At 44.3% G+C, this 144,179-nt stretch overlaps 2 protein-coding genes across 2 annotated transcripts; one reads left to right on the top strand and one right to left on the bottom strand.

Moving 5' to 3' along the window:
* Positions 1 to 46,129: 46,129 nt before the first annotated feature.
* On the top strand, positions 46,130 to 97,978 carry LOC8035734 (QRFP-like peptide receptor). The gene is made up of 6 exons (XM_029971168.3): positions 46,130 to 46,489; positions 74,382 to 74,503; positions 77,683 to 77,806; positions 86,727 to 86,932; positions 93,934 to 94,060; positions 95,783 to 97,978. The coding sequence occupies exons 1-6, from the start codon at positions 46,193 to 46,195 to the stop codon at positions 96,119 to 96,121; spliced, it is 1,215 nt and encodes a 404-aa protein (XP_029827028.2). The 5' UTR covers positions 46,130 to 46,192; the 3' UTR covers positions 96,122 to 97,978.
* Positions 97,979 to 125,606: 27,628 nt separating this feature from the next.
* Positions 125,607 to 134,325, bottom strand: LOC115312287. Its single transcript, XM_029971166.4, has 4 exons — positions 134,092 to 134,325; positions 130,316 to 130,367; positions 127,835 to 128,242; positions 125,607 to 125,923 (listed from the first exon to the last, which is right to left on the bottom strand). The coding sequence occupies exons 2-4, from the start codon at positions 130,356 to 130,358 to the stop codon at positions 125,712 to 125,714; spliced, it is 663 nt and encodes a 220-aa protein (XP_029827026.2). The 5' UTR covers positions 130,359 to 130,367; positions 134,092 to 134,325; the 3' UTR covers positions 125,607 to 125,711.
* Positions 134,326 to 144,179: the final 9,854 nt, after the last annotated feature.

Below are 144,179 nucleotides of genomic sequence, written 5' to 3'. Positions count from 1 at the left end.
TTGAATGGATTCTACGCCATATGTAAGGGTGACACCAGGGTTCCAGATTGAGGCGGCATATTCAAGTTTAGGGCGAATTAATGTTTTATAAATCAGAAGCTTTAATGAAAGAGGGGCAAGAAAAAAGTTTCGTTTGATGTATCCTAATTTTTGATTAGCGTTTTGCGTGACATAGTCGACATGAATATTCCTGAAATGTGAACACCGAGGTATATGTAGGAGGACACAGGAAGGAGGATAGAGTTATTGATGGGGAGTAGGAAGCAGAAAGCAACACAAGTGTGATTCCACGTCAGTTCATGCAATGGTGGTCGGGTCATAATTTTGATATTTTTGTTAAAAATATATATGAAAGCCATGTTCTTGGGAGGAACATTCCGCTATATATGAACGCCGTAACGTTTTTTTTTTCGCTGAGATATAAAATAGAGAAGCTCGAGGCGTGGAAATTGAGAAGATTTCACTATGCTACTTTGCACAGTCGTCATTTTCTCATCGAAGCTTTCACGTTACCATAACTTTTTTTAATACATTTCACAAGAGATATACAACACATACCCAAAAAAGTAAAAATATTAATAACATACTTCTATGCAAACAAAAAAGTCAAACATGGCATAAAAACACGTTTTAGAGACATATTAACCATTTTCTTGCAAATAAACTATCTTCTATAATACTTCACAAAACATATAAAAATGCGCGCCTTTGAATTATCTTTACGAATGTATAAAGATAATATGGGGGCCCACCCTTAATTGTCTTCTTGTTATTAACGCAGAAATGCGGCTGATTTCACAAAATGTGTCAAGATTGGGCGACGATATTTAAAACACTCCATCTTTTATTTTTTTTAAACTCCCCTTGGCAGTTTGCAGTGACATGAACTAACCTGTGATGGCAAAAGATTGAGTAACATATGACTTCCGAACGGGAAAAGCTGCGACAAACCTTCACTCGGAGCGAGCCGACATCTCGTTATAGCGGCTTTGCCGCATAACGTCCCCTTCATGGACGCGTCAAAAGCTGGAAAGCGGGACTCTGTCGTATAGAGCGAAAAGTCCTGCTGTTCCGAGCATTGCTTTATCGTTGTGTGACTATAACCCCCCCCCCCCCCTTCCCCCGCCCTGCCCTCTTCTTCCCGCCCCTTAACACGAGCAAGAAACGCCTGCGAACGTCACTGCTTGCGGTAGTTAGTAATCGTAAGCACATCACATTGCCTTGAAACCCAAAGCTGTGAAGAGTCAGTTACGGCAAAATAAGGCGAGAGTAGTTGTAAGGGAAAATATGCATGTCAGTTGGTCAGGAAACATTTCAATCTAAACCCAGAGACGAGGAAAAACAAAAATAACGGACAGTGCGAAACGAACTCTCAAACGCAGCTGAACTTATTCACAAGAACGACAAAAATGCATGTCCACGCGGAAAGAAATAAAATAGGGAAGATCAAGACATGCGACCGCAAAGACTTGACCGAACCTAACCAGACAAACTAAATCACTCCAAGGTTAAAGACTACAGCGGGAACGGGCACCTCTCCGAAGGACCTGAACAGGTGGGTTGCACCACGCTATGCGAACCGACCGAGACCGAACCCCTAACCCCCTCTTCTATTTTACTGTCGTAACCCCCTTCCCCAAAACACACACACACACACACAGACACACACACACACACATACACACGCACACGCACACGCACACGCACGCACGCACACACACACACACACACACACACACACACACACACACACACACACACACACAAACTACACTCCAACACCGAAAATCCCAAAAACATTACAATATAAAAAATCTTTTAGAAGGTAAAAAAAAAAGACGGCTGACTATCACTATGCTTACAGGAGACTCGGTGTCTTTGGTGCTCAATAAGTGGTACTACAAACAAACAACACCAGCTTAACCATGCGCGACGCACCGATTATATCTACAATGGAAGACAGAAGTTGATAACCACAAGGACATTTTCTTTCCGAACTCTGACCGGATATTCGGAGCCGGGAGAGAGGAATTCAGAACCTCTCAAATAGGCGTTTGCGAGGACGTTTGAAGTTCTGTCATTTACGAAGCGAGTAAGAGTCTAGTGTCAAATCGAAAAGCCATGGCCCAACGATTCAGCACCGTGCGATTGTTCTGTGTGGACTATCCACGGAGACACAAGAAGAAACTGTATAGCGATAAGCACCTCGTATCGGTAGGGAGACTCAACAAAGTGCGGTTGGAAAAGCTACTGGCTCCACGGACAGTCAACGAATCTGACCTTTTATGCCAACATTGCCACAAATACCTCCAGAATGAGATTGCTTCTCCTCACAACGTGAGTAAATCAGACTCTTCTTTCCGGGACTCTGATGAAGTTCTGGCTGAAGTGAGTCAAGAATTGTGTGCTGCTAGTCCGTCGGTAACTCCATTGAAACCACGTAAAACCATTAAAAAAAAAAAAAAGGCGCGAAGCATATTTGAAGAAAAAACAAGCTCAAGTGAGTTCTTCGATTAGAAGAAAGCTGTCAGGCGTTTATGGCATGAAAACCGGCGAAGACAATTGTGAGCACTGCGCGGAGTGGTTTGACGCGTTCCGCGAAGCGCTGAAGGCATGCAGTTCCCACCAGGAACGCCAGCGATTGTATACACGTTTCTGCCACCAAGCATCTCGAAAAAAGAAATATTGCGTCTGGTGCCAGAAGCGACTGCCTACATGATTGATCACACAAGAAAACTGAAGCGTAAAGGTGGTGTATGGGCAACCCCTGAACCCTACATGGGGAAAAAGGCGAATGCCGAAGACGTGAGAGTTGCACTTGAGTGCTACACACGCGACGACCTCGCATGCTTTATTCAAAGCCCCAACAAAAAGGACGTCGTCAAAGCCATGATCAACGACAAGACCAAAGTCGTAAAAAGGTTTATGACTCGCTCTATTAAGGAAGCTTACCAGCTGTTTAGGAAGGACCATCCCCATCGAGAACTAGGCTTCTCTAAGTTCTATTCCCTACGACCAAAATGGGTAAAAAAGAGTCCCGAGCATGAGGTGTGCGCTTGCATATATTGCGTCAATTTTCAGTTGCTTTTAACGGCAATAACAAATGCCTCACAGGAGACAATTACTGAAGACAACTTCAAGCGCATCTACCTCTGCAGCGCTCCACGAAACGATTGCTACCTGCGCCGTTGCGAAAAGTGCCCAAAATGCGGAGCATCTCGCTGCGGTCGCTCCATCTCGACGAAGACGAAGAGATCTGTTACGCGTTATGGGACGCCGGCGAACTCGTCAAAAAGGTTTAAACACTTCCGCTTTCCTAAAGGAACTGGAGTCATGGAGCGAAAAGTATATGAGGCATTCTTACATCCGTGACCTTCAACGAAGCCTGATCCGTGACACAAGAACCGCCTTACCACCCAAGGCAGTGATGTTCCACTTCGATTTTGCGGAAAATTGGACAGTCATCTTCCCAACCGAAGTGCAGAGTTTTCATTGGAAAAAAACTCAGTGTCTCTCTTCACATCTGTGGTTACGTACACGCAAGGCACGGAAAGCTTTGCCGTTGTCAGCGATGACACGACACATGACACAGCTCACGCTCTTCTAGCCACAAAAGCCATAGAAGAGTATGTTGATGAACATTACCCGCTCTCTTCTGAAATAATTTTTGTATCAGACGGAGCGGCGGCGCATTTCAAGAATCGCTTCCAATTGCACGAATTATCTCGGAAGCCGTACTCTTTGGCAAGATGGATCTTTTCAGCCACTGGACACAGAAAAAGCGCTTGTGATGGAGTAGGTGGTGTTCTTAAACACCACGCGACGCTCACTAACTTGAGATCTTCGCTCAACTCAACGACTGTCACCGCTAAAGACTTTGGTGAAGCGCTGCGTGAAAAAGTAACAAATGTCTGCATGTTCCACCTGTCTGCGGAACGGGTTCGAGAGTTTCGTGCGGTGAAGCAAGTAGAGTGGGCCACCGTAAAACCTGTGACAGGAATCCAGGCATCTTATCTGTGGAAGTCATCATATGCCGAGAGGCCGGACGTATACATGGCCACTTGCGCAACTGAGAGTTTTAGGCTTAGGTATGCATAGTTAGCGAATTTGCAGAGTGGGGCCGTTTTGTTTTTGTGAATTGTAAGCTAAGTAATGGTATTCCAGCCTAAAGTACATTTTCGTGTCAGCTGTACTAACCCCTTCTGAGAAAAAGAATTTGAAAAATATAAAATACATGCCATAACTAACGCTCAAAATATTTGGTGCTGTGCGGCAAAGCCGCTATGACGAAGACGTCGGCCCGCTCCGAGCGAAGGTGTGTCGTAGCTTTTCCCGTTTGGAGGTCATATGTTATTCAATGTTTTGCCATCACAAGTTAGTTCAAGTCACTGCAAAGTGCCAAGGAAAGTTAAAAAAAAATAAAAGATTTAGTTTTTGAAATATGGACGCCAATCTTGCCGCATTTCGAGAAATCAGCTGCATTTCCGCGTTAATAACAAGAAGACAATTAAGGGTAGACATATTATCTCTATACATTCGTAAAGAATATTTATAGGCGCGCATTTTGATTTGTTTTGTGAAGTATTATGACAAATGGTTTATTTGCAAAAAAAAAAAATGTGAATATGTCTCTGAAACGCGTTTTTAGGCCATGTTTGATAGTTTTGTTTGCATAGAAATAATTTATTGATATTTTTACTTTTTTGTGTATGTGTTGTATATCTTTTGTAAAATGCATTAAAAAAGTTATGGTAACGTGAAAGCTTTGATGAGAAAATGACGACTGCGCAAAGTAGCAGAGTGAAATCTTCTCAATTTCCACGCCACGAGCTTCTCTATTTTATATCTCAGCGAAAAAAATTGTTACGGCGTTAATATATAGCTTAATGTTTATCCCAAGAACATGGCTTTCGAATATATTTTTAACAAAAATATCAAAATTATGACCCGGACCATCATTGCATGAACTGACGTGGAATCACCCACAAGTCGTTCCCTTTGAATTCAAGATGTTCAAATTTACCAACCTGAAACAAGACGACGAAAAACTTAGGCATCTTGAGGGTGCAGTTGCTTCCAGGCCCACTAACAAAGTTGACGGAAGCAGGCGCTTTTGTTCTCGGTGGCGCTGAGGTCGCGGTGATGGTAGAAGTGGATAGGCTGATTCGTAAAGGCACCGTAGGGAACGGCGCCGCGGTGGGCACTTTTTTTGGCACAACCCACAAAGAGTAGGCTTCGGATGACGAGTACGTTTTTTCAGCGGGATCCACGGAAGTAGATGATGTAATGTTGCAGCCAATTATACTGTTCCCGTCGGCGGTTGGCGTAGGCCATGACGGGACCAGGAAAGTGAGCAGCAGCTGAAACGAGATGACGAAAAACTTAGGCATCTTGATGGTGCAGTTGCTGCCAGGCCCCTGGCTTATATTTCAGGAATATATAACCATAAACGAACGGTAATTGTCTTTTGAATCATTGGCCTGCATAATTAATCAATATTATATGTGAAGTAAACGCCTGTAAGGACAGCTGGCATTCCAAAGGAATGCGAAATGTGCATTCCAAACGCACACTCCAGACGTACATTGCAAAAGTACATAGTTTTGGAATGCAATATTTGCGTTCGAAACACACATGCCTAACATTAGGCACACGAATGTCGTTTATAAAAAAAATATCTGCATCAATTTCTAGGGCTCAACTAAGACGTAGTGTAATTTTAAAAATGGGGCACAACCGGCGGCCGTGAATTTCCATTGTCCTACACGGGCTTGTTCGTCGACTACACACTGGTTTGCAAGCCTGCTCTCGGGTGGCTGGCTGAACGCGAAAACGCTAAGTAGTATAGGTTGGCAACCAATAAGATAATCGCGAAAATTATTAATTTTGATGAAATATATGAAGAGTGACGTTGTTTGATTTCGCAGTTCGAAATAAACAAACCCATTATGTTTAATTAAAAAGTTAGTCAGGCAAGTGTGTTTTTTCTATTTATTATTCTGCCGTCCCTTATTTGTTTACGGATCCCTAAGCGTCCGGCATGGATGCGAGAACGTACAACAGAAGACAAAAGTAAACAAATATCCCTCTGTTTAAGAATGAATTTTTATTAAACAAAAAACTCAGCTTTTTTCTAACTGCAAGATAAAACTGCGTCATGGTTCATATATTTCACTAAAATCATTATTTATCCCTGTTATCCTGCACGTCGCCAGCCTCTATTATAACTTTTTCAGCATTTATGCGTTCAGCACCCCACCTGGGAGCGAGCTCGCAAACCAGTGTACAAACGACGAACAATAACGAAAATATTCCCTGGAGAAGGGGAACAAGGGGGACGAAGGACAAACGCAAATTTTCAAACACAGCTGAATGACTGGTGCGCGATCAAAAAAATCCAACTGGTCTTGGTATCGATCCAGGGTCCTCTCTATTTCCAGTAGAGTGCTCTGCCAACTAAGCTAACCAGGAGTTAGACGTCACTAGAGAAGACGGGGTTAATCAGCTGCCACTAGTCTAACACCTACAAGGGTGAACTGCCAGCATTTTCGAGGTCATGAAGATAATTCAATAAAATGCAAAGGTGCAAGTGAGCTGGACAAGAATGACGAAAATAATTTCTAGAGAAAAGATTATTTTCCCTTCTCCAGGGATTATTTCTTGCTCCCCTTCTCCAGAGATTATTTCTGTCATTCTTATCTAGCTGGCTTGCACCTTTGCATTTAATTGCATTATCATCATATCCTTGAAAATACAGGCCGTTCACCTTTTTTGGTGTTAGACTAGTGGCAGCTGATTAACCCCGTCTTCTCTACTGACGTCTAACTCCTGGTTAGCTCAGCTGGTAGAGCACTCCACTGGAAATGGAGAGGTCCCTGGTTTCCTGGTTTGATACCTAGACCAGGCTTTTTTTTTGTGTGTGTGTGTGTGATTTTTTGTTGTTGTTTGTTGTTGTTTTTTTTTTTGGGGGGGGGGGAGTGCACCAGTCACCTAGCTATGTTTGGAGATTTCTGTTTGTCCTTTGTTCCTCTTTTCCAGGGATTATTTTCGTCCTTCTTGTCTAGCTCGCTCGCACCTTTGCATTTAATTGCCTTATCATCCATAACGATGAACAAGCCGGTGTTGGACATAGGAAATTCGCGCCCGCCGTTTTTGCTCTATTTCAAAACTTCACTGCGTTTGATGCAAACATTAAAAAAATAGACAAAAAAATTTTTTTTTTCTTGCGAACCCACGTTTGCGTGCCCAGTTTTACATATATGCACGTTTGGAATTAGTATTTTTCAAGGCGTGCCTAATGTGCTGGTTCATAGGCTACACCCTGTGCGAACATAAGTGCGGCCCATGTCTCGAAGCTTGCGATGTAGTGATTGAAATAAATAAATTACTTAACAGCAACTACGTACGCAAGAAAGTAGAAACGTTCAGACCACAGTCGATTCAAACCGTCAAATAAGTTCATTATTTTGGTCCGCCATTCTTCCGTTCACGTTACTTCACCACAAGGATGACACGAGGTATTATTACATTTCAATGCATCTCGCTGTTTCCTTCGTCCACATAGTAGAAAGTGTGGATTACTCACTTGGAATGTTGGGACTCCCCTCATCGAGACGCGTAAATGGCAGTAGTAGTCACTGGGGCAGCCTGAAATTCTCACTATGTGGAATGTTTGCAAGCTATTCGGAGAGCAAGTCGTCTGCTTCTTGCGCAGAAGGTACTGTGACAAATTAGAACGACGCCGAGCTCTGATCGGCTTTCATTGAAAGGATTTTGAGTAGACCTCACCTAATTGTGGGTAGACATCACTGCTAGATGCCTTGATGTCTACCCACTATCACTTTTCAATCAATCAATAAGAGTTTGGCGTTTTGACACCATTGCGACCGGTGTGCAGACGAACTTGCGCTCCGCATTACGCTCTTACTATGGTTACTGGAACGCGCCGACGACTGGTGTGTTTTTCCGCGTCCTAAAAAAATCATGCCTCAATTTTTCCACGAAGACGTCATAAATGTGTCATCGTGTCGCCGGCCGCGATCCAGCAGGGGTGGTGAATGTGGCAGACGCCTGTGTCCAGCTGCAGGTCACTTTCCTGCTTATCAGTCCAGGGAAGCTTCGGCAGCCAGCAGTTGAAACGCCGCAACGACAGCATCACTCGCGTTCGATCGTAGTTTTCGGCGGGACTTCTTCGCCCAACTGCCTGGCTTGCCACGTCCGACATCATGACAGGCCGGCTCATGTGACTATATTTGTTCTTACTTCAGAATCACTCTTCATGTGTGGACGGGATGAAGCGCCAAACACACCGATCGAAACGCGTTCCAGAAACCGGACTGCTACATTCAACTTTTAAGCACTTTCTGTCTAGAACCAAGCTGTTTATGGCTACGTTTCCGTGTTTTTTTTTTTTTTGTGCGTGGCCAAAAACTTTACGCTCGCGCCTGCGCACGCGCAGCACGTGCACGCCTTTCCCGTATGAGAAGTTCGAAGTAAATAACCAAAATAAAGCGTTGACGAACCCGCATGCAAGATGTCATTTAGTTTAGGCTTTTCTTTAGAACAGTTACTGCTACAGAGGCCGGCAGGTGCGGCGCGTGGAACACCATTCCCTGCATTCTCCTTGATGCTTTGGTAATTCAGCAGTAGGTCTATTTAGTAGATTAGTTATCAATAGGCACCATTTTCAAGAGCAGTAGACTCTCAGGTAGATAATAAAGTTTTCTCAAAGATTTGCCGCTGTGCGACCCGCGTCGCCCACGTCTACGTTCGCACCGCCGTCTCTTTGTCGTCGTTCCAAGCCACTTGCGTGCCTAGTTTCCTTTCCTTCCGTTCCCCCGGGGCGGCGGTCCCGTTGCGCGTGTCTAGTTTCCTCCGGCTCCTCGGGGCGGGTCTGTGTCGTGTGCTGAACAGCTTCGCTGGACACCCACCTTCACAAAATGGAATGGCTCATGACTTCTGTTTTACATCTCTATATTCTGCAGAAGCACTCCACTGATATAAATTTATTTAAAAGTTGTGAGGATTCCCTTGCTGCTACCCGTCCCGGAAAATGACAGAACGCACTGGTTCAACAACATATAGACATTTAGTGACCGTTATCGCCCGGGCCGCAATCCCAAGAGCCCCCGCGCATGCGATGCGACGGACATTTATCAGTGGCGGAGCAACGCTCAGGTGGCCATATCGATCTGGATGAGCATCGTATCGGCGTGCGGTCGTGTATCACTACTGCGTGTATCACTACTAGCGGAATTGTACTGCACGGGCTACATTTCTCATCTATAGCTGAAAAACAAGTCGCCCGTTGAGGCCATCTAAGTACAAGTTGTTTAACAAACACACGCCCTTCTTTTTTTTACATAGATTATGGAACATTTAGGAAAACCACGCTGTGAACTTCATCGATTTAATTGGCCATTAGAGACACACGCGAAAAAAGACATGTCGGCGGCGGGCTCCACTTGAAATCATACGGCAATGTGACAATTTTGGCTAGTCGCTTCATGTCGTCTTGTTTGTAAATTAGAATGCAATCCAGATTCATAATTAACATTACAATCCACAAATATATGTTATTAATTCGTATTTCTAGCCGTTCTTAACTGTGCATGTAGAGAAAAAGAAAGACATTTTCGCCAAACAAGATTCTGTATATCTGCATATCCTACATATTGTCACAAGTAGAAACGTAGACTCGTGCGGAGACGTGAAATAAACGTTTACTGAGGTGAACCTATGTCTACAAACTCAAGAGGAAACTACCTCGCATCTTATGTCGGCGACGAAGGGAAGACTGTTCCCAGCAACCCGCTACCGCTGGTTTTCTACTCTCGGTAAGTTCAGAAATGTTCCAAACTGGAACAGGCGATGAGGACCGAGAATGACCTTGAACTTTCCAGAAGGGGACACAATAATAAAAGAAAAAACCGGATCGAACGGGTTTTGGATTCTGTTCGGTCGCGTGCCAGAAGCGTGCACTGTCAACGCTGCCACGCAAGCGGCTATGTATTGACTGTAACTTCAGCTCATTCACCACGAAGGCATCTACTTAAGACACGCATTCGCTCTTTCTCGCGTGAGTTGAAAAGTGGTTGCGCCAGTATGTAAATAACCCCAAACCACTTTCGCTTCTAAAGTGACGGCGGGTTTTCGCAGTATTTGCGAAATCAAACATACACGCTATCTTTTAGAGAGGGCAACTTATAACACTGTCAGGCTTAATCCACTCTTACAATAAAAGAATGATGAGTAAAAAATTAGGAAATATACGTGAACCGGAATTGCGCCGGGGCTACTCAATAGATGGCGCCACTGAGTTAGTCGCCAAACATAAAAGGGGGAATATATTCCCTCCGGAATAGCTTTTTTTTTTTTTTTTTTGCTTTGTAAGCGTGCGGTTTCAAGGTATGATTATATAATGTAAATTATATCCCCTGCGACAATATCCCCCATGGCAATGCTGCGATTTCAAATGCGTTAGTTAAAAACAAATAACTAATTAAAAACTTTCCCAGTTTGGGCCCGACTGCTTGTGAGCTTCTTGAACGATGCGTGGAACGCGTCACTCGAACCCGAGGCCTCTGCAGGAACCGGTGTATTTGCCCTCTCGTCATATATCCGAAACTCTCGCGAAAGGCAGCGAATAATCTCGCCTGTTTGCACAGCTATTGCCCCGATATTGCTTTCCAGATGGAGAGATATATACTGGACAGAACGGGACGAGCATGTCTGCTGGAATCTCGTCCGTATATGAGGTGCGTCCTGGATATCGCGCTTCCCGGACCCACGCTAGTCCTGGAGATGGATTTCGTACCAGATCCTGCCCCTTCAATATAGACATCCCGAATCTGGGTTCTGCCGTCTCGCTCTTTTTTGTGCAATCTCATATTCATGACGGTTATATCCGAGTTTTCCGAGACGGAACGTCTAAACCTGACGATTATATTTTCGCATTATTATTCCGATACATTCGAAAGCTTTCGAAAGTACCACCGTTACGCTCTCCACACCTGAATAATGAAAATGTCTCGTTCTAAGCGAACGAAAATAAGTTAATCTATAGCTCACAACTTGGTAGTTTGCTTCCGTGCCGTTGGTTTTAGTTTCGCAATAACTTATCATGCTTCTGAACTGTCATGCTGAGTAAAAAAAGTTAATCTCAACTTTTTTTTTTTATGGCTAAAGTTGAAGTTCGAGCTGCAGAAGGTAATCAAAGCATAAAACGTTACTCTTTTTTTAGCTGTTGGCGACTACGAAGAACAAGCCAACCCTCTGACGGCACGCCACTACGGTGGCGCTTCTGTCGAAACTGCGCATGCGCAGACGCTTTACTTATCGCAAGTCTGGTTTTTGCGCACACGCAGTGCCCGCTCCCGATGTGGAGAAACACGGGCTCGTTTGTGAGCGCGGTGTGTTGGTGTATAGTTGGATAAGTTGCATAATTCATAACTTATAAACGGAAAGTGTCGCAAAAAAGACACCTTTCATCTATTCGCCAAAGCAACGAATATTGCGTAATATTCGAATGATTACCACATAGGACCATTCCCGTATATTGTCTTAAGATATGATAATTTAATCGAGGTCTCTGGCAATTTTTAGTTAGCAAACTGCCATAGGGTCTTCTGTAATTTGAACTTAAGAAATTCCGAGCTATTTCGGACACACTAGTACGTTCTAGATAATCTCTTGCATTCCCTATATTGACGGCTCGATAATATATCCCCACAATTTCAACATAAACTTGCCGGTGAAGTAACCGTTCACGAAAGTGACGAGCCGCGACCTGTCGCTAAATTGCGATCAAAGTCAAACGTCGTCCCCAAAACGAACGGCGCTGCATTCCTGCTTCTCACACGTCGATCAAGAATTCTTTCCGGCAGCTCGATGGCTTCGACCGGGGTAATGAGAATTCCGTCAAATCACGAGCAACGGCCGACGGACCCGAATGTGCCGCGGGCACTCGTCAGCTTTCGCCGGGATTCACGAGCGTAATTCCTCGACAGCGCACGCTCGCAATCAGGAAGACGAGCGGAATCTGCACTTCACTCCAGCAAGACTCGGCAAACGTCCGAGGCTACGGCCCCAGCGAGCCAATCAGCGCATTCGAGAGAGGCACTTGGCAACGTTCCCTCCGATTGCTCCCCTCCTGCGGAGAGCTGTCGAATGCGTCACTCCGTTGCTCTGATTGGCCCAAACAGGTTGGAGCCTTTGCCGTTTGAACTAATGGTGAAACGAAATATACAGATATTCAGGAGCGCATCCTTGGGCTGGGGAGGGGGCGGGGAAGGAACAGGTGGCATGCCTTCTGACGACCCTGTAAACACAGTCCTACACGTGCGAACATCTGTGTGATTGGAAACGCGGTAAGCTATGCTTTCCCACAAGGATGTCTGCCAGGCAGTGACTGTGATATGCGGAGAGAACTCGGCCAACTATGTCCTTAAAAGCATGGCGCTAACGCCGCTCTCGATGCGAGGGCCTTGGTTTCTTTATATTTTATTATTATTCATATTTTGTGTTTTGTTTTTCGCTACTAGCTGACGCAATGTGTTAGAATGACTGGGCCTTGTCAGGCAGAAGTTTGTCAACCTTTTGCCTTGTTCTCCGGAGACCTTGTTTCCAAATAAAGAACGAACAAGGACACACGAAAAATAGAAACAGGAACACTTCAACATCATTGCAAGCGCCTTTTCAGTGCTGCCAATTCACAAAGGCTTCCAACAAACCGTGACTAGTGGCGTTGCTATAGACGAATAAATAAAACAGGATTTCGCTAAAAAAATAACAATCATTCGAAAATCGAAAGAGAGATTTAAACGCTTAAAAGAGATATAGATATCCTGAATATCACGCGTCCCTGCGGATGTTTACCAAGTCATCTTGAGACAGATTTTTGACTGTAACTTCCTGTCATTGAGACGTCTTGAGATACTTGGAGCAGACGACACACGCAAGCGGAATGGCAGAAATAAGTCGTCTGCAACCGTTGGAATATTTTGAATAGTACCATTTTCTCACGTGTTTATGTAAAATATGGCGGGTCTAAAAGGACACGTCAGGCTTCTAAAGAAAAGCTTCTAGATGTGGAGATCGTCTGCTGAAAACATGGTTCTCAATGGCACCACAACGGAAGGGGAAGAAAGAACAGGGGGGGGGGGGGGGGGGGGGGGAAGGCGAGCGCTTCTCTCCCCCCCCCCCTTATTTAAAATATCTTGTACACAACGTGGAGGACCATGATCTCGCTAGCCCCCGCCCTCCTTCCCATAACACCACTACCACTGTAGCCCCCCCCCCCCCCCCTTTATCTCACGAATAGTTCCCATCCAAGCAGCGTGAAATTCTGCTTGATTGGCTGGCGTGCTTTGCAATGGACGTGCTGTTACCTTTAACACGAACATTTGCACACCCCAAATTTTGTTTGCAAGCTCGCAATACGGGATTGTGTTTTATACCTGCTCGTAATCATAGCAGTGACAAAACCTTTTGTTTATTTTATGCCTTCGGCACGCGGCTGCCAGAGTGTCTTTCACCAATATCGTTTGACTCTAAAGACGTCGGAACGGCCTTCTTGGTGTTAAGGTAAGGGTGAGGCAATAAAAACCGTGTTCTGTACTTTATTTTCTGGTAATATAAAGTCACATTTCTGCAGAAAATATGCTCCTTGTTATATTCTGTAAAAGTAGACAGTTCATATTTATGAAACAAAAGTCTTCTGGACAGTTCTGATAGTGGTGGCCGATGTATCTCTGAAGAAACTGTCTCTTAGGAAAACCACAAATCCTCAAGGAGACTTTGTTTTCATTGCTTCGTACCAACTTAAACCACCTTCCTGTTTTGTGCGAAATTCGTAGTTTGCATAATCCCGAATTCTCTCAAATAAAACGGCTAAAAATAAAAGACACCCATTCGTCGTTCGAAATTAACTACTAACTCTGACTTTCCACGACAAAATTTCGCCTCGCAACGATAACCGAACCGTTCTAAAAATTTTCAACTTCCATTGCATAATTTTGTCAACTTCTGGAGGAACTGTGGCTTCCCTAAAGGCAAATCTTTTTTGGAAGACTAACTGTGGAAGTAAAGGAGCGTCCTCTGCGTGTCACACGCAGGTGCAGCTGCTCCCGATGGGCCTACAAAGGCGAACAATGGGTCCTGCCCCTACACCCTTTGTTCGTAGGCCCGACATTATCGAAACAATCTCGCCGGAGCAATGGACGCAAAAAGAAACGGGGGACACGCGTAAAGCAGCCATCGTGTTAGAGCCGCATCGGGAAATTCGATGGAACGAATGGGCCAACTCTTAATGCTTAGCCTAACGCCATGCTAATGTTAGGGCGCAACAACACTTACGTTTGTGTACGACATAGTTAAATAGTTGTTTACGAAAGCTACCAGGCAGCTTCATCTCAGTTCTACGCTTTCTCAGAAGTCTTTCTAAACAATGCCGGTACAATAAAAAAAAAAGGCTGCGTGTTGTAATGAGCATTTTTAACCCCCTATTTTAGGGAACCATTCCGTAGGTAGTAAACATTTGTAAAAAAAAAGGCAAAGCGGTACGTTAAGAAAGTAACGTAAACCATGCAATACAGAGGTCGGAATTTGGCCGAGGCTACCCATGATGTAGCATTGTAGAATAAGACCAGTGTTTCTGTTTGTTTGTTTTTTTGCACATCTAGGCAATCTTGTTATAGCACACTTTCACCGGCAAAGTTGCCAGCATTTATTTGTTGCTTGTCGCTTGCCACTGTAATGTCACCAATATTATTTAATCACGATCATTCATTCACACTTGAAGGGTCTAACGTCGGCACTTTTGTTCACTCAACGCAGTTGCCGGTATGTGCAGTTATAAGCGCTACTTATATTACTTTCTGCCGCGCGACTTGAGTTGTTGTCAGGTCATTTTTATTTCTCTGTCAATTTCCTTCGCCGTAGACGAAGGGAAAAAAAGCGAACTAAAACAAGGGTCAACAACGAAATCTGTTACAAAATCGAACGACATGTCTCAATAAGTGTGAAGGAAATTTTACTTCGCTCAAAAACAAGTAGCAAGACAAGTCATGCACAACATGACATGCTCTGTATGTCGTGTCTTGACGTGTCGTGTGATCTGTCTTATGGGGGCAGTTTGAAAGAAAATCGACATTAAGTACCACTTTATCGAGGTTGTCGACCTGTTGATTCGACTACCCCCATGACATCGCCGTTTTTTTTTACAAAACAAAAAAAAATTTCATTTTTCAACGTTTCAATGTTGTTTTTATAATTGTAACGATGCTGCACTATGTTAGTGTGTCAAATGAGATTATATTTTTCGGGAGGAACCAGACCGTCGGAAGTCAAATCAAAGTTAATGTTGCAAATCCCGTTAACCAAGGCTTGTGATTAAGCGCCATGGGACCTATTGATGTATTCTGGCGTTGAATGTTCCATGACCCCCAAAAAGCCAAGGCTTCGCGATATCACCAACCCTAAAGAAAAATGCTGCCAAATAAAAAAAAAATAGAAAAAACCGAAAAATATTGCTTATCAACAGCCATCACCATTCAGCTGTAAATACGACTCCGATTAGTCCTAGGCACGTTAGGTTCCTCGGCATGAGAAAATCCCGGAAACTGCGGGTAAATCCAACGCAGACACTAAAGGGTCCCGATTTAGACCGGGTTTAGTGTGTGTGTGGTTTCTGTGCTGCATTGGGCTTGGTTGCACGTCTCGACCTTTTTAATTAGTCTTTCCCAAACGAGATAGATTTCTGTCAGACGTTCGCTTTAAGATTTCTAGTTGGTAAACAACTGTGAGACCAGATCGGAAACCAAATCAAGGCTTCGATGTACCCCAACAAGAGCAACATTGGAGGCATTTCTATTACAGGTTCGGTAGTATATGTTTGAAAGGCAGTTTTATTCTATGCAGAAGCCCAACTGTCACTATACTTATAAAAATTACTATATAGCTCACCCGATATGCTTTTGGAATCAAGTAAGACCACCCTTTAAATTAAATATATAAATTCGAAATAGCCCTAAAGTTTTCTGCTTGCAGTGTCGCCCCAATGCTTGGACTCATTTATTTAACTGTTAAAGTCGCAGGTTCAAATCAATTGGTAAAGGGAAAAGGCAGTCATGTTAGAACACTCATTTCTCATATTGCCGCGAGCGCAGCTGACAAAGAAGGCAGCGCGCTCGTGGCCTAACGGTTATCGCGCGTGCTTTCCACGCAGAAAGCCAGGGTTCGATTCCTGGCCACGGAGGCGCATTTTTGTTGTCTCTAGCCTAATGTTCTGGTAAATTCGAGAACCATGTTGCTTGTTTGAGGTAAGAATGTTCTACACGCCGAACCTTCTACGCATATTATTTCAGAAGCCCACACGTGTACATAAGGGGCTCCGCGTGGCGATCTGCAGTCAGTTTCGCCCCAGCGTTCGACTCTGCTGTCTCGCGGACTTCGGCGCTCGCGACGCTTTGTTATTATCTTCTATTCCCTCTTTGTTTTGGGCACAAGTTCGCCACATTAAACGTTTTATTTCTTCCTGTTTATTTGTTATTTTGGTCACCTCCCGTGACAATATTAAGCGCTTTGGGTCTAAAAATATAAACATTTCGTTTTCTAAAATAATGACTATAGTAAAAAGTACCTTTTTCATTTTATTTGATTCACATCATAGACGGCAAAGTAAATTACGTAAATTCAAAAAAAAAAGAAAAACACTCATGAACTTTTTTTTTTTTTTTACAATTTAACACTTCACAAGCTCGTTTCGTGAAATAGATTGAAGGGTTAGGGAAATTTAACGTTTGCGAGTGTGAACAACCAATCCAGAATTCCATACTCTTGGGTTTAAGAACGTTTGAGTACTTGATAAAATCTGTCTGCAAATTCTGGTTTTCATTTCAAAGGTATACTCTAGAATTCAGAAATAACCTGTATATACATTGATAGTAATATTATTAATATGCATAGTTTCTAAGACGTAAGTTAATATCTAGGAGATGCACACGAGCGCCATTTTATAAAAATATATGTTAGGATGACCGGCAAGGATTAAAAATGTTTGCTCAACTACTCCGATACCATATGAAGGTACATTAAACAAAATACACAACTGGCCCGACATGACTGCCGCCAGATTTCGCAATTCATGAATACGGTAAATCAAACCTCTCTGGTGCTTTACAATTAGCTGACCTTGTCAATCTCCTCATAATCGGAAGATTCATTATTTTGCTGTACTACCTCTCTAAGGCCTTGAAAAAAAAAAAACTAGGATAAAATCTCTTTAACATCAGGTATTCATTAAACGGCGGATCTTTTTACATTTTTGTTGGGGTGGAAGAAAATAGCACTAATGAGAGAAAAATTGAATGTCATATATTATTATGGAAGCCACGGTGATCAGTTTCAAAAATGAGAAACAAATGAAAGATCAATTAAGGCCAGGATGTATTTTTACTTTTATATTGAAGCCCCCCTTGAAAAGCGCCCTTTTTAACAATTGTGATGTGATACGTCTTTTTATATTTGTGGTATTATTTAAGATAATGCGGACCAGTCTCCCCGAAAATTAATTAGTCCTTGGACTGTTCTAGTACATGGTTTTAAATACCTGTCGTTCTGTCTTGAGGCCGTCCATGAATTTTGTTTATTTATTTTATCAAGAAATGCTTATCTTGTTCTGTATAACTTGGTAATATTAACAATAGTAATGATATATTATTAATATAATGTAAACAGTAGTACTAACAGTAGCAGTAGTACTGTAGTGCAGTAGTATAGTAGTAATAATGAAATTATTTTTTGTCGCCAAACATACTTCATTCTTTCCAATAAACACAGCATGAACAACTTGTATAAACGATTTAATGCTTAAAAACACTGAAATTGAAACTAAAATATAATGCTTAGATGGGACAATTTCTTTTAATTTTACCACGGGAAAAACAGGAGTAAATTTTAATCCGCTAGACGCAATTTAGTTAGTGGTAGTCTTGCTATAGGGCCCGCCAGGTGCATAGATAACAAATCACCTTTTCTCAGCTGTCACTTAATGAAGAGATAACTGATATGCAAAATTTTGGTTGTAAAATTGTATCTCCATGCCGTAGTAGTATTTTAATTGAAATTTATATATATATATTTGAGAAACAAATAATCGAGATAGAGTCATTATTGTTTTTAAAAGTATCCCAAGATTGCCTTCTCTGCATTGTGTGAAACGATAACGAACATGGCAGACGGCGTCTCCGGAGTACTCAACGAGCCAAGCTCTTCGAGCTCGTCTATTTTTATGAGTGCGAGTCAATTAGCGTTCACCAAGATGCTTAGGAGACCTCATCAACCGACGTAGTTTTCGACAGACATTTAATTGTCGCAAGTACGCGTCTTCAGAACCGCTGCGATGGGGTGCTTGGTTTTGTAGCGGCTCCGGCCTAGGCCTAGAGTCCCATGACAACTATATTGCTTGATCTGGCTTGATCTGTTCGTCTGCGCGTGTTGGTGCTGAATGGTGACGATGAAGAAATCTATTTAGAAAGGGAGGGCTCTCATGCCTAATGGGTAAGGGGTGGGAGATGGGAAGGGGATTAGGCTCTTGGCACGATGTTTGCGTCCAGAGCATACTCCCAGAGAAAGAGGTAGGTCTCTCTGTGTTGTTCGAAGGGGCGAGTCCACTCGTTGTATGAGCGAATCTGTGCGGGTCGATGCTTCTCCCGGTGGGGTTGCCGTGCAGGGCAGTCCCATATAAGGTGTTGTATGGTGAATTGAGTTTACTGCTGACACGAAGACTAGGCTGGATTTTCATGGCTACTCTTGTTCTAGTAGCATAGCCACTTGAACCGGATGACGAATCCGGCATTTCCGGATTCGTCATCCGTGATGGCGAATCCGGCAATCGCCTTGGCTGCCACTACCCGCGCTCTCCTTGGGAGATTGCGAGGCATGGGAGTGTCGAGGGTGGGTACCGTAGCATGAAGGGCAGCTTTGGCTTGAGTGACCTGTGCAAGCGTTTTGTTTTCAGGGGTGCGTGAGTAAGGAATGCAGGGCTGGGGGCTCCGAGGAGTGTAGAAGGGTCCCCCTCGCAAGTCCGTGGGCTGCCTCATTATCATTGGTGCCACGATGGCCGGGGACCCATTGACTGCTCACTTGGATTGTCCGACCACTCTGCAGACCGGCACATAGGCACTTGATTTCATATGCCAAGGTTCCGGGGGGGGGGGGGGGGGTACAGTGTTTATTTTATCACCTCGAGGCTGTCAGTATAAGATACGTTCCTTACATGGAAATTATAAAATACTTTTCTCGCAGTTGTGGCCAAGTCTATATCTGTCAGACCGACCGATGTTTTAATGAAAGAACGCGGGTACACAAGCTTGCCATACGGAATAATTCGGGTGGGCACATTGCTGAACACTGCAAACAACGTGGGTGTGAACCAATGTTAGAGCGCCCAAGGTTTCTTAATAGAGGGAATGAGAGGATGCAAAGTGAAATAATCAAAGCTTTCTGTATCACAAAAAGCGGCTGAGAAATGTGTAAGCATGCCATCCCTTTATCTGCTGAACAAAAAAGTTGTTTAGTTGATAGCTGCATGTGAGGAATGACAAAAATATTTATCTTGTTGCTTGGGGGATTTTATTGGTGATGATGATAGACAGTGTTTGTTTTCGCATTAAATCCGTTGGTAGTTGGCGCTTGTCTTTGTCGTACGTGTGCATTTTTTCCTCCCGTTTCAGTTCGCGCCTTTTAACCTTTTAATCGCTACTTTTTTTGTAATTAAAATAAGAACGCCGACTTGACATAACAGAAAAAACAACTTCATTAGACGTTTCGCCTCCCATGCGGGAGGCATCATCAGTAGTTACACAGCAAATGCAGGGTTCAACCCAAACTCAACGCTATTTATCACGAATGATAAATAAATGATAAATAGCGTTTAGTTTGGGTTGAACCCTGCATTTGCTGTGTAACTACTGATGATGCCTCCCGCATGGGAGGCGAAACGTCTAATGAAGTTGTTTTTTCTGTTATGTCAATTCGGCGTTCTTATTTTAATTATGACGTCTCCCGGCTTTTGGAGTATTTTTGCATACTTTTTTGTGTTGTGTTGAGAGTCCTGTATCAATTGGACACATTATACGATGGCCTGAAGCTCCCTTTCTTTATGTAAAAGTGTGATGTGTGCACGATAGAGTTGAGAGACGCGTTGAACCTGGAGCTTGATTGCTGCCACGGCGACTAAGTGTACTCTTGCAGCGGAGCATCCACGTAGGGATGCTGCGTTGCAAGGGGTCCGGCTCGTTGGATGCCTGAGCACGCGTATATGGTACAGCGGATCGTGGAATCCATCTCCAGAGCCATAGCCACTTGTCACATACCCAGATTAAACAGAAGAGGGGAAATTATGGAAACTTATATATTATTTGAGAAACGTTTTTTTTTTAATTAATAAAATGCAAGGTGCGTTAGAAGATTTTCAAATACCAGTTTCCAAGAGTTCATTAATACGGGAAAACGTTTTGTGAAGTTTTTTACAGCGGAGCTGTTAATAGCTACTTTCCCCAGGATTGTGTCCGTCCTACAATGACCTAATGACACAGAACACGACAGCTGCCGCCACCTATAAGCGACGGCGGCAACCAGACAACCGGCTTGCCGGTTGTGCGGTTTCCGCCGTCGCTCATAGGTGGCGGCAGCTTTTTGAGCCTTTCCACCCTGGCTCGCTGACTTGCGGTCGGCCATTACTTCATTCCCACCGTAGTACAGCTTCGCTGGTCTTCCTTCTTCACCAGAGTGGAAAGGCTGAAAGTTTTTTTTTTTTTTTCGTACCGCGCAAAGCTCGCACATTTTTGTCTTTTTCGATATTTATAACATTTTCCGAGTGCAGTGCAAAAATTTACTTTGAATAATCGAGCGCTAACTATTGTGTGATAAGTAAACGAAGTATGAAACACTCTGTACGTAACGTTTCAGCTTGAAAAGATAACTCTAACATTTGATTTACAAAAAAAGCTAAAAATGCCTAAATATAGCAGAGTTGCACAAGAGGCCATGTTCGTCATTTTATTTTACACGAGATAAAAATATAAATAAAACAAGTTTATCGAATTGAACTAGACCAATTTCGGTTTACATTATACAAACAAATTTTACGCTATAGAGAGGTGTATTCTTTCTTCCTGTCGCCCTTAAAGTTGCCTCTACTCATAATAGACCCATCACGCTAAGCGTTACACGGATGCGTGACGCCGGTATAACTGTAGTTCACAAGAGGCAGACGCCAGTCCGCGATACATCTCGCTCTGCTTCGTGCACTGCTCACGCAGACCCTCAGCGGGGTTGTCGTGCGTGCTGAAAGACTACATACAGTTCCCACGATGCATAGCGGCAACGGTGGCGTAATGAAACTTGCCGTGAGATCGGTCTTTTGGGAAACTCGTTCGACTCCATTCAGACGCGATTATATTGACGAAAGAATGTATCTTGCAAAAGTATTTTTATTTATTTATTTATTCATTCATTCATATAGGTACCTCTAAAGGCCCCTGTGGGGCATTACATAGAGGGGGCATCGTAATAATTATTAATTTGAATAATTATGCAAAATATATTAATACAAATAAAATCATATCGAAGTAATTATCATGTATTAAAATTAGAAATCAATAAATGCAGACCCCAACGCACACACACAGGCAAAAAAAATTTAAAGACGGCAATTAGAAGAAAACTTTATTATAGATAGTCACGGTCACAAACGCATACACATTGAAGATATGCGCAAACTAATCGCAAGTGTTGCTGCCAAGTCAGCGATAAACAGGCTAAATAGAGGTGGGTCATCGTGAGTTGCACAGCGGTGACATGAGGTGATTGTAATTTCTCGTCGGAGTCCTTTCACTTGCCAACTCATTCCAGTCAATCGTGGCCAGAACAAGGGAGGGAAATTTAAACAAGTCATTTGTCTTCTCGAATGGAATCGAAACATTGTTAGGGGGATAATGACGGGAGAAAATGCATTCAGGTGGCAAGATGTAATGTTAACAAAAATCAAATAAACATTTTTTTTATTTTTTTTTTTTACAGCGGAGTTGCTAAGGGCTAGTTTCCCCAGGATTGTGTCCGTTCGCAAAGAAATGTCGACACAACACTCTGCTTGCCGCCGTCGCTCATAGGTGGCGGTAGCTGTCCAGAATGTTGTGTTTGCCGGTTATCTGATTGCGCCGTTGCTCATAGATGGCGGCATCCTTTCCAGCCTTTCCACTCTGGCTTGCCGACTTGCGACCGGCCATTACTTCATTCCCACCGGAGTACACGTTCATTGGTCTCCCTTCTTCACCAGAGTTGAAAGGCTGAAAGTTTTTTTTTTTTCAACAACAGGACCAATTTTGCGAGATGCCTCCTCTGATTCAGCGTCAATAAACCGATGGAATCTTTAAGCTGTGTAACACTTTGAGGTGCATATGTTTTTTGTATGAACCGAGTTTCCCCTGTTTTGTAGGGATTCAAGACTGTCGATTCGATATTTTTGGTGCGGGTTCTAAATAAAAGATGCATATTATAACTTAGGCCTCATGAGAGGAGTGTTTTCAAGAAGTTTAGTTTCCACCTTTGCCATAAACAAATTCCTTTTTAAGAAACCTAATGCTTTGTTAGCACTCCTACTGATGTTTTTATTCCATGTGGGTATTCCAGGATGGGTTTGAAGTTAAGTTAACACCTACATATTTATATGAGCTACTTCTGGGTTCGAATCTACCATTTTGTAATGTAATGAAGCGGCAAAACGCGGCTAATAACTGTCATATTTTTGTCTGTCTTTTCTACATTTATTTGCATTTACCATGTATTACACCGTAAACGTATGCTGTCCAAGTCTTTTTGAAGAGCAAAAGGGTAATTTTGACCAGATATTTCCCGGTAGACCACAGAGTTACCTGCGAATGGGCAATTTAAAATGAAAGGTCTTTTGGTAGGTCATTTATATACACGAAAACAAAACCGGACTGTCATAATCGATCGCGATAGAACTGGTGCACCGACGGCGACGACGAGCACGACGTGCGTGCACGAGCAGCGAGCGCGCGACGGGGGACTTTTCGCGCCGCAGCAGGACAAACGCTCGCTGATGGCCCTCAGCGAATAAACCCAGTTATTATGTGGTGGTGTGGCTGTTGTAGGCACGAACACAACACAGGCGACGAGGATGGGATTACGAGCCAACGAAGCGTGCGACAGCCACCGCAAGCCATGCCAACGCAAGGAACCATTGAAGCCTTCGCAGGCAAGTTCTGGTCGTCATGGATTGAAGTGAACGTTTAGGTTTCTACTTCGTGGCGAATTCAATCACCAACGTAGAAAAGAAGAGAGCGCTGCTGCTTACGCTTTGTGGCCCGGAGACTGCGACATCGTCCGAGATTTGGTAGCTCCTAGAACGCCTGCCACTGTCAGCTTCGAAAAACTTGTGTCCATCCTTGGAGCACATTTTGACCCTCAGGCCTCGGAGCTCTACAGCCTGTTCAAGTTCCAGCGCAGGGACCAGCTAGCCGACGAGTCGATAAATGACTATGTCGCGGCCCTGAAGCAATTGGCAATAGATTGCAACTGTACTCTACCTACTACCTGAACGACTGTTGTTGAAACGACGTCATCGCAGCATCCACCGGCAGCTCTGACCTACGGTGCCGAGGCTACTGCTGGGACACCAGCAACGCCGCGGCAGGACACCAGCCTGGCCTGGGACATCATACTGCGCAATAGATTTGTCTGCGGCATACGCGACGAGCTACTGCAGCAACGCCTGTTCGCAGAACAAGATCTGAAATTTTATGCAGCTTTGGACATTGCATTCAGATCTGAGAGCGCGTCAAAGCAACAGCAAGAAATCAAAAGCAGAGTTGAGCCACAAGTCAACAAAACAGAAAAGAGGAATAAGCCCGGACATATTGAAAAGGCTTGCATCGCTGAGAAAAAGCAACAAGGAAGCAAGACACGCACGAAAGCCAACCACATAATTTTCAGCGACAGAGGAAACGAGTAGGGCAGCCATAACCAGCCCTGGATGCTCATTTTATGAGCTTAACAAGCTGGCGACGACTGCAGACGTCCTGAAGTTCCAGGTTATATACTTCGAATTGATGGCAAGTCGCTTGTCTTCGAAGTGGATTTGTGCGCCGCCTGCTCATTGATCAGCGAGGAAACCTTCCGCAACAAATGGCTCCGGAATACGCCGCAGCTTACGCACGACGACACAGAATGGCATACTTGGAGCGGAGAAAGACTAAAGCTCCTTGGACGTTTCCAAGCTGCCGTCAAATACAAGTGTAAGGACTTTGTGCTACCGCTTCTGGTAATGAAAGGACCCGGCTGCAACCTCTTGGGGCGCGATAGGTTCCAAGCTCCCCACATTAGAGTACGAGGAATAAACCAATTGCAAAAACATAACACGCCACCACAAGTACAGGCGGTTTTGCAACGCCATTCCGCGGTATTCCAGAAGGACAGTTCGGGATACACTGGATCCCTGGTGCAGTTGGAATTGGAGGAAGGAGCGACGCCCAAGTTCTGCAAGGCTCTTGCACTGGGACCACCAGTCGCCCAGGAGCTCTCCCGACTGGAAGCACAAGGAATAATCGAACCAGTATACATTCAGGCTGGGCCACTCCTCTTGTCCTTGTCCGTAAGAAAAAAGTGGTGAAATCAGATTTTGTGGTGATTACAGAAGTACAGTCAATGCCGCTTCCAAAAAGGCATCCTATTTGCTACCAACTACAGGAGAAGTCCTAGCGAGCCTAAGAGGAGGGACCGTATTCTCGACGTTGGACATCTGCCAAGCCTACCAGCAGTTGAAAGTGTCCGAAGCCGCCGCGGCGGTTCTGATCATCAATACCATAAAAGGCTTGTACGAAGTAAAATGCTTGACTTTTGGAATATCAGCAGCGCCAGCTATCTTCCAGCGCACAATGGAAGCGGCGTTAGCTGGCATACCGGGAATAAGCGTCTACTTGGACGATATTATCGTGAGTGGACAGAACAGCGAAAAACATGCAGCACGTTTAGACCAAGTACTGTCGCAAATGGAAAACGCAGGTCTCCGGCTCAAGCGAAAAAAATGGCACTTCGCTGTGAGCGAAGCCAAGTTCCTTGGGCACAAGACTGACGCCGCGGGAGTACATACTACGGATGAAAAAGTGCAGGCCATCTTAGACGCACCAGAGCCGACTGGAAAAACGGAACATCAAGCGTTTCTGCTTGATGGCTTTCTACGATCGTTTTCTTATAAATAGAGCCACAACTGCAGCTGATCTCTATGATCTTCTACAGAAAATGGTTTTTGGTAATGAAAAGGCAAGCACAAGGAGGCGTTCCGGAAACTAAAGCGGCTGGTCAAGGAGTCCACAGTTTTGGCGCACTACGATGAAAACAAGCCGTTGATGCTCTCGTGTGACGTTTCGCCGTATGTTGTGGGAGCGGCACTGGCACAGGAAGATGGTATTCATGTTACAAGGCGCAAAAACACGGAGACAAGAGAGAAAGAGACAAACAGGCGCCACTCACAACTATATTTGAAAAGTGCAGAAAGAAAGGAATACAATCCTCGTCATCATCTCGTCCACGCACGCGCTTAGCCATGTGACATACGCTTATCGCCCAATTTACAAAAACTTATCAAATAATCTAACCTCGGCATTATAGAGTGCAACAGATGTGTCACTTACGCATAGGTTCGACGGCAAAGGCGAAAACGGCGCGGTGTCGAATGAGACCTGAGGTGGTACCGTATGTGCACAGAATGTCGCACAACCTCAAGAAGGTGGCGAACCGCTTCGGAGTGCCGCTCGTGTTCTCAGCACCAAGCAAACTCGGCCAACTATGCTCTCGTATCACCGGTGGCAGCGGTAAGAGGCAAGGCTGCACCACAAAACATGCCAGGCCATATGTTCATTGTGCCACGGGGGTGGTTTATGAAATCCCCCTTACGTGTGGGAAGTCCTACGTAGGACAGACGGGCAGGTGTGCGAACGACCGACTAAGGGAGCACGCGCAAAATTTAAAGAAGAATGATGGGGCACATTTGCCTGAACACTGCAGCAAATGCCGGTGTGAGCCACGTCTTTCTGAGACAGCGATTCTGGGCAGAGGCAAGTGCCAAAAAGCGCGCGAGTTATTAGAGGCGTATTTCATTAGAAAAAAGGGTGCACAATGCGTAAGTGACACATCTGTTGCACTCTATAATGCCGAGGTTAGATTATTTTATAAGTTTTTGTAAATTGGGCGATAAGCGTATGTCACATGGCTAAGCGCGTGCGTGGACGAGATCATGACGAGGATTGTATTCCTTTCTTTCTGCACTTTTCAAATATAGTTGTGAGTGGCGCCTGTTTGTCTCTTTCTCTCTTGTGTCCGTGTTTTTGCGCCTTGTAACATGAATACCAACGTTTACCAACTAGCCCAACTACAAGTTCTTCTACAGGAAGATGACTTGAAACGTAAAGCCCCAGTTTCCTTCGCGTCAAGAACATTGGGAGCTGCAGAAAAGAATTATTCTCAGCTCGACAAGAAAGGGTTGGCCATTGTGTATGCCGTGCAACACTTTCACGAGTACATTGCTGGGCGGCACATCACAATTTATACAGATCACCAACCGCCTTCTAGGAGTTCTCTGGTCAACAAAACCCATTCCAAAGGTACTATCTCCACGTATGACGAGATGGTGCGTCAAACTGAGTGCCTACGATTACTCTCTGGCATACAGGCGAGGTTCGTGTCACCAGAACGCGGATGCACTTTGCAGTCTCCCTCTACAAGGCATGTAGACGAACCCTGCCTGCCGGGAAACGTGCTGAAGTTGTCACTTTCTCCAATTCCTCAACTTTCACCAGAGCGGATTGCAGAAATGACAGGGCAAGACAAGATTTTGACACACGTGTACAAGGTAGATCAAGAAGGATGCCTACAAAGTGTGGAGGGTGAAGACTATCGTCCATACAAGAGTATCGCGAATGAGCTGTCGACCGTCAACCGCTTTATCATTAGCGGCTCAAGGATTATAGCTCCTACAGCATGCAGAGCCCAAGTATTGGATTTGCTGCACGCAGACCACAGAGGCGTGGTGACCATGAATGCGCCGCGCGTCGATATGTGTGGTGGCCCGGCATAGATAGGGACATCAAGCGAAACTCAAGATCGTGCCTCAGATGTCTGGAGCACCAGCGCTCTGCACCACAAGCAACCGCTCCAGATTGGCACCGAGCATCGCAACGATGGGAAACAATCCACGCCGATTTTGCTGGTCTACTGGAACAAAAAAATATTTCTAATGGTTGTGGATGCTTACAGGCTGGAGGTGCGATAAAAAAAATATTCAATCCAGGTCAGTCGTCGAGGAGTTTAGGAGCTTGTTGGAAACAATTGGACTACCAGAAAGGTAGTTACGGATAACGGAATATCGTTCGTGTCACATGAAATAGAAGCGTTCTTTAAGAACAACGGAATCGAGCACATCACCAGTGCTCCGTACCATCGGGCAGCAAACGGCCAAGCCGAACGAATGGTACAAGAAACCAAACAAGCATTGGCCAAAGACAACACAGGGAGTGTTGCCCGCAGACTTGCTCGGTTTCTCTTTAGACAGCATACAACCACAAGTGCGAAAACCGGGAAGACGCCAGCCATGATGGTGTTTGGACGACAATTGTCAACTGCAGTCACTCGGCTGAGTTGTATCCAAACCGACCAAGAGAGGAAGACCAGAGAAATTATTAAGCAGCATTGTCCCCCAGGAACATTTCTTCCGGCCGAAACGTATTTGTGAAAGATTTCACACAGCCCGGAACACTGGATGCCGGGCACTGTCGCAAAGAGGATGGGATCTCAATCCTGGCTAGTCGCTACTAAGCGAGGGACACCTCGGCGCCATGAGGACCAGATCAGCAACCGAGCTAACCAACAATCAAACCGGCCGGTTGTGGAAGCGTGTCTAGAGGACACAGGTAGAATGTCAGCTCAATGCCCAGTGCCCATGGACTATTCCAATCAACAATGAACCACCAAAAGAAAACGTCGAGCACAATACGCCAGTACCAGTCTCTAGCACACAACCCGACGGAGCATCATCCAAACCGGTACGCCTGAGAAGGCTGCCTGAACGATATGGTGACTGTCTCTAAAGGGGGGAGAAGTGCCATAATCGATCCCGATTGAACTGGTGCACCGACGACGACGACGAGCACGACGTGCGTGCACGAGCAGAGAGCGCGTGAAGGGACTTTCGAGCGGCAGCAGGACAAGCGGTCGCTGATGGCCGTCGCCGAATAAAAGCAGTTATTTTTCGGTGATGTAGCTGTTGTCGGCACGAACACAACACGGACCAAGAACTGATCCTTGGAAAACTTCTGGTTTAATGACTATGAGGTTTTTGTTAATTTTAGACTTAGTTTTTAATGAGACGACTGTGAAGGGCACGATCAAATGCTTTTAGAAAATCAATAAAAAGAGCGTCACTTTGTGAAGCAGAATAAATGCTGGCATGCAAGTCAGTTACCAGTCCAAAAGGTTGTGATTCACACGATAAGTCACGTTAAAACCCATCCTGGTCGACACAACTTTATTATTAAAAACGAAGTGTTTCATTCTAGATGAATAAATTATAGGTTTTAGAAGCTTGCAAGGAACAGATGTCAGAGAAATATGTCTATTTTTTTATGCACTCTCCGTTTCATTCTGTGTATGGTGAAGTTTTTTTTTTACCTTATATGAGGTTTAATTTAACACATAAGTATGACAATCCTATTACCGTCCTTATCCGAACGCACCCCGTGACGGGTACATAACGGGCTCTTTCCGAGAATAAAGTGCCATGCTTGCCAATTCCTCGATGTATGCCCTATCTAGCCGATGACAGGTTAAAAGGGAAGGGGAAGCTCCATCTACTTCTTTCAACTTTAGCGGAGCGAAAGCTGGACAGGAGGCGACCTGCTCTCCAGCGTTCGCTCTGCTAAAGTGGAAAGAGGTGGGAAAAGCTTCTGCTTCACTCACAATCTGTCACCGGTTTTAAATGAAGTGTTCGCTCACTCTTCATTCTAATAAAAATACCATAATGTGCCTTTCGAGTTCGTTTCTTTATTCCGCAAATTGAACTATACGCTCCCTCAGCCACCCCAGAAAAACAACAAGCTGCAATTATGCGTGGCAATTTTCTTATTCAAAACGCGGACAACTGTTCGTTTCTAGATGGACAGATTATTGTTGATGAGCTCTAGCGTTTTTTTTCTTCCATAACTGTTTTCTAAGGTACGTACACAGTGAGATTTCCCTTCATCGCAGGTGAGCCGTGTTCATTTTGCTACACGCCAATGTCAACCCGAGTTCCGACTCTTTCTTTTAACCCGGAGAACACCGCCCTATCGCTCAAGAATATATATGCGCGTGGAGCTTTGTCTCCGACTTTCTGTGCAAGCCGCTTCTGTAAGCTATACCCAGTTCACCCCTAAGCCGACACTGCGGTACGAGCCATGAGCTCACCTGGCCAATCAAACGCTTGCTTTTCATCCCCTAACCTCCCCTAACCGCGATCCTCGTGCACGGGTATGAGTGGGAGCGTTATGACGTGGCAAAAAATGGGCGCAAGACTGGACCAACGAGCATGTAGCTTCCACCGCACTGTAACAATGTTTAGAGGTTAACAAACTATCCAAGTTCCGAGCTCGTTAACGATTAGGTAGCTTTTTGGTCTCTCTTTTTTTAACTTTAGCGATCTTTTTTTTTTTTCTCAACTTACCGTTTAGAGCGCTGCCAGACTTTACGTAACATGATGCGTATTGGCCTCTCTCTCCCCACTGCCTGGGAACCTTAGTTTGTTTTTCTGAAAGAGCGTGACGGTGTTCGCTTTTGACAAATTGGGGCGTGTCGTCGTGTGCTTAATTTTGTATTTAGTTTTGATTACTGCGCTTTGTTCGTGTTCCTGTTATCACCACTCTCTCTCTTCAGTTGCAGGGAAAACAACTAAGGAAACAGGGGCGGCTGACGACACGTAGACGACTTAGGCCTGGTTCACACTTGCGAATCGGCGGGCGAATCTGCCAGAATTCTGCCGCCGGGCGTAGCGTCCACTGTGCATTGCCGCGGCCGATTCCGCTTCAGCGGCAGCGGATTAGCTGCAAGTGTGAACCAGGCATTACAGTTAGAAAGATAGCCGAGATGTTTTACGGTACTAGAATAGACATGGCGAGTCTTGATTATCTGAAGTATTTTTGTGCGTTAGTTTTATCTTGGTACTGCGTCACGTGCGTGCAGTGTGGGGAAAGTAAAATTTTCACATAAAACAGATATTACGTACGTAGAAACAAATTTCGTAAAAAAGATGAGGTAAAACAGAAACCGCTTGGTTATGACAACCTGTTGCCTGGATTTACAATTTACATAGAAAAAGTGTTGTCCCGTAAAGGATGCATACACCATTCAACTGCAGGGCCAGAGCTATTTCTAAAAATAAAATTTACTCTATTTTGAAACAAGGGTACGAAGATTATTTATTTTCCCGACTAAATATAAATACACGTCTGCAAAAAAATACAAGAAATTCGACATAATTAAACACACACACACACACGAACACAATAGCCATTAGTTATTGTGTGTTCTGGTTTGTAAGATTCTCGAACATGTAGCTTGCAAAAAAGCAAACTTAGCGCGGGGTATTATTTCAGTCTCAAGCCAGCGGTCGATTCTGCTGCTCTGCCGACATTGACAAACACGACGTCAGTTATTCTATTTTTTGTTTTGGCTCATGTTCGCCGCATTGAACCTATAGTTTTCTCAATTATTCGTCGTTTTGATACTTGTCATCTCAGACAATGTAAAGGAAGCGTAACATTTGCTACCATGAAATGGGCTCCCCGGCCGGCGTAGCAGGAAGAGGAGGGTTGGGTTGAAAGTAAAGCTATGGCTGCGCGTTAGTGCCAAAGAACAACGCGAACATTTCTGAACCTAATTTTAACAAATGTTGTTGCTTCTACCTTAGCGAAAAATGAAAACTCTACTTAGCCGTCTTCCCTGCTACTCTATCTCACAAAAAATAAAATAAAAAGATAAGCAGATTATAAAAAAAAGAGACGACTCTAAGCTGAAAAAAAAAGACTCATGAAGGTTACATTGACGGAAACGACATAACGGGATCCTTCTCAACATGGTCTGCATAATTTGTTGTGGAGGGTTTCCGCAAATTTTACTGAAAGAAATATTTTTAAAAATAATAAGTTAGCCAGTTTGGCTCATTGCAAAATAGAATACCTTAACTTTCCCAATAGGACTGTAAACAATATGGCATTGGTTCAAAACGCGTTAGGTGAACCAGGGTTTGATACGTTTTGGCACAAGTTAGCGAAAGCACCTTGTATATGTTATTCAAAGAATGTTACAATCACGTCTTAACTCATGCTTCGTAGTTTTATGTCTACGCCTTCTCAGTCCTTATAGGTTCTTCTCAGTTTTTCGCAGTTCTCATTTAGTGAGTTCATTCGCACTATTAGGCCTAAATGTATAAACTACATGGCACTATCTGGTTCTGAGCCTTCGACATCAAGCCAAAACGAAGATTGACCAAGACGGGACTAACAAGTGGCGTTGGATACGATCTTTGACAACATTCGCCTCGTTAGCAAAAGGTCGTGAAAGGAAAATGGACAACTCGCTGACGGTATTTGCGCACCGCAGAACGCGTCGCCGATTCTAAATTTCTGTCTATTTTGTTTTTGCCCGTGCTCTATTGCTAGTTGTACCACGGGTGACAAATTAACCCCGCTTGTACAACCGCGAAAGCTCTCGCGTTGTTTTTTGGGGAAAAGGAAGATTAATGTTTCTCCGAAACGTTGTTTTTTTTTTTTTTTTTTTTTTTTTTTTTTTTTTTTTTTTTTTTGCCGTATTTTTTGCGAGTCTGCGCAATCTTTGTCAGGACTGTGCAGCGATCCATGCGGTACTTTAAGAACGAGTGCCTCCAATCTGCCGGCTTTTTTTACTTTATCTGCTTCACCTACTTAATGACCGGAATTGTGAAGCCATTGTATTCCGTGTCTATATTTTATAATAGAGTGATATAGAATCAACTCATGAAATTAGTCACAACGAAAGCAGACCATGTCATTTTTTTCTGGGACAGATATATGCATTCCAAAGTATTGTTTAACCAAATAATGTGTAGTACACTTATTGTTTAATTTATTGTAGTTGCTACCATTAATATCCTGCTAAATATTCGTGGAAACGATTAAGATAAAATTATATTACGCCAGGTGACGTTACGTCATGATGTCACATAGCATTACAGCACAATGTCGCATCCCGCAATGTCATGATATCACATCATAATGTCAAATCTCATCAAGATGTGACATCACGATGTGACGTCACGTGTTAACTTCAGGTGATGTCACGCGCCATGATGTGAAGTCGCTGACACTATAGTGTCACCTGATGTCACAATGTGAATTAACATTATAGTGTGACGTGACGACCGTCACTCTAATGACGTCACTCTAAAACCGTTTGCTTAATTTAGTGGGACGTACCAAAGTCCGCTACATTTGGTGCCTATGTATATGGGCAATATAATTTCACATTATGCAGGAAAAAGATATAGGACTGAAAAGCTTCCGAAAAAATATACATGCTGCAAAATTCTTTTTACTAGGGCAAGACTAAATTCTGCTTTTAGATAATATCTTTAATTTTCTTTTTTGTTCTTTTTTTCACTTTAAGGAACCAATGTTGGATTTTGTTATTTCGGAGATCGTCACTGGTGGCGTATTTGGAAGCTTCGTCAGGCTTAGATACTTTCTGCATAACAAATACACTTGACGTGTTTTCTTAAACTACAGTAAGAGCGCCAAATGCTCCCAAAAATGTATGTTGCTTCTATTTAATTCAATACAAAATCCAAAACTTGGCATTTTTGACGATAATTTACCAGGTTTGGTAGATGGTAACGTTTGTTACATTCAATTTAATTGCATAAATTATATATAACACGAAACTAAAACAAATACATATTCAACAAATAAAAGGTTGTTATTATAAATGAGAGTAGATTAGCGAAAAACGGATTAGAACACAGAAGAAAATTAAAAGTACGAATTTCCACATCCCATTTCTGAAAAGACACATTTTTAATTTTGTTTTTATGTGAAGATCTCTCGAAATGTTCTAATATATCCAATAAAAACAGATGCAATATGTGGCATAAATATGTGAATCTGTACATTCAAAAATACGATTCCTTTTTTAAGTTATCTTTTAAGATGTGAAGCTGCGTAGTAGCCATTTGTTTTGGCCAGATGATCAATTATTTTACACTGTTGGTTGCCTTCGATAAAACAAATAATTAGGCATGTCATATCTAATAATGACGTTTTCATACACTGCTCAAGTCCGTTTACATAAAAAGCTTGTAATCAAAAAAGAGTTTTTTTTTTTTGTAAATTCAGTAATAAATTTAAAGGTTTATAAATATTACCCCCGAAAATCTTATCCCAGATACAATGGTTCTAAGTTCAACAAAAATTATATTAGTGATGCGCCGAGAAGCCTAGCCTGAAATTTCGCCTCTTTCCATCTGCCGCATTGCCGCACACGCTCTATCAAACAAGAGCTATAGTCGTTTAACCCTTTCTGTTTGTTTGTTTTTTGTTTGTTTTTTCTTTCTTAAGCAAGTCAGGAAAGCTCGCACGCACCTTGGGTAAGTACAGTGTTCCCCAAACTTAACGCTACCATTAGAAGGTCCATTTTGGGCCCTTTTTGTGCCATTCCTGGATCTACCGGTTCAATTACACGGTGTTGTTTTTATTCCCCAATCATAAATTAGCATGGTGAAGACATCCCAGCTACTTCAGTGACCAATTCAGCTTTGAATACGCGGCAGTAAATCAATATTTGGAAACCGATGCACGTCGGTTCACATACAATTACGTAAAATATCCAGTCGCGCAAATTCAGGAGTACGTTTATTGTGACCTCAAAGCGATGCTAAAATGAATTAAAGGTTCGCTATTGAAGCTTAGTGATTTGATTTATTCTAAGTTGGAGGGTCGTGCTTATTTTGAGTTTTTTTCCAAGTGGCGTACTCAATGTTCTTAACAAAACTACCTTCTGTTTCTTTTTTCATTTTTCTTTCTATTTGCGTTGCTGCAGAGGAAATTTATTAACACGCTCAACATGAACCGAAGCTTTGTTAACACATTAATACCCTGTGCTGTTTATACACTTGCAAATTGTATAGCAGGAATTAAGTTCAAATAGTTTTCACACCCATTGATATTTTCTTTATACCAAATATGTTATTAAATGTGTCGAAGTTGAAAACATAAAAATCGACTGATGTAGAACTGAATGCATCAAATGAAAATAAGGAACAGTAAATCTTTTGGGGGGTTATTGTTTAGTGTCAACGCTTACGTTTATCAACATTTTCCTATGCAAAGTTTAATATTATCTTCTTTTGACCTTGTGAGTTGCAGGTTTCTTGCCTTGTGTAACTGTTTTCACCAAAAAACAATTCCGCAGGAACCATTTTGCATTGACACAGCGATTTGAAAATATTTGGACTAATTTATATTTAAACATTTGGCAAACAATTTTGTCTTACAATATTTTTCTACCAAAGGGAGAGGCACAACGCCGCAAGAGTGTCGGCTCTCCTGCAAGAACGACGTTCGCTTCCCGCAATTCTAGTATAGAAAATGGCGTACCATTGCGATTCACACTTTTACCAGTGACCTCCGCGCTTCCCCGTACCCCGCTGTTCGGCAGCACCATGATTTGCAAAGGGAATTTAACCCGACAGTGTGAAATGTGGGGCATTTTGAAGATTCGGGAATTTCTCGCGGGGCGCGGGACACGAACCCTCAATGCGGGAGAGTCCCGCGAGTCGCGGGACGGGTGGTCACCCAATACGTGCGTTTATGAGAATCGGTTGTTTAAAACACTAACAAAAGTTTTTGTTCTCGTTTTTTTTTTTTTGTCTTTTTTTTTCAAATCTATAAATAAAGCACTACGACCTAAAAAAATAAATATACGGGACTGCGAAGTGTTACTCGGCAACTCAAGAGGTGGCGCCAGTCTCTTCTTGCGTCGGAAGTCAAGAGGTTTCAAAGCACATGGTCCTAAGCAGTCACTAGTGTGCGAACGGGCGTTTATGATTATAAACACACGAGTGACACGTAACAAGCATTCTAATTCTCTCTTGAAAAGCCTGTACATGGACATGCAGAGGTCTACAATCTCGGCGACGCAATAAAACGCTTGTCACGTTCCTCCCCACCCCGTGTGAGGAAGGCTAAATAAAAAACACAAGCAAACGTACAACAAAAGAGGGATGGGTCCATTGGCAAAATCTCGTTTACTGACAGGACACTCTGAACTCTGTACCTGACAGCATCCACTATTAGGGGAAGCAAACCTTTTAAAAGCGGCCGCCAGCTCTAAAAGACTCCCTTTGGAGCTTTGCTCCTGGGTAGAGAACTTTACACGGTAAGACGGCTAAACAAAACAAGCTGCAGCGGGCGAGGCCGACTTTCAGCGCCAACGCCCGCGAGCTCGACAAAGGGGCGACGACGAGCCGCGGGAGTGCGGGTAACAAGGCCAAATTGCTTTACGCCCGGATTCGACAGGGTTTGCCTGTCACGGGTGGAATAGTTGCGTGGATTCTGGCTTGTGCGTCTCTCCCGAGGCCACTATGGAAACTCTGTCGTAGATGCAATTTAACCTTGCGACTGAGAGTTGTAACGTGTCCAAACTCTGGGGAAGGATTCGTCCCATTTACTTGCCTCGCGTGCTTCGCTTTCTAAAAAGGCAAACGTGTTCACTTGAATACGGGTGTCCCCCAATTGAAAACTCGAAATTCAGAAGTCGCGGAGCGCTGTTTCTTTAACCCCCCCCCCCCCTCCCCGCCTCCCAAAGTAAAGACGCTGGCTGAAATATACTAAAAAAAAATATATATATATATAAACGAAAGGATATGTTGACACGCGCTCTTACCTTAGTGTGAAGTGCATTGTTGCCTTAGCTTCTGACGCTTTGTTAACTTACCACTCTAAAAAAGGGTATATTTTTGCACCCCTTGGGTCATATATACGACACCGCACAATTTCTGTTGGATGTACAGCGCAGTGACGTTGTACCGACGCTACCAAATTTCACGAGCGGCCTGATATCCGAGTTTTACAACTCCTTAAAATAGTTAATCTAAGTGTGACTAACTGCAAAAAAGTTATCGGGGCTTTCTGGGCTCACCTTCAAAACCTCTTTTTTTTTTTCTCCTGCAGATTAGTGGTTCTCAAATGGGGGTCCGCGGATCTTTTAGGGTCCGCGAGAGCGTTCTAAGGGTCCGCGAAGCCCTGCCTCATTAGTCTAGCCCGGCAATAAAATTTCTATTTTTCTAGATTGAGAAGCAGCTTTCCAACTTTCCAGTCCGTTTTCTCGTGTGTATGTCAACGATAGAAGTCTAGCACTTACTTATATCGATTTATTAAATCATTATCATAATTAATCTATATATCTTTCCCTTCCCCTCACAACAAACGGGGTCCCCCACCATCTTCGGCGATCCACAAGGGGTCCGCGAAACATCAATGGTTGAGAATCACTGCTGTAGACTTTGATACGTACTTTAGCTGTTTAATATGTTATATCGCACCGTCATCAACCCTCTCGTAAAAGTTGGGGCAGTCAGTTCGACGTCAGCGCGCCGTACGTCGATCTGAAGTTTTGGTGTGTCGTATATTTATAAAAAAAAAAAGTAAAAAGCTTAACTTTTTTTTTTTTGTTTTTTTAGAGAGAGAAAGCCTGCGGAGGTTTTTGAACAAGTTTAGCCAAAGAGGCAGCAAACTTTTGCTCGCGCGTTAAACATCTCCCGGCAGGGGCACTGACACTTTGAGGACCTATCAACTAGCCCAAATATGCATTTTGCACGCGTCTAAAGAGGTGCTTTTACTCTGGATTCGCCCGCATTTGGTACGCTCTTTTCATAAGTGGGCTTTTCGTTTTTGTTTTGTTTTTTAATTAATTATTGTCAAAAAGCGCCGAAACCACTGGATTACTTTCGCTCAAGTTTCTCACGTGCAGGCAATGTGGGTCCGACTTATGCGATACCACGTTTTTCTGCAGAACGTTTCTAAAAGTCTGCTCGCACTATAATAAAATATGGTGCAGTGTAGTGTAGAACAGTCGAACATAACCGTCGAGGCTAGCAGCGGCTGCTTACGTCGCACCACTTATTTTTTCGTGGTTTGAAAACAGTAATAATATTCCTAGACGAGTATTTTTTTCTTACCGTTACATTAGTGTTGTTATTGATCACGGTTTTGCTAATAATCACGTTTTCTGTACAGTTTGTGCACTTGCAAGTTCCACGCTAGGTTCCTACGCGTTTCTAGTTCGTTTGTTTGTTTTTATATTGATGTATGCTACAATTGCGTATTCATGCATAAGATGACGTGGAAAATATTTCTTTATCTTTTTTGCGCAGTGCAGTATTCGAGTTTGTGTCTTGCTGTGTAACCTACCGGGACCTGAAAAAAATCTGCAGCAAATCTTTATATGGCATAACTATTACGAAATAATTAGGCCGCTCTGCGAGAAGCTGTCTTCAGTTTCGGCAAATGAGTGTTTACAGGTACGTTAAATGACACAGGACATAGCGCTCAACAGAAAGCATGCTTTCGAAATATATCTGGTATATCTGCAAACGCAGATATACCAGAGGACAGTCTCGCATATGTATTTCTTAATAAGATATATATATTCGAGCATCAAGAACAACAACTGCTTTTCTCCGCTTCTCATTCTAAAAAAAAAAAAAAAAAATTTCGCAACATTGCGCAGCAAACACAAAACTTTCAAAAACACGGCACTTGCAGGAATGCGAACAAAATAACCCTTGATGATACTTATGCTGAAAAAGAACATATTTTTCAAGTCGGTGTTTCTTCTTTTTATTATTTTTTTTTTCGGAGTTGTTTTATTTTATAGTTAATAACAACATACCAAATGCGCCATGATTTGCTCTTTGTGATCCGATGAATAATATTAGAATTGTTATTTTTGATAGCCTGCTTTTTAAAGTCATTTTGTAAGCACTCTTGCGAGTGGCATGTTTTTAAATTTATTTCTCGGTTCCTTGCAATATGCAAAAACATTCTGTTTTGGGTTAATTGTCACCAGTGTTGTTAGACGTTAGCAAGAAAAAAAAGTAACGAAATACGTTACTCGTTACTTGCAAATAAAATGAACGCGTTATCTTTACCGTAAGAAAGTAACACACGTTACCTTTGCGTTACATATTTTTTTAAGAATTAACACGTTTTCTTCTTTCACGTTATAGGTATGCATAAGCGCCATATTTCCATAAAAACATTATGTCCATTCATAAACTTAACAAAATTACCTTATATTTTTACGGGTCCACCTAAATACGCACAGGAAAAAAAAACACAAAAAGCGCAAAACTTTATATAACTTGGCGCCTAGAAACAAAAACAAAAATGTAAGTGTAAGTTTCTTTAAGCTTTGGGGAGAATATAAAACGAGTAGCTTAACTACGTTACATGTTACTCGAAACCAGTAACCCAATTACGCTACCAGTTTGCCTTATGAAAATAGGGAGTTGTAGCAGACCGCGTCCGCTATCCCGCTACGCTTACCGCGACCGGAAACGAGACCCGAAATTCTGCAGCCAAGGCTAACGGCACGAGGTCGTTTCCGGTCGCGGTAAGCTTCGGCAAGCTTAGCGCGACGGTGGACGCGGTCTAGTACAACTCCCTAATGCAACGAGTACGTTACAACGTTGCCGGAAAATGTAAGGTGTTACCGGTAACGCCGTTATATCTAACGCTTTACCTACGCCACTGGTTGTCTCCCACCATGACATCATGTGTTGTGGTCCGCCAAGTTCATATCTCAGTCCTCGCCTTGGCTAAAACTCCGAAGGCGAGGGAACGAAAAGCACACGCGACCGGTCCAAAGAAGCGCGAGCGTGCGTAGAGCACACCCATTACGTTGGCTGGTGTTATAGACGTTTTCGGTTTTCTGTACTTCTCAGTCACGTGGATTTCGTATCTGGTATCCGGGACGAAATTAATATACAAAATTTTAACCTGGAATATGCGAGAAAAATTAGTGAGGCAAAACAAGAATGTGTGGCATTCACGCCTTTTTCGTGAACACCTTCCAGCGGCGTGGCGAGATCAAGACGACGCTTTGCCGCATACCACAAGTGACGACATTTAAGATGGCTGCGCCCTTGAAGAAAAGATGTATAGGGCTTCAGCGGCCACTCTTTACGTTTCACTATATTACTCCTTTGACGACATACAAAGCACGGATGTCCCGATGACTGTAAACATAACTTAAAGGGACTCTGCAATCATATTTATGCATCTACCTTTTTTGCGATTTCCACGTCTCTTGAGGCTCGGGCAAGGCAGCGGGACACGGAGAGAGAACTAAATATAAGTGCGTCATATTTTAACCGGACGACGCAGAAACCTCCCCCACCTAGGGGGGAACCGCGGTGCCGAAAGCGCGCGATATATGAAGTCTTTGGTCCAGGGCTTGCTACTGGTCAGAGCCGCTAAAAGCTTCTTTTTAGTCGAAATACAGATTATAAGTGGCGCGAACCGTTTCAATTATCTATGAAAGTAGTTGTCGTTCGGTATTATAGATCGCAAAAAGAAACACAATTCAGTTTATAAAGTACGGAAACAAGAAATGACCCATCAACATACCCGCCACCAAACGGTGGAAAAGACGGCGCATAAAAGAATGGGGTAGTGGGATCTGGCGCCGACGAGCGGCAAAGGTAGAAAGGTCCCGGATGTACGCGGCGGCGCTGCGATCGTATACGGGCCGAACGTTCCGGAGGCCTTCGGCGTGCAGGTTTGCTTGCGGTTTGGCCGTTCGGCGGTATGGCAGCGCGAAGTGGCTCTCGTTCTGAAATTATCTTTACCCCGTGTTTGCTGTCGTTTGTGGCCAATGAAGTGTCATGCTGAATTAGTGTTTAATCGCGCAGCAAATGCAATGCGAGCCGCCCTGGCTGCCCGCTTCATACAGCCTATCCAGAACATGCTTTAGTAACGCCCTCTCGAGCCGCTGGCACGGGGTGCGGCAGCCGTGAGCGCTCGCTGAGCTCACTACCCCTCCTCTAGTTCACGGTAAAACCCCTTTATCCTGGGAAAGGTGGCGACATTCATTGTTGTAGAAATGCCCGAGGCACGTGCCGCGCACCACTTCTGGGAAATTCATGGCGTCTAAAATCTAGCACAGTACTGGGCTGTGCCGCCAAGATCTTCCCAAAGGCTGCACCTTGCACGTGCCTCGTCCATCGACGCACCTCTCAAAGCTGTTGTAGATTATGCCATCTGGTAGCAGGTAACGAGAGGAAAAGGAGGTAGAGGAGCGCAGAACCATGAGATCATGAACGGCACGAGGAAGAACGATAAACCGACACCATCGAAACGGACGTGCCCGGGATCTCTTCCTTACACAAGCGGCCAAGGACGACGTCCTGTAGGAGGTTATTTCTCGCTTGTTTTTGTAATTTTAATTTGCCTATAACTTTTAAAATAAAGCGAAATTCGAGAAAAGAAAAGTTTCATTAAGTTGCTACGTTCAGTGCGCTCAGATTCGGTGCAAATTAAAAACCATTAAAAAAAGTCCTTGCAGGGCACCTTTAAGAATACACGAGCAGACGCTCCCATGTTAATGGGTTTTATATGGCGCTAAAGTTGGCTCTTAGGTGGTCTATTTATGCTGGGAACTCAATCAATGCACGCTAAGTATCTATAGGTCTGTAGCCCTCAAGTTTGGGCAGCGCCTCTGGTGAGCAAAACCAAATATTTCGCAACGTTTCAATTGCACGTTGTTGTTTGTTTGTTTTTTTTTCATTTTACTTCCGGACGTTTAACTGGTATAATTTCATCGGTGGATAACTTTTCTTTAAAGGCAGCAAGAACAAAAATGCTCAAAAAAGCACTCGTATCTTCTTGATAGGACAGCGCGAGCTAAACTTCTCTTCTGCATTTTTAACGCGCGTGAACAGATGCTGACGCACGCTTGTAAACGGCTGTGACTGGACCATGATCGAACAATGCAGTTTCGCTTTATGCTCGATGCAAACATTACATGGGCGCGTCTTACTTACGTGCTCGTGCCTCCTGGCCGAGAGAATAAAGACTATGAAACTCAAAATTACAATTACGCCTGACATTTTTTACGCTAGTTCAGGTCTATACAAATTATATTGTATCAACTGTAAGTACAGACATTAATATTCTCGTATTCGCAGATGGTTGTGTTTTGTTGAAAACCATAACCTCTGTCGATGACCAAAATCTGCTTAATTCTTCTCTTACTCTAGTTGACGATTGGTGCAACAAGTGGGAAATGAATTTCGCGAAGACTGTTCACTTACGCGCGACATGGAAAATTAAACCTTTGAAATTCGCATCTCAAGTAAATAATGTTACAATATCCGAAGTGAGTAAATACAAATATCTTATAGTAACCCTAACACGCGATCTACGATGTTCAAGGCATATCCAAAATATCACGCAGTTCCTCAGTTTTTCAAAAATTAGGTTTCCTACGACGCAAGTGAAGACATGTTCCAACCTCCGTTAACCTCCAAGCGTACAACTCCTTGGTAAGGTCAAAAATAAAATATGCTAGTATAATCTCGGATCCAAACACGAGAAAAGTTCCTTGAAAGTTTGAGATAATCGGAAGGAGAGCAGTTCCTTTTATTTATGAAAAGTACAAGGCTTGACTCCCCATCCTTCTTCATAGCGGCAAGCAATGTGATGTCCATAGAACAACCTAGAAAGATTGCAATACTAAAGCAATTGTATCTTCTTTATTATGAGAAGCTGTACGTCAACTCTAGTTTATATCTTACCTCTTTATCTTCCAAAGCCACTAGGAACCACCATTAATTTTATTTTCACCAATATTAGCTCGAACTAACAATTTCAAATTTTCATATTTTCCACGCACCTTATCATAATATTACGCCCCCCCCCCCCCCTTACATCTTCACAGCCCCTAAGTTTAATAAAGCACTTGATCATCATCCTTTTTAGGTATTGCCATTGTTCTCTTGTGTTGTAAGCATCTTTGAACATATGTTGTACAACTTTTTTTACCGTTTGTTAGTTATGGAAGTGTTAATTACTAATAATTATGAATGCTATGTGTAATGAAGGCTTGAATGTCTTCTGTACCTCACACCTGCATGGGCCTATCAAAATGCCTGCAGTATGTTATAAATAAAAATATAAGTAAATAAATACACGGCAAAACACAGCGGCACGCACTTTTTCGTAGATATTGAAAAAGGGGGAGTGTCGCGGTAAGCTTTCTATTACACTAAGGGTGGATAAATAGTATTTGCACCATAAAAAGTGTATCTTAAAATTTACTTTAGTGACCCTTTAAGCAGGCCGATGTAGTAATTTATTCTTATTTTTTTAGTATTTGTTCCGAACATATCTCAATGTCTATGTTCTACATCTTACCCGACTAACCTTTCTCCTACGTCAGCGGGTAATTATCGTGACATGGCGAGTAAACAATCCGCGACTCGATTTTGGAACGGCCGGTATAATCGCCGGGACTTACTTTGTCTTGGGCTACAGCAAAAAGAAAACATAGCACCGATGGCGGAAAATAGCCGATGATCTCTTTTAATCATGGCTAAAGCACTTGAAGAGACGATGATGTTTATACCGCTTCAAAGTTTTTCCTTGAGAGTGAGGACGCGGTGTTTGCTAAGGTGGCTCAACCAGCTCCTTTTGTTCACATTCCGTTTGGGCTGTATTCGCGTCTTCAGCTTGACGCTCGCTCTCTCGCGGCGGAAACGGGAAGCGCTTTAGTGAGGGTCCCCCAATTCTCCGGCTCAGCGGGCACGGCGGAACTGCTCGCGATCATGGCTCGCGAAATGTCATTTCCGAATGCAAACAACACTCTTCACTGCCTCACCGTAGTGCTGCAGCCAGTATGGGATTGTACCTTACTGGAGAGTTTTAGTATTGCGCATAGAAGCAAACGAAAGCGGTATGCGTTTGCGTTAGAGGTGCGTGCCCCCCGTTGTGCGGGCGCTTCATCGCCATGCGCCATGCAAGACCGCAATTTTGGGCTGCGCGCACGCGCAGTGTGGAACACGAAAAGCTAACGCAAACGCGCAGCGCTTGCGTTCGCTCGTATACGCAATACTAAAACTCACTGCTGTTTCACCGGCTTCCAACGCCAACGAAACGTGCTGTGGTGCGCAGACGAGCAACCAGGTAGGCGTTCCTTCGAACTGGAAAAGCTGAGATTGGCGAAACGAAGGAGCGTTAAAATAAGCAACTGAATGTTATAAAAATATTAATAGTTAAAAAAAGATTTTTTTTTTAATCTTTTGGGCATTTGGTTTGGAAGGATATTGGCGGCGACTTTGGACGTTTTGCCGATTGTCAATGTCGCGACTTTGATAGCAAAATATCCATACCCCTCATTAATGTAATTTTACATGGATTTTGGTCATTAGCTAGAATACCTTCATCGATTTTAAACTATTTTTATTTTATTACTTGGTAATTAAAAATGTTCAGCCTTTCCACTCTCGTGAAGAAGGAAGACCAGCGGAGCTGTACTGGATACACTGTGTGCTTCTTCTTCGTCGTCGTCTCTTTTTCGCGCTGTTTCCTACGATGAATTCCCACCAACGCGCCCAACTATCCATTTTTCTATTATAGCTGGAAAGGTTGCCGCCATCGGCGAGCGACGGCGGAAACCATACTGCTTGTGTGCTTGCCGCCGTCGCTTATAGATAGCGGTGGCTCTCCAGGTAGGTTTGTGTCGACATACACGGACACGATCCTGGGAAAACCAGCCCTTAACAGCTCCGTTGTAAAAATGCTGCAATTGGCACCAGTGATTTTGATTAGCACACTTTTGATTGACATATTTGTTCGCGCGTTTAAGATTAGATCATAAGAAACAAATTATATTAGAGCTTAAAAAATTACGTATTAAAATATCTGAATTTTAATAATATTATTAATACAAATGGCGGCAATGTATGCCCCCAATTAACGCCAATATCACTAAAATACGCCATTTAACCATAATAGTCTTTCCAGAAAGGTATAATTTTGTCTCCTTTTTAGCATAAGTAAAACTCTGACATCGTTATCAAGATCGACAAACAGTCAAACACTAGATGTAATATAAAGTCCTATGCGTCCTGCGTTGCCTATAATAAACACACGCACACACTTCAACTGTCTGACTCGGATTCCGTCTTTGGGTTGTTGCAGTGAGAGCAGCGTTTATTAATGGAAACATGTTGTGGACATATTGTTAAAATTTGAATTATTCTCTTAATCTTGTGCTGGGAATAATGTTAAACCAATTAATTATCTAAATACCTAAAAACCCATTAAAAGGCCCGCGGTTCATTGCTTCCCTGGACAATTATCTGAGCGAGAAAAGGCAGCGAGAACGTTAAAATATCAGGACTGATTTTTTTCAACAACTACAAATATCAGCCTCGATCGAACATGTCTACCACAAAATAAAGTTAGTGCTAACAACTTGTTTAACTAAATAATTACAATGTGAGACACATCTTGAGTTAGGAAAGGATCCGAAATTAAGACCTATATCGAGAAACTAAATTGAAAATAAAGGTTAGTTTCGGTTTTGCTCCAGAAGTAAGACGTGCCTCCTGGAGTAAGTATTACGCTAAGCACCGTTTTTGTTTTCAGGATAAAAGGGTGACCTGGACTGATAGCATCCTAGCTTCCACGTGTTACCAGAAATAATTTGTGTCACTCAGTGAAGCCAGCACACTAGACAGGCTCAACAGCGGCACGGATCTCCGACCCTCACTAAAACCGTCATTTTGCAAAACGAGTGGCGCCACCTATAGTTAGTTGAAGTCGCGAATATGGAGTTCACACTTATTTACTCCTTTCAGTTAGACTTTAAAAATGTGTTTTTATTAATCAGCGCGATCGCTGTAAGTCCAGGTCCAGGTGTCATAGACGCATATGTTTCACGCATCGTAATTGGCACCAATTGCGTTTTGCAGAAATTACTTCCACACGGTGTAGCAATACAGCGCAGGGGCTTTCTGAACAGTTATATGTAACTTGCATTCGCTTTGACGCGAATGTGATTACAAATTCACAAAGAAAAATTTCAATACCGCTATAGGGCAATTTTTTAGGGGAGACGTGCCGGGTTGTTGACTGATTACATACATGAAATGTTCAATGCTTTCATTGCTTTACAAGCGTTATCCTCTCATTACACACACTCTGGAAAGAAATGTAAAAAAATACTTCCACATCATATACTGCGTTTGAACATTTACAATCTTTAACGTAAGAATAGAGAGTTTCCTCCAACGCCAAAGACGAGGATGCGAAAAAACTCCTTTTTACGCTCGCACTCTGCAGTCAATTCCTGCGTTGAAAACAGCAAATCGCAATGACCACAGATAGATAGCTGCACTTCATACTTTGTTACTTCGAACGTCTGCCACCAAAGCCTACGTATCAAACGAGCTTTGACGGCTGTTGGCACAGAAAGCAGACGACGAACAGATCACGTGATACATTTGCTCGATTTTATCCAACGTTACCCTTCGATCGAGAAGTGTAGCGTGAGTAATTACTCCGGAGTAAACAACCCTCTTCTGGAACGCGAGTTCTGACGTCATCGAGAAAGCGCGAATAAGTTTTGAAACGCCACTGTACGAAACCTTTACTCCGGAGTCGGATCGAGTAAATTTTTGGAACACAGCCTCTGTTTAATCCCAGAGCGCTACATGTCCCTACGAGCCACTGAAGCCAATTGGGCAGTGCCAAAAGCGCGAAGTCATGGCGTGTGTCATCTTTATGTTTGTGTATTATTATCGGCTGAATCAGTCAAGCACTCTGACTGCGCCGCGACCGTGCCCCTTTAGTATGCCCGTCCGTGTTTGTACGTACGCCTTCTACCTTCGAACGCGCTCTGACTTATGGTAAAATAAAATATAGTCGCGGCGGAAAATGTCGTTCGATCAGACGTTTACTGCTTTTTTTTTCTAACTTTGATTACAGAAGACAAGAATCCAACACCAGAACCCGCAGTATAACCTAGCGGCCACGGAATCAAGAGCATGGAGTTATTGGCGGCCAACGGCACCTGGCTGTCCAATTCCGAGTCGTCCGTGGAAGACGACGATGACCTTCCGGATGACTACGACTATGAAGAGTCCGCCACCCGCTACGACCTAGCAGACCTGGTGCCCACAGCGACGGTGTACGGTTCCACGCTGCTGCTCGGCCTGGTAGGGAACCTGCTCATCGTGTACACTGTGGCCAGATTTCAGCGTATGCGCAGCATCTCCAACATCTTTCTCGCCAGTCTGGCAACGGCGGACCTCCTCATCGTGCTGCTCTGCATCCCCGTCAAGGTGAGAATGCATAGTAGAAAGTGAAAACAGATGGCGGCATAAGTTCGAAATTAAATGCCAGCTGTCCGGGGATGAATTCCACAGTGCAGAGAGAAAATAACTTCAAATTAGGACCATAATTAGAGCCTTCCCCGATATCAGTGTAATTCTGACCTAGTGAAACTCAAAAGAAAGTATTCACACAACGCGCGAATTTAAGGTAAGGCCGTCCTGCATGGAACCGTATGCTATTAAATTACAAAGAATCAAAATTTGTATGATTTTTATGGCAAGGTACGGGGACATCTGCGTAAACTTTTAACCCTATTGGGGGAATGTGCGAAAAACAAGAGATGACATCGGCTCTGCGGAGTTCGCTTTAAAAAGTTCGTGAAACTATATACCGTTGGGATGTTTCTCATCTTAACCTACCTCACTGGCACTAGTGGGACGCAGGTATGGTCGTACATGACGCCACTGGTCAAAAAGCTTCTTGGTCACTGCGAAGTTTCAAGGATTAAAACTGACTTACTTCTTCAGTCTCTACTTCGTAAAACTTGATGACGGTTAGATGACGTAGTCGTGTTGCTTTGCTGACGTGAGACTCCCGTGGTGACGATATTTGAATGCAGCTCACAGATTGAACACGATCACCGCATGAACACACGGCTTCTTCTCGTGGCGACCAATGCCTCAACGAGCATTCGGTTAGGCCCGTTCAGGTTTGAGCAGCTCTCCAGGCGAGCAAATTAAAATATTTGTGACTCGCGTTTCGAACATGCGTCATTGTACTTCCCCACTGCAGTTTTTTTATAATATTTTTCATTATGGGTGAAAGCGTAGCAGAGGCAGAGGTAGAGGCAAATGTGCAGTAAAGTCCCTCTATCTTGGGAAAAGTGGCGCCATTCATTGTTGTGGAAATGCTCGAGACACGTGCCGCGCGCCACCTCTGGGAAGAACAAGGCGTCTGATATCTAGCTCTGTGCTGCGCTGTGCCGCCATGATTTTCCCAAGTGCTGCACGTTGCACGTGCCTCGTGCATCGACGCACTTTGCGCTACTTTTAAAATGTGAGTGAAGTGGCTTTAAAGTGCAGCCCCCCGCACCGCCATCTTTATGTACCGAGTCGCTTGAAATGCCCGAGCCGCATGAGCGACGATTGTGGAATCATGGCGACCGGAGCGGCGTCTATCTCCCTTTCAATCAGGCAGGAGCTCGTTGGTTGGAAGGGAGCAAAGCCAGCAGACAAGAAGGGACGCGCGTGTGCATTGTGCCGTTCTCGGCACTATACTGCCGGCGTCAGGAAGGTCGGCGCTCCGGCGTTATCTCTGTGACGTCACTTCCGTGACCACGTTTTCACGACATCGACCTCCCAACATTGCACCCTCTTCCAAGTGCAGAGAAAGTCATAGTTCTGCGTCAAAGAAAGCACCCCAATCTACTATTTACATGCCTCAAGCTCAGGTACAACGATGCCGAAATGTCCCGGAGCTCGAGACGCTCCCGAGCGCCCCAACCTGCCCCCAGCCGAATGGTGGCGCCCGTGGGACTCCTACTAAGACGGTACTAATGATGAACCATAGGATAATTTAAGTGGCCCCAATATTTGTACGAATAATATTACACTACGTTTATTGATAAAAGTTTTTCTAGACAACTTATTAGCAAGAATCTTGAAATATATTTTTTTTTCACAGCAGCGGAGCCTAGCGGCCGGCAGAGACAACATTGCGATTAATGAATTAACCTGCTACGTTGTGTACCAATTCACGGAGCACTTATCTTGGTCAAGAAAAGCCTAAGTGTCCACAGCTTACGTTTACTTAGGGCCGGTTGCACCAACGTCACTTACCTTAACCCAAAGCGGCTCTTTTTTAAGTCGGCTTACCGTCCTAAACCGAGCTCGGATAAGCGCGGGTTTAAATTCCGGTTGCACCAACGTTAACCCGGCTTTACAGACGCGCCCCTAGCTAAACGCTGGATTTGCCTAGGGAATGTAGGGACAAACAGAGCGAACTAGGGAACGCTCGGATTGACGAATACGATTGGCGGTGAGGAATTTCGTGATGTAAACAAAAGAACCTGCTGCAGTCGGCGTCTGCTTTTCGCTGTATTTCTTCATTGAGTAAGGAATTAAAGATCTCCAAATTCAACCTTTTTTTTTTTTTCGCTTAACTTTCAAAATAGGAGTCAACGCTTTAAATAAACACGAATGCTCTTCACATCCGTGACTGTGTGTTTAATATCGGTCAATAACAGAATATTTTGACCGTGACAGTAGTTTTCGTGCTCACATTTAGAAATGAAGGAGCCATCAAGGGCCCCATATCTCACCAAACGCGAGAAAGACGCTCTACTCGCTACATCGCTGAAGACAAAACATCATCGAGAATAAGTAGGCAGGTAAGATGACTACTAAAATCAAGTCATGCCTGAGACCGATGAAGTTCAAAACAGTGACGAACGCGCCACGGCAGCTGCGAAAATGCCCGGAAATCGTCGAATAGAAGTCGTCGAGTTGTCGTCGCCACGAATGAAAGCTGTAAAGCAAAATATTCCTAAAAAACGCGATCACCAGAAAAGTTACGGTTATGAAACGATACAGTTTTCTGAAGCCAAGATTCTACTCGCGAGACAAGAAAAGTTCACCGAGGATTGCCTCGAAACTCAGAAAACAAAAGAACTTGACTTTTCGCTGTTTTATCATTTAAAAGCGCCGCAATCTGATGCAAACGGCAGAAGTGTCGACAATCAGCTGATCGCCGAGGTCATGAACTGCCACTATTCAACGCGCTGATCGGATTGAAGGATATGCGTTGCAAGTAGAAATAAACAAGGTGGTAAATAACAATACGTTACAGTTATGCGAAAATCAGTAAAGTAAGTACATACGAATAAGCTTGTTGGCAGAGTAACCAACCGGAAGACAGACGTGAGCCCCACAGCTCCGTACGTATCTCGGTTAGGGCTAACACGCACTGAAAGTGGAGAGCCAACTTGAAAACAGGGGTCGATAAACACTTTACGCGACAATATTTTGCATCCTTGTCACAAACGAAGGTCATTCTGGCGAGACTCTCACGCTGTTGTGGCCTAAAACACCTTGTACAACCGATTTCGTCCACCGCGTCGACCGCCACAAACCAGCCGCCATGTTTTATATCCAGGATTAAGAAACAACCAAAAGCAAAGCGCCCAATGTTGAGCGCTTAGGATAAGCGTAGTTTAGTGCTAGGTTTAGCGATAAGCGATTTTGGTGCAACCGAACGAAACCGAAACTTAGCTTAGGTTCCCGGCTAAGCTCCGCTTTGCGTAAGCGGCTTTGGTACAACCGGCCCTTAGAGTTCCTGTATAGGCTCCCTACGGAAGCCAGAGTTGCGCGTCTGTTTTCCACGTGCCGCCGCGCCGCTATTCGCCGAGATCCGATCACGTGAGGAGCCGAATCAAGTGATGTGCAGGAAAGTAGACGTTGCACGCGCCCCGCCGTACGTACCCCTGCTTCTGAGCGCGCCGCATGCCGTGCAGGAAAGACGGCGCTACGGAGATGAACGCGAAACTGGCTCCCGTAGGGAGCCACTACAGGAACTCTACGTTTACTATATCACTCTATGGGATATCATTTTCTGATCGCGTGGCCGCTTGTTCTGACTGAGAGTAGAAAGGGTGAACTCTGCTCAATTACTCTCTTTGCTGCGACTGCGTGGAAGAAAAAACTAACGTGCGTTGAATAGGTTGTGAATGTCAAGGAATAATTGTAAACAGTGTTTGCTGAAACTACAAAAAAATTTTGCAAAGACACTTTCTAAAGCTGCGATCCCAATGGCGGTTGAACAGTATTCGCAAAGTGGCTGCGAGCGCGGTTGCTGCCACCGAAAACCCCGGCATTGCTAATTTTTTTATGGTCTCAAACGCTTTAGAAACGCGTTATATAATTTTTAAAAAAAGGATCATCGCGTACAAAATTATTTTTGGTGTGCGAAATCAATTCTCATAACTCCGTTTGTCCGTTCTGTGGTCGGTGACAGCTTAAGGAGTTTAGGGCGAGGGAAAAGAAGGCTGGGAAGGAGGGAGAAGGCGGAATGGGGGGAGAGAGGGAATGCTTCCTCCTCTCCAGTCCTCCTTTTCCACGCCCTGAACTCTTAATCTGTCACAAAATATAGTTCTCGTTCACCGTACTGCTCCGAAGTTTCAGTGTTTCTTTTGCCGAGCCCCTTTCGATATGGATGCTCATTGTATCGACGTGCGCTCGTGTATCACTTACTGCGTGATATACGTAAAAGACCCCTTGCTCACAGTCGTACTGCAATGGCTAAATTTATCATCTGCAGTGGGTAACAATGTCGCCATACTATACGGACCAAACTCCCGCTGTATAGACAATAAACGACTAATTTCTTGTTTTATTTTTGCCAAGCCCTCGCAAGCCATTTTTCTTTTTTTCGCTTCGACGCGTTTTTCGGATAGAGTCTTTCACGAGAAAATCGCAGCGCAGCAGTGCGACATTCTTTATTAGAGAGTTTTAGAGTAGGAGGCCCCAAAGCTTGCGGGCCCTGAACAATTGAGTGCCCACCAATGCGCATGCGCAAAACCCAAACATCGTTTGGGGTTTTGGGTTGGCACTCGCTCCCAACGCAAAACTCGAGAAATAGCGTAGGGCGCCTATTTTCTTGCGAACGGGTTGCGTCAGCAAACATGGCGGTGCCATTTCCACTCGCGTCGGAGCACATTTGTCATGGTCGCTGCAACATTAGCCGATTTCATAGCCAATGAATGGTGCGACCGGCTTTCGCTTTGCTTTAATCCGCTCATGTCACGAAGAATGAGCGGTGGGCTCACCCCATTTTAAAGATCGTCCCCGATTCTGGCCGTTTCTAAGCCTAAAGAGACGCGGTAACCGTTGGCATGGCAACGTATTGCTACTCCGTGGCTTCGAATGGATTTCGTTCGTGGCACGATACGTGCAGCTTGAAAGCAATTATTTCAAGGCTTCAAAGTCGCTACAGCTCAGATGTGAATAGACTAGCTGCTCGCAGGGTATGCTCGCTCGCGTTCGTCTCAGTTTCGGCATAGTCGACGGCCTAAATATACGGGGACAGACGGTCAAAGCTCACACGAGCGCCCAAACAAACCGAAAATGAGCGTCAAATTAGAGAGCTACGGATTGGATTGTTTTCGGCTGAATACAGCCAACAAAATTTATACAGATTTTAGATCGTCCCTTGTTTTAGCCGGCTTGATTGGGATTTACCTTAACTATTCTTCGCAAACAAAAAATACTTGTTAAGCGCACATGTTTTACGTTTTTTTTTCTCTAATATTTTTTTTTTATTTTTACGCTCGTTAGCCACATTGGCACTGTAAGCGGGAAACGTAAGCGCGCTGCGCAGCATTGCGAAACCTTGGCACGAGTATTAAATTTAGCCCAAAACCGCGCTTCCCACGCGCTCCATGTCTTTCTACAATGGACTTATTTTGTATTTTTGGATTACGCGCAATACTTTTGTAATTAAAACCAGATGTTTATCTCCACTAATTAAAAAAAGTTAGCTAACTCTGGTTAACGATTATTCTTATCGTTACGGTTAGTCCCCTATACTATGTGACCCATGCTGTATAACTCGCCTGCACGGACGGCTCTTCTGTAGCTTTCACCGCTTCTTTAGACAAAACAAAAATGGTAAAGCAAAAAAAAAAGCATTGTATATATTTTTTTTTATCAATACTGCCAGCCCTTTTAGGGCCAAAGCAGGAGTGGATGATACAGAAATATTGGCACATTTGTCTCTGATACAAATTAAAACAACAATACTTGTGTGCACACACTCTTCTTCTAGCGCACACAACCATAACAATAGCTTAACTTCTAACAAAGCAATATCACTTAATACAAAACATCGTCTCCTTATACAATTCAAAAACACAGCAAGTAGAACATTTTAACACTCAAAAACCGCATCTAAGGCATTTGAAAAAATGGAAAAAGAATCAAGATTTACTATTTCACCTGGAAGTTTATTCCATAATTCAATTGTACGCACAAAAAAAAGACTGTTTGAATGCATTTATTCTAGCATTAATAGGTGCTACCATCTTCGAATGGTGTAAGCGCTGAGAGTGAAATGTTCTTGGCTTTAGGTATTTTGAGCCATCTATTTTTAGGAGGTTATTATATATCTGAAAAAACAACTTCACCCGCTGACATGCCCTTCTGTTTATTAAAAGCTGTAAATTTGCTTTTGTTTTAAGTCCCGTGACCGACGTGGTCCGTCTAAAATCCGAAAAGATTACACGTGCCGCCAGTGATTGTACATCTTCGAGTTCCTTAACAAGACAGCATTGCCAAGGATCCCAGACCGCAGACGCATATTCAAGGATAGGCCTAATAATGGTTTTATATGCTAAAAGTCTAACCGAGGGAGGAGCTCCGCCTAGCGTTCTTTTTAGAAACCATAGCTTGTTAGTTGCCCTTTTTCGAATGTATTCCACATGTTTGCTCCATTTTAAATCACTTGCGATAATCACTCCTAAATATTTATAACTCTCAACGTTCGTCAGCTTGAAGCCACAAACAACATAGTTGAATGTCAATACAGTATTTTTAGTTGAAACATGCATGTACTGCGTTTTGTGAACATTAATCATCATGTCATAATCTTGGCACCACGACGCAATGCCTGATAATGTGCTGCTCAAATTTATCTGGTCTTCGACTGAATATACGGGTGTGTAAATTACGCAGTAATCTGCAAACATTCTTATTTTTATGGGGCCGCTAGTTGAAATTGAAAACAAGCTGTTAACATATATCAAAAAAAGTAAAGGGCCCAAAACCGACCCTTGGGGTACTCCAGAATGAACATCTAACAATCCCGAGAAGGCACCATTTACATCCACGAATTGCTGGCGATTTGTGAGATACGCATTTATCCAGCTGATAATATGTGAGGGAACTTCAAGGTCTATTAATACTTTAACTAGTTTACGGTGAGGTACTCGGTCAAAGGCCTTTGATAAATCAATAAACACCGCATCCACCTGGGTTCTGTCATTTACATAGGTTGATAATTCGCGATAAAATCCAATTAACTGAGTCACTGTTGACAGTCCCACACGAAAACCATGTTGGCTGGGGTTAATTGTACCTTTTGATTCGAGGAAAGAAACAAGGTGTTTATTTACGATATGTTCCAACAATTTACAGGATGCACATGTCAGAGAAATGGGACGATAGTTTTCAACCGAGTCACCTTTTCATCTTTTTTTGACGGGAACAACTCTAGCTACTAGCCAGTCATCCGGTAACACCGCATCTTGGATTGATCTAGTGAATATGCATGATAGGTATTTGGCGACCCACTCAGCGTACCTTTTGAGAAATGCGTTAGGTAAAGCGTCCGGTACGGGTGATTTTTTAGCGTCAAGTGATCGTAACAACGACAGTATACCCTGCTCAGATATAAGACTGCTTACGTTATCTATACATGGGATTGTATTGTGATTACCTGACTCTCTTGTAAACACAGATTGAAAATACCGATTAAATTCAATCGCAATTTTTGCCTTGTCGCTCACTGAGTCGCCGTTAATGCACAACAGTGGGTGATGCTGCTTCTCACCGGTGATAGATAACGCCAGAACTTTTCGGGGGCAGATAAAAGAAATTCAGGTAATGACTTTGTGAAGTACGTTTCTTTGGCTGACTTTATCTTCCTTTTTAGATTACCAGCCTGCTCACAAACATCATGCGAATGGTGCTTGCGGAGCCTTTTTGAATTTTCGTTTTGCGTGTAAAATTTCCCTCGTGATCCATGGGTTTTGGCGTTTAATCTTTTTCTGTTTTTGAGGAATAAAATTAATAATGCAATTTTCATTTACATCGGTCATCTGATCGAAGCCGTCGAAATACTGCTCGAGATGGTCAACTATCGACTCGTCATTCGCCCTTTCAAAATCGTAGTACATTTTCACTTGAGCAGGGTTAGCGTGACACACAGACATGTTACACTTGAAAAATACCATTTTGTGATCAGATATGCCGTCATGGACAAAAACATTGCAGTCATCGAAGTCGTTGCTAACAAACAATAGATCAAGTAAAGAACATGACGTGCCAGTAACACGCGTGGGTTCTGTAACAACCTGACGCAGACCACAACTGAAAGCGAGCTCAAGCAGCGACTCAGACACATTTGTACCCAGGCTAGCCACACCATCTTGAGACCAACTTACATTGGGAGCGTTGAAATCTCCTCCTATTACTAATTTAGTTCGAGCATTAGTGTTAGCGATTAAGTAATCAATTATTTCTGTTAATTCTTCTGAGGACGACCCGGGTTTTTTGTAGACAGTCCCGAGTGTTATCCAAGCCCCGAAAAAGTTTAACTTGCACCAAACACTTTCTGTGTTACCAACGCGTTCCATTAACTGGTAAACAAGGTTTTCCTTTATAGCTATAGCAACCCCGCCACCTCGGGAACATCTATCTTTGCGAATTAACCTGTAGTTAGCCGGTACCACTTCACTGTTTTGAATACCTTCATGCAGCCACGTTTCTGATATCATAATTACATGTGGGTCGTAAGTAAATATTAGCGCCTCTAGTTGGTCAGCCTTATTCACGATGCTTCTCGCATTTAGTGATATCAGCCTTAGCTCCTTTTTTTCTGTCTCGTCACTTTGTCATGCGGCGGTATCGGACAGAGGATGGCTACTCTGCCCAAGTTTTACTTTATCATTTTTTTGGTGATCACAGATGTAAACTTCGCCGTTTATTTTCAGCTTATCGTAGGACAGATACACCTTATCACCTTTTTCCCTGTTAGATTGCGAGCTGCCCCAAAGCAGCTTTCTGATGGAGCGTACCCGAAATGAAAAGTCTTCACCGATAGATATATTCGTGCCTTTCAGCTTTCTTGCATATTAAAGTATTACCTGCTTTTCTCGGTAATCCATAAGTTTGAGTATGACGGGACGTTGGAAGCCTCTGCGAGGCTTTCCTAGGCGATGAATGCGCTCGATAGTGTTTATCGTTACTTCTAATTTTTGTTCGAATATTTCTGTGAGTACCTTTTCGTTTAGTGAAGACAAATTTTCATCTGAAGGCTCATTTAGTCCATATATCACTAAGTTATTTCTACGCTCTCTGTTTTCGAGATCATCAATTTTTTGTTCCAGAGTGTGAACATGTTTTTGAAATTCTTCTGCCTGGGCCTTTATGAGGTCTTCGTTTGACGTAACCCTAGCGGACAAGTTCTCTAATTTTTCCTCTAAACCATTAGTACGCTTCAGGCGTGTGTCTACATTAGCACTAATTTTTATCAATAGCTCGTGATCAGTTGGCCCTGGGTTTGACTCAACGTCACCACAAACAAGAAGACTTAAGACACATGCACAACACTTCATCAGAAGAAAACAACACTGTGGGCTCGGCACAACAACTAAAAAGCGATTACTAGTTCTAAACGACTTAAGTACCCTTTTTCAACTAACCTGATAGAAGAGAATGCATGGTTTAGCCATGGTATCTTGTCGGCGAGTGCCGAACCCACTGGCGTGCGTCCTGTCTGGCTTGGCTCTTATGGGCACCGCTTGCAGCGCTGTTGTTGACGAAGGTTTGCAGAAAGGCGTTTCTTCCAGTTCCGGCACGTGTCGCTGTTCCAGATGCGATCACAGGCCGCAAATGCTGCTCCCTTCGAAGGCTCCGTAGTCTGCCTTGATGGTGCGATCCTTACGGCTATCAGAAGAGCCGGGTTCCGTGCACAACAGCAACATGGGGATGACCTGATAGAAAAGAATGCATGGTTTAGCCATGGTATCTTGTCGGCGAGTGCCGAACCCACTGGCGTGCGTCCTGTCTGGCTTGGCTCTTATGGGCACCGCTTGCAGCGCTGTTGTTGACGAAGGTTTGCAGAAAGGCGTTTCTTCCAGTTCCGGCACGTGTCGCTGTTCCAGATGCGATGACAGGCCGCAAATGCTGCTCCCTTCGAAGGCTCCGTAGTCTGCCTTGATGGTGCGATTTTTACGGCTATCAGAAGAGCCGGGTTCCGTGCACAACAGCAACATGGGGATGACCTGATAGAAAAGAATGCATGGTTTAGCCATGGTATCTTGTCGGCGAGTGCCGAACCCACTGGCGTGCGTCCTGTCTGGCTTGGCTCTTATGGGCACCGCTTGCAGCGCTGTTGTTGACGAAGGTTTGCAGAAAGGCGTTTCTTCCAGTTCCGGCACGTGTCGCTGTTCCAGATGCGATGACAGGCCGCAAATGCTGCTCCCTTCGAAGGCTCCGTAGTCTGCCTTGATGGTGCGATCCTTACGGCTATCAGAAGAGCCGGGTTCCGTGCACAACAGCAACATGGGGATGACCTGATAGAAAAGAATGCATGGTTTAGCCATGGTATCTTGTCGGCGAGTGCCGAACCCACTGGCGTGCGTCCTGTCTGGCTTGGCTCTTATGGGCACCGCTTGCAGCGCTGTTGTTGACGAAGGTTTGCAGAAAGGCGTTTCTTCCAGTTCCGGCACGTGTCGCTGTTCCAGATGCGATGACAGGCCGCAAATGCTGCTCCCTTCGAAGGCTCCGTAGTCTGCCTTGATGGTGCGATCCTTACGGCTATCAGAAGAGCCGGGTTCCGTGCACAACAGCAACATGGGGATGACCTGATAGAAAAGAATGCATGGTTTAGCCATGGTATCTTGTCGGCGAGTGCCGAACCCACTGGCGTGCGTCCTGTCTGGCTTGGCTCTTATGGGCACCGCTTGCAGCGCTGTTGTTGACGAAGGTTTGCAGAAAGGCGTTTCTTCCAGTTCCGGCACGTGTCGCTGTTCCAGATGCGATGACAGGCCGCAAATGCTGCTCCCTTCGAAGGCTCCGTAGTCTGCCTTGATGGTGCGATCCTTACGGCTATCAGAAGAGCCGGGTTCCGTGCACAACAGCAACATGGGGATGACCTGATAGAAAAGAATGCATGGTTTAGCCATGGTATCTTGTCGGCGAGTGCCGAACCCACTGGCGTGCGTCCTGTCTGGCTTGGCTCTTATGGGCACCGCTTGCAGCGCTGTTGTTGACGAAGGTTTGCAGAAAGGCGTTTCTTCCAGTTCCGGCACGTGTCGCTGTTCCAGATGCGATGACAGGCCGCAAATGCTGCTCCCTTCGAAGGCTCCGTAGTCTGCCTTGATGGTGCGATTTTTACGGCTATCAGAAGAGCCGGGTTCCGTGCACAACAGCAACATGGGGATGACCTGATAGAAAAGAATGCATGGTTTAGCCATGGTATCTTGTCGGCGAGTGCCGAACCCACTGGCGTGCGTCCTGTCTGGCTTGGCTCTTATGGGCACCGCTTGCAGCGCTGTTGTTGACGAAGGTTTGCAGAAAGGCGTTTCTTCCAGTTCCGGCACGTGTCGCTGTTCCAGATGCGATGACAGGCCGCAAATGCTGCTCCCTTCGAAGGCTCCGTAGTCTGCCTTGATGGTGCGATCCTTACGGCTATCAGAAGAGCCGGGTTCCGTGCACAACAGCAACATGGGGATGACCTGATAGAAGAGAATGCATGGTTTAGCCATGGTATCTTGTCGGCGAGTGCCGAACCCACTGGCGTGCGTCCTGTCTGGCTTGGCTCTTATGGGCACCGCTTGCAGCGCTGTTGTTGACGAAGGTTTGCAGAAAGGCGTTTCTTCCAGTTCCGGCACGTGTCGCTGTTCCAGATGCGATGACAGGCCGCAAATGCTGCTCCCTTCGAAGGCTCCGTAGTCTGCCTTGATGGTGCGATCCTTACGGCTATCAGAAGAGCCGGGTTCCGTGCACAACAGCAACATGGGGATGACCTGATAGAAAAGAATGCATGGTTTAGCCATGGTATCTTGTCGGCGAGTGCCGAACCCACTGGCGTGCGTCCTGTCTGGCTTGGCTCTTATGGGCACCGCTTGCAGCGCTGTTGTTGACGAAGGTTTGCAGAAAGGCGTTTCTTCCAGTTCCGGCACGTGTCGCTGTTCCAGATGCGATCACAGGCCGCAAATGCTGCTCCCTTCGAAGGCTCCGTAGTCTGCCTTGATGGTGCGATCCTTACGGCTATCAGAAGAGCCGGGTTCCGTGCACAACAGCAACATGGGGATGACCTGATAGAAAAGAATGCATGGTTTAGCCATGGTATCTTGTCGGCGAGTGCCGAACCCACTGGCGTGCGACCTGTCTGGCTTGGCTCTTATGGGCACCGCTTGCAGCGCTGTTGTTGACGAAGGTTTGCAGAAAGGCGTTTCTTCCAGTTCCGGCACGTGTCGCTGTTCCAGATGCGATGACAGGCCGCAAATGCTGCTCCCTTCGAAGGCTCCGTAGTCTGCCTTGATGGTGCGATGCTTACGGCTATCAGAAGAGCCGGGTTCCGTGCACAACAGCAACATGGGGATGACCTGATAGAAAAGAATGCATGGTTTAGCCATGGTATCTTGTCGGCGAGTGCCGAACACACTGGCGTGCGTCCTGTCTGGCTTGGCTCTTATGGGCACCGCTTGCAGCGCTGTTGTTGACGAAGGTTTGCAGAAAGGCGTTTCTTCCAGTTCCGGCACGTGTCGCTGTTCCAGATGCGATGACAGGCCGCAAATGCTGCTCCCTTCGAAGGCTCCGTAGTCTGCCTTGATGGTGCGATCCTTACGGCTATCAGAAGAGCCGGGTTCCGTGCACAACAGCAACATGGGGATGACCTGATAGAAAAGAATGCATGGTTTAGCCATGGTATCTTGTCGGCGAGTGCCGAACCCACTGGCGTGCGTCCTGTCTGGCTTGGCTCTTATGGGCACCGCTTGCAGCGCTGTTGTTGACGAAGGTTTGCAGAAAGGCGTTTCTTCCAGTTCCGGCACGTGTCGCTGTTCCAGATGCGATGACAGGCCGCAAATGCTGCTCCCTTCGAAGGCTCCGTAGTCTGCCTTGATGGTGCGATCCTTACGGCTATCAGAAGAGCCGGGTTCCGTGCACAACAGCAACATGGGGATGACCTGATAGAAGAGAATGCATGGTTTAGCCATGGTATCTTGTCGGCGAGTGCCGAACCCACTGGCGTGCGTCCTGTCTGGCTTGGCTCTTATGGGCACCGCTTGCAGCGCTGTTGTTGACGAAGGTTTGCAGAAAGGCGTTTCTTCCAGTTCCGGCACGTGTCGCTGTTCCAGATGCGATGACAGGCCGCAAATGCTGCTCCCTTCGAAGGCTCCGTAGTCTGCCTTGATGGTGCGATCCTTACGGCTATCAGAAGAGCCGGGTTCCGTGCACAACAGCAACATGGGGATGACCTGATAGAAAAGAATGCATGGTTTAGCCATGGTATCTTGTCGGCGAGTGCCGAACCCACTGGCGTGCGTCCTGTCTGGCTTGGCTCTTATGGGCACCGCTTGCAGCGCTGTTGTTGACGAAGGTTTGCAGAAAGGCGTTTCTTCCAGTTCCGGCACGTGTCGCTGTTCCAGATGCGATGACAGGCCGCAAATGCTGCTCCCTTCGAAGGCTCCGTAGTCTGCCTTGATTGTGCGATCCTTACGGCTATCAGAAGAGCCGGGTTCCGTGCACAACAGCAACATGGGGATGACCTGATAGAAGAGAATGCATGGTTTAGCCATGGTATCTTGTCGGCGAGTGCCGAACCCACTGATTATACGTTCACATGATTATATTTCATGATTATACATTCACAAAAAAAAAAAAAAACATGAGATTCGCGGCAACGCCTCGCCAATAAGGTTTATGCCCGTAAATAAACAAGCACCCGCTAGGTGGTGCAAGCTGCGCTTGATTAAAAGTGTTGAGCCCTATCTATCTATCCAGCCATTTATTCAACTAGGGTGCGTCGATGAACCGGTGCGCGTCTGTTGGAATCCACCCAGAAACGAACTCGGCAGTGCGTTTTACGGACTTTGTCTCGAAATATGCAGCAGCTAGACCAATTAAAATTCAGCTGCGATCAAGTGTTTGCGTATGCAATCAGGACACCTCCGCAATTCATTTCCTGTTCTCTTAGGCACACACAATATTTCAGCGAGCGTTGTGACTACTCTGCTTAAAGTCGACACCTGTCAACCGGAGCTTTCCGAGCTTTGGCGCTGTGGTCTTACCCGCTGTTTATTCAATGCCGCCTTTGTTATTGAAAATTCCAATTGCCGGTACCGTTCATCCGCTAGACAATGAACTGCATCAATTTAGAGGCGGAATTAATATTAATCAATGGAGTGTCACAGGAGTGCATCTGTTGAGCAAATACGATCAAGCAGCTTTAATTGCTAAACAAAAAGAGCATCGTTTAAACTCCCTCTGCATCCTCTGGTACACGCGTGAAATGATTGGTTTACACTGCGCACAGTTTTTTTTTTAAATCTTATTTGAATTGGAAGGCGTAGGTTAATCTTTTGTAGCTGTGTGCGTACGTTGCACTTGTTACATCTCCGCATACAATTCGTTCTTTACACAACCGTCGTGACTTACTTAATTATGATAATTGAATTCTTCTACATTAAATAAACGAAGGACATGCTTGTCTAAGCATTCAGTTTTGCTCCACAAATATGAACCCTCCATAAACGCTCATTTTATTCGTTTTGTCGTGAGATATTTTTCAGGAATTAAATAAAACATAACCTGACGCGGCCAAACCAGCCGACGATAGAAGTCGAACGCACTTCAATATACAGGGTGTTTCACGAAAGGTGGACAAATTCGATATTGCGAAAACTACGCTTCGCAAGAAAAAAAGGCTTGCGTTGTTTTTGTCCTGGCCCAGGGGCCTATTTAGGAAAAGCATTTAAGTCCGGGATAATTAGATTGTTAATTATTTTTGCGTAATTAACCTTTTTAATACTGTGTTTAAGGGCATGGTTTGAATCAGAAAATTGCTCAGCATCATCGAAAAACACTAAATCAACAAATTGCAGAGCGACAGAAGGCACGCGAAGCATTTTACAGCTTTCTGAAAAACCACACAAATTCGATGGGTTTTTAAGTTTCGGTTTGCTATCGGAGCGCATCTTGGCCCCGGCGGCACCGCGCCTCGTGGAGAGATGGTGTAACCAGCCTGTGCTGCGTCGCGCGATGACAGCGCAGCAGAGGTTGGTTGCACTATCTCTTCACGGGGCGCGGTGCCGTCGGGGTCGAGATGGGCCCCGATTGCAAACCGAAACTTAAAGGAGTCATGAAAAGCTTTTCCAACTTTTCCTGTTTACCTTTCCTCCTCAACTCATAAATCTCGCATTCTACCAAACAGTTCAAAGAGACGGAAAAGAGGGAGTCTCCTCTTGCTCGGACTCTCGTTTGTGTACCCAGACACAGCCATGTTCCCCCTAGAAGATTAGCCCGTCACTCAAAATTCAGACGAGAGTTGCTTTCCCCACCCCGTTCAATCCGAAGCTGACAGTGCTGTGGAAGCTGCGTGCTCGTTGGGCCAGTCACACTTCTGCCACGTGATCATGCTCTCTCGCGCATGCCCACGAGCAGAGAATGAGGTCAGGTGATGAAAGGAAGGCGGCTAATTGGTCCGGCAAGCGCGGAGCTTCCCCACCACAATGTCAGCTTAGGGGTGAAGAGAATAAGTGAGGTCCGCTGTCGTGTGACGTGCGTTTGTGCCCGGTGACGCGCTGCGGGGGCCCGATGACGCTCTGAGGGGACCGCGGATGTATCACATTTGAAAAGGCAGAGAGCTTACGAAGGGAAGGAGGTACGAAATAGTCCGCTGTGTTTTCAAATTTTCATACAGAAGTCAGGCTTTTGACTTGCTACCTTTTTTCTTTTGTCCCACTGAACGATGTGCTATTAGTAAAATCCTAAAACAAATTGATTTATTCCAGCCCAAAATTTGTTTCATGGGCCCTTTAAGAACCCGTCGAATTTGTGTGTGTGTGTGTGTGAATTTCATCAAATTTGATCATTCGCATAACACCACATCCGCCCGTAATGCACAGGAGTACGTTTTATTGACCTAATCAAAAGCATACCCTTCGGTGATATACTAGAAGTGCGGAATAGTCGTAAATGCATGCCTGATACTTGTTGGACTGTTAAGAACTGGTTATAAAGCTTAATGTACACTCCGCAAGTATATTTTGATCACAGGACTTCTGGAGCATCGTCACATTATTCGCCTTTTAGATGGCATGATTCGTTTTCCTGTCTAACAGGACATTATTAAAATATGCATATAAGGCTCAAATTGAATAGCGCTGCGTGATTCATAGTCTTCCCATTTCAAGCAAGAAGTCACGATAGCTTAGCAGTGTCAAAACTAAGGACGAGACTGCATTCTTCGATTCCAGCCATTTTAAGCACACCCCTAAAAATAGTAGTATACAGAGTAGGTTTGCATTTTGCTCTTTTCTGTCGAGAGTGGTGCTACTGGAAACACTCCAGATCAGTTGATCTCGCAGAGGTATTGAACGCTGTAATTGATTACGCTGTACGCTGTCCAATGCGCTGTTACAGTTAAAGGTCAAGCACGCTGCATAGAATTCGTACGACATATACGTCCGTAAGGGGGAATCCACAGAAGGAACGAGATAGAACTCTAAACCAAATCTTCCGACAGCAATCCTAAGGGAATTCTATATTAAAATCTGAGGAATTTCATAGCAAAATATAATTACCTAATGGGGCAAAAGCGTCGATATAAAAAACTGTTCAAATATAATTTTTAAAAAAATGTATCTTGATTCATCAGGCACAAACGTATGTACTTACACTGTCCGAATTCCCTACGGTCCTCTTTCCGAGATGCCCAAACTAGGGCTTTCCGTAGTGTACTCGCTACCCTCCCTCTAATTATTCATTAGTCTACGAATTACCCTGAGTCAGACAGCCCGCCCCTTTGAAAATTAGTGAGGAAATTGCTCCGGCATGTGACGAAATTAAGCACGGCCCCGAGATAATTAGCTCGCGGCTTTTATCTCTGCACTAATCTCCCTCGGCGGAGCCTCGCCGACTTGCTTCGAAGAGGACGAATGCTCGGCCGGCAGCTGTGAAATAATCACTCAGCTTTCAGGCTGCTCTGGAGCAGGTGTACGGGATTCCCTGACGCGACTTTGCTCTAATTGACTGCAGACTCCGAGCTCACGGGATGTTTTGGTTTTGTAAGGCCCCATCGAGAACGTTAGGCCTCTTGTAAGATTAGTATTACGTCAAACTAGCGATTTAAAGAAAGAAGTTACACGAGCTTGATCATGCTGACAACCGCCGAGGAGCGCAGAATATGTTGAGCGCAAACTACCACCTCGCAGAGCCACTTCGCAGATATCCAGGTATGGTGACTTGAGGTAAGATAGGTTGTCACGTGACGTCGATTTTCCCTCCATATTTAACGGGCAAATTGACTTCCCTTGACGTGCGGTCACTTCAGGTCACGTGACTTGGTCGCATGACATGGTCACGTGTTTTCAATTTTCTGGGTAGATTTGGCGAGAAAAATGACATGACAGTTCATGGCAACAGTCCTTTGTGGTGTTCTTGTTGTTTTTTTCATTGACTTAGGCTAATAAAACATTTAAAAAAAACATCTGCGTTTGTGAGTGAAGATACCGGAGCCCACCGTCTGTTTATAAAGTACTTCGGCGCGCCGGAATTCTTAGGTGTACACTGAACGGTACTCCTGAGGGCAAGAACGGTCAGCGCACAAACATCGCAAATCCTAAAAGGAAATAGGAAAACAAAAGATAGAAGACGGAACCCAAATTTGTGCCGAACCTACCAAATTGTATGTTCTGCTAGAAAGGGGAGACATCCAACACGAAACAATATTTTGGGGACCACGTCCACAAAGTCTTGGGTAAGTTACTTTTAAGAAGTAATTCGTTACAGTTACAGTTACTTTCAGAAAAAAGTAGTGAAGTTAGCGTTACAGTTACCGCAACAAAAGAGTAACTCATTACAGTTACAGCTACTTTTAAGAAGTAACGACGTTACTTTTCAGTTACTTTTCTATAACACAAAAAATAGGAAAAACTAGAAAACGCTCCTCACCAAGTTGTATCGCATAAAATTAAACAGAACGCTTTTTACTTCATGTTGTAACTTAGCAGAAGTTGCTTCTCGAAATTAGTGTTTGAAAATTTCCCCGCCAGAGTAGTGGCGCAAATCAAAATACCAAACATGCGCAGTGTGGAGTACTGGCGCTAATCAAAATACGAAACATGGGCAGTGCCCTCCGCGTGTGTTGTTGTTTCACGGTTGGTTCACCCGATTAAAAAGCGTTTTCACAGAAGAAAGAAAAACCACAACAAAGATAGTGCTTCAAGACACTAAGATGTAAGTGTTCAGTCACAAAGTACAAGCACGTGCGTAAAGATAACTAGATTTTTTTTTTCATGAAATCTACACGTTCCTGTATTCGGGTCGTGACTCGTGAGAAAGACCGTATTCACAAGTTTTTGCAAGGCCAACTTGACACTCGAAATTTTCGGAGTAGACGTTTTGAAAAGTGCAAGGAAAATCTAAATTGTACTCGTTCAGTGATATATTATCCATAAAACACTGGAAAGTAACGACAAAAAAACGTCGTTACTTTCATCATTACCTCAGAAAAAAGTAATAGAACTACAGTTACAAGTTACATGTTAAAAAAGTAACTCATTACAGTTACAAGTTACCAAAAAAGTAACGTAATTACAGTAACGCGTTACTACGCAAGACTGCGTCCACCTCGGGGAAGAGAGAAACGGAGCAATAACATCGGTGGACGACGAACCCCAGATCATTGATGACTGGATGATGCCGTCGAAAACGAAAGCCGACGGCGGACCATGCTTAAACCTGTAATCTCCTTCTCGGAGATTTCCTTCTTTTTCTTAAAAGGCTCATATCAAAGCGTGAACGACCCCCGCTAATGGGGTTTTAATAAACGGTTATCCATTCATCGATCCCATGCATACACTGACAGCTCAAGGGATCACCGAAATAACATCAAACGTTTTTAAAAGCTTATTTTTAACAGGTTTCGTTTTTTTCGCTAAAACAAAAAACCGCAATATTTACGCTGTGAGAGGAAACTTTGGTGTAGGTAGCCCGCTCTTGACCTCGCTTAGAAATGTAGCTAGCTAAGCTCCATTTCTATGCTCTCATTGGTTGCAGAGATGATTAAAGTGTGAATCGTGTGTTGCAAAATTGTTTTTCCATGACGCGGTAGTCATTTTTATGTTTGAGAAACAAGCTATCTACATAGTCATCATTGTTTTAAGAGATATCACGAGATCGTCTTTTCTGCTTTGGTTTCATTTAGACACACTGCTGGCTCAAATTCAAGAGCTATAGCAGGTGTAAGTGCGTGGTACAATCGGCACGGAATGAAACCCGAACGCCGGAACGCGTGGCCATTGATACAGGCTGCTCCACCTAGAGGGCCCCTGAGAACTAATGAAAATGCACCGGGGTGCGAGGGTGCGGGTCCTACGAAGGTGAGATCGACCCTCGCGCGGCGCGTCTGGGAGTTCCGCGTTTCGCCGGTGGCGCGCTGTAAGCGCCGTCACATCCGATACAAAAAGCACTGTCACTCGCTTTGTGTATTGAATTCCCAGCGATATCTCTTCAGAGCTGCCACTCATTATCGCTTTGTGTATCGCAAGGGCGAAATAAAAGGTGAAACATTTCGTGCACGGAAGACCCGTAGTGCTTGATGACATGTCACCGGAACATCGTGCCACGCGCGGTTTCTGAGAAATAGTGAAATGTCATAAACGCGAAATAAAATTCGTTTGTTCGCATGACCATACTCTTTATGAAAAAAAAATACTACCACAGACTGACGCGGATGCCTCGGTTTTTATGAGTAATGCGCATGTTTTCTTGCGAGGTTATCAGTCGATTCTTAAAGAGCGAGGAATTGCTTGTTGACGCTCTCTTCGGTAACCACCGATATGCCAAGCGTATCCATTCCGGAGCCGAATAAATTCATCACCCTGTCTGAGCAGGGCCTATCGCAAAGAGCTATAGTCAGGTTAAGCGGCCACCCGGTGTCGACCGGGCGATATGGGGCGACAGTGCCGCGACAGAAAAGCACCCCGCGTGACGACGCTTACAGCGCGCCACCGGCGAAACGCGGAAGTCCCAAACACTCCGCGCGAAGGTCGAGCACATTTTAGCAGGACCCGCACCCTCGAACCCCGGGCGCATTTTCATTAGTTCTCAGGGGCCCTCCAGGTGGAGCAGCCTGTCTCGATGGCCACGCGTTCCGGCGTTCGGGTTTCATTCCGTGCCGATTGTACACAAGATCAATACATTTAAAAAAACATTTTAAAGTATATTACATAGAACTGAGTTAAATACATAAGGTACACTTTAGGACAAACTTCAAAATATAACAATCCAGGAGAAGCATTTATATGTGTTCTGAAAGAAATGACGGTTGCACGGTTGCATGAAAGCACGTGGGAGTAATTCCTCTAAATACAATTTCGTAAACAATTTAAAAACTTATCAAATACTGTCGCAGCCCGTGACCTCTGGTGGAGGCTTGTTCCAATTCTCAATAGGGATCGGGAATGATGATCGCTTGAAACGCTTTGTACGACAAATGAAGGGCATCAACGGCCTACCGTTGGCGCCTCTAACTATGCGAGACAGTCTCGGTTTCTAATATTTAAATATGTCAGTAATAAAAGCGTTGTAAAGAGCGAAAATGAGAAAACCATCCGAATCTGGTAGCATCTTTTCTTTAGCGTATCCAACTTGGCTTGTGCGTAAAGAATCCAACTTGGCTTATACGAATCGGTAATAAACATATGGCTGCCTGCGGTTTCGGCGGGCGTTTGACGACCTTTACATATAACTCGTTGAACTCGCCCGCTTTTTGTGCACGAGTCGTTTCGCGTTCACCGAGGTGTTTAGCGGAAGATATCCTCAACTGAAGTAGCTTGCAGCGAACAACTGTGCATGTCTTCCAAAGCGCTGTGTGGGTGCTTATTTTTGTAGCGGGGCTGACGTGAGCCTGGCGCACCCCGTTATCTATTTTGCTGCATGTGGCTTCATGTGTTCGTTTGCGCGTTTTGATGATAGATGAATGTCTCGTTCCCCGTAAAAGCAGCGCCGCTACCTTGTCTAATATGGAGTTTTCGTAGATCGTTTTCGCTGTCCCCTCAAAGGTGCAGCCCGAAACAACCCATTCCCGTTTTAACTCACCCCGTTTCGACCCCTTCCCGAATCGCCGGTCCCATTTGAACCTGTCTCGTTTCAACCCGTTCCCCAAACGCTCTTCTTATTTGAACCCGTGGCTGAAACACCCTTTACGTTTCAGCCCGTCCCGTTTCAACCCATTGGTATACGGCCCCGTACGTCTCAATCTCTTCCCGAAAAGCCTCCATCGCTCTCACCATGGTTTGCGCACCTTTCATGGTTAAGAATATGTCCCGAAAGGATGTTAATGCCAATAATGCAAAGAAAGCTGCAGGCGAGCAATTTAGTTATGCTGTGAAATATTTTGCTTCTCAACGTATTCTTAAAATATACAACGCTTTCAGACAAGCTTCAACGAAGTATATCTCTATTTGAACCATTTAAAAAGTTTCTTTCGAAATAATCCTGAAAATGTGAAACTATGAAACGGACTATCTACACTGCGCGAAAACGTTACCGCGAACACGATGTTGACGAATTTTCGAATTACTTTGAAATGTCATAAGTAGTCACTAAATTTTACCCCTTAGGTTAGTGGCCCAGATAAGCACTTTCAAAGTCACTAATAATATTGATGGCAGTCTTTTGATTCTTTGAGACAAACAGCTAAAACCAACAATCGCTTGTTCGTGCTAACAGTGTAGCGCTTTGTATAATAATGAAGTCTTAGAATAGTGTAGGCAAACAGTTTGACTAAGCAAAAATTAGCGTTACCTCAGGTTTTATATCGCGAAGCTATATTTAGGCTACCCAAAGTGCTTGCATAAGTTTTTCTAAAACTTCCTTATAGTGAATGGGATATTTTAAAGAATGATAGATCAGGCAGCTCGACAGGCATATAATTGCGACTTCATTTTCTTACGAGTTCAAACACAAAACTATCACGCACACAGGAAAAATCATAAACCACAAAATGCTATCGCCTTGGTTGAGGGAGTCGAGCAGAAAATTCGCGCCATCAGAAAGGCGACACTCCAATTTCGGTAATTTGAGGCTGCCCCCTGGCTTGCACGGCACCATAATTTGCAAGCTGTTGCAGAGATATCATAGTCAAGGTCTCATCTTTTTTTATCAGATTGATGAATCTGTAAATGTTTGGGTGAGCCCTCCCTGACACAGTGCTTATCTTACGGTGCCGTGTTCCCAACGTTGTTTCATGAGAGGGAGAAGTGAGGTGAGCAAGGAGAACAAACGTTGGACACTTGAACATAATCAACTGTTAACGAACAATACAAATAAACCGACCCAACTGATAACGAACGATGGCCCAAGCGGGAAGGTTGTTTCAGGATAGGGCGAAATGGGAACGGATAAAACGACAAGGTCGTTATGAGCCGGGTCGAAACGGGAAGGTACAAATGGGAAGGTTGAATCGGGAATGGGTCCAAACGGGAACCACCCCCCCCCCCCCCTCCCCTCAACGCTCTCCGCAATCCGCTACGATACCCGGAACTCTACGGCCAAGGCCATCGGCGCACAGGCGTTGTGGAGGGCTTGAGGAAAAGGGAAACGCTGTCTACGAAACCTCCCTAAAGGCCCGTTCTCACTCTTGCGACCGAGTAAGACCGAGAGATACCAGACCGGTTTTTAAGCCTCTTGCGATCTCTTAGGACCAGCTCCGCTGTAGCGCATCCGGTCCTAAGAAGACGCAAAAGGCTTAAAAACCGGTCTGGTATCTCTAGGTCTTACTCGGTCGCAAGAGTGCGAACGGGCTTTAATATGTCGGTTCCCGTTCTCGTTAATGCGGCGGTTACCGTCCGCTCGCATCAAGTTTGTCCCGGTATGTTTTCGTCATTTCGCTTCAAAAGGCCTTAGCTCTCGAGTTTTGAGCAGTGCACCGGGCCTGCTAAAGCGAATGGTCGGGCTTTAATTGCTCGCCATGATACTCACGCACCTTGTTCGCGGATGACATACAAAAAAAAAAAAAAAACAGGTGCAGAAAAGCTAAAAATACTGCATATTTGTTTTGTTTATTTTTCTATTTCTTTTTTTTTTTTTCGCTTTTTACCGCAGATTGGCAGATGCTGATAGACGCTTGTATTAGGCCGTGGGTCGTGCATGATAAAACGCTAGAACGACATTTCATGGTCGCTTCGGGCGATCGTCGCAGACAGATTTAGACCGCGACTCTGACTGTCTACAGGTGGCGCCACTTTTTTTTTTTTTTTTTTTCAAAATGGCAGTTATAGTGAAGGTCGAAAATGCTTCCTGGTACGCCAGTTGCTGAGCCTCTCCGATGTGTTGGCTTTACTGAGCGACACAAATTATTTCCGCTTATATGAGGAAGCTAAGGCGACATGCGAGCAGGTAATCTCTTTATCCTGAAAACAAAGACGGTGTCTAGCGTAACATTTACGCCAGGAGGCACGTTTTAATTCACGAACGAAACCGAAGCTAACTTCTATTTTGAACTTAATTTCTCGATATAGGTGTTGATTTCGGTTTCTCTCCTAACTAAAGATGTGTCTCAGAGCTCAAATGTCGAGCTAAAAAAATTGTTCGCTAAAGCTTTATTTTGTGTAATACCTGTCAGTTCCAGACACATAAAATATTTTAGAGAATGAAGAGTCCTTTAAAGACAGGGTCTTTCATTCACCTTAGACGTAGCAAAAAAAAATTGTATTCGTTGAAAATGTTAGCGTTGATATTTCTGTGTTTTTTTCTCCTTTTTCTGGCTCACATTTTTGTCAAGTTAAATAATGAACCGCGGACCCTTTGGCGGTCATAGCAGGAGATATGTACGGCGGTGATCACACATTTTTAAGCGCGCGCCTATTTGCGGGAGGTGTTGCTATTTGTTATGTCTTTGGTGAACTACAAAACGTTGTATACGCACGTTGTTTCGCATTGCTGGGCTATCTATAGCCTTAAAATTAGACGCTCGCATATGTGATCCTCACCTTTCATACCGGCAGACATTTAACGCCTTTCGGAATACAATTTGGAAAATGAAAACTCATCATTCAATGTAATAGTTCTGTAAAGTACCCCCGATTAGGAATCTGAAGCGGCTGGAATATCGCGGAAGCAGATGCGCCAATATGACACCGAGTGGAAAAGAGGTGAGGAGGGTGTGAGTGCGCAGAAGGGGGTGGAGGGGGGGGGGGGGCGAGCTGGTGGTAGCTAATCATGTCGTTTAACACCTGAAACTGGTGTAGAAAAGGAAAACTCGTAGTGCAAAAACCAAAAAAAAAACAGAAAGGAAGAAACGTGACAACTTTTAGGCCTTCAATATTTCCATTTGACGCTTCTGAAGCAAAAAAGTTTGCAACTACTGTACGTGCTCCCGTTTGCTGATTGAAAAAAAAAAAAAAAAAAAAAACTTGTGCATTGACCTTTTTTTTAAACTATTCCTTGGCAAACGAAACAGGGCCTCATATAAAACATCTCTTTGGTTGGGAGGAACTCGACCGTCAAAGGCTTAATGTTCTGGGGGCATAGTAGATGATAAGTTGCTTTAGCATTATTCCCAGCACAATAATAAGCAAATCAATCCAAATTTTAAGAAATAATGCCATGGGAGACGAGTTTAGAAAATGTTCACAAAACGTATTAATTAATAAAAGCTGTTCTCACTACAAAAAATAAAAATAAAATCATAGTTTTTAAGGCAACGCGTGAGGCATAGGGTGTTTATATTGCATCCAGTGTGTATCTATCTTGGTAACGATGTCAGAGATTTTCATACGCTGAAACAGAAACGAAATGAGACATTTCCGTAAAGGCGATTGTGGTTAGCTGGCGTAGTTTTGTGATTGTGACCTTTATTGTGGCCTGACCACATTACCGCAATTCGCATGAATAACGAAACAATTAAGATATTTTAATACGCAGTTTTTCAAGCTCTAGAATAACTTGCTGCTTATGATTTACTTTAAAGCACGCGAGCAACTATGATAACTGAAAGTTGGCAAAGTATCATCCCTGGTGCCAATTGCAGCAGTTTTAATTCACAAGTTATAAAAAAGTAGTATAAAATCAAACAAAGCATTGTAGATCGTTTAAGAAATCCATGCAAAATTGCGTTAATTCTGGTTAAAGTCTCTTGTGCTATGCAAGTCGCAGCTTTCGATAAGCGACAAAACTTCCACATTCGTCGCCAATGCTTCCAGACCAAAAACACCCCCATCCTAAAAAAAAAAAGAAAAAAAAACGGATTTTGTTCTTGTTTTTGTTATATTTTACTTACGAAACTTCGCAGAAGATCTCTTTTCTTTCATTTTTACTCGCCGTCGTTTTGCCGAAATCAGCCTTTCAAGTTCGAGGGAACGCCAACCCGCTTGCACGCTCACTGCAGCACGTGTTGTTGGGAAAACCGGGGTAAGAGTAGGTTAGTTTTTTATTGCGTATGCGAGCGAACGCAAGCACTGTGTGTTTGCGTTAACGTTGCGTGTTTCACATTACGTGCGCGTAGCCCGAAATTGCGGTTTTGGATTGGCGCAGCGCAACGACGCACATCCGCAGCGTGAAGCCCGGAACTCTAACGCAAACCCACGGCGTTTTCGTTTGCTTCCATTCGCAATACTAAAACTCTATAGTAAGATACAGTCCGATACAGGCTGTAGCTACTAGGTTAGGACAAAGAAGCGTGTTGTTTTGCATTCAGAAATCACTGTTCGCGAGCCATTATCGCAAAGTGTCTCGCCGTGCCCTCTGAGAAGGAGAACCGGGGGTCCCTCACCAGAGCGTTTCCCATTTCCGCCGCGGGAGGGCGAGCAACGAGCTAGAGACGCGAATAGCAGACGGACATAGGAAACGGCGGACACAGACGAGCTGCTTTCACGGCCGCGTCTTACGGAGCGTTTACACTTGCGGATTCGATGGCGGATCTGAGCAGTCGGAGAGTAGATTTTAGATCCGGGTGCCGGAATTGACTCGTCGCTGGTGTACAACCTGGATATGGGTCCCGAACTGATTCAGATATTTCGCCAGCCATGAATCGATTTCGTCACCCGGATCCAAAATCCACTTTCCGCCTGCGAGGATCCGCCGGCGAATCCGCAAGTGTAAAAGTGCCATGGGTGGTAGTAGAGTGTGTTCTAATGCGGGGAGCAAGTCGTCTGCTCTTTGCGCAAAAGTGGCGGTGACGTCAGAATGACGTCGAGTTATGATTGTCTTTGATTGAAAAGATGGTGGGTAGACCTCAATGTTAGATGCCTCGAGGTCTTGGATTGGCGCCTCAAGGCATCAATGCTAAATGCTTTGAGGTCTATCCACTATTTGTTTTCAATCGGCCAATAAGAGCTCGGGGTTCTGGCATCATCGCAACTCCTGTGCAAGAAGCAGACGAACTGGCGCTCCGCATAGCAGACGACGCCGTACGCTGCCACGCGCCTGCCGGCACGACTACCCGACGATGTCATACGGCAGGCTAGACGCACCGGACCGTCGCGACAGGGTGACATTAGACTTTTGAACGTGTTCAGCTCAGCAGCCAAGCCAATCCACTAGTAATGGGCGAGGCCACCGTTCTATGGGCAGGGCCTCAAGCCGGGGAAAAATCCAACCTAAATTGCTGCTAGCGTCGTAAATACTGCTTGCTTTTTAGTAAAAAATAAAAAGGCGTATTTTATGTAAGCTTCTTTTTTTAGTTCCTGTAAGAAACGCAGGACGCTGTGATCTTTGAGCGTCTAATTATCACTCCATAGCCATTAAAATTGCTTCATCAGCCAATAAAAACGCCGAGCGACGAATCACAAAGACAAAAAAAAAAGTAAAAGTAATACGCCATATTTTGCGTTTTTCAAACTGTCAGTGCCTATTGTCTTCTGTGGAAACCAGAACAGTGTCTTCGGTCACCCTGATACTCCTGACGCCAAGCCACTGTGTTCAGAGTATAGCTGCACGAACTATGTTTTACGCGGAATGAGCCGCCAACTTTTTTGTTAGCCTCACATCGCAGACACACTGCGTTATGCACAGAAGTGCGCTTGGACGGCTTCCCCGAGCATAAACGAGCCAGGCGCCTCACCATGGCAGCCGAACGAACGCTGCAGGATCCGAGGCGAACATTTTGTTACTCGGGTAGCGTCAAAAGTGCGCGACACTCTGAGGGCGATCACGACACCGACACTTTTCCTGCCTCTTAGTCGAAGACAGTTGCGAGGGGTACCGAAGTGTACCAGTTTGGTCACTGTCCCTAATTAAAAGTTTCCGCAAGGTTAATACTCTTTATAGCAGCGAATAAACTAAAACAAACTTAGCAATCCGGCGATTGTTTGATTGCGCTAACATCGTCGAGGTGTGTGCCCCCGCGACCTAAATAAACGCAAACACCCAATTCGGATTTTTCTTTTTTTTTCTTTCACGTCTGCGGTTTGCTCAAGCTATATTATTTCTAAATTTTCTAAGTTTTACAAATAGTGGCAGGTACGCCAAATGAAAATGAAGGCCTTTTTTCAGCTCGTATTGTTCGCGATAGTATACGTCGATTGTGTAAGCTTCTGACGAGTTTTTCATCCACCAAACGGCTTTGGTGGTTGAAAAAGGGCCATTTGCCATTTGCGGCACCAATAAATTACGTGGTCAATATCGCATTAAAGTTCCAAGTGATCATCGGGATTGGTTATATTTCTATATAGCTAGTACAAAATCGTCGGCCAAAAGATATACGCATGATTTGATTGACTGTTGCAATATCGTTAATGTAAATTAGGAATATAAGAGTGTCAGGCACGTTGTCCTGACTCTCCCTAGAGATAACGTCAGTGAGATTAAATTTAAAGTAGCCCATCGCTCTGAACTGATGTCTTAAGTAAGTGCCTAAACACATAAAAATTACCCTTTTGTGTTTTTCTTTCAGTTTGGCCAGCTGTTCTCGTACACGTGGACGCTGGGAGAGTTCGGGTGCAAGTTCATCCTCTACGTCCAGCACGTGTCCATGATCTGCTCCGTGCTCAACCTCACCTTCCTCAGCATCGAGAGGTTAGAAAACATCCACTGTTTATTTGTTGTGCCTGTTCTCTCCATAGGACGAACCTGCCTCTCACAAGGCTCTAGTGGTGGCCTAACATCGTCGAATCCAGAAAGGTCGTCTTCGACAACATCAACCTTCGAGACAGTTTTAGGTTACTTGTGCCTATAATAGAGCCAGAAGAACAAGCTCCAATCTATTTATTTCCAGGAGAAGGAAGTCTACAGGTAGAGTGGGTAGAAAGCAAAACTTTCTTGTGTTAGGCTTCAGAATAGAGTATTACTTTTCTTTGACACAGTGAAACCACATTTTTGCATGCTCATGTCTGTGATTGCAGTGTTGGAAGTAACGGATTACAAGTATTGACGTTACTATAAAGGGATACATTCTTTTTCAGTAACGTATTGACTTAAGTAGTTAAATTCTGAAATCACCGAAGAGGCAAATAATATTTTACTATATCTATGGTATTGTCTATTAACCTAGGTTACTCATTAATGTTGAGTAAAATTACTCGCTTTTTTGGTATCTTTAAAAGGCAATCGCGCCAGCGGGACATCGCTATATTCAACAAATTTGATTACAAACGAATACAATTTATATTAGCTCCTTCTTCCCCGTCTCTTCTACTTTCTGTTGTTTCAAGGATATCTTACTCCCAGTCTCAGGTGCTTTTACATAAGGGCAAACTTACACCACCTCGCCAGCGCGCTCACTGTCATTTCCTTTTTTTAACAGTTAAGTTGTCAGAGTTCATATGTTCATAAATCATGACATTGAAATCCAAAGTATTGCAAACTTGCACAGAAGTAACGTTAGTTAAATTTTAGAAGTGAGGGTAACGAAATATTTTTACTTCTGCAGGAACTTAGCAAATCTAAGTAACGCGTTCGTTTTGACGTACTATAAGGAGTACCATTATATTGTTGCTTTTTTAGGTAGCGGGCGCAACACTATGTTAATTAGACCTATCGAGACTTAGCGTCACTTAGATGGTATATATGCGTGAACATTTTTATGCGCAGAGAAATTGAGGAGGAGGAGGAGACTAGAGCGCGCGGGAAAGTCAGAATGCCCAGTTCTTGGTTCAACTTCATATCTCTTACAACGAGAGGACACACTGGCCCGATCTAATAATGGGTTGCAGTGTAAACTTGGCGGTGCCGCATGTTTTCTATTTCCCTCGTGCATTATCCTTTCTTTCTTGGCTCGAAATACTTTTGTCAACGTTATAAACGAGCCTTCCTTATAGGTATTACGCACATTGGACCTCGGAAATCCCGAAAAACTTTCGCTCTTGTGAAATGCAGTTAAGAAATTTTAAGAGGTTTCAACAGGTCTCGTCTCTCTCGGTCGTACTCGGTTGCAAGAGTGTGCACGGGCCTTAAAGCTCCTCGATGTGTTTGCGTTTGTCTTGCAAGTGGCGTCAAATGCGCTAGTGCACGAGGCCCGTGTCTCGAGCGTTCGAATGCTGATTTACGTTGTTGTTGTTGTTGTTGCTGTTGTTTTTGTATTGTTGCTAAACATTTTTTTTGTTGTTGTTTAATTACTTATTTGTCTAGACGCGTTTTCGAGAACCAGTACCTTATTCTCATTAAGCATTATCTGAATAAAAAAAGTTTTTAATTCGATGCGTTTAAACGTTTTGGGATTGCTCACCCGAAAAAGTTGGAAATGTCTTATCCTCAAAACCCTTCTTACAACAAAAGGCAAGAGTAGATAGTCTGATAAATAAAAGGGCTCGAAGAGAAACTTTATAGTATTCTTTAATAAAGCGTGTTTTTTTTTTATTGCTTCATTAAAGCGTATATACACGTGTTTGATTATTCAGTGACTTTCTGTTCCGTAGCGGGATCCAGGCCTCGTCAAACCAACATGTTTTTCATAGATTCTGCAGACAGTTTGTATGGTATAAGAAAAGCTGAAAAAAGAGTTTTTGAAGTGCCAATGTGTTTAGAGGTATTCCTCCACCAGTTTTCGCGTTTTTGTCGCCTGATTCTGAATCTTGGCGCATAGAGAGTGCAGAATCTTTCGCCCATGATTATGCGTAGAACTGTGACGTAGTCATTTCGCGATTCTCCTCTTCGAATCGGCAGCGTGTGCTTGAACGAGTATGTCACTCCGGCGGGCGCGTTAGTCTGAATGGGAGTTCCGACGCTTTTTCTGCGTCGAGTTTCTAAATAATTTCGCAAAAACACGATAACCGACCGAAGAATATCTCAAAAAACATTGGCGTTTCAAAAGGTGTTCAAATCGCTTTAGCCTCCGGTAGCAACCGTTGTCAATACTGGAATGAAACATGACTCACTAAATCCGTACTTAAAAACGTTGTTTGACATATATTTAGCTAAATAGCACACTCCCTGTGCCCGTTATTTTCTAATCTAATGTCTGCCAAGACTGACAAAAACATGGTAAAGTACGCAGTCGTGTAACCTTCATCCAGACCTGTACGAAACGGAGTTAGAAGGAACGTTCCCTGGAACGCGTTCCATCTAGGAGGAACAAAAAAAAAACGCCGCCGTTTCATGTTGCACCTGAGAAACGGGAAAGGGTACTTATTACGTTTTCGAGGAAACGGCAAGCGAAACGGCGTTCCTTGTTTGATTTTTTTATTCTTTGCAATTTCCCGATTTTAGTAAGCATTTTAGCTTTTTATTATCGACTATGTGAACCTCCGATTTTAAGGGATGGGGAAGTGTCCGAGTGATATTCGAAAACAAAGAACTGAACAAATAGGATCGTGGCGACTCGAAACGTAGTTCCCTCTGGATACTTTCACTTACTTGCTTCATTTTATCTCCGAAACTATCCTGCACAATATTTTTGGTAAAATACACCAATGTAGCGTTACCGTGAAAACACATTTCCAATTTGAGAAAAATAACGGTAACGCGTTCCTTTCGAACCCTCTGGAACTTATAATGGGAAGTCGGGAAAAGGTTAAGAAGGAACGAGGAAAGAACCTTCGTTCCTGTTTGGGAGGAACGTGTACCACATTGACCTCACCTCATCTTTATTTGTATTTGTTTGAATAAAAAGAAACAGCCTGTTCGTATCATGATACCCGCGCAAACACTGTGTGTTTGCACAGCACGCGAAGAAAGAGCCATATGATAAATTTCGCCAATCTCCGCTGTACAATCACCGCAACAAGAACTTTGCAACTTATTGTTTTCCGCTCTTGCAGGTACTACGCGGTTATCCATCCCGTGCGGTCCCGGTATTTGTGCACCTTCAGCCAAGCACGGAGAGTCATCATCTTCATCTGGCTCTCGGCGTTCCTCACAGCACTGCCCATAATATTCGTCCAGGTGAGCGCAGGATTTTATTTAAAATAAAGACCCTCTACACCAAATGTAATGGGAACCATCGTACTGAGCGTTCTACCGTGCCAACACCCTGACCCTCAAATAGTTCCCCTTCCTGCATGCGACTCCATTTTTTTAGCGCGCATGGACGTCTAAGAGACGACTGCTTGCCTCAGTGTTCGTGTCGTTCCTGATGGACGACGAGTCCCTGCCGAACGCTGCCGCAACGCTCGTGTCCAATCATTGTCCGCTTTTGCCTCTTTAGCGGACGCTAATAATTCAGCCATCCGTCCTTCTTATCTAGGAGGTGTTGCACGGGCACGCTTAAAAATGGCGTCATCTGCCCGGAGAAAAAAGAAAGAAATGACCTCCTCCCCCCCCCCCCCCCCCTTCCCTTTCCGTTGTGGAGGAAGGGGACTGGTCTGTGGATGGGAGATTCATGTCCCTTTTCCGAACACAGGAGCTTTGCTTTAAAGCAGCAAGCTTTTTTCTGCCTATGCTTGCCTTTTTTGTTCCTTAAAGTTGGTTTGTTACATTGAACTTCTAAACTAATGGTCTGTTTAATGTAGTGAGCTTTTCCTTCCAAAGTAACGATTAGTTTTGCCAAACGTGTTTAGACATTTACATTACAATTCTTGAGAATTTTATAAATAATATCTAAATCACTAAATTGATACGAGCGAATGATATATTTAGCAAGTTATCGTGTAAACGGAACCGCACGAATGAAGAGGTAGAAACTGACTTTTTTGGCACGACTGCAGATAAATTGTAGATGGGGCGTTGACCACCTATTAATATTACCATTTTCCTTCAGAAGGCTCTAGGTCCAATTTCCCGTCAATGGTAGGTGACTAAACGCCGAGTTATATCTCAGCGTTCCATAAACTATTTTCACTTTTCTCCATAAAGTGTCTATAAAAGCAGACGCCTTTATAGACACCTGTATGACGTCATCGGTGTGAAATTGAAAGAACACTTTTTTTTCTTTTTTTTTATGCGGTAAACACATCAGTTTGACACGCGTTCCAGATACCATAATTAGGCTTCGGGTCTGGGTGTTTGGTTTATGCATAGCATCTTGGGCTTATGTCGGGCGATTTGCAAATTTTGCAGTGAACCAGAGAAAAGTCGTAGAAAATTCCAAACAAAAGTACTTTGGCACTGACTAACGCCTCGAAGCGAACCCTCATATACCCAAAGGATCCCAGAATTTCAAAACTTTGTCGAAGTTAGGCCTTACTCTGGTGTACTGTCGGGAGGAGGGGGGGGGGGGGGGGGGGGGGGCGTTCGATCACGAAAGAAGCTATCGTCACATACAAACTCCCAGTTTTTTACACATATGGGTGTTGGGCAAGCATTTTATTGTACTACACGTTTTTCTCAAGAAAGCAGAATGCAAATATTTTACGCAAAAGTGATGAACGTATGTTCCCGCTAAACTTTACAGAAACACCACAATTGTTGTATAATTGACCTTTTTCAGAGTTCTTTGAAGCGTCCGTGGCGCACCCTCGTGGAGATAATTCTAAACGTTTGCGGGCTCAGTCCGTCCTCCCGTCACCCCGTTCGCTTCCTCGATGCGATCGTTTTGGTTCGTTCGTTGTGGAAAGTTTGTCTCGCTGTTTTCCGGCTGTTGTTCTCTACAATTGGCTGATGACGATCCCAGAGGATCGAGTAAAGCAACCGTCTTCGACACTTCGGACTTATCCGTCTGTACGCTTTGAAGACGGATGGAATGCCGATGCTGCATCGGTACCGGTCGTCAACACAGCCTGCGTCGACTGGTACTTGGCGAAGGACTGGCAGACAACTCCGGAACGGATGGGCCTTCAAAGAAAAAGCCTACGTCAAGAAGGTCATGGTGAACAACTTTGATCCCGACCACACCGTTCACCTTGTAAGGAGCACGTGTGCGCCGTCTATGAAGCCGGGACATTACAGGCAACTGATATCGCTTTCCAAGAGCGCCGATATCGTTCAAGCGTATTGCGACTGCCTTGCAGTGTGCGTTTATTTCTTTGGTAAAACCCTTGGCGATGTAATAATGTATCTTAAGGATTACAGGATGGTGTCAATATTTGTAAGGCGTGAGCCCCATAGTCGCTATCCTTTCGGCATATTTGTATCAAGATCCGTGTGTGCCAGTCCTTTGATCGTATTTTATCCGCGACGCGATAAGTTATATAAAAAACAAAACAAAAAACAAGATTTGTCGTTTTCGTCTTTTTCGTGGTACTTCAGCATGCAACTAAAAAGGGCCAACCTATGTCATCGATCTACTTATATCACTAGACGTGTTGATATAAATTTCTGTAGTGGGACATTTTTTTATTCAATGTTTTAATGACTTTCAAGCGTAAATATAAATTTTGCAGGTTGAGCGGAACATGCCAGGCACACAGCTGGCCTGCTCTTTACACTATGCGGCAGTGAAAATATCTGTTTTTCGTGACAACGGCTTGGCGTCCCGCTTCTTCGCTGCCCTGCTGTACCGTGCAAGCAAACTCGGTGCGGAGGCAGGTGTCGGCTTGTATGTAAACAAGGAGGGAGCGAAGTCCGGGTGATTCGGGTCTCGTGAAGATACTCCTGCGTCGTATAAATCAGGAACAAAAACCTTGCTATGAATGACTAGCCTGCACGGAGTATGAAGGGTATCTCCTGAGTTCAAACAAATATGAATGAACTAACCTCCAATGAAGTGGACACTGCAAACACGCGAGTTCGCAGATGGTTGCCAAGGCGTCCCGTCGGAGTTCTGGCGTCGCAGCGCTTGAATCCATTTTTCTCTCTTCTTGAGGTGCGCGGTAGCTTTCGGGAATCTAAAGAAGCTCACGTTTGGCGTGCTTTTCATGATGTTTGTACATCCAACAGCCGAGCAGCGGTGAGGCATTGCGACAGTGCCGGACAGACGTGCCTAGCAATGCGAGCGAAGCCAGGCAGCGTACGACGAGAGCCCGCAAAGATGGCGCCTTTGCCTTTCCTACTCTCTCCTCAAGTTCGGGCATGCGCACAAAATTCTCCAAAAAAGGTAAATTATACATCAATTCAATTTCTGTGATCAATTTATCGGAAAAGCGCTTCCCACAAAGTTTAGTGGCATGTAAGACCGCCCTATTTTGAAATTCAGCGCGACCCCAGAGCTCAGAAGAGCACCTATATTTGAACACCCAGAGCAGCTTAACACGATTGCACATTTCAAATCTCGCGACTTTATTTATAGTCAAATAACAAAGTTAGCGAAATTGTAGACTTTTCATAGTATTCAAATGTTGATACGTTAACTTTTTTAAGACAAGTTTTCCACTTTTCGAAATTACCCCTTGGGGAGGTTGGTGATTCATTAGGGGCAGCAACGTCGCACAAGAAGACAAGAACAACAGGGGTGCACAGTCAGAAAGACAAGCAGGGGAGCTAGCTAATGCAAGTCATCAGTATATATCTTGCGCTACTTTGCATCAATATTTCTCATTTCTACTAATGGATCGATATAGCAGTCTTTATTTTTTCTGCACCATGCTATTGCACTTTTTTCTTGTCTTCGATTTTTATGTAAAGCACAGGCATCGTTATATATGAGCCACCTCTTTGTTTTGTTGCTCAATCATGTCGTTGCGTTTTATGTATCCCTTTAAAGCAAATAAAATAGTTTTAGGTACACATACCACCCATACCTCAAAATAGCGTACAAAATACAGATATAAAGCGTCTGAAAATTATGTCATTTGACAGCAAAATTAGCTATATGTCAAGTGTTTCAAGACAGTCTGCCCTATTATCTATACGTATTAGTCAGATCAGGCACTCGAAAGATTGTCGGAGCTGTGTGCCAGATCTATATAATTAACATATCACTCATTGAAAATTAGTAGAGAGGAGAAAGAACACAATGTTTTTCGTCGGCCATCTGACAGGGATAGTATTTAGACCGCCGTAGTCAAACATCAAATGTGTATGTTCGTTTCTCATTGAAAACAATTAATATAATATGAAAGCTTGCCATAGGCAACGGTACAAAAATACGGCACTAAACTTTATATCTGAAGTCCTATAATCCATGGAATGCAATATATTAAAAATAATCCCTTTCATTTTCTTCGAATACAATTACAGGCGTTTCGGCGAGTGAAGGAAACCATATTTTATTCATTTCGCAATTAAATGTAGTGGGAAAATTAAATTGGTGTATCGGTGAGGTGGCGTCCATTTCCAGGCTTCATTTAGCGAAGAAACGGGTTTGTCCTTAGGTCACGTGACGTCAACGTCCTTCATAAATATAACGGGGAAATGCACGAACGGACGGACGCGCAAGTTTCTGGGATTAGAAGCTTTAGCTAAAGAACACTTCAGGATTTAATAAAATATTAATGAAAGTCTCTTGTGGTAATAAGCGATCCAAATTAAGTATACATTTTTTTTTTATAATTGCGAAACAAAAAGTGCGCTGTAGGTATATTTTCTGTTATATATTTGTATACGTTTAATACACGTTTAGTGTATTTCCACTTTTAGTGGTGTGGTCCGAGCTTCGAACTCGGTCTGGCAATTACGGTGTCCACTCTAATAATGTATGTTTAACATACTATTAGTCAGGGATGGGCAGTATTTGAAATACAAGTATTTGAAATACGTATTTCAAATACTTTGTGTATTTTGCATTTGAATTTAACTACAAATTGGGTAATGTATTTGACGTGTGTATTTAAATACTAAAACGTGGGTATTTCAAATACAGTTGTAATTAAATACAATTTTGTGGGCGAAAATACATCCCTCATATTTATTGTCACTGTCCAGAGCAGGAAGAAAACTACGTTTTGCACCGAATGCAGCGTCTCCCAATCAAGCACAAGCGTTTAGTGACTTTGTGATTACGTTGCTAGTCCAGGGCAAGAATAGTGACGAAATTGACGTTCACAGGCAGACTGGCTAAATAAGTGCCTGTGACAACTTGTGATGCTTTCCAGCCTGATTTCTATCCATATTCTTGCCTGGAACATTCTAAATGCGCGGGTCGTCCAGAGTTTTGTAACTGGTGCGAGTTACAACAATCAAAAATTATCTAGCTAGTGCTGCGCGTCTTGGTCGTCTCGGTTCTTTGTTGGTCTATACCAAAATGTAATTGACAAAGAAAGCTGCTTGAAGCTCTTTACTTTTTTTCACCTATTACGTCCAAGCTGATTACATTTTTTTTATTGTGATTATATTTCTATTACGTTACTAAAGCCTCGCACACTAACTCCCGAGTGTGCAATGCAAAATTAAAATGAGATACCCAGAAACTCGTTGCAGGTGCCCTGAAGTCGCCCACGCAAATTTTGAGGAATGTATTTGGAAAAGTATTTGGAGGAGACCAAATACATTTGGTTGTATTTGTATCTTGTACTTAAATGCTTTTTTGGAAATGCAATGAGATTTGTAATTAAATACATTTTTGACGAAGTATTTTGTATTTGCATTTCGATACATATTTGCATGTATTTTGCCCATGCCTGCTATTAGTAAACCTAAAATATACTTAAAAAGTCTTTTTGCTAACTGTTTAATAAACGTCCCACATTAGTGTTAGCCGCGGCCACAATGCAAATACGTCATACACAGTCTGTAATCACGGTCTGCGGCGTGTTTATTTCTCGCCTGATGGTATTGTCACGTCGATCGTATAATTAAAGTTCCCTCGATCGTTCTTATAAACCAGGCGAGCTCACCCTGTGTGCGTTTTAATTTTTCATGCTTGACGAGGGAAACGTCGGGTGATTTCGGGTGCCCTGCACACACGACACACATCTCGCACTCTAGGCCAGGGGCTTCCAAACCCCGGCCGGTGGGCCAAAGTCTGGAAGCGGAGGTTTTCCGGCCGGCCCGTGGCTGGCCGCGGTACTTCCATTGAAGACTGGCCTGCGGCTTACTTTCAGCGCGCCCGCTGCTACCGGCACAAGAATAAGCGCGCGTAAAGAAGCGACGCCGCAACGCGCACCAACGGCGTATACAAAGATACCAGAAAAAAAAAAAAGAACATAAGAGAAATTAGTTTATCGACAAGGCGTGCCGTCTCGTCCTATTATTCATTCGACATCCTCATCACAAGCGCCACCATTCTTAGCCCCCTGTTTTATACTCGTGTAGCTACGTATGTTAAAATTCCTTTTCGTTAATTCCGATGAATATTGAGCTTAGCGTCCTGTGTCGTTTCTATTACACATTTTTCATCTTCATTAGTCTTCGGCCCTTCGCATATGAATCAAAGTTTCTATACGCTTTGATTTATGCCGTGTAAGGTTTCTGAGCCCCAACTATTGCGTAACGTCGTAATTACCTAAACATTACATTTAACAGTAAAGTATATATTTTCATCCTCTTTAAATTCTTATTTTTTTCTAGCATTCGAATATGTGTTTAAATGCTGATCTATCACTATTTATTACTCTTCTTTCACATTCATATTTACTTATTTATTTTCCGGCCCTCGAGTCAGGCAACAGATCCCCGATCCCACCCCTTAGCCAAAAAGTTTGAAGAACCCTGTATAAAGCTTACCAGAATTATCTAGACAACCTTAAATTTACCCGGGAGTGGGGTGTGTCGCAAGCATGCCTTAATTAGAAGTTTTCAGTGGGTTTAACTCTTGTTGTGGAGGCGTAGAAGGCCTTGAATCCCCCTGGTATGCGAGGACCCCCTTATGAGGTAGTCTCGATGAGAGGAGGTTTATTGCGCCCACTACGCTATTTATTGATTGCTCTCTGAGATTGCCATGTCACGCACCCGCTGTGTCATCTCTTGGTACGTTTTGATCCACTCCGTGATGTCGTGAGTTCAGGGTACACTTCGTTGTTCGCGAAACACCTGAGTGCGCCAACGGTCACCGACGGCCTGATGCTTGACTAAGTATATATGCTTCGCCCCCGAAGGTCCCCTGCGAACGAACTACGCTAGACCAAGGGGGGCTCACTGCCGACGGTAACGTGCTGTCTAAGTATGCTGAACTTAGTATGACTCGTAGCCGACAGTTCCCTGTGAACTAAGTGTAACTCGCCCCCGGCGGTTGTCTGCGGACTAAGCGTGCATTCTGTGTTAAGCATAACTCTCCGTCGACGGCCACCCGCAGTCTAAGTATGCTGGACTAAAGCGCGAAACACATGTACGAGGAAATCTTCCGACCCGACGTGCGGACTGCCGGAATGGCCTTGGGGGGAGAGGGTTTTCGTAGCATAGGAGAGCGTTGAAAACCCTCGCCTCCGACCGTCGTATTGCCTGGTGGGACGTCGGATCGGACGGTTTCGCCGTACATGTATTTCGCGCTTGAAGCGCGAGACACATGCGCGTCAAAACTGTCCGATCCGGCGTGCGAACTGTCGGGAAGATATGGCTGCTCCGAATCGCCGCACAGGACGGTTCGCGACACATGGTTTCCGACGCGTCGTTGCGTCGCTCCGTTCGGCTCCGCCCAGTTTCGGGTGTCCCTCTACTAAATGGATGGATGGATGCTAATGGCTATATTTATAACGGGCGGTAGCTCGCGCCACCTAGTCTAGAACACTAAAATACTTCCCTCGCCCTTCTTGGTTTTTCTGGCTTTAAAACAAACATAATATTTTTATTACCTTCTATTAAAGTGTGCGTGTGTGAAGATTTTCCCTGAGGCTGTTTTTCTGCTCAAAATCACTTAATCGCGAAGGACCGCAGCGGACCTTAGAGCCATCTCAGAGAAACGAGCACTGCGTAAAAATCACGTGACTACGTACTGCGCACATAACTGCGTCTCTCCCGAAGCTTACATGACATTGGAATGGCTCGTAGCGTCCGCTGCTGTCCATCGAAGGTGAAACGGAGTATATTCGGGTTTCGACGGGCTCGATCGGTCCCAGAAGGCAGGCTTGCTTTGGCGCTCGAAATCAGCAGCTCGTTTTGTGCGCGCGGGAAAACTCGATGGCGTCCGTTTCCTTCACAACCACGACTCGCCGCGCGTGACGCACCGTGCACCGCCACATCCGCTTCCCCGAACCACATTGCGCCTCCTCGCCCGATCGGTCCGAAAGTCACTTGACAACATGACCTTCGCCATCCGTGCTCATTGGCTGCGGCCACTGCGGCCTTCCGAAAATCGGACCGTGCGTGCGGCGATATCTGGCAAGTTGACGCATGCGGGCGCCGGACGGAGCCCCCGTCCGACGCTCCGGTGCGACGAAAACCCTCGCCCTCGGACGTCGTTCCGGCGGTTCGCACGTCGGATCGCATGGCTTTTTCGCGCATGTGTCTCGCGCTTAAGTTTGGGGGCTACGTATGCTGGACAAAGTATATTTCGCTGAGGACAGTCGCGTGCTACCCCAGGCGAAGTTCGGCGGCAAGTCATACTTAGTCCAGCTGCTTGCGCTCTCCTTTACTCCCTCCTCTGGACTCCAAGCAAAGACGTCCGACTGTAGATAGCATGGTCCAGGGTTTGACTCCCGCTGGCCGCCATGGTAACTCTTGCTGGTTGCGTTTCATTGTGCCTGGTTCCGATTAGATATAAAATACCATGTCTAGTTTACCTTCTATAGGCTTTTCTTGCTTGTGCATTCCTTCCTGTGTGCTGTGCATGTTTTAACTTTTATGTTGCCTTGGCCCGCGTCTAACGTTTTTTCGTCAAACTTGAGCGTTACAGTTTTTATGTAAAATCTAACCCGCAAACGCAGTCTTTGTTAAAACCTGTCAACAGACGTGTTCGAACCATGCACGTGGTCGAAGCTAACATGTTTCGAAAATGCTTAAAACATGTCCGTAGAGAAATCCGTCATCATGTGTGTGGCGAACACTGTCTCTTGTACGAGCAGTGTGTCTGCGATGTGTCTGACCTTAGTGTGATGACTTTTTTTTACCAAGAGCTGTTTGTTCGCGTGGGTGACCTCCGTCTCGAATGTTCCCCGCTTTCCGCACGTGCCCTTAGGTTCACGTGGAGATGGGGCTCCACCGGACGGCGTACTGGTGCATGCGCGACGAGGACAACCCGACCACGTGGCGCTCCTTCGAGATCTACATGCTCATCCTGGTGCTCTGCGTCCCCGCCCTGGTCATGAGCTACACCTACTCCAAGATCTGCTTCCAGCTCTGGATGGTCGTCCGAGAGAGGGCAAACCTCACCTCGGGGACCCTGTGAGCACTTCTTCAGATATCGCAACCTCAGCAGAGTGTTTTCTATCAATTGAGAAATCATTTCATTAACAAATCATTTTTCTGCTCCCAACAACTGGCAGACCGATAGGGGGAGCGCACTTGCATAAGGCGAAAGACAAAAAAAAACCAAAAAGAAACACCAGGGATAACTTCTGATCTCTTGAACTAGCTCCTCACAATTACTAGTGAAGAATTTCATATCAAAGTTACTTAATGTGTCCTACATTAATCTGCATGTGCGTCAATGAAGAGTAAGAGACTATGTTTGCTCGCATTTATTGACTCAATAATATATATTTACACGTTATCCGACGGCTCCTTTATTGTGAAGTTGTCTTTTATATCAAAGGGCACATAATTTACCAGCCACCGTTATCAAAATGTGCCATAATAAAACCGAACAAAGCATGCAACACATATCGGCAAACAAACCTAATTGTTTTTACATTAGCTATATATTTTTGGGGGGAGGGGGGGGGGGGGTCAGCTATTAATGGTCATCAGCAGAAAAAAAAGAAAACCACAGAGTTCTCTTCTTCACCCGTCATTGGTCTAAACTGGTGGTTCTCAAATGGGGGTCCGCCAAGACATTCTAGGGGTCCGCGCGCAGCCCTGTGCCGTAAATCAAGCCCGACTATAAAAGTTGTCTTTTATCCGATTGAGAAGAAGCGTTAAGATTTTCGCTGAGGTTTTAGTGTGTATGTCAATGAGCCAAGTCCACTTCACGTCAGCCCTTAGTTATAGCCACTCATTAAATCGTTATCATAATTAACCAATAACTTTCCCTTCCCCTCACCTCCACGATCTCCGCCGATCATCAAGGGGTTCGCGAATCATCAGTGGTTGAAAACAACTGACCAGTCTCAATTATGGAAGGTAATGTGTGACACATGAGTAATTAAAGAAACACAAGCGTGAAAAGAAGTCGTGAGAAACCAAGATGCTTAATGTCTTCAGCGAGTGTTTCCCTATCTCCAAGACAACAACAAAAAAAAATATAGATCTTTTTGTTGTTGTGGTGCAAAGTCGGATATTTGATAATATAGTGCGAAATCTGATATTTCAACTCAGGAATACACAACAGTTCTGCTTAGAAAAATTCTAACAAACGCTATTTTTTATTTTTAAATATGCTGTATGAGAATGCATATCTATGTATAATCTTTTTTATATCATGTTTTGCCCAGAGCCTCGCGTTGCCTGCCGTTCATAACCGTCGTCATCTCCTTTTTGGGACCTGCCTTCGTTTTCGTACTTTTCGTACTAATAGCCAACTATTTTTAGAACTATTGATAGTTCACCTTAACCTTAGTTGGAATCACAAATTGAATTGTGTGCGTAAAAGCCACATTGAAAGCTCGAATGATCCCACTCTTTGAGCCAACAGCGTCAAATTTGATAGCCTGGCATTAACCTTATTTGCGTCAATGAAACCAGAACCAACGCCACTGTAAACGTCATAGTCAGCGGTTACCCAGTCGTTAAACACCTACTGCAGCGAAGCAATAGATCGGTCTCACTAAGCGTTTCACGCATGCGTGTTGCTGCCTTAACTGTAGTTCACAGGAGGCAGGCGCCAGTTCCCGAAACAGCTTCTGCCGCCCCGTGCTCTGCTCGCGCAGATCCTCAGCAGGGTCGTCGGGCGTACGGAACACTACATACAGTTCCCACGATGCATGGCGGCAGCGGTGGCGCGATTGAACTGGCTGCGAGATCGGTCTAATGGTCGTGCAGATGTGGATGATATAGAAGCTGTGGAATTCTTTCACAATCGCAGACACGGCAGACACCTCCAACGTGTAGCGGGGTATAAATGCCGCTAATTCCACATCGCCCTCCATCTCTCGGGGGATTAAACTTGCACATTCCGCAGAGTCGGTTGTTTTCGCCTTTGTTCAATGATTTAGACCTCCTAACAAGCGGCGCGTAACCTTCGAAATGGTTCTATTGTTGTAACGCGAGCTTCGAATGCCCAGCGTCCAGCGTCGGGTGATCATTCTCGTGCTCTGCGAGACGCTGCGCTCGGCAGGTGGTTGACGTCATGGCCTTCAGCCCATTGTATCCTGTTTCACATCGAGTCCGACTGCCGACGACTCTATGGCCTGATGAAGGCTATGAAGAAACGCCATAAGTGCATTGTCACAGCGCTCCTCTTCTTTGTGTGTTTGTTATTACCAACTAAAAAAAAACATGCACAAAACAAAAAAGCGCTGGATCATGGGTATCACTGTGCGTGAGTGGGTTTAGCCTGGAATACCGAACGCATAAAGACTGCAAGCGCCATGTCGATGCGCTTTTGACGCTGCTTGATTGTTGACTGTAGATTGTAGAGACGCCTGCGGCCGTACGTGAAGCGAAATGCAGTATGGAACAGAACCTCTGGAAAAATGACCGTCCTTCTGCAGCTGCTGAACAGGCGTCGCACGTCACCGTAAAGTGCACAGTATGAGGTAGGGATGTATCTTACTTTTGCGGAACCCGAAGTTTGACGCCAAATCTTGAGGTTCGACTGGTCTGGAGAAACTTGGAACTTTTGGAGAAATGTTTACAGGGTTTGACTTTTGAACAGTGTTGCCCAACCTCTATTCCAAAATTTCGAATTTGGAGAGAAAATAATTTATGTTCTATGTTGCTCGAAGTTTTACAGAAAAATTAGCGATGTTGGAGGATATTAGATCAATTGGTACGTACATCTTAGAGATTAAGATAGTTTCTTAAGGGGAAGCAACAGTTCTGATGAATACTGCATTCCACCCACCACGTGACACCGGCAGGCTTTGAATATTTGGGCATGCACCTGGTAGTCGAAATTTCGTCCAACTTCGCGTTAAGAGTCTGGAGAAGTTGAACCTAGTCGAACTTAAACGTTAACAGGACCACGACATATTTATAATAATAGGCATAGTTTGTCGCGAGTTCACATGACCTGTCTTTTGAAGCATTGGCTGGAAATTCAGCGATTCTCTATTGTTAGGCTGCCATTTTCCGGATTGTTTTCTCCAAAATATCTTTCTTTCAAAATCACATCGAGCAACATTGGCAGTCACTATCTCTTGGGCACGAAGTGTATTAATTGGATTCCAGTCCTCGCCTAACGCTAATTCAGCTAACTCGTTTTCGATACGGGCTGTCCGAAGTTCACGCTGAACGCTGAGGCAGCCACCGTGTTCAATAGATGCTCAAAGTAAGTGCCAACCCTATCAAAAATAACCATCAGAAAATTTCTGGTGCTTCATGAGGCTGAGCATCTTTCGTATTTTGGGGCATCAATGTACCGATGGTCTGATGGTTTGCGGCCTGATGGTGTGATGATGTGGTGATTTCATGGTTTGAGGGTTTGATTTTCTGTCATATTTTGAAGCGCCTGACAGCCTAATGGTTTGATGGTCTGTTCATTTGATGGTTTGTATGAATTTCTAACCACACATATGTGTCGGAAGAAGACAAAGATTGCACTACAGACTATATGAACTTTACTTCGTGCACATCGTTGTTTTAGAAAAGAACAAGCGAAGTTTTGAAATATCTTCCGAAATTCCCGTAGAAACTTGAAAGCAAAGTTTGTATTTGTTTATGGCGTGTCATTATTTCTATTACGAACTATTGGCCGTTGAATTATAAGACTGCAAACGCAAAATGGAAGGGAAAATGCACGTAATCAACTTGCTATGTTCTAGACTCCACAGCGTGCAACTTTAGCGGTGTCTATTGCGTGGCTATCTTCACTCTGTCCGTATTCCCCATGCTTGTCATGACGGCATCGTGCGACAGCGGGCAATGCACTAAGTTTCGTCGGGCCGAGAATCCGTTAAGCCTCGTCTTACCGCCTTCGCGGATTTGAAAGCATTTCTTCTCGCACGCATCTAGTTCACACTACACGTTCGTTCAGTAAAAAATTTACGACCGAGCAAAGTGCGTCTTTGAGAACATTCTCTGCCACATGGTTTACCTAGATCATATGATCTACTTCACATACAAAGCAGATCAGCAAATTCTTTCTCCAACAAACCAGAACACAATTCGAAAAAAAAACAAAAAAACTATGGTTCAAAAGCATACCTGAGTCTATAAGAAGGTGTCTTCGTGACTTTTCGAGTATTCAAGGAAGATGTTTGAGGCGAATAATTACGGATCGAGCACCTCGTTATCGAGCCACACCGCTGTCAGCTTTCCACACCGGATGCAATTCATGAGTCCGCAACCATGTGAGATCCTTGGCGTCCCCTCTCGGCCACTGCTGGAATTTCCCGAAGATAGTCAGGCTCTTCCCCCCACCGAAAGATGTCAGGAGAAGCACTATCAGCTTTTCTGACGTTCTAATGGTCTATCGAGATATCCTGGTGGTCTGACCCAGGCAACATCAACACGTTTCGACGGTCCGTCAGCCACCGCGAGAAACGTTTTGATGGTCTATGAGCTACCAACAAAATAATTTGATGGTCTGTCAGACACCATCATACATGTTTGATGATCCAACAGACACCGTCAAGTAAGCCTGTCGAAACACCAAAAACGTTTGATGGGCCATAAAGAAGGACTGTTGGACCATCAAGAAGGTCTGTTGGGCAGTCAAGGAGTTGTGATGGGGCATTAAGAAGGTGTGATGGTTTATGAAGTATTTCTAATAAGCAATCATGAAAGTTTGATTGACCATAAAATCCTAATGGTCTTTTCGATCGGTGCGCGCAAACAATGGCGTACTCAGATGATTATTGCAGCAGCTACTAGATGGCGCGGAGTTTTGAAAATGGTCTATTCACGAGTATCGACTTTCATTTGAAGATCTATACTCGTGAATATAATGGTTTCTCATTTTACAGCAAAGTCCAAGGTTTTTCATTTTATCGCCGTGTTTAGGGCTGGCGATTTCTCAAGATGAGCTGGACGTTAAAAAAAGAAAAAACGCAAAAAAAAAAAAACGTCGCGCCGGCACTACATTTAGTTAGTCCCACTAATTAATGGCAATTAATTATTAAGGGAAATTAGTTTATTATGAGGAGAGAAATAAACTCGTCCTTCCACTGCGTACATTATGTCTCCCAGCTTCACGCGTAGAATCAAGATTATTTTTCTTTCTTATTTTGTTTGGTTATATATACAGGGTGCGTTGAATGGACAAGCATAAGAACTTCAGCTTAGACATACCCTTCTTATTTTTAGAGTACTACTAATAACATTTCGTTTGAGTCAACACAGGCTTCATTAAAACGTCATTAAAGTGACTATACGGACGGAAGTAGGCGGTAAGAATCTGATGGTTCTTGTCTTCCTAATGGGATTACCTGATGGCGGCGGCGTTGCGACTATTCCCCGCTCAACCCCCGAGCTCAGAGTGTGTTTGAAGCTGCCGTCTGGCCAAACCAATCAACCGCCTCCCTTTCATCACCTGACCCCGCTCTCTGCGCTAGGGTATGGGCTGGAGCATGATCCCGTTGTGAAAGATAGACGTACGACTGGTCCAAAGCAGGTATATAGCTTCCACCGCACTGTCAGCTTGACGGTGAACGGATGTGTCCAGTAACACGTTCGATGTTGCTGCAATTTTGATATAGCTTAAAGTATTTTTTGTTCTGGCTTTTTTTTTTTTTTTTTGCCAGTTTGAGGCTCATTTGCTTATGGCACTTCGCCTGCAATTTTCCCGTCACCGATCCTGGATAAGCGGATTATTCCTCATCGTCAAATTATAATCCCTTTTTACGCATGCTTCAGTACAGAAACTGTCTTAGCGGCATTCAAGCGGCACGTGCATGTGTCCAACTGCTCGCGGGAGAAAAAAAAAAGTCAGCAAACAAGACTAATAAAGTGTCGGTGATGCTATCTTCTTTGTAGGCTGTACGCGTTAACAAAAATTATGCCCCCTTTAATATTAGTGAGAGCTATCATTTTGAAGGCTCGTTAGCAGGAGCAAAGTGATAAGCTCAGCACGACAGTGACTGCGTCTCAACATAGCTTTGTGAAATTGCTCGTTCTTTAATACATTTTTCTAAAACTCACGAACACTGAATAATGCGGATTATTGTAAGCATAGCGGAAATTGGCTAAACGCGTACATGATCTACTAACAGGTGTTGCTGTAGCCGCTGACAGTTTAAGAAATGTAGGGTGCGGCGAGTCCCGATTATAATATTTTCGCGTCGCAGCCAATGAGGTTGAGGTACTTGCCGAAAAAGACGCCGAAGAATGACTCACGAGGTGATAAGAGCGAACACATCAAGCCAGGCCTCACATTTCTCAACCTGTGACTGACTCTAAAAACAGGCCTGGGGCCCTAAACTCGTCAAACACAAAGCTGAAGCCGAAAGTTCGCAGAGCGCGCTGATTGGACGTCGGCGACAAAAGCGCGAAGCCATCGTCGTGACTGTCCAATCGGCGCGCTCCGTCAACTTCGGCCCAAACTTTGTGTTTGACGAGTTTAGTGCCCCAGGGGCTCTAAACTCGTCAAACACAAAGTTGGGGCCGAAGTTGATGGAGCGCATCGATTGGACTATCACGACGATGACATGGCGCTTTTGCCGCCGGCGTTCGATCGGCGCGCTTCGCAAACTTGCGCCACCAACTTTGTGTTTGACGAGTTCACGGCCCCAGTACGATTTGGTTCACTTTGCAGCGCCGATTGTCACGATTAAAAACTTAGTCGAAGTTTTTCCTAGCTTTCTCGTCCTGATTTTCAAATGTGACTGCTCTTTTACACGAGAAGGTTTTGGAGTCACAGATGTAGTTTCGCTTCAATGACACAAAACAGTAGTGTCGGTTCTACATGTATACTTTTTTTATGAAATGGATCAATATTCCTTGATGTCTTTTTATACGAAGGCAAAATGAGCAGAATGGCCGTCACTTCGTTTCAGGAGGAATTGTTTGTCTTCGGTTCATTTTCTGGAACTGAGCCTTAGTGATGTAGGAAAACCCGAGTTGCTCAATTGTGATGTCAATTAAGTGATGGACCCAGTGATTCTCAGGGCGAGATTCTGACTCCGCAGGGTTTCCACCGAGATGACGGAGAAGACCGGCACGGGAGCAAAGAAGGAGCTGGTTGCCACGTTTTCCAGCAACGGGGAGCACAGGACTGCCAAACCGTCGCGAGCCGACGAGGACACAGTTAGGCAGGTAAGCGAACGCGGCCACTTGGCTACGCAATGTACACAAAATACGCTGCAGCCATAACTTTGCCATGAATCAGTTGTGTCTGCACGATTTTGATATTCGCAAAGTTAATGAGGTACATTATAGCAAAGCGCTCGACCCTGTCGGTAAGTAGTCTGTGGCCGAGTTGAGAGTAAATATGTGAATTTTTACGCTTTTACAACAGCTGGTATTGAAACAACAAAACTATTATAATTGGCAACCTTTCAAAATAAAAAAAATGCCATGTAGTAAATCAGGATCGACATATAGCTACATTATCTGGGAATCACGTTTCCAATTGAATATAAAACTTGATACCCCTTTTCAGACTATACAATTGTTAATTACGGGATATGTCCTGCTTTTTGGGGAAAGAGTTTTCAGTTAGGTGACAGTGTTGGTGAAGGATACAGTCATGGTCAAAATAAATACAAACAGTGGAGCGTGTGCCGCGATGAGGCTGCGGAACCTCTTGGCGGAGCTCGGTGGTACTTCCTCTTGGAAGTCAATACGGGTATTTCCTGTCGTGGTATTGGGGTCACTCTCGGTTGTACTCTGTTTCAGATTACATCCCGCCGCAGCCGGCACTGCGAGCCAGTCTAGTCTAAAGACCCATGATGCTTGTTTTTACAAGTAACGACACCTAATCGAATGAAGAAGCGAATTCCGTATCAACAAAATGGCGTCGTTCTCCTACTCTTCTGCTGTTCGCCGTTATTCCCTTCCTAAAATCTGCACCGCCACGCAGTCGGCGCTTCAAAAAATGTCGCCACTCGTAGGAACCCCTTATCTAGGGACTTTAATCTAGTCAATCAACGGTTGCCAAAGACGCATTCTCACGGCGTTCGTCGCCCTTGTGCGTTTCTCGTAGCCGGCTTAACCGATCATGCAGAAAATAAAACGCTAGGTCATGGAACATCTACTGTGCGCGATTAGCATAACCTGGGATATCAGAAACGCACAAAGACGAGAGCCCTGACGATGCACGTTTGGTGCTGGTTCAATCGGCTCGGTTAATGTAACTGTACATGAACCGCTTACGAAGGAGCAGAGTTTTCGGGACGGTCTCAGATTTTGGACCCCAAATATTGTAAGAAAGAAGCGACCACAATTCTGGATCGAAAATGCGGATAAGAGATTAAGAAACGGCGCGGGCACGCGTCTTCGCACCATCATGCAGCCATGCACGTATTGCACGAGTGGTAACGCTGGCTCACCACTACGCTTCCCACGCACCCGAAATCTTTCTAAAATTTACCTACTCGGTGGTTTTCGATAACGCTCAACACGTTTCTGATGAAAACTGCATCTTTAATTTCAATAATTAGGACGTTAATGCACAAATTTTAGCTAATCAACTGAGTTACCGTGACGCTTGTCCCCCTGTATTATGCCCCTCTTGCCGTGTAAATCACCTGCACAGATCGAACTAGCACAGATTACCCGACTCTTCTTTTACAAACCTTATAAAGCATTAAGAAGCGTTTTATATAATGTGGCAACTAAACATATGCACCCTGTCACAAGTGTTCAGTTCCAAATCTACCTCCCCACCCGTTCTCGTGCTTACATTCCTGATGTCCCCTTGAACCCTGATGTCTGAGCATAAAGTCTCTACACATATTGTCCGTTAATATTATCTACGTTTACGTTTCATTTAACAGGTTTCAGCCTTTATGAAGTTGATGACTGTTCTGCACTCAGGTCATCAAGATGCTCATCCTCGTCGTGGCCCTGTTCGTCATCTGCTGGGCCCCCATCTTGATCCTGAACGTCCTGACGGCGTTCGGTGGCGTAACGACACTCAACTACAGCTACCTGAAGCCCCTCCGGACGACGTTCCACCTGCTCTCGTACATGAACAGCTGCGTGAACCCTCTGGTCTACGGCTTCATGTCCAAGAGCTTCCGCAACAGCTTCAAGGACGCCCTTCTGGGCTGCCTTCGGCCCAACCGGTCCCAGTTTGTGGCGCGTGGTACGACGAGACTGAGCCGTACCAGGACAACCAGCGTCAGCATCGGCAGGTCCACATATGTCACGTGACGTCGGCCTTGTCATCCGGACAACGTGCGGTGCATTCGCTGGTCAAACACCACCAGTTTGTAAAGAACTGCGCCGGAGGCATGACTTGCCGATGGTGGGAAGGAGTCTCTTGATTATGTATAGTATAGTGACGCCACCCTGTATGCAAGGCCATCATCCAGAGTGTGGCAATTTTTTTACAACGGATACGTCTGTATAATCCACTGTCTGTAACAGGTCTTCAATCATGGGCATTCTTGTGAATAACTGAGACGCGCTCATTCATCGCCTGCGATGTGACAAGGCCGCTGATCTATTTGTCTACGTCATTTACAAGAGGCCAGCGCGGCACATAAATTGGGCTCGTGTGTTGCATCAGATCTCGGCCAGAATCGTATTCTCACTGGTTGAACCAAAGCCTCATCCGAACGCTAAAGAAGCGCTCGTCCCAATCTGTGTCCTTCGCGGGCCTTTGACAGTTGACAAAGAAACCCCAGTCCTAATCTCTTGTTATCTGGGAGCTATTGGTTCATTGCGGCTTACAAACTTTTTCTACAACTTCGTCGATCCAATCTGGAGTCGCCTAACACTCGCTTCCCTATGTGACATTGCGGCGTTCACTCTATACGTAAAAATGACATATTTTCTACGGAACACTTTGCATCGAAATGCGTGGTATGGGCTTTTCTGAATGTTCCGTTTAAGGAATGCGTTTCAAATATTGCGACGGTCCTGTATCCCCGTCAAGTTCGAACTGGGGGTTCAGGTGTCACTATAGTTTTCAAGTTCAGAAATTGTGCGTTTTAGTGGCATAGGGTGCGGTAGTACAGCCTTCATTCACTTTCCACCTAGCGAAAACCCCGTAGTGCCGTTTAACCTGTATCACAAAGAGAAGCTCGCCAAGCTCTGTCAACCAAGCCATCCATGGAAAAAGCACAGGCAGGCTTCACTGAAGTTGAGAGCAGAAAAATCATATCGCGATATCGAGGCTCGTGCATTTTCTGTTATTCTAGATAACCGCATCGAAGAAGAAAAGCATCTGGCGCTACAAGTTGATGGGACCCGGTAAAGAGCACCAAAAGTGCATGGCACTGGGCCTTCCCTATGCGTGATTGGTTCAGGTATAATACAACACAGAGAAACATGACTAACACCATGTTGGTGAACCAAGGACGCTATTTGATTGCTCCCACCGTCCGGAATTAACATAATATTAAGTACAATGTATCAAGCCCTGATTGCCTCCTTTTATATCTATATTGGAAGGCATATTTTTATATGTCCTTAAGCTCAGTCAAGGCGGAATAGTCAATCTACGTGAGGATAACTTTCTGGTATATGTGAGCGGTGGTCTTGGTCAGCAAACCAGCACGCAGTGCAGTGATGAAGGTCGTAACAGATGTTACCGCATCGACCGCCTATCAGGCACCACACTGTGTAGCATAGTATTTGACAGATATTGTTGAAGAATGTCTTCTGTAACTGGTACTGTGTGGCAACGCAAGGTATCAAAGATGAACACCTGGAAGTCTATGCAAGACGGCTGGACGAGACGGGACCGGAACATCACCGTCTGCTGCGATTGGTCAGCGGCGGGGAGCTGACCAATTGCAGCAGGCGGCGATGTTCCGTTCCTGTCTCATCCCGCCGTCTTGCAAAGCTCTCCTTGTAAAGTTGTGGTACTTCCGAATGGCCCTTGTGAGAGAAAAAGCACGTTATGTCCCGGTTTTAAGAGCTTCGCCGTTTTGTCAGTTCTTCGGTCACTCCGTGTTTTCTTTGATGTTTTTATATGTTTTAGTGCTTTACATCTTCTTATTTTGTGCTTTCATCTTGCCTAATTTAAAAATAAATGTTCGTCCTCGTTAGTATTGGCATGAAGTTGTTCAAGTTTTTCTTTTAGTATATTATGTCAGCAACTGCTACAAACGAAGCAAATAGCGGGCCAGACAAAGGATCACATTTATATTGCCTTCGCTGCTCATTCTCTCGCTGATGAACTTTTACAATCAGTCATTCAACTAACAGTCAGGCAGGAAGTTAACAGGGAATTTTAGTAAATCGTTTTGATAACTGCGATAACGATACCCGATGACAATACAATTGAGTAATTCATCGGCGGAGCATCAGTTATCGTTATTGGATTTAACGGAACGATCTACTGAAACTTTCTAATAGATGCTTGCGAGTAGGTGTTGCGTTTTTCATATTCATTTTTTTTCGGCAGCCTTTTATACCGCATTATTTTAAAGAGCTTTGACACTCTAGTGTTTTAAATGCGCTTGCCTCAATTGTCCTCAGGTGAGGCAAGCGTATAAATACCGTAGAATACGATGAGCTAAAGGTAAGTTCGCAAACAATGTGGTGTTGATCGAACACAATTACACAGGACCTCGAGACTGTCCCTTATAATGAACAGTCTTGAGATAAGAAAGGTAAAAGTATACTTTTAATTATTTCTGAGGGCTCTCAATAATTATGATTGTAGAATACATCTCGCAGAGTCCCGAACACCCCCCCCCCCCCCCCCCCCCCCGGATAGTTTGAGCTGAAACACCCGATCTGAACGTTTTTTCCCTCTGCAGTCTACAAGCTTTATTATATCTCAATATGGCCAATAGCCCAAAGTAGGAGCCCCCATCTTTGCATTCCATACCAGTTCGGACCACAGCTCTCTAAAAAAACTCGCGGATACGCCAAAAAGAAAAGCGCGAAGGACTGTTTCAGCTCATATTGTCAGTGATCGTACATACAAGCAAATTTCATTGCAGCGTCAAGTCTCTCTTTATTTATGATCGAATATCACTGATACGCTACCACGCCTTCGAGCTCATAACTTTCGAAACAGAAAACGGATGGTCGCATGCGCGGTTTAAGTGAAGTTCGACCTAACTTTCACGTGCAACACGTACATAGGAAGTCTTCGGCTCTGATCGATCTACGGTTCTCTTTCCCTGCCGAAATCCGCCAGGAGGTTTCTTATTCCGCTTCACTCGACGATGTGCCACACCGGACGTTAAGTGGCCACTTCAGCCAATCTAGAACTCTTTGCGTGCCACGTGACTACACGTTCCGCGCGTCGCTCCTCCTAACCAGAGCACCACGTGACACTTCCTGGTCCACAGATTGGCCCGGGTTGTTCGTAGCGCGCGTTGCGGTTCTTCGCAAAGTGAACCGAAGAATAGATTAATCTTTGTTCAAGCTAATCTCAGAGCCCCCGTGCACCTCTATTTCTGGCCAAGCCTGGATCAAAGGCTTCGGGTGCCCATCTAAACTTTTGTGCCTGCTAATCCGTGCCTTTGTCCGGGACGCTGCCTGCTCCGTGCTGATAGGCGTTGCTTAAGGGTAGAGTGGTCATTGTTGTTCTCTAATAATCTGATAAATAGAGCAAACGGTTAAGCACTCGGTTCAGAAAGCGCAGGGTTTCTTTATTCCAACGCGTTACATGTTCCACCTCACCCAGAAGTGAGAAATCATCTTTAAGTTAATAACCGAAATGTTATTACTGGCTGTTATTAGAGGGAGGATACATTCATCTATTCATTCATAAGTTTAGTTATTGTGCTTATGAACAGTTGATGCCTTGGTAGTTCTGCAAGAACAGTGAAATTACATATTACTCAGAAACAGCGTGTCTAAACCCGTATCAGTGAGAAGCGTCAATATCTTCAGCAGCGAGAGTGTTTATAGAAGCGTTGCACAAGATCACATAAAGTTTTGAGTTTTTCTGGAGGTTCCTAGCCCGGTAATTTCTTCCAGCGTCTGTTTTATTCGGGATTTGTTTGCAAGTAATGGGCCTCTGCCTAGAAATGTACAAACAAGAACATTTTGTTATTTAAAACTGAGCATCGTGCTCATGTGTACGAGCTGTGTTATGTCGTTCGTTTTACAAAGTTCTTAGAGACTTTTTTCAGCGAAATTCGGTTCCGTCGGTACTCAAAGGTCGACGTGATCAGATGAAGCCTCGTCGCGGGATAACGCGACGCGGCGTCCCTCGCACAACCACGTCATCTATGGCAAGACGCGCTGCCGCTCCTCTTCACTCTCGTCGCCCCCCCCCCCCCCCCCCCCCCCCTCCACCGCCGCGAACCGCTTCGGGGTTGGTTTTGGGAGATCCTCCGGCGTGTCTACAGGAAGTATGCCAAAGTTTGAGAACAAGATGACAAAGTTTCAGAAATTCTCTTGAGAAAAATACCGTACCCCGGATTTCGCTCAAGAGAAGTAATTAATCAAATCCTTGTTCTATCAGAGTATTTCAAGCAAAAGACACATCCCTGCTATTTGTCCGCAAAACGTACGTCGCACAAGAGCACTGTGCGACAGCGGTATTCTCCCAAAGCACATCTACTCCACAATTGCACAATAAGCAAACCACCAAAAGAGAATATTCTGAAGCCCGTTGACTAAAAGCAAATCTCCTAAAGCACATATTTCAACAAACACAACAGCTTCCGCTCTGAATCACAAAATACATTTTGGGATTGTTTTCAGTTCTTTTTTTTTTTTTCTTTTTTTTTTTTTTACAATAAAGGTCCATTTGTTTACACTAAGTTGCATAATTGTGGTGAAGGGGGGCCAGAAAAAAGCTTCAGTGTTACAGCCCCAGGAAGCTTCTTATCCCCCAATCAGCACAAAGCCCCAGCAGCACAAAATACAAACACAAAAAGGAGTAGTATGTAAGCTGCTACACAGAGCACGCGTAAAGAGTAGATATAGTTTAACAGAAATTATAGCGATCAAAACCATTATACGAACCGGGTGAAATAATCAATACATGAAACCTATATGGCTGCATGTCGACTGCCCAAAATGTATACCTTGACTAAAGTAACTATTTAAATTAAAATTATGGGCATGGTCTTTTTCGCTTTGCATAGTTACTTAGATTTAGGGTGTGAAATATAGCCGAACAGTTTTAAATGCGTAGAGGTTACACTTCGGCACTAGCTAAGATAATTCAGCAGCCCCTTCTGAACGTTTACGTATCGCGTGCAAAGCGCGTAATGCAATATACAGTGGTGTGTAATTTCCATTCAACCCGTTTTGCGTTTCTTCTTTAAAAAAGTTGAGAGTTAGTCTAGTGCCGTTTTTGCCATGTACTTCTCCGGCTAGGCGGACATTAGATGAAGGGATAATCGTCTTGCTAAGTTGACCAATTAACTAAGATTTGAATATGGATTTCTTCAATTATTTGTTTCAGGTGACATGCTGAAATTGCAGTGTAAACGGTGTATATTAAAAGAGGCCGGATTAATTTAAAAAAAATTTAGAATGTTAATATTTCTTTACATATTAACCGATTCATTTTCATGTTCTTCGCCCAATTTAGAAATGGACCGCAAAACGAGTGCATCAAGTTTAATGACGCACAATGACGCTGGGAAGAGTGACGTAGTCGTTGAAGTCACGACGTCCCTTGTGTCGTCGGCACGCCCTCCAAGGACACACTGCCGAGATAGTGACAACATAATTGAAACAAGACGTCACTCCTCCAAGCGTCATTGTGGGCAGGGCTTGAGTTGGCTTGAGGCGCTCTTTTTGGGTGCAATTCTTAAAACGGGCGAAAAAACACCAAACGCTTATCAGTTAATTAATATTTCAAAAGTCGGTAGTATCGAGTTCAATTGATATGCGAACAGCGAAGCGCGTGGCCTTCGGTACATTCAGCGCCTCCTGGAAGTCTCTTGAAACTGATTAGATTGCGGGTTGGAGTGTAGGAGGCTGCGAGGGTGTGTGTCCTACTCCAATGTATCTGACCCTCGCCCAGCACAGCCCAAGCTTCTATGCTGCATTGGTGGTACGTTGGAAAAGTTCCGTCACAGCCACCTTCGATAGCTCGGCATGAGCCGTGTGAGGGAGCACGCTGCCATCACCACCTAGCTAAGCAGAAGGCCTCCGCACCGACATCACAGTCAGATCGATCGAGGCCTGAGATTGGGCACGAGTGCTGCGTCAGTGTTCGGCTTGGGCTCGTGTTCAATCCGCGCGTCGATGGTCAGACTCGGGCCCAATAGCCGAGTTAGCACGAGATGAGACTGTGATGACGTTTCATGAAGGGAGAGGAGGCGATGCGGACGCTTTAATTATTCTAGGTGACGTTGACGCCGCTCGCAACTGAAGTCTCTTGATACTTCTTTTACAAGTAACGACAACCAATACAAATGACACAGCACATTCCGCTGGAACAAAATGGCGTCATTCCGTTCAGTCTTCTGCTGTGCGCCGCCATTCGCTTCCTAAAACCTGCACCGTCACGCAGTCGGTGCTTCAAAGAATGTCGCCACTCGTAAGAAGCTCTTATCTGGGGACTTTACTCGCAGTAGGAGCTGGCTACTTGCGCGCGTGCGTCCGTAGAACATTACCGCAGCGTCATGCTCCCTCCTAACTTGAGTACCTTTTGTTCTTCTTTTCTTGAGAAGTCATTTTGTTGTTAACTGTATAGCAGAAACTGTGCGAAATTCAAAACAATAACAAGAGGGGACTCAGGAAGGTTGTTGACGCCTCAGTGAAATCAATTTGCTAACTTTTATGTAACACCTCTCAGCCCTCGTCTTGTGTCCCCTATAGTTCTTGTGTCTCGTGTGTAAATCCTGGATTGCCAAGTGCAGGTCCGCCAGCTCCTATATTCACCAAACATTATAATGAAATACAGTAATTCTGTCAGTGACATTTTGTAGGCAGTCAGGTTCTCGTACAGCACACTCATTAAATTATCACCCAGTGTTTCAGAAGTGTGTACAATAAGTTAAATCACTTAGTTCGTGCCCGGAAGCCCTGTAGAGCTTGATTGACGTCGGTTATCAGATCCACGCAGACGTCCTTGTAAAGGATTTAGAGCGCATGCCTCCTGCAAAATAGTGAAGCAGCGTAAACGAGAAATTGTTTTTCTTTTTTTCTTTTTTTTTTTTGCGGGGAATATTTGTGCAAACAGAAACATTGAACGACAATGGAACAGGAATGCTACGACCGGCAAAGGCTGACACCTCAGGCAGCACCGCACCGGCAGCTGTCTGGGCCAGCATGCTTTTGTTGTTGTATTTCACTAGCTCAACTTAGCGGGGAGCCAATTAACACATTGTGAAGTCGCTTTCAGCATCTACAACGGCAGCCATCCGACGAGGTAGACCTTCCATCCCGTGGTATACCAGGTCCGAAGCTCGCAGTCGCTCCCACTCAGCCTCGACCACCGATTACAAGACGTCCGCCGATCCACTCTGCAGACGCAGGTGGCAGAGGGCCATCTTCATTGCTCCAGCCGTTCTCTAGAACGTTCATGTCGGCCGCCTGGGAAAGCCGCTCGAACGTCAAGCTCCCCCCGTCCAGCTAGTCAAATTCAACAACGAAAGCAAGTTGGCCCAGACAGCGACTGCTGCGGCACTACCGGAGGAGTCAGCTTTTGCCGGTTGCAGCATTCGTGTTCCCCTGTTCATTATTTCTGTTTACACGAATGCTCCCTGGCAATAAACATGCAATTTCTCGTCCACGCTGTTTCACTATTTTGCAGGAGCCTTGCACTCTAAAGCATTCACAAGGACGTCTGATAACTGGCGTCCATCAAGCTCCACACGTTTTTCGTGCACAAACGCACTGATTTAGCTTCTCCCTCACATTTCTGACACACAGGGTGATAATTTAATGAGCGCGCTGAACGAGATTCTGGCTCCCTGCAAAATGTCAGAGGCAGAATTACGGCCTTCCGTTAAAATGCTTGGTTGATGCGGGAACTCGTGGACCTGCTCTTTGGCAATTCCAGCGTAACACACGAGACACAATAACTTGGGGGGACACAGGGCTGGCGTTTAGAGCTTATACATAAACGTTTGCCAGGTAATTGACTTCACCTAGGCGTCAGCAGCCGTCCTGGGTCCCCTCTTGCTATTCTGACTCGTATTTCGCACAGTTTCTGATATGCTCTTCACAAGAAAATGACAACGCGTATTAAGAAGATAGCCAGGAGAATGACCCCGCAATAATGCTCCATGAACGCGCGCGCCAGGCGCGCGTGCTAGCAGCCTGGTCGTGCTGCGAGCCGCGAGCTTCCACGCGTGGCTTGTACCGAGCCAACAAAAGTGTGCCTGAAGGAATTCCCAGCGCACCACCGGCGCAGCGTCGAACCTTGGTTTGTTCTGGGCAAGGGTCAACCATATCGGTGTAGGACGCACAACCTCGCAGCGTCCTGCTCTCCAATCCGCAGTTTGATCAGTTTCAAGAGGCCACGAGGAGGTGCAGCATGTACCGACGGCCACGCGCTCCGCTGTTCGCATTTCTATTGAACCCGATAGTACATCTTCGCAAATTATTGAGACTAATTTGGCCCTAATAGTAATGGAGATTAATAGTGCACTTCTAATATGACCCCTAAAACCAAGAATTAGAAAGTTAGGATATTTTATTTAATTAGTAAACTTACCGTGACAATTACTACCTTGTTCCACCGAGCCTGCTATATACATGGTGAAAACGGAGCTCGTTTAACTCTTACTCCATATATTAAAAAGTATGTTTGGCTTGAAAAATTACAGGAAGATCCATTGGTGGATTTTTAGGTTATGCTTTAGCATGACTGTTGGAAACGCCCCACTCGTCCCCCTTTGGGAAACCATTACACTGACGCAATCACTTTTCTCTTTTGGGTTTTTCTATTGGCTTTCTCTTTTGCTTCCCATATTTCTTGCTGCGTTTTTGGCCTTTTTTATGGATCAGTGTAAGTGTTTCCCAAAGGGGCACGTGTGTGGCGATACCAAGGGTCATGATATCGCATTCCATAAGAATCCACCAATATATTCCTGTAATTTTTTCACTCCTTTTCCGTGCTCTGCCTGTCGGAGTACGTCGACGCTTTTGGATACGGTCATCCATATCACTTCTGGAAAGAACCACATTCATACCACTCGTTAAAAAAACTGTATCCATATCACCCGTGGAGGATACCGCATTCATCGTTTAACTACACACAGACCACAACCCACACACCACTACTACAGAAACCCAAAACTAAGAACAACCGGCGATAGCAGAGAGGCTACTGAGCACGCCCGCATTCCACCGCGCCTTGGCGCAACACCGCCTAGATAACAAAAGCGTAGTGCTAAACGAGATGCGTCATTAGAGAAGGCCCACGCTAGGCACAGATTAGAGACGACGATCGCGTCAACGTTCGGCTCAAACTTGACTCGAAGCCAAGCGCTGACTCGGCACTCGTCTCCAATCTGTGTAGTACAGCATGGGCCTTCTCTGAAGACGCCACCTCCTTCAGCACTACGGCTTTGTTATATAGGAAGTGTTGCGCGGCGCCTCCTCCTTTCTGGCTCCGCGCCAACTGTGCGCCTGACTCTGACGAAAACGAAAGGGATCGTTTTGGCGAAAACCCGGCGGTGTCTGTCAGTTTGTCAGCGCCGGGGAGAGATGGAGAGATTGACGCATGCTGACGCCACCGCTTCGAACCAATGGGAACGTCGCACGCGTCACCATCTACCCTGCATTTTTCACTTTCTCACCGGCGCTCACAAACGAAAGACACCACAGGATTTCGTCAAAACGAGCGTTCTAATACTAACACTTTAAAAGGAAAGCACCCTGAATACTATATTATCATTTGTTTACAAATATTCGAGGTGTCATAAGAAATTGAACAAAGGCTATGGTTAATGCAAGAAACATTTTCTGTATTTTGTACATTTTTTGCTATATGTGATTCTGGACAGGGCTTCGAGCGCCCCTTTTCTGCTCAATTGTGAAGTCGGACGAAAAAAAAATCACGTAAGAACTTATCTAGGAAGCTGAAACCAAAGTTTTCAAGTGGTGCTGATGGAATACAAAGTTTTATTGTCAAAGGATGTAGTGAACTTTTCATTCCTATTCTTAGACATATTTTTAATGTGTCCCCAAGTTAGGCGCCTTTCTTTCATTTTGAAAAAAAAATCTGTAATTGTGCCTATTTTAAAAAGTGGCGATGCCTCTGTTTTTACAAGTTATCGTCCCATTTTCTTTTACTTTGTGGATTTCCTAAGCTTTTTGAACTTGTTATGAGTGTGCGAAGGCTTCTTTATTTTCGTCAGAAACTTACACGCGTGCGGCATGGCTTCGTTAGTGACAGTTCCGTGAAGATTTATTAGTGTACTCATCTTTTTAATATGCCGCACATATTGTTATAAATAGAAGTCAGGTAGATACCACATATATTGATATATTGAAAGCTTTCGGCAGAGTTAGTCATGAATTGTTGTTAAGTATAGTATTTTTATATGGAGCTTGTGGGGATTTATGTAGGTGGTTTGAAAGCAATTTGTCATCTCGTTCTAACACTGTGCGGGTTGCTGGCAGTCTCTCCGAAATATTTTGTTCAACATCCGGTGTTCCTCATAGGCATTCATACTGTTTTAGACTGCAATATATCAAAACATGATGTGACTTTACTTCTTGAGTGCTGTATGTCAAATCAACGGGCTGTAATCCCCCAATAAACAAAGGTGTTATCTTTTTGCCAACGGAATGCTGTTGTTGATTGTACATATAATCTCGACGAAATACCTATAGAGCTTGGGTCAATCATAAAAGATCTTGGCCTGTGTTTATAGTTATTTGACTCTTATAAACAATGTATCTTTTGTCGGACAATGCTTATAAAGTGTTAGGAATAGTGTCTCGATTCAGGGAAAAATATAAAAAAAAACAATCTTTTATGTCTTTTCAATTCTTTTGTAAGGTCACGACTTAAATTTGTCTGCGTCAAAATGAACTCGATACCTAAAACGCAGGCTATGAACATTGAAAATGTTCAGAAAATGTTTATTCGACTTGTATATCATATTTTCTTTGAGCTCCACATTTATTATAACTATGAATATGTACTAAAATATTTTCCCTTCCACTTTTCTTTATCAGAAGAAATCTTCCTGTCTTTTGCGTGAAACTTATAAATGGGGTAATTGACTCTGCGCAGCTCCTCGGGAAAGTTAATTTTCATGTTCCTCTACCTGTAACCAGACATTCTGTTAGTGTTTATGTTCACTCGCCCTGTAACCCTTCACCACTTTCGAGGATTCAGTCTTTGTGTAACACTACCGCTCCACCTCACCTTGACACTTCATCAATTACATTGTACCACAGGCAATTAAATTATCACTTATCTGCCTCTAAATTTGTTATATTTGTTGCTTAAGAAAACGTTTCTTGCTTGTTAAGGATGGCGTACAAAAGTGTAGACCTTCGTGGTTTTGGACACCTGAGTAAAAGAATATTATTATCATGAATATCTATAAGAACATTAATTTTCTAATATTATCCGAATTGGCCTAGCCTCTAAGAGTAATTACCATCAGTACTGTAATTCCACCATAACCTATAAAACCAATAATTAAAATGTTAATTGACACACCTTAGTTAAATGGCATACGGGCCCATAGCGGTTGTCTTCTAATCTAATGTGCCCCGCCAAGCCTGATAAACACATGATGAAAACTAAACCCCTGTAACCCTCAACCATTTAAATAATCTCCTGTTCAAAATAAAATCAAACACCGTCTATAAAAATGTTATGTTTGTGGGGAGCATTTACTTCGATTTCTTAGAGAGTACGGTCAATTTATTTAGCTTGGGACAGAGGTACTTTACGTAATAATTATTTAACATGTTTACAAAAAACGTCATTGCAAACGTTTTAGTATTGCTCACAAATTCAAGACTTAGGGATCCATAATTTAGCCAAAAATGTGGGCTTCCTCTAAAGCTTCGCGCACGGAAAACTATAAATTTTGTTTTGGGGGAAATTAATATTTATACAACTTATCTCGGCCGAAGCCTTCAATGCATGAGGGTATAGTCTTTTTTTTTTTTTTTTATACAGCTATTTTATGTTTACCCGAAATAAACGTGCTTGTGTCACTGGCATATGTACTGAATTTGGGTGTATTCCAAGAACGTTATTCATGGGTAGTAAAAAGAGTAGAGGGCCTAGAATACTGTTTCGCTGCACACGTCATGGTATGTTTAGAACAGTTCACCTATATTCGTTTATTCGTTCACCCTCGCAACGATGTTGTACATCTGTACTAGTAAGGCCCGGTTCAGACGCTCCAATTTTCCCAGCGATCTCGGGGTCGATGACGAGTTGTACCCTATAATTCACTAGATCCTCGTTTTCCAACGGGAACGGATCTTTTTCGAATAATGCGTGCCGTCTGGTGGGTTGTCCGCAAACTACAATTGAAAGGCAGCCCGACGACATTACAATGTTCTGCCATCCATCAGAAGACATGGGCACTATGCCGTCGTAAGGTGTTTGCTGCTTTTTACAACCCAAACTACTTGTGCAAAAAAAGTCGTAAAAGAGGCGAATTACCCGCAGAGATAGGTGATGCCAATGTTGGCCGTGCAGGAAGCAGACGTCAGGAGAGGGGGTGTGCACGTGCGCCGAGGCTCGCTGGGTTTGGGTGAGGCTCAAAAAGGGCGAGCCACTCGTGCAACGAAGAGCCGTTTGAAGCGGCAGCTGCCAATCAAAGACGCAATATTTTCACGCAACCCCATGTGGTGGTGATGACACAACTAAACACGGGGTTCTGGTTTGAATATATCGTTTTCGGAACTAATCTAAACCAATTTCTAGGATACGTCTTTTGTTCATGCATCTCCACTGGACGCCGCAATTGGCGACGTGCGCGACCGAAAGCGTCGCTGTGGTCGGCCTTCCACAATTGGCCGAACACTGACTATGACGTCGGAAAGGGGATTTATCATTGACGAAATAAGAGGAATGAAGGAACTTTAATTTTGACGGTGTTGGCAGTGTTCCTTTGAGAGCGCAATGATTTCAAGCTTCCACCATGCTATTTACAAACACCATCGAACTTGTTGTTTGCAAGGTAATGACGTCACAAGGAGGAACCATAGGAGGGTGCCACCAAAACATCTCGCCGCTAATAGGGATGAAGTTCTCTGCGCAATCTGCTGGGTGCCATCTTGCGGGAGGCGGTCTCCCCAGGAATGGCGTCTGGCTGGCCACGCGCTTTTAAATGGTTATAGTAAGCGTGGTTTTATAAACTACTCACTGGTCTGGAAACTTTTGAGGGGGATCGGTGGCCAAGTGGGCTAGCTCACCAAGGACGTTTAAATACCGCAGGACCCGGCTTGACGTCATGCTCAGTGGCGCCGGAAGAACTTAATCCAAGACTGCCTCGCGCACCGACTTATTCAAGCTCCCACCCCCTGCTCGCCGCTCGGTCGTCTGCTCCGTGTCTGCGGTCTGCTTCGTCTGCCCGCTGCAGCGGGCGACGTTGCGGCTACGCTGTCGCGGCTACGGCTTCGATATCATAGGCCCGTCAAAAACGTTTCGATCCGAGCGCGCGTTGTCATTACCGCAGAAGGAAACGAACACCTGCTGGAAGCAGGGCTTGTACGGTTTTCTCAACCCGCGGTGTCATTCTCAGCGTTTGTGCACACGACGCTTGACACGCTCACTTTCCAAAGACGCTCTATAACGACTCGCTCTAGACGACGCTCCAGGCGGGGTGTCGAGAGTATCCGCTATACGCCGTCTTCCCACTTGTCGGGTAAGTGTTGGGCTTTGTATCTCACGGGTTCGACATCGATTCAGTGGACGCCGCCATGTAAATATGGGGCAAACAACCGGGTTGTTGCTGCACTCTCACGTCAACACGGTTGTTTGCCCCATATTTTTATCGCGACGTTCATTACCCGAGTTTTCTTATTGCGATAGAAAATATCCTATACTATGGTGAAAGATGGGAAATTTTGCAAAACAAGTATGACAAATATGATTGACAGACTGATGGGACATATCGTGGTGACTTCTCAAAAGCTCTGCAATGACAATGTCATGGCAATGCGCTTGTTTGCCCCATATTTTCATTGAGACGTCCTTTAGCTGAGTTTGCTGATTGCTATGAAAATTACCCATTACTGTGGTGAAAAATGGGGAACTTAGTAGAAGGAAAAAGACACAGGAAAAGGATCGTCTCAATAGCCGAGAGACAGGTGTGACATTTTGTGGCCACGCTTACTTTCGTTAGACTTCGCTCCATGTATGGAGAGTACGGACGATACGTCCTGCCCACTGTAACCTTCTTGGCTGGCGCACTCCGGCTCGGAGCACGTGGAGCGAAAGCTGGCGCTGCAGAACCCAGGGATCTTGGGTTCAATGCCCACCCCTGTCCGTTTCGACCTGGATGATCATCGTATACGAGCGTGCGGTCGTGTATCGCTATTGAGTGGCGCACGTTAACGACCCCAGGATAGCGGTTGTACTGCATTGGCTAAATTTCTCATCCACAGCTCGAAGACTCGTCACCCGTTGAGGCTGACTAACTTCAAGAACATAAACATACACACAACTTTATTATTTAAACTTGCTCGATTTACACATTATGAAATTTTGCCACCACAAGCGGCGCTGATGTAAGTAGAAGTAAATAAAAATCTAAGAAATGTAAAAGTAAAAAAAGTAACTTTAAAATATTTTTTTTTAGTAGACTTAGCATTGTTTATGTTATGTTTTAGTTATTCCAAAACCGTACGACCGCTAGGTCTCAAGTATAGATGGTGTTTCTAATCGTTCCTCTTTTTGACGTTTCCTTGGCAGTGTTACCAATTTTGCGGCTTTCCCGATAACTTGAGTGGTTTTCTGAGCAGTCTAGCGGGAGGAAAGGCGGTTTTGAGGGCGGCGGGATTTTAATTAAAGGGCAACTCCGGTTCATTTCACACAATAAGAAAACAATACAATTCTCTTTAATATCGCCTGAAAAGACCACACGCCAAATATTTCGATCTGATACCGCATAAAAGTTGATGAAATTGACAACATCTGAGGTGAGCGAAATTACCTCCGTCGCGTGATAGAGAGAGAGAGTTTGCGACGTTGCGCGCGGCTTACTGTACAAACCCGTCGCGACATATTTGCGTCTGGTTTACCAAACTTCACCTTCTCTAATGTTCTCAAAACAAGCCCTTGGGAAAACTTGCCATTTTCGGCGCTAAAACACAAACTGCGGCCGCGGTAGTGCAAGCGTCGTTGGGTGTAGCAGACTGCCGATAGGAGCAGACGACACTATCGCCCTTGCTCCGAACTACGATCTGCCGCCGGTACGTGACGTCACGATTTGTATCACGTGGTTAGAACCTGTAGGTAACGACACAAGAGCAACGTTGCCCGCCGCAGACAAGGTTTCGGTTTGTGGTGAGCTGGAAAGGAAGATTGAAGATTGCAGGGAAAATATACATTTTGGAAAGAAATGACGTGGAACCGTTTATTAGTACCTCAAGATATCATTAACTCGAATTTTTCGGATTGACCAGAGATACCCTCTCAAAAATTTTCAAGTCACGAAGCGTTTTTTTCTTTTAAATTTATTAGTTATAATTATCTTAACATCTTGGGTAATTTAGAATCGTGGGGACGTTATTTTTTTATTACTGGCAGCAAAATTCTTGTCAGTTAGATCAGCGCTCGTGGCGCCTTTGAGATATTACATAGACACCCTCGAAACCTTCCTTCAAGTTATTTGTACATGAATGTACAAATTCGTTTTTCATCTCTGCCAGATCTGCTAAATTCTTTCTTCCTTTTTATGTTCACAGTGCATACCGTTAAAATATTGATAATATCGTTTAATGTTGATAACTACTTGTATTTTGTTGTTCTTTGATTCATCTGTATTGCTGACTTCCTCTCTGTGAGTGTTAATTTATTTTAAACTATGATTATTAGTGTGTTATTGACCCCCCTTGTATAATGCCCTAACGGGCCCTCAAGGAATAATAAATGAAATGAAACTCGGCTCATTGAAATACGCACCAAGGTTCAGAAACATTGCTCTAAGCGACGTTAAACGAGTCAGAGACCCTAAAAAATTTTGCGTTGTCCAAAGCATATGCATTTTGTTACTGAAGCTTTGAACGGCGACAAGATATTGCATAAAGATGGGAATCATGGATGTCTACGTCGGCAGATGTGGTAGAAAACACACGTGGTAACACCTGGTAACAGAAAGATCATTCAATGCATATCCTTCTGTGCATGGAAGCGATCTGGATCAAACAACGTAGATCCCTTCAAACGGTTCATTTATTTTTTGTACTGTTTTAGACAAATTACAGCAATAATTTGCGATCGCCTGAAGTTATGTGGCTCTTAGGAATTCCCGGAGCAGGTCTCTGATTTTTGAATCGGCAACACTGGTCCATGGGTTTTTACAATAGAAAAGATGCATCGAGCGCTTTGTTTATGATGGCCTCCCTGAACTCGCCTCTATGCATTAGTTATCCGAGCGATCTGATTGGTTGACTCCTACCATCCGCAGCGCGCCTCCGGTGCCTTAATTTGCCCGTGGGGAAATCATTCCCATAGCGTGACGAAAATATTCTACACCAGATAATCTAAGGGCCGTTGTATAGACCTTTGCATCGCTTATCACCCAGGCAAAAACTGCTGAGTCACTGACCTGTGGACGAATGCGCAGGGTCTAACATACCGCGCAGCAGAGCAACAGCGCGTGCTCTGAAGGCGATCCACAGCCCAGCAAACAAAGATGGCGGCGCGCAGAAGGTGGTTTTTGCAAAGGTCTTATAAACTGTGAGAGAGGGGGGACGAGAGCGCGCGAAAACGACAGAGAGCCGGACTCTATTTGAAAGATAACGTGGATAGATGCGAAGGATTTGCTGCCGTTGCCTCTGCTCACCGTTCGACCATGTTCAATTGCCCAACACTGGCGTACATTGTGTTTACCCGCTAATCATTCCGATCAGAGCCCGGTGCCCTGAAGTCCACGCGCGCTCTCATTTCATTCTCTTCCTCAGTTTTCATCCCTCTACGTAGCCTATGCCATCACGAGATAACCTAATAGAGTACATTGAATACACCGCGGTCTCGCGTCTTAAGTTCGTCCGTCCGCGTTTGTAGGTCTTCTATCGCCAACGAAAGTTTAAGAAACCAAGACGTAGCCTATTATGTTCACATTTCTTGTTTCGCGATACCTTCTCAGGCTATGAGTGACTCTCTTTTCACGGCATGCGCTCTGACGTACGGTGAAACCAATTATAATCAATAATCGCCAGCAAGGTTTCTTTTTTTTTTAAGTGTAAATTTGCGATTTTTCTAAATTTCATTTACCTTAAGTTTAGACGCCTCCCACGTTACAAAATTATGAGATAAATCAAGTAGCGTCGAAAACGAACAATCATGGTGTTCGACCTTTTTATTAATTTTTGCGAGTGTTTTATCATCCCTGAAACAATCATAAGCTAAAAAGTGTAGTGACTCGCGCTTTGGACACTGCATGGCTGATCCATTTCCTCGTAGCGTCGGGTGCCTCCGGACTGAAGCTGAAACGAACTACAGAAGGACCTTTGATGTGTTATTTTATAGCTTCAAACCGTCGGAGCGGACGCAATGAAGCCAGAAGTTTAACACTCAGAAACCTTCGTGATCTTGCTCGAAAAAGGCGTGCTCTATTCTCTACATTCAGGCACACGTACGGCAAGATTACTCGAGCCCTATTTCCGAGGGTAAAAGCACTAAAATCTACGGACAAGTAAAGGAAACGAACAACAACAAAGAGCTACTTGCAACTGAAGTTCCATTCTCGGATACCTTACATATTTATACACCATGAAATGACGGCATGTACGACACAAATGCGACATCATCCACTCAGTGTTTGTCTATCTGCCATCTACTTTACGAAAGGTGTTTAGAGGAGGGAACATAAACGTAAAGTAGATAGGAGATAGACAAGCACTGATTGAATGATGTCGCATTTCTCTCGTACATGTCGTGATTTCACGGTGTATATATATGTACGTTTTCCGAGAATAAACTCCAGTTGCATGTAGCGCTTTGTGTTGTTCGTTTCCTTTTACTTGTCCGTTGTTTTCAAGCCTTTTATGCTCGGAGATATGGATCAGCAGCTAGCCCAAGTGCATACCCTTTTACTCGAGCCCCCTCTCAGTAATATTTTGGTTGATCAATATAGCTTGCCAAGTTTCGAACAGTCACATGAAAAATGTTTACCGGAGTGACGTAAAACAAGTTAGAGGTGCTCATCAGTCATTCACATAACCCACATTTCACTCCATAGTCTTCATATTAAAAAAGTATATCTCGAGATGCATAGGTGCGGCAGCAAACACTTCTATCAAGGCCGCTGCGAGATTTCGTATAATTGGAAATTCTAATTCGGGGAGGCCAGCGGAAAGCAAAACAAAGTCGCTCGTTGCAGATGCATCCTTAAGCTGATTGTCTCTTTGGGAACCAGCTGAGCAGAGAACTCTATCTGGCTAATTTTTTTAGTCAATACGTCCGATTATACAGGGTACATATGTCTTGTCCCGGAGCCTGTGTTTGGTTTCGGAGGGGGGGAGTAACTACCACCAATAATGTTATAAAAAAGCGGAACCTTTGTCTCGTCAGAAATAGAATTTAGTGTATTTTTACCTTTTAATCGTATCTTGGTGGCGATCTACAACATGACTTTACGAAGCACTACGTAACTTCAAAGTCGCCTGAAACATGAGACAAATTCGAAGAATCATCGAAGCTGATAAATAGAAGCAGACACAAAATATGGTGACATGCGAGACTGCGCCTGGTCCGGCCTCGTGCCCTATGCCATCAACCTCTCGCCTTAAGCGTACAAAAAAAAAAAAATCCAATACTGAAGTAGTACCGCCAACATGTCTGCGGAGGTGACACCCCGGTACCATATTCCAGATGCTCTTATTTAATATAAAGTATTAGTTATAGACAACGTCTTGCACTTTCTCTCTCTTTTTAAGGAGGGTTATCCCTCCTGCTGAGGCTTTGTGATCAAAATCACAAAGCCTCAGCAGGATTGGCTCTGTAAATTGTTTGTTCGGTTAAGGATTAAGAAACGAGGGCGTGGCTTGTTTATGTTTCCCCCTCCATACTCCGCTTCCCATTAAGTCCGACCGCGGCCGACGGTGCAATTCGATAGAGCTAATCAAACATCGCCAAAAGTGCATCGTCACGGCGCTCGTTGCTTTCGTTGGTTTATACTATCACTGGCACAACCAATCACGCGCAGAACAAAGCGTAGAACCACGGCGCATGCGCCGTGCGTATGCGCTGTGATGGCAGACACACAAAGCTTTGGCGTTGCACGGTTATAGCAAACACACAAAGCTGTGGCGTCACACTTTTGGCGCTGCTTGACCGCCTCCATCTTATTGTGGCTTGACCTACTCTGGGACTTAGGCTAAACCGGAGTAGAGTAAGAATAAGGGGTGGCCGGTATTTAAGAGCACACGTTTGGCGCGTCATAAATGTACAGACAATGATTCCATTCGTCAAAACCTCTTTGCAAAACGATTCAGCCGCATGTGTAGGTCTTCTCTTTAGTATTCGAATCGATATGTCCGCCTCCAGCCTCACAAAAGGAAATGAAAAGGCATATCGTGCTCGTAGCATTTGCCGCTGACCACAACGATTAAGAAAGTGCCATCTTGTTGAATGTGGCAAGATCATTTGTCTTCAAAGTCAGGAAAGAACCGCTGGACTCAGAAGTGGGGACGTGTCAAGCACCAAAGGGAAAAAAAACGTCCCCAGCGATCGTATGCCATTCGTCGATCGAGTCCAGAAGGTTCTCAATGATGAGTCCAGCATGTCAATCAGTGCAGCTGCGAAGCAACTCGAAGATGGTGTGTGTACCATGAGGCGTATGGTTCACAAAGACATTCCGTACAAGTCCCGCGTAACTAAAAAAACAGGCAGTTTAATGAACTCAAGCATACAGAGGAGCACGTCAAGTCTCCGCTGTTATGCACACCGAGTTTCCATCATCTGTGATTGCATAAAGAATAGCGAGCAACGAGGGCCATATGCCACCCCATTTCTTTCCTCAAGGCCTTAGAACAGATCAATATACGCAAGTGCTTATGTTGAGGTCCTGGAGACTGTGGTGAAGGCTTGGATTTAGGATATTACCCCGGGGGCAGTCCTACATACTCCAGCAAGACGTTGCTTCTGCACGTGGCATCGTTGACACAAAAGTGGCTGGCTGAAAATTTCTACGATCACATCCCGCCTAACATCTGACCTCCTAACTCCCAGGGCTCAAACCCACTGGCCAATTATGTGTGAGGCGTTGGTAAAAAAAGATGCCAACCAAAAATAGTCAAAGTGCTGGCGAGCTTAGTACTACTCATGATGTTTAAGCCATGAGACCGTAAAGAAAACACTAAGACAAAGTGGAAGGAAAAAAAAAGCGGCCAGACAGCGTTCAAATAATTTTTTAAAACGCTGCCTACCGACTCTCTTCCATCCCTGCTGTTTTGTATTCAAGTCTCCTTCCCAGCCCGAGCGTGTTAACGCTGACTCCAGTTTTTTCTTCCAACATACTTCTACAGGTTGGTCCGTTTTTCTATGTACTTTTTTACGGGAGGTTTCTGCCGCTGTCGCCAAGGTGCTCTCTGGTAGTACTTTTTAGATCTGTGTCACCTTCATTTAGAACAAAGAACATGAACAATTGCAATGAATGTCACGCTGAGTTACCCGGGGAAGGTTGTTTCTTGTCATGTTGTGAATGCAATCATTCATTTCATTTGGGTGCGTGCTCAGGTGTCACGGCAGTGGTGTTTAAAGAGAAGGGGGAGGACCTGAAAAAGAGCTGGAAATGTCCCAACTGCATGTCACCAACAACGAGGTCAGGGGGCGCGCGTGAAAATACGGGGACAAGCATGAACGTGGCAATCTTGCTTATGGATATGAACCGGAAACTTGACACCTTGCTGTTGTTGAAGGAAACGGTCCAGGGTATCGAACATACGGTTCAGATGATCTCTGACCAGTACGACGACATTTTGCATCGTCTTAATGAACAAGAGAATGATATCAAGGACCTAAAAAAGCGGGTTGACAAAATAGAAAGAGCAGACGCAGCGAACGAAGTGCGGGAGCTCAGGTCGGAACTAAATGAGCTTGAGTGGCGTGGCCGCCGAAAAAAACATTGAGATACATGGTGTCCTCGAGACGGAAGGGGAAGACCTCTTAAGCGCCGTGAAGAGTGTGGCTTCGAAACTCGGGGTCGAGGAACTAAAAACTGAAGAGCTGTCTGCGGTGCACAGGTTACCTTCAAAACCAGGGAAGACGAGAGGTATCATAGTGAGCTTCGCAAGGAAAGAAACCAGAGACGCTTGGCGGAGCAAGAAGAGAGTTCTAAACCGCTCGTCTGGCTCTGGTCGCGTGTACATCACCGAGAACATGACCAAACAGGGAAGGACTTTGCTGTGGCAGGCGAGGGAGTGGGCGAAAGTAAGCAACTATAGGTTTGTCTGGTACGAAAATGGAAAAGTGCTTGTACGACAGGGGGAAAGGATGCCAGCACATGTTATCTCGAGTGAAGATGACTTGCGTGCTCTTGGTCGTTAGCTCTTTCGAGTGAGCATACTTTGTTTTTTGGTTTATGATGGTTATCTCGCCCACTGACTTTGCGAACTTTGCCGCAGCGGAGCAACCTGTTGATTTTTCTTTCTTTCACTTGAATGTACGATCCGCGAAATCCAAACTTGACGAGCTTGATACACTATTTGATTGTCTGGGCTTTTCTTTTCATGTTATTATGTTGTCAGAGACGACTCGGATGTCTTTAGTCTACCGCAATATAAGCATTATTCGCTTTGTAGGGAACAAAGAAGAGGTGGTGGGGTGTCTCTGCTCATACGTAATGGCTTGGAGTGCGAGCCTATATCTGAGTTCACTCAAATTACGGATGACTTTGAGTTCTTGTGTGTCTCCCACAAGGATTATGTTTTCGCTGTTGTGTATCGGCCCCCATCTGGAGATGTATCTAAGTTTGTTTCCTTCTTTCACACTTTTTGTAACTTTGTAGCAGAGAACCGATATGTTCTTTTTCTTGGTGGGGATTTTAACATTAACATGCCTGTAAACACAACAGCGCAACGGGACTTAGTACAGGTCATTGAAGTAAATGGGTTTGACTATATTGCGACTGAAGCGACGAGAATTACTGACTCCACCTCTACCTTAATTGATTTCTTTGTTACGAATAATGATGTCTCTTCCATAGCTGCTGATGTCATTGGCGCCGATATCAGCGATCACCTACATATATTTATGTTAATAAAAAAGTTACACAAAACAAAAAAACAGAGCAAAACGAAAAACTTTTAAAAGGCAAAATGTTACAGACGCAACAATGGCGGTCTTTAGAGATGTTTTATCCTCAGTAAATTGGGACACCCTTTACTCGGAGACAGATGTCAACCGTGCATATGAATATTTTTTACAAACATTTAAAAAATTGTACGATGAGTGCTTTCCTTACAGAACCGTCAACTTGTGTAAAAAAATACGTAAGCCTTGGATGACGAGGGAGTTATTGCATAAAATACGTGAGAGAAACAATATGTACCAGCGCTTCTTAAAAACAAGGGACTCCGAAGACCTCAGAGCTTTCAAGAGGTATCGTAATAAATTAACTGGTTTACAAAGGCGTGCGAAATCTGAATACTTTACAAGTCTATTCACTAGAGATGATAACAAAGATTCACGTGTTCTTTGGGAAAGGGTAAACAATGTATTGCATCCAAACCGTGAACGTCAAACATTAGATAAAATAATCTGGGGAGATATTCAACTGTGTGGCTGCGCTCTGGCGAATGCTTTTAACAGTTACCTAGTGAACCAATCAAATGATGTAAATCTGCCTCAAGGTGGACCCGATGCTTGTGGTTATATCAATCGTAATTTCGAAAATTCTTTTTTTATGAGTCCGACAGATGAGTGTGAAGTACTCGCGGTTTTTAAAAACCTAAAAAATTGCAAAAGTCAAGACGTAAATGATTTCAATATCAAACCGATTAAGTATGTCGTCGATATTGTGACACCTGCGTTAACGTATATATTTAATCTATCGCTTTCTTCCGGTGTTTTTCCTAAAGCAATGCAGCGCGCTAAGGTGGTCACTTTGTATAAAGGTGGCGATAAAAATATGTTTAAAAATTATAGACCTATTTCATTGTTATCCATATTCTCAAAGGGTCTTGAGAAAATAATTCATCAGAGACTTTATTCCTACCTAGAGAGACATTCTGTTATTTCTAATAGTCAGCATGGCTTTCGTAAGCACCGGTCAACAGAATCAGCGCTCTTAGTACAAAAACGGCAGATCATTGAAAGCTTTGAAAACAAGGAACTTATTTTGGGTATATACATCGATTTTTCGAAAGCGTTTGACTTAATTAATCACACAATATTGCTGGAAAAGTTAGAGTGCTATGGTATTCGTGGAACTGCTTTGAATTTATTTAGATCTTACCTACAGTACCGTACACAATTCGTTACAATTAACAACTATATTTCAACCACTCAAAAAATTGAAACCGGAGTACCTCAGGGTAGTGTGCTCGGGCCACTCTTATTTATTATTTTTATTAATGATATTGAAAATAGTGTACCACAGGCAAACCTTGTTTCTTATGCTGACGACACAACTATTTTTATTAAGGGCCACACAGCGGATAAAATAGAGAGCACGGCAATAAGAGTCCTTTCAAACATCGATTTGTGGACGAAAGTAAACGGGCTAAAAATAAACGCGGAAAAAACTAAATGTGTGTAATTTCGACCACGAAATAGACAAGTACCTAATTTGCTTCAAATAACTTTAGGGTCTTCAACACTTCAAATGGTAAAGTCGGTAAATATATTGAGCGTTTATTTCACTGAATCGTTGTCATGGAATGAGCACGTTGATTATATACATCAAAAAGTTCGTAAATCTATTGGTCTCCTTTGTAAGAATCGGGATGTCTTTCCAACAGGTGTTAAATTACTTTTATATTATTCTTTGATTTAGACTCACTACGTGTATTGCCATTTAGTTTGGGGCCAAACAACGATACAAAATATAACAAAACTACTGCTAACCCAAAAGAGGGTTCTTCGAATTATAGCAAATGTACCCTTCTTGCACCCTTCTCGGGAGCTCTTTCTTAAACATAACGTCATTCCTATTGACCACTTGTACCAATTTCGCCTGCTGGTGATGTATAATATGGCATTAAAACATAATATTTCTTTCCTTTTCGCACTGTCGGGCTTAGCAAAACTAGACCATAAATATGTCACACGTCACGGCGAAATTTGGAGCGTTTCAATACCTCGTACGAATTACGGCTTTACATCATTAAAATACGCATTACCATCTTTACTTAATAAACTCGAAGCCAGTGGTATCAGCATCTATGGGACATCAAATCGGATGTTGACAAAAATCATATTACAGACAGCATAATTTTTACCTCTTGTGCCTGGAGTTTTTGTATCTGTGGTGAAACTTTTTTCTACTTTAAAAATATTTGTTTTGATACATTCAAGCTGAGTGCAACAATGTGAATAGTCGTTATTGTGTTTTAGTGCCCATTTTTTGTGTTTTCGTTGTGTTTCCAATGCTGCTTTCCCGCCAAAGTGTGTTAGGGCGCCAGGACCTCGTCAAGCTGCAACCGCAGCTTTTTGTCCTGACGTCCTCCCTTTTTGTACCAACCAGAATGGGAAATAAAATACATTATTATCATCGAGATCTAACAAGCAGCCTCACAATATCAAAGACTGGTTGATGGCTGCCAATTTGGACGTGATGGCTGAGGTCAACCAGGACCATTTCATTAAGGCGTAAAGAAGCTTTCGGAGACGTATCGAGGCTGTCATTGACGCTAATGGTAGTTTTATTGAAAGAGCTTAAACAGCATAAATGTGGAGAGCTGGGTATCAAATCAGGTGCAAATACATTGGTTTGCGGACGAAATACATTGGCCTTTTTGTTTTGATTTCTATAGATGTTTGTTATATGCCGTCCGCACCCGTATAAGTATGCACCAGAAATTGCCAGCTATACAGTCACTGGCAACTTAATAAACCCGGAGGATGACGTTTCATGTATATGCTTCTTCGGGATTCATTCTTTGACGTTCTTAGGCCCGCTTCAGACGGGCCAATTTCACCCAGCAACTTGACGTCGCAACACCAGCAACACGGGCCGCCCGCGTTCACACGCAGCAACCGAATTGCTCCGACTCGCTATCATCATCATTCAATTTGATTTTTCTTGGGCTCTTTAGACGCACAGCTACGCGCTAAAAACGTGTTTTTATATCTTTGAATGGCGTTGACAATACTAACTCATCTTTCTGAGAAGGTTTATTTTCAAAACCATTCATTTGAAACCAGAACCAAGTCTTTAGCTGTCATCATCACCACCAGAGGAGTGTCACCTGAAAATATCGCGTCGCTGATTGGTTGCAGCCGCTTCAAACGTCTTCAAATCGCTCCGAGTTGCTCGCTCGTTCGAGCCGGACCCGATCTCAGCAATTCGTGTCGATCTAGGGAAAGCTAGGGAAAAACCCGCCAGCAACCTCAAAATTGCTGGAAAAGTTGCCCCGCCTGATGGTACGTTTACACTTGCAGATCCGCCAGTGAATCCGCCCAGCTTTCGCCGCTCGGGCGAAACGCTGGGCGGAAAACGCGGCGGCGAGGAGTATAGACCTTTTCCACAAGGGTGCCGCCATCTTGAATTGTCGTCACTTCCAGTATGGGCGAAAACATTACTTTGCCCTCACCACGCCAATAGAAGACATTTAGGATATAAGCCTAACCGTCACACAGTATCGTTTTGGCTCCACTCTATTTTTTTACTGGTTACAGGTTGAAACGTTTTACTTTTTTTTCGTCGCCCATACTGGAAGTGACGACAATTCAAGATGGCGGCGCCCTTGTGGAAAAGGTCTATAGGTCCGGGATCTATTTCTGCCGCCGAACGTGGCGTTTCGCTGACCGGAAGTGGCATTCTTACGCAGCACGACGCTGCCTACATCATGAGTAGGCGTTCTTCCGGGAGCTGCAACGTCCGGGGTTGGCCGGGAGAGACAGTCGAGGTGGGAATTCTCGCGCCTCCTCGTCATATTTGACGGGATGTTACGAGAACAGCTGCAGCAGCCGGCGCCGCCGCCGCCGCTTGAAGGAAATAGATGTAAACGCAACCCGCTCGTCACCGTCGCCGACGGGAGCGGATCCGCTCCCGCGGCAGCTAGAGCCACTCGATATGGCAGCGTAGCTGCCAGAGTAGCGCCACGCTTTTCCCTGCGCCGCCTCTCACCGCGATTGGTCGCACGCGGTACCATAGCAACGAGCTGAGCTGGCTCGGTTTCCGTAGCAACCGAGTGACGACTCGTCACGTAACCTCTCAAGAGCCGTGATGTCATCGGTAAGATGGCGGCGCCCAGATCTGGTGGATGCGACTCGAGTTTGTTCGGTGCGCGGAGTCATGATGTGCCGCAGCTTGCCGACGATTTAGGGCTTCTTCGTACTTTCTGACGTAGGTATAACGTGAAGAACTGAAAGAATGATACTTTATACCCTTTCTGTGCAAGATAGCTCTGGATATTAGCACCTGTGCGGCAGCATTAGTAATATCGCCTTAGCGGTGCTCGGGTTTCTAGATGTGTTTGAGGATCGATAAGACATTTAGCATGCTATTTTCGGATTCTCTTAGCTTTATTTGAACGTTGGAGAGTCTGAGAATCGATGCGAAATCTATGCGTCGCATGTTGGGCCTTGGGGAATTTGCTTTTGCCCCAGGTAACCGCATGATCACAAACTTTTAGCGGGGAAGCTCCTGCGATGTTTACGTTTTGTGCTAATCAACCAGGGAACCTGGGTTCAATCCCCACCCCTGCCCATTTCGATCTGGATGAGCATCGTACCGGCCTGCGGTTGTGTATTACTACTGCGTGGTGCACGTTAAAGACCTATAGACCCCAGGCTAGCGGTTATACTGCATTGGCTAAATAGCTCATCTACAGCGAGTGACTCGTCGCAACTTTGAAATGGCTGATCAACTACACGCTGTATAAATATTCACACAACTCCCAAGTGTACTAATCAACGATTTTACGATATGCGCAGCGCAAGTTCGTCTGCTTCTTTTGATAAGGGGTTGTGGTGACGCCAGAACGCCGAGCTCTGATTGGTTCTGAACAAAGAATAGTGGGTAGGCCTCAAGGCAGCTTGCTTTTAGGTCTACCCACTACCCTTCAATCGCAGCCACTCAGATCTCGGCGTTCTGACGTCACCACAGCCCCTGCAAAAAGAAGCAGACGAACTTGCGCTCCACATAGCTTTCAGGATAAAATTTTCGCATTTTTCTAGCTCCCTTTGAAAGTCTGAATTTCTGAAAATCATATCGAAAGGTATACGGCGCATGTAGGGCCTTGGGGAAATTGTTTCAGCCCTGGGTCACCGAATAATCACAGCATTTTCGAGCGAGGAAGCTCCTGCGATCTTTAATCTTTTTTACTAATCGCCAATTTCACAAATTGGCAGTTCTGAAGATTTTGATATAACTTGCTTTCGTTGCAATAGCTTGCATTTGATCGCAGTGTTTTTTGGTTTGTTTTTCAAGTGAAAAACTGGCGTTTGCTCAAGTGACGTATATGAAATGACCTGATATATAACAATGCATCAACACATACTATTAAACTTAGATGCTTAGAGCTGTGTTCGTCTTTGTAATTAACAAGTTACAGACGTATTTATTTCTTACGAGCGCAATATTTATTTTCTGTAGCTGGGCCCGTTTTGTGCTCCTTAATGCCAGTGTGCTATGACGTTATCATCATGTGTGTATGGTTTTAAATATCCTCTTTACAATGCCTACAAAGGCCAAAATGGCGTCAGCCGACCCCAAGTCACGCCTTAAACACGAAAACTGCGTCGCTCGGATGTATGCGCTCGTCAGCAATCAATTCGTCCACGGATATTTGAATTCGCGTTCCTGGCCAATGAGTGCCTTGACAAAACTTATCGTCACTTGCGAATGCCAAGTTCTACGGTGTGCTTAAAAAGCACGGTGAAAGCTTGGGGTCATCGCACCAGTGCCCTAGCATGTCACGACTGCGTTATTTCACAGTTCTCTTTTGAGTTGAGGATTACAGGTAAGGAAGAAGTTTAAAAATAATTTCGTGGCCCCTTTAACACGGATATGTGTGCTACACCAGATAAAAATATTGACTTTTTGAATGCCGGTAAACTTCCGAACGACCATTTGGGATGTCGGCAAGAACACCTCATATCGGACGTCCGTCTCTTTTATGGCGTCAACGATTCCCTAGAGACCACGATGCCGTCCTTCTTGGTTGAACCCCGTTGACGTCGCTCCTCACCAGTCGGTGAGAAAATCTCATCTTGAAGGGATGATCGGGTCTTGAAGAAGTATGATGCTAAACATATGCTCGCTCACTATGGGGCAGTCGGGCAGCAGTCATGTCCCGAGCCAATCGTCCTGTCGTGGCCGGCGTAATCGGATTTTGTTCCATCGGAGCGAAGTCCGAAAGTACTAGGACGGTGCGTTCGTCCCACGAAGCGGCCGCCATCCTGGCGGCGCCGAAAACCACTCGCCTTGTCCCTGCACGTACGATACCATAGCAGCTCCCGTCGCCCGGCAGTCCCCGGGCTGCAAATCGTCTCACTTTTCAGAAAAAACAGGCACCGTTCCTCCAGAGGTTCTTGTCGTACCGCGATGCCAAGAGTCTTATACCACTTTTCAATGAACGAATGGAGATATCAACTAGACTACAAAGGTTGCCGCCCGGCGTCGCTGGAAGCACGGTTATCATGGCAACCTCCCAGGCCCAAAATGGAGATCACTATCAGCGCTTCTGACGTCGTGCATCTAGATAATTTCGCGTCGTGTCGCTACTCTGGCAGCTACGCTACCATATAGAGTGACTCTAGCGGCAGCGGATTTCTTTTCAGGTGTAAACGTTTCATGAAGCGAGCCTTATGGGCTAACGCAGCAATCTTATTGGCTGCGAAGCGGTAATGACATGTCGGGGACCTGCCACGCCCTGTCCTTCGTTAGCTTTCAGTAACTATGTATGAAAAGCACGGGCCATGCAATATCTGCATTATAGTATACAGCGCGTCAATATCCTCACCCGTCCCCTCCAAAAAAAAAAAAATATTCCTTTCACCGCAAAAAAAAAAAAAGTATGTCGCAGCGAAAACGTTTAATCTACGCCCAAATATAGCACTATCGGTCTGCACAGGATCGCAAAGTGTAAAAAATAGCCATCCTCTCAATCAAAATTTACATGTGATATTCTGGAAGATTTCAATGGGAAAGGGGACCCGTTCTCGACCGTTTTTGGTACCTGGCACCATTCATCTCCATGTATTCGAGAGCTCCTTCGACGGCCGTTTTCCCATCAAAAATTGAACAAAATGACCTTAACGTTTTCTCTTTTTTTTTTTTTCTTTTGTTGAAGATAATTGTTAGTTTTGAAATATTTGCCTCTGGTTTGCACCGGTAGGGCTATGTTCACGTGAAAAGTGGGCGTTCAACAATGCTTACTTAATGTTTGCGATAAAAAGACCCTTTAATTCTTTAGCAAGCACCTTGTACTTCTGTTTCATATCCTTAATAATAAATATCTAGACATAAATCGCAACACAAAAGACCTTCTGTTTTCAATTAAAATAATGTTTTAATAAACATTCAAATGACGAAGCAGATTTTCTTTACTTTGAATTCAATTGAGAAGGATAGGTTATTCGTCTTTGTACCAAGTTCTAGGGTTTCGGCATTTTCACCGATCGAACGGATCTCTCCACGGCCTCTTTGAAACGGACCAGTAGCACGTTGAGCAGTGCAGCCTGCGAGTGCTTGGCAATTTCGCTCTGGAAGGCGGTTTTTCGTTGGTCGTTCAATGTCAGTGGCTTCGTGACGCCGACACTGAAGTTGAGGGGGCGAATGAGCCACGTCCTGAGTGAAGGAATTCCCCCTGAAACAAATTGAATAGGCAGCGTTACAACTTTCCGGATATTTAAATCGACCAAGTCTATCAGTTAAGTGTTTTTAACAGTGTCATTAGACTCATAGTAATGCCATCCTAAATTAAACCCCGCACATTTATTTGTTTCTCTGTAATATATGTGATAGTGCTTTATTCTACGACAATGTTAATTTAGAAATGCTCTTAATAGCTCAGAAGAGTGAATCCAATTTCATGTCTATAAAGTTCAAGAACAAATTGATACAGGAATGTTACTATTGCACAAGTCAGTGAATTTTTATGTAGTAATCAAGGTATCTAATTATAGTTCCAGTAAAGAATAATTTGAACTGCACTTGACTATTTTTGTGTAACCTATATGATACGGATAGTCATATTGGTGTTAAAATGAAAAAAGAACAACGATTAATACGCGTCACTTGAAAGGCGAATAACCACTTCTGGCATTGAACAATCTTTTGAACAGTCCGGGTGATAACACAAATTGTGTTATCACCCACCAGGGTTGGCTCCACAACGGAGTCTCTGCTGTATTTGCTTTTCGCTGGGTGACAGATATCAGATTACGTTGTTGACTTAATAAGCGGTATATCGGACCGCATGTTGTATCTCCTATGAGATTTTGTTAAAAAGGCCAAACAGATGTAAATTAATAAAATATGTGCTTAAAAATTGCAACTCCACCGATGGTGCTAGCATCATAGACTACTTAAAAACCCATCGCGCTTAATTTAGCCAAGAAGGTGACGTTGATACCTTGTGGCCATATTTTAAAATATTTTTAATCTCTGCATAAGTTAGTTTATTTCCGACAAAATAACAAAAACGCGCACAAACTATTCATGAATAACCACAGTTATAATAGTTTTAGGGAAGCTTTTTTGGGCACCCGCCACTGTACAATAGGCCATGTACTACAGCAGAAAACTCGCACATGCGTAGTTCGTACCGAAGGGCCCATTGTGGCGTATTAAATGTGCGAAAATGCTTCCCTACTATTCTCTAATACACTTAAAACGTAAGCTGCACAAAAAAGAAGGCGGAATCATCCCAACGAGCGCTCTGACATTGCTCTGACACTCCTATTCCTTTTCTTCGCCCCAATATATTTGTCACTGATACGAGTTATTTACATTACAACGTACACGTTAATTCCGTCAATAAAATTGCTGAACATCGCTTTCTAAAAACCATATTCGCCCGGAAAACACGATCACATAATACCATATGGAAGCACAAGAAATGTACGATATTTATTTTCCTTAAACATGAACGCGCAGATCTATTTGAAATTTGACCATGGTTGTCTATTATATTTACCTTTCAAATCCTACATAATGGCATTTTGTTTTTCCGACATTTTTATAGCCTTCTCGTCAGCGATATGTTATTTAAATAAATGTGACCGACAGCATTAGCTATATTTTTTTTCATATAATACCATGTGTGTAAGGTAAGGGAGGTTGTCTTGAACCACTCAAAATTGGGAAGTCTGCTGATAAATTCATTTAATTATCAAATATTCATTTAAACAGATTTTTATTGGGCATAATGGAACATTAAAAATTGTGTTTGGGCTAGTTGGTCCATTTCTGAATAAAAGGTTAAAAAGCGGAAACGAACTTTTGTTCGAGCTTTTTAACCTTTTATTCTATAATGGGAGATATATGGTATGAGTGAATTCGTTGTTTTCTTGTTAGAAATGATTTTACATATAACATCGAGAAGGCACCACATAAGCACCTATCTTGAAGTACTTCTGTTCTTCACCTAATAATATCTTTTTACTTCGTCGCTTTGTTCCCTTTCATATTTTCTTATCCACTTGTACGCGCCTATTTACATTGTCAAGTCTGCAAAAAACGTCAATCATATAAAATATGAATAGCGAAATCCTACCTGACCCGGAAGTGACCTCGATGAAAGCGGAAGACTTGACGGGAACCACGTTCAAAGAAAGGGTCTTGTTTGTGTTGAGAACACTGTCGCCCTTGGCAGATCCCACATAGCTCAAGTGGAGGTTGTCAAGCGACAGGTAGCATCCCAGCGTGACGTTGAAGCCCTGCCATCCGGGAGCAGAGCAGTCTCCCCAGCGGACCAGCCCAGGGCTGACCAGGCCGACGAGCTTGCCTCCGTGGAACTCGACGTGCAGGTCCCAGTTAGTCAAAGACGTGCTCTTCACAATGAACGCGTAGCTGGGGACATCCACGCTGTCCAGGCCGAGGCTCCTGGCATTGGTGGGAAGCACGGTGGACACGATGGAGTCAATGTAGACGTTGGAGTCGTACTTGCTGCCCGCGAGGACACCTGGAAATCAACACAAGAGCTTATAGTACCGCCAGTACTTCGACACCTTCAGACGTGTGAAGATTAAAAGTGTAGGCTGAATATACAAGCCAGGGCATCAACTCACTTCGTGTGCGAACAAAAGGAAGTAGGCATGGAGAGTTAGGTGACGTCAGCGAGACGTACGCCTCAGCAGGAGACTAGTTGCGCCCCGGGAGGAACAGTGGCTGGCGCTAATGAGGGACGTGGGAGGAGCTTCTAACGCATTCCTAACTTGTATTTGACAGGGACGGATTGGTCTTATCGACTGTCCCGGAATGAAGCATCAAAGCGCGGGGTAGATAATAATTTAGGAACGTTGATAGAGAGTGATAATTACTGCAAAACACGCCAACATTGCTTTGTTTTCTCGTTGCTTGCGAATAATATTGTGCGGATCTATCTGTTACGAATTTCTTAAGATAATTTATGTACTTGCTTTCCACATATGTTGCACTTTTTTTTAGAGAGTAGGCCATCTTGTCACGAATGACGAGGTGACAAACAAGGAATAACTCAAGAAACTGAAACGTTTAATGGGGGCAAACTTGTGTCCAAAACAAAAAGGAAACAGAAGATAACAACAGAGCGTCGCGGGCGCAATGTCGGCGAAACCGCAGAGTCGAATGCTGGGGCGAGACTGACTCCGGCTCGCCACGCGGGGCCCCTTTTGTACACGCGTGGACTTCTGGAACAATCGCCTAGAAGATTCGGCGCGCAGCACATTCTAACCTAGAACAAGCAACACGGTTCTCGAAATTACCAGAAATCTGAATTGAAAGAATAAATAAAAAACGCTCAACCTTCAAGGTAAAACATGTCAAAAACGTCGTATACTATTCACCGATTCTTTTTTTTTTTTACCGGCGCGTTTCTTTTTCGGTTTATTTAATAACCGAAATTTTTAGCGCTGCAATAGCATAAAATATAGCATTAGTTTCATTTCCCCCAGATAGAATACCTGTACTTGGGGTGCACAAAATATTCAACTATCCTAATCCGACGAATAATGTCGAAACTCACAAAATATGCAATGTTTTTCTTGTTTTTTAACTGCGTTAAGAATGTATAGCGTTTGCGAGCTCAGGAGTGATGTTAACTTTCACAAAATGATGCGGGCTTTTCCCACTGAATTACCGAGTTAACGCTGCCCGCTAAGTTTAACACTAAAAAGTCTGCTAATTTTGGCAGGCGTGTGATAAATTTTATGACGGTTTTTTATGGTTTCTTTTAAGTATTTTGTAACGATATTTTCTAAAGTTACTTTGTAAAGTTATTTCTTGACTGTCCTTCATGGTGTTCTGTCACACTTTCTCTTGGGATTTACGTCCTTAGACATATTCCGAGGTGACAAGGTGCTCTGGGAAGCTTGACATGTTCATAGTGCTTGGTGGACAGGTCTATGTCATCACAGTGCGGCAAACACGTATTTACCAAGAGATTAAAACATTAAACTCTTTGTTCATACACTGTAAAAATATGCGAGTTATTTTTATTAATTGAATATATTTTATCTAAAAAAATCAACGCTTTTTGTTCATCGTCATACAAACTTCTTAAACTCAGTGAACATTCGAATGCAGGAAAGCGAAGCGAATTAGTGGGCCTTTAATATGTGCATTAGATTTCTAATTTCTTAGCTGAGAATTATGGCACATTTTATGTTACACTAGTCATCATTGAAGGCATATTGATAATAATATTGTATTGATTGATTTTCATTAGAAGATGTGTCATTCCTGCGCCAGGTCTCAAAACGTGAGTGTAGAAGATCCCGTCCAGTCCTGCCCACAACTATTTATAACTTTTGTGGCACTTCTGAGAATATATTATCAAAAATGGTTGTTGTTGTTGTTAAAAGCGAATAATTAAAAATTCTAAGCTCTTACTATGAATATTATGAGTGAATATATCTAGCGAAACAGCATACCAACTAGTGTTCGAAAATGGATTTTAAAATATGAGAAAAGAACGACGAAGTGCAGTGAAAAATAGTAGAGAAAAATAGCGGCGTCTGTTGAAAAATGTTAGGAAACATAAAAAGGTATGACTTACCAGCGATAAAGCCGCAGAAGAGTACTAATTGTAGAAGCCCCATTTCAATCTCCTGAAACAAAAATGAAGGGACATCAAATGGCGATGCGTGCTGATTGAGACACGGTCATCTATTTCGCGTTGTTCCGGTCATGCGACTTAAATCACGAATAAAAACAGCGAAACTTTTATCTGGAATCGTCGTGGAAAAACAAAAGCGCTCCAATGTATCGCCGCTCGTGAAAGCAGCCGAACAGAGAACCCCCGTCCTTAAACATCCGATCTTGGCTTGCCGGTAACCCGAGCGTCTCATTCCTGAGGCATCTTTTATTTGTAGTTTGTTCTTTTAGACGAGGATACCTTAGTCTTAGCAGAACACCTTAATACATAAAATGCTCACGAAACTTTGAGACAGGGTGAAAAGCTGCCGCCGGGTGCGCCATTTCACTCCCCCCTCCCCCTTTCCCTCCACAAAAAAGTAAGAATTGTTTCAGTAAAAAAAAGCCCCCCCCCCCAAAAAAAAAAAAAAAAAATTCTTACCGTTTTTTTGCCACTTTAATTAGAGTTTTTTGTTGTTTTTTTTTTGTTTTAAATTCGCGGTTACAAGTAGTTTCCGAAAAACAATTCATCACACACCGACATTTTGTTACGCCCGTAGTTAATCACTGGATGTATGGCTCCGTTAATTTTTTTATTCATCACTAACAACGCAACGTCCAAACAAACGTTTGTTGTTTTTTTTGTTTGTTTTTTTGTTTTTTTTTGCAGGCAACGGCAGTTTTGCTTGCGAGAAGTTTCCAGGCGATTGCGTAAACGGGTTCGCAGCGCCTCGAATTGATGGACCCACTCGCGGCACTGAATTATGATGGCGATAGCGGCATTGAGAATTTAATTTGAAGCAAGAAGAAGGAATGAAGACTGATATGGTATTTGACAGTGCTGCCGAAAATAACGTTTGATCAGTTAACTTAGTGTACAGAGCTGATCATTCCTTACATTAACAAGAAACGCTGTCAGTGCGATTACGCTTCACCGGTATCTATTGCCGTTTTTTTCCGAGTTGGTTCAAAATTCCGATACAGCTTTCTGGTTTCCAGATTCTCAGCGGTGCTGGTTAGGCTGGCGGCAGTTTCGTACGCGTTTCTAAAAAAAATTAACCAATTACCATTACAACTGATTTATTTAAATAATAAACTGATTGCAGTAATCAATCACTGCATCACAAAAGTAATTAAATATTACCAAAAAGTGATTTATTACTTTTTACCTTACCTCTTACTTTACTAAATGATGTCATGCGCAGAACAAAGTCGTCTGTGCCGCGGCAAACCCAGATCATAACAACCCGTACACAGGAAACGAGACACTCTCGATATGCCGACAGACAAAACGTCGCTGAGCGCGTTGACATTCCAATCCACCTCGTATCTTGGCACCTTTTTTATTTGTTTAGGGATAATAAAAGTTTCCAACCTTGGTGCAACATAGACGAGTGACGCAGGGGCAGACAAAGCGATATTTTTACTCAAAACAATTTCACTCAATAATTTTACGTCTTTCGGACACATGCAATTCATAACACAAAAATAGTAATTGAATTACAGCGTACGTTACTGCACAAAGAAGTAAATAGAGCGTTAAACGCTTATGTACATTGTAATTAATTACAAGTAATTACTTATTTGTAACTCGTTAAGTACAACAAGTCAGGTTGGTGGCTCTTCGCCCCCTTGTGTACGCCAGCGCCGAGCCTGGTCGCGTATCAAGCTTCCCCATATACGGAGAGCAAGTCTTCTACTCCTTGCGCAGGGGTTGCGGTGACGTCAAATAGACGCCGAGCTCTGTTTGGCTTTGATTGAAAGGATAGTGGGTAGACCTCTGCTCTCAATGACTCGAAGTCTACCCACTATTTTTTTTTCAATTAGCCGATATGCGCTTGGCGTTCTGTCACCATGGCAACTCGTGTGCAAGAAGCAGACGAACTTGCGTTCCGTATAGCGTTACAAAGAAATGTCGAGACCAATAGCGTATTGAAGGACTCCGGTTTGAGTCTTCAACTGGACTCCGACACAAAATTTGAACCATCCGTTTCCTTTTTTTTTGCGCCTAAAAAACTTAACAGTTTTACATTATTTCTATGATGATCGTGTTTTTATACCACTTAAATGGCCATTATATTTCAGACTCTGAAGTTCCAGTCTGGTGTGTTCGTGCGTGCGTGTGAGCGCATATACAAGAATAAGCGCCTCGAGGACTGGAACAGAAAACAGGACGACTCCGGGCGTGTCAGATACACCGAGTGTGTCTGGGAGTGTGCGTTAGTGTATGTACAAAGATATTCATGTTATTAAATATAGAAATCTGCGTGCAACGCAAGTGCGCTCCACAAAATTGCTCATTTTGGGGCTGTAACCTAAGCCATGAAATGCGGCGCACGTCGAAATCCTTTCAAAGTTAAATGCAGACACACACTGAAACCGTTTTCCTATTAACAATGTCGCGCAATGTACTCAAAGTGTTAGCCCTTTTTGCCATCAAACAGCATGCTATCTCAGACGCCAATCGTAAAATCGGACATTTTACTCGTTTAATTCAGATGTGTTTGCTATGCCGCTTCAGTTTGAGCTAACGAATAATAGTTCCTACCTTGTTTTCATTGCGCTGATTCCAAGGTGGTCTAATTGTTTTTTAGTTTTGTGCGGCGCTTAACTTATAATACGTCCACTTATGGTTGGCACTAAAAATAGAAAAAAAAATTACTAAAATAATTACTCAAGTAATGACACCAACTCTGTACCCGACACTCTCACGGGTTCCCTATGCTATTTCCGCGTAGTGCAAGTTTGCTGTACGGAAGTCAGACTACGGAAGGTCACGCTTTGTAGCAGGAATACCGTGTTTGCTAGTGCAGTGCCACTACTAATCAATGTTCACAGCCAACTATATATAAACTTAACTGCCCCGTACAACGCCATTCAGTCAAAACTGTTAAACCAGAGTCACACTGGTCATCCATATCATACAAAAGACATGATGCCATGATTACCTGGAGACAGGCCTCAATCTTTTTTCAAGCACGTTTCCTTCATACAGGCATTCAACATGTCTAAGGACTGTTTGCTTTTTATGACCGATCTGACAGAACCATCCAGCAAGAAGGAAGAACACCTGACACAATGTCTGCAGCCTTTCTTTTGTATGATGTCTTAATCGTGTAACCGCATCTTGGCGATCGTGAACGAATCTCGTAATGCACAATTGCTGGCAGGGCCAACTTCTGCTCCGCAATCGGTGCTCTACCTAGACTTAGCGCTGTCACTGTGGTCACTGACCAGGTAAGAATGGGCACGGAGGAGCTTCGGCGTCTTGTGCACATCAACCATGCGCACGCAGCCAAAGCACGGCTGAAAGCAGCGAGCGCGTGCTCGACGCCTGGTGTTCGAAAAACACACTGTACCGTTTCTTACTCTGCCGGTAACGATAGAGAGCTTCAACGTCGATTTATTTGCCGTTACTCAAAGATAACGCAGTCACCGGACGCATTTTCCTTGTCGTAGTGATCAGCGTGTCATTAGCTATAGCACACGGTAAAATGTCGAAAGAGTTAAGACATCGAGTGACGGCGTTATGTTCGAAAAACACTGAACTATCGAGCAGCGTTTTTTTTTTCTTTTTTTTATATATTTGGCTCTTAGATTTTTTGTTCAATTCATACTGTTTCGACCTTTCAACACACTTAGAATTCAGACGTTGAATTATAATGTTCTTTCTACTTTCTTGTAGGCAAAAGCGCTTACCTGAATGGTTCTGTGCTCACACCGGAGGCGACGTCCACTGGATTCTTTGCCCGGTGTTCACTGAAATAAGTAGCGATAAAACAGACGGCGATACGAGGCAGATATATAAGCCGTCGTTTATGGCGGCAGTTAACGAAGGAGAGTTAAAGCAAGGACGACGTGTGGGTAAAACGTTTCAACTTCGGCTGACATTCTGACGGGAGCGGTCTTGCTTGAGGGAAGAGCTGACCAACATCCGCGCAATCGTGTTGCGCGTGGCGTTAGACAATCAAAGTTCTGCTGACAGAAAAGCTCTGTCGCGACTCCGAAAGATAACAGCAAAACGCAGATAAGCTGTACCCTGTGACGCGTGTGACTGATTTTTAACTGCTCCGAAACTCACTGGGGTTGATCGTCAAAAGGCCCGTTTGAAATTTGCGCTCCATTTAGTCGATATTCCGTCAATTATTCGAGTCCACCATTAGTCGGGAACGCTCTCTGAGCTTGCGATGAGTACGAAGGTGCTTGAGCGTTCTTCGAGCCACCAAATAATGGCGACGGCCAATGTCGCTTGATTGAAAATTAAAAAGGGCCTGTTTTTTTTTTTCTGTTTTTTTCAAATGCGCATATGCTAAGTAAAGGAAGGACATTACACCTGCGCTGTATGTACTAGCAGTATTTTGCCTCTCAATAAGCTACGCCCGAAATCTTGATATTGAATTCCATGATTGTCTTGTCGACATCGCCAATTTGTCCCCTATTGTAGAGTGAGCGCACGTGACGATGCTGACAATTCAGATATGTTACATCCTAAACTGCATACACGGTGTCGAAAAGTTCGAACGATGCCATTTTGCATTATCGCTGACTCTTTTGCGATTTCTGGAGGACGCAGAAGCGTTTCCTCCATTCCAGATAAAGCTTGAGATAACTGTGAACGATGATTTTAGGGAACGAGAGGGTTTAATTGTTGTTAATCTCGGGCGTTGGTTACTTAGAGGCTCTAAGGAAAAATAACCAGTTAACCAGTTTTTAGCTCTAGGTGTTTCAAAACTGCTTGGTTGTTTGTTTGTTGTAAAGAGAGCGTTTACCAAATCGCGTGTACTTTCAACTTTCTCCTATTATTTTTGCACGAGGATAAAAAAACACATTCGGGATAAGAACTTCAGTAGCATAGCGTCTTGTATCTTGGTACACAATCAGATAGCATTTTCCTAGCAATAAAGAAGCATCAACGTTTAGAAAACTCGTGACTCAAAAACAAAAATGTGGACAACACACACCTGTGTGAGTGTACTGTTCCTTTTCGTTTGTTTCAATCTCTCGGTTTTCAGGATGATTAAAGTTCACCAGCTCACCTACAGATTCTTTATTTTAATCAAATCATCTGTAATCAGCGCTCGTGGCATAGGAACGAATTGAGCGCAGAAAGTACCACTATCTATAAGTAGACGAACCTATTAATTTTCTAATTGTTTCTTTTAAAAAAACTACTGTTAATAATTAGTACCCCCAATATGTACTACTCATTAAAAATATCGTAAATAAAATGTCATTCCTTGATGTTTTTATCTGATGCGCTAATAAAACGGGCGCTCGGTCATGTTAGACTTAGCTATAGCCCATGATTTTGCGATTTGTTCGAAATGAGGCTGTTGTGTCCAAAGTGAATGAAGAAGTAGGGTGAGCTGAAAGACAAAAAAGACAATGCAATAACTACTGATTTGACGGCGTTCCCTCGCTACTCATTTTGCTACTCCACATTCGGAACCTATAACGGTTTCTCAGCACAGCTTGTTCTTTACGTAGTGGCACAAGCTGGACTTTCTGCCTAGAGACTTTGCATTGATGGATCCATCTTGCAAAGCATGCAGACCTCTGCACCGACCTCTAAAATTTTTAAAACTATTGTAGACTCTTCCTAGGCTCACCTGTTCACTCCAACAATACTTCTTACAATATGGTACAAGCACCAAGTCAAGGTGAAGGAACTGCTGCGGTAGAACTCCGTCGATTGAAGCGCAAGGTTTGAAACGAAGTGTCTCAGGACTTTAAACGATTACTTGACATGGACATCATCGAACCAATCAACGGATTTGAATGGGTGTTTCCGATTGTCGTTGCAATAAAAAAGACAAAAAACCACGAACCTGCGTGGATCTCGTGATCCGAACAAATCAATGTTCGTCAATTGCTTTCCACTACCAAACACAGAAAAACTTTTGTGCCTTGAATGGAGCAAATGTATCCTCCTAGCTGAATTTAACAGCAGCTTACCATCAAGTTTGTATTTTACCTAAGAGCCGCGACCTTTCCGCATTCATCACTCATGATGGCACCCACTACTTCAAGAGAGTGTGTTTAGCTTGGTGTCTGCGGACCCAGCTTCCTAGAAGTTGGTGTCGCAAATTTTCGTCGGATGTTTCGGTGTCCTTTGCTATCCCGACGATATCATCTTCGGTTTGATGCAGAAAACCATGGAAAGAACCTGCTCAAGGTTCTACAGAGCATCTAAGACACTGGTCTGAAACTAAATTAAAGTGTATATTCGGACTAACGGAATTGACGTTTGGCTGACATACGATCATGCCAGAAGGTGCATCTCCTCTACATGCAAACGTCAAAGCCATACAAGATGCATCTTCGCAAAAAGGACATCATTCCTTGCTCTTTTGCCTAGGACTTGCTGGCCACTACTCACGATTTCTTCACACCAACAACAGCAATGACTGACACCGTAGTCGTCGGACGAAGTACCCCCCCTAAGAGTCTCACTGCGTGATGAGAAGTCATCCGTCTGAACAAACTAAGCTCAGCTGTGCTGCGAAAGAATTAAGATGCCAATCGCCGACTGCAGGCCTGAAGAGCACTCTATGTTCAGCCCCAGTGTTCACAGTCCTTGTTACGACGGCCGCATCAGCATACGGCATTGGCGTAGTCCTCCAGCAAGAAAACGGATCCGAAATGTCGAAATGTAAACCACTGCGTTTGGTTCAAGAGCACTTTCACCAGAAGAACGGAAATACTCTGCTGCGGAACGAGAAGCCCTTAAGTGCATTTTAGCACTAGAACATCGGCACGTCTACCTCTGGGGAGGGCCTTTCACCCTTTTCAGAGGTCATCAGGCACTAACAACCTTACTGAGCTCACAAGGTACGGGTTACCGTCCGCTGAGAATCGCTCGAGAGACAGCACGCCTTCTAAACTAAAACATCCCTGTACGCTACAAGAGGGGCGAGGACAACGCCATTGTAGATGCGCTTTCCCGACTGCCATTACCTGCCGTGTCGCCCCACACATTTGACGATAAAGTTATTTTTGTCACAAATCAACAGCTTCCAAGGACAAAATGCAGACTGATATATACGCAGATCCAACGTTACAAAAAGTTTAGCACTCCGTTGCTACGACGTGGCCTTTAAAGAGTTAGCTATGTGCCGATTTTGCACCTTACTATCAAGTGAGATCTGAGCTATCAGAGGTCAATGGATTACTTCTACGTGGAGCACGTATTGTAGTTTCCCCTACAATAACTTCCAAGATAATCGTCCTGTCACTTTATTCACACCTGTGAATCGTCTGTACCAAACAACGATTGAGGCAGTGGCACAAATTGATGCAGAGGTGGCCAGCCGTGATGAGGAAGCGTCACAGCGCCATTGCTTCCTCATCACAGTCATTTAATATTGTAGTCGCAGGCCAGAAATTTATTTTGCCAGTACAGTAATATCACATTATAAGACACAATGAGCAGCCTCCTACTGACTTATTTCAGCCGTGAAGGCTGCCCGACAGAGATCGTCTCAGATGACGGAAGCCAATTTACATCAGTAGAGGCAAAAGATTTGCTACTGGAGCTGGGTACTTGTCACAGCTTTCATCGGATCTCTATCCACAGTCTAACGGAATGATCTAAATATTCAGCAGAGTTTTGAAAGACTTCATTCAGCTGGCACTTCTCGAAGGGCAGAACTTCTAGGAGGCGTTAACCGAATACATCAGTATCTACCGTGCGACGCCAGACTCAGTTACGGGTGTGTCAATTACATTTTTTACGCGATGGACACCGCCGAATTAAGCTGGTCATCGCCGGAGGACCAGACGAAAACTTCTTCACGGACCGAACAGCTGCGGTGACCGAGCTGGAAGAACAAATCAAGAAGCACCAGGGCGCCTCACGAGTGTACGCAGATAACAAGGGAGGTACACGCGTGCCGGCCTTTCATCGAGGCAACTTTGTTTGTATGGAGCTGTCTGGACATCATGCGAAAGAAAGCCTGCGTTAATTAAAACCAAGAAAAATACTAAATCGTCGGGGACCTAACGCATTCCCACTCTAAGGTGGAAAGGTTTGGAATGCAAGCAAGCTTTCTAAAGTTCCATCTGAGGTCCTGCAACAGCTTACTTAAAATAAGGACAGCGGGTTGTTTCCTGTGGCCTCGTAGAGCCCATCACAATGCGCACTCCAGTCACTCGACTTTCCTCTGTCAAAGGAATAACAACGGCTGACACCGCAGTCAAATGCTCCTGACACCGACCGACAAGAACCGCAACCTTTTCGTCGGAGGTGCAGGTAGCGGTGACTTTTGAAAAGACTTGGAGACTACGTGCCATGGACAGTGCAATTTACGATCTGGGGTTTTGGTTATTCGATTAACTCCATTTCTTTTATTACTACTTCTTTTTGTTTTGTTTGATGTGACATATATACAATTCCTTTTGAAAAGGGGGGAAATGTGTAAAAAAAATGGAAAAAGTAGTATAGTGAGCATATAATCAAAAACGAGGCATTACCTGCTGCTCTGTCGGCATTTGTTCATTGCTAATTAGGTTACACCATAAAGGCAAACAAAATAAAATCCCATATTTTGCGCTACGTAACTTAGCGTGCAAAAGAGCAGCCTAAGCAGTTGTTTCCTTCTCTCCAAGTCAACAACACGTCAGGACAACACCTGATTTCTCATATGCCACTTGGAGCTCGTTGTAGCATACCAAACCGATCGCACAGAAGTAATTCAAGATGAGGCAATGGACCTTTTCCACATACCGACGGCACCAGGCGGTGGCTGCACGAATTAAAAATCGAGGAAGTAACCTACCTGCGCTACCAATCAATAATGGGAGCTGCGCTACCAGTTTTTTCGCTCTCTGAGCAGCGGCGCCTGCCCAACGCGACTTGAAAGAGGGGCATCCGTGGCGTCCACCCAAACATCGTGTTTTTCTTTCCGTCGACGTTCTTTTTTCGTGTAACACAATTATATATATGCTGCAGTTACGTGTTCTACTCGCTGATATAAAGCCTCCTTCCGAATTTTCTCGATTTTTCCTTCCGACTTCCGCCGCTTGGCATCGGGCGCTCGCGCGTGCGCAGAACGCTTCTCGGAAAAGGTCCATTCATTTCATAACATTCTTACCCTCATACACCGTCAGCCTGCAAGCGCCCAAGTCTTTACTTTTAGAGCGCAGCTCTTAGGGGCCCGTTTCCAGCCTGAGCGGCGTCGGCGTAACCGGGGGGGGGGGGGGGGGGGGGGGTCACGTGACCCCCGAGGTCACGTGACCCCCCCCCCCCCCCCCCCGAGATCACGTGACCCCCCGGGGTCACGTGACTACCCGCAGGTGACGTGACCCCTCTCAGTACCCTTCCCTACTCCTCCTCAAGAGCTGCGCTCCAATTCGGCGTTACAGGGATATGTAAACGGGTTTCATTTTTAATATATATTTATTTTATTTATTTTATGTGTTTTGTATATTTGAAATCTGAAACTGAAAGCATTATCGCAGTGTGCGAACAGATATGAAATAAAAGAAACGTTAGGCAGAGCATTCCATTCTTTAATGACCTTAAGAAAAATAATTTTTACCAAATTCCATTTTGGTACAGAGCTCACGAATTTCGTGGACGTGATTTTTATTTTGTGATATATAGTTACGAGGTAAAGTATGTGTCGAACTATTGATGTCATTTGTTATATGATAGATACTATATAAAATCTGTTAAGCTACGGTTTTTCGTAGGCATGCCAATGAACACTATCATAGCTCTTTTATTATGTCGGTGACGCTTGTGTAACGCTTGTACCGTCCCAGGACGAAGCGAGCAGCACGGCGTCGTATTTTATTTTTGTGTCTATCTCCAGGGGCGAAGAGAAGGGTCAGATTCCCTTCAGGTATACTCTAACACCAGACGCACATGTGCAACACAGGCGAGTTCTGTAGAATGAGTGCGGTATTCCTCTATAATCCCGACGCAACACAGCGCGACAATATCTCCACCGCAAATTTCATATCAATACCTTCGAATCCCATTGCGCTGTGCAACCAAACCTTTGCCAGTCATTACTGCGCATCCATCGCAGTCCTAATTTAAGTGCTCCGAAGGAACGTCATTGGCGTTTACCAGCTCTTTTTTCTTCGATACGATTCTTGAGTAGAGGAAGCTTCTGGACACAATTGTTTCCATCACTTACCATATTTATTTCGGTAAGAAGCTAACACATTTCCGGTAGGATTAATGTTGTTTTTTTTTACCCGCTACGTGTAAGTATTTTGTTTCTTTTTTTTTTAAATTTTGTGTTACCCTTATCTAAAGCCTCTATAATGTTTATAATAAATAAACAGATTGTTTCGCTACTTATACAGCAACAAAAAGCTGAAATTTCTGCTAAACGAGCCATTCAACGACTGATAACTTCCGCAGTCGCCTTTGCACCGTTAAGTAACGGGATGCTGATATGGCCCTAGTCCAACCCCAAGTTCAGCCATGAGAGAGTGGCTTCACTGGAAAGGAATCTTCCATTGCGCGTGACATAAGTCAGCCTTTGAATCATCTCCAACCAGGATGCGCTCCCGCGTGAAAAGACAAAAAGAACTGTTCTTGGAATGTTTTCGGAAATTCACTTCGCTATCCAAGACCATCTACGATGCCCGCTATAGTACCCTATTGCGGAAGCTCAAAAGGGATGTTTCGTAGGCCGTACGGAAAAGTTTTGCTCTGCTAGGGCGCGCTTGTGCCGTGCATGCCTTCCAGAGCCCGCCATCTCGATGAGTTCCGCTTAATTTTACAGCCTGATTTTATCAATGGGTTTTAAAAGGGTACGAACACGAAATGACGCTACCGCGAGCGCTCTACTTCTCGCTTCAAAATGAAGCAAGTGAGAATGCGCATCGCACCTGTGACGATGTACGGCCATGGGTAATGTAGTTGTGAGCGTTGCCGCTTGGTGGCGTCAACCTGTTACAGGCTTGTCTAGTAGTAATATCCAAGGACTGTACGCCCTGAGGCCTATACATAGCTTGCTCCTGACGTCATTCGTGGTCATGCCGGTATTTTATATGCCACACCTCAGTTTCACATCGCAGAAGTAGTATGTATCTCGAGGGAACCAGTAAGTAGAAAAAACCGGCAGTACAAAGCAATGGCGATACCTGCGAACTATGTATATAAGGTATTCACCGGGCGCCATATCTGAGCGCGTTATCCACAGCGCATCCACGAGGGGGGTTATGATTCGCTTGTCCCCCGCATCCTTATATCAAGCTCCTATCTAACTACCGCAAAAAACAGCGATCTTGATGGTGTAGAATGCACGTTGCGGAAGCACTGCAGAAGCTTTAATGTATGCACCGCAGTAAGCTCGTTAGCGCTCTCCGCCTAGTCACATTCAGGACTAAGTAACTTTATGAGTAAGCCATACTGCCGTGAACTGGCGCTGTTTCTCAGGGGCCCGTGACGTGGCGGCCTTCTAACGGAGCTTCATCAGCGGCGACCAGGCGTCATCTTAAAATCGAATAATTTGTTTTAAAATTAGTTTTCTTGACTTTTTGTCGATAGGTCAGAAACACTAGAGTAGTGCTTCTGGGCTGCCGGTACAAAATGGACCACATCTAAAAACAAGGGCAAACATTTCGTTCCGGTACCTCTTTAATGGGGTTGCTAAAGCAGGCTGGCAATTTTGAGAAGTACTAAATATATGGTGTTAAACCATATTTGTCATGATAAAAGTGTACTTCGGTCGACATGCCTGCTATATAGTTCAATAGACGCTAATATTTTTCGAAGAATTCATTTCCTGTAAGTCATAAAATTTCCGTGATATAACTTCATTAATAGGGCTCTCTAGAAAGCTAAGCGGGCTCTGGACAAGCCATTCCTCGTTGAGGTTGCTCTTCGGTGTTCGTCGTCCTTTGACCTTTGCCCTGGCTTGTCTGGCTTGTACTTAGTAGCACTTTAGCCTGCTTGCCTCGTTCACTCACGCTGAAGTGGAGCAGCATTCTCATTTAATTTTAGCCGGACGAAAATCAAAAGAAATGTCGCTAATGCCAAGTGGACACCGAACAACTACAAGTGAAGCCTAACTCTGCAACACTTATTTGGCACTTTAGTGCCAATACCCACCCGCGTCAAAGAATATAAAGCTTGCATGATTATACCTTAGCATCTTCGGGCTTCAAAAAGCTATAAACTGCGAAACAAAACTAAACATAGACTGCATTTATGTTACTCTGTAACGTGTGTCAAATCGACAGCAGCTCGACGATTACGTAATTGACATAATTCTGGCACCGTTGGTGTTTCTGCTCCGCCTCCTTATAGCACGATTGTGATGATTTTCACGTTCACTTCCGCTCCCGAATTGGCTCCCTTGCCTCAATCATATCCCGACTATGGGGAGCTTCCTCAAAGCACCATAACTGAAATTCGCGTTCTTCAGGCCCGCGCTACGTGCTTTCCGAGGTCTAGGTTCCGAGGCCGCAGAGCGTTTAAGTTCGTCTGCTCGGATGGTTTTGCGCGTGCACCGCGGCACAACGGGGGTGTCCGGCAGGATGTCTGTTTCCAGTGGCCTCCAGCGTGCTCCCGTTTCGGCAACACCATCTAGAAGACAAGGCCCTCGCATGGCGTCATGGGTCGTGGATTGCAAGAGATTCAAGAGGCAAACACGTCGAAGCTCGACGAGAATCGCTGCAAAGCGAGAGACGCGCTCGTCTTGGCGTCGCCACGTGCTGGCGTCGCGCTTTTTGTAAGACGCTGCGAGACGCGCTGGCGGTGATGCTGACGAAATCTAGACAGTACTGCGAGTATCCACAAGTTATGACGTTTGGTTGAGAAAAGGCCCGGGCCTCGTCTTCTAGGTGGTATGGGTTCCGGCGTTGCGTGTACGCTTGAGGCGCACAGCCACCTAAGCGTTACCGAAGGTAGAATTAAATAAGATCTATGCCGAGCGCAGGTTTGTCTTTTTCTTACGCACTAGTTACGATGATGTCAGGACACCAAGCTTTTATTGCCTTATTGAAAAAGAAAGAATGGTCTACCCACCATCCTTTAAATCAAAGGCAATCAGAGCTCGATGTCGTTTTGACGTCACTCTAACTCCTGCGCAAGGATCAGACCACTTGCTTGTCGCATATATGCTTTGCAGCAGCTGTGCACAAGCCCCACCATAACCAACTTTAAATTTTCATTTTGTTTTTTTACAGCGAAGTTGCATATGGCTAGGGTTCCCTGTATATTTTTCATGTGCGTCAACAAACACTCGCAACGCCCTCTCTTTGTCTTCGTTCCAAGCGCTTGCATGCGTAGTTTTCTTCGGTTTTCCTGGGGTGGCGGTCCTTTCACGCGTTTGCGCGAGAGCCTGCGCAAATCAAACGCTAAATCAAGACCAACGGTGGTCAAGGTCTCAGCCATAGGCTCGGACTGCTATGTACCAGATGCGTTCTCCGCCCAGCGACGACGAACGTCGCGGGGCGGAGAACGCATCAGAAAGACTTTGGTGCCACGCTGCTAAGTTGGACAACTTTAATGGAGCATACGCTAAATTCCAAGGGACTTTCTGGAAAGACAGTTTGGGTGTAGTCGTAGGGTGTGTGATCGGCTGTGATTCGACAACGACTTGACCAAAATTTGCAATGTGCGGGCTCCTGCAAAGCGGACTCGTGCGCTGCAGGTGTTGTCGGTGAACACTTGACCTTGATCGATGGCCACCAATCAAGACAATAAATGTGTTCGTACCTTTGTTCAAAATTCTGTGTCGCGCGCTAAACAGCTTCGCTGGTGATCCTCCTTCACATAGTGGAATGATTCATGATTTTTATTTTTTTTACAGCAATAGCTT

Source organism: Ixodes scapularis, unplaced genomic scaffold (genome assembly GCF_016920785.2).
Source record: "Ixodes scapularis isolate PalLabHiFi unplaced genomic scaffold, ASM1692078v2 PGA_scaffold12__126_contigs__length_90152505, whole genome shotgun sequence".
NCBI classification, from domain to species: Eukaryota; Metazoa; Arthropoda; class Arachnida; order Ixodida; family Ixodidae; genus Ixodes; species Ixodes scapularis.
Note: the sequence above shows the minus strand (reverse complement) of the source record. Positions and strands in the feature narration are given on the sequence as shown.

Coding starts and splice junctions, on each gene's coding strand:
- LOC8035734 (XM_029971168.3), top strand. CDS start 46,193: ATGGAGTTATTGGCGGCCAACGGCACCTGGCTGTCCAATTCCGAGTCG. Junction 77,807..86,726: donor TGCCCATAATATTCGTCCAG/GTGAGCGCAGGA, acceptor ACGTGCCCTTAG/GTTCACGTGGAGATGGGGCT. Junction 94,061..95,782: donor ACGAGGACACAGTTAGGCAG/GTAAGCGAACGC, acceptor TTCTGCACTCAG/GTCATCAAGATGCTCATCCT.
- LOC115312287 (XM_029971166.4), bottom strand. CDS start 130,358: ATGGGGCTTCTACAATTAGTACTCTTCTGCGGCTTTATCGCTG. Junction 128,243..130,315: donor CTTCTGCGGCTTTATCGCTG/GTAAGTCATACC, acceptor GTTGATTTCCAG/GTGTCCTCGCGGGCAGCAAG. Junction 125,924..127,834: donor CGAGGTCACTTCCGGGTCAG/GTAGGATTTCGC, acceptor AATTTGTTTCAG/GGGGAATTCCTTCACTCAGG.